This window comes from Coregonus clupeaformis, chromosome 12 (assembly GCF_020615455.1).
Source record: "Coregonus clupeaformis isolate EN_2021a chromosome 12, ASM2061545v1, whole genome shotgun sequence".
Classification (NCBI taxonomy): Eukaryota; Metazoa; Chordata; class Actinopteri; order Salmoniformes; family Salmonidae; genus Coregonus; species Coregonus clupeaformis.
The window spans coordinates 55,025,535-55,135,229 of record NC_059203.1 but is presented as its reverse complement, the minus strand read 5'-3'; the positions used below and the strand labels follow the sequence as shown (position 1 = coordinate 55,135,229).

The window sequence follows — 109,695 nt, the reverse complement described above, 5'->3', positions numbered from 1 at the left end:
AGCCTGTGAAGTAGAGAAGGTAGGCGGGGGTGCTTTCCCCAGTAGATTGTGCAAGTTCTTAATCTGTTTGCTAAGAGTAGCCACTTCTTCTCTATAGACCTCTGGGAGTAAACAATTGTTGCATTGGAACTCCGGTTGGTCCACATACTCCCGGAAGAGAGCATAGTAAATACAGCTCCTGCAGCGCACCAAAGCTACATGGAACTGGAAATCCTCCATGTAAATAGTTATCTCTGCGACACAGATTATGTTGCTATGTCTCCACATAGCAAGAAAATCAGTGTTGCAGAGATAACTATTTACATTCAGAGTATTGAGATGCAGAACAGCCTCAATTCATTGGGGAATGGACTCTACAAGGTGTCGAAGCGTTCCATAGGGATGCTGGCCCATATTGACTCCAATGCTTCCCACAGTTGTGTCAAGTTGGCTGGATGTCCTTTGGGTGGTGGACCATTCTTGACACACATGGGAGCGTGAAAAACACAGCAGCTTTGCAGTTCTTGACAAACCGGTTGTGCCTGGCACGTACTACCATGCCCCGTTCAAAGGCACTTAAATATTTTATCTTGCCCATTCACCCTCTGAATGGCACCCATACACAATCCATGTCTTAATTGGCTCAAGGTTTAAAAATCCTTCTTTAACCCGTCTCCTCCCATTCATCTACACTGATTGAAGTGGATTTAACAAGTGACATCAATAAGGAATTATAGCTTTAACCTGGAGTCACCTGGTCTGTCTATGTCATGGGAAGAGCAGATGTTCATAATGTTTTGTACACCTAGTGTATGTGTTTAATATACTATCCACATAAGAAAGTGTCTGATCACAGAACATTCCATACAATTCTAGAAAAATACCACCGGTCACTAAAACGTCTGTAACTCATTCACAGTAAAAGGTATTACTATGCTGATTGCAGATTATCAATCTGGAAGACTCAATATGCTCTTCATTAGGAAGTTGTGTAAATGGCAGTTGTTTTGGAAAAAAAGCATATAAGCACACATTTGCACAGGTGTTTTTTCTTGACTGATTGCCATTTGATTGATGTGGTGCTATTTATTGCATGTCATATCATTTGAAAGGGCTGTTTTTCAGCTTTCAAAATATGTATAATGTTTTCATATATGGTTTGACACCAGCAAAGCATGCTCATTAACGTACACAGAGGTCATGGTCTCAGTAAATTCAGGAATTCCAAAACTCTCCTACCGATGATGCAAAAATGCCAATATGGCGATTTACAGTTAGTCATAGAATTCGGAATTCGAATAAAAACATTTAAAAAGTAATTTAATAGGATCTCTATAGTTACAGTTAGCTGGTGTTCTAAAGCCTAGTGTTTCCATTCCCCTTTAACAGAGAGATCCTTTCTGCAATACCCTTCATGGTCTAGTAGTGGACCAGAAGATAGCAAATAAGCCTAAACATTCCATATATTAAGAACGGCATGACCCAGGTTATTTCACTGACATAGATTTATTGAAAAAGTACATATTGTAAATAATGTAGTTGATGAATACAAACATTTGTGAATAGTAAACACAAAAATGCAAAAGATTCAAGTCAGTGCAAATAATTCCTCATCAGTAGCTTTGATTGTTCAATATAGGTTTAAGATTGGTCTAATAATAACTAAGTATTTGAAAATTAAAAGTCTTATACAATGGAAATGAGCACTTACATAGATAAAGTCTATCCCAACAGCAAATCTACCACACACAATGTCCTAACACAAATTAAATGGAACTTATGAGAACTAAGTACATTTCTCATAGATGTTTCATTCTCCGTCTGATCCTAATGCACTTGACTGTTCATCCATTTACGATGAGCGTACTGATCTGTCCAGGGAGGGTGTAGATGATGAGGATGAGAAAAACCAGCAGGATTGCCAGGATGAGTAGAGCGATGATGTACTTCTTGTATTTCTTCCAAATGAAGAAGATGAAGGTCTTCATGGGGTTGATAAACCAGTTGAAGGTTGTCTTGGGGCGACTAATAAAAAGGTAGAATGAGGAAAGAGACAAAATGAACAAAAAAGTGAGTAATGTTTCCCAGTTTCAAGGAAATTTAATTTGTATACATTAGGCTATGACATGGTGTGAGCAGTAGGACTCAGGTGTAGAGTTTGCACCGATTTCTCCAGGGGGAATAGAAGATAGGGAAAAAGGTCAAGTAAAAGTAGAAAAAAGGAATAAGGCATTAAAGTAAAGAATACATTAATACATGTTAATGTTTTAGCTTTGTTTTCAGTGTAAACCTAGCAAATTGCACAAAGTGTGCCCTACCGACCAGATTCAATCAAACCTTCTATACTGTAGCAATGTTTAAATGCAGTCTATGACCCCATTTACACCTTGTATTAAAAATGTGAACGGTATGTGCATTTGTATTCGCTTAACAACAAACACATGTTAATGCCAGATCAAATGTGCTCAATGGCCCCGATTACGACCTGAGTTAAGCACGCGTAAATGTAACATTATTCCCTTTTTATGCACTTTTCACTCTATGCGTATTTTGTCCTTGAACTTAAGCTATTCACCCGCTATTCGTTCAGGGTGGAGATCTAAGAAATGAAGGTGTGGTAGAGGTGTCTTCAGATAAGCCGTATTCTGACCTTGACTTAATTTCACCACCGTTACGCACGAGGAAACCATAAATAAGGTTTAGCGAACCTACCGGTTCCAAGTGGAAAAAGCATCTACTAAATGTTTTCCTATATAAATAACAGCATTCTCCATGCACTGTAATTTACAAATGCATAAGAGCTATTGATAAGAGCTAGGTAAATGAATAATCTGTTTGGAGAATGGGGATTGTAAATACACATAGCAATTGTTTTAGATGATTTTTCCTTATGAGCACTGTGAAACCAGCCATATGGAAGCTAACTGAAAATCATAACATGACATGTATTGTGGCTATACAGTGCCTTCGGAAAGTATTCAGACCTCTTCCACATTTTGTTACGTTACAGCCTTATTATAAAATGGATTAAATAAAATAAAAATCTCTGCAGTCTACACACAATACCCCATAATGACAAAGCGAAAACAGGTTTTTAGATTATTTTTTTTAGATTCTGTTTTCATTGATCATCCTTGAGATGTTTCTACAACTTGATTGGAGTCCACCTGTGGTAAATCTAATTGATTGGACATTATTTGGAAAGGCAGACACCTGTCTGTATAAGGTCACACAGTTGACAGCGTATATCAGAGCAAAAACCAAGCCATGAGGTCGAAGGAATTGTCCGTAGAGCTCCGAGACAGGATTGTGTCAAGGCACAGATCTGGGGAAGGGTACCAAAGACCAAGAACCCGATGGTCACTCTGATAGAGCTCTACAGTTCCTCTGTGGAGATGGGAGAACCTTCCAGAAGGACAACCATCTCTGCAGCACTCCACCATTAAGGCCTTTTTGGTAAAGTGGCCAGACGGAAGCCACTCCTCAGTAAAAGGCACATGACAGCCCAATTGGAGTATGCCAAAAGGCACCTTAAGACTCTCAGACCATGAGAAACAAGATTCTCTGGTCTGATGAAACCAAGATTGAACTCTTTGGCCAAGCGTCATGTCTGGAGGAAACCTGGCTCGATCCCTACGGTGAAGCATGGTGGTGGCCGCATCATGCTGTGGGGATGTTTTTCAGCGGCAGCGACTGGGAGACTAGTCAGAATTGAGGCAAAGATGAACAGAGTAAAGTACAGAGAGATCCTTGATGAAAACCTGCTCCAAAGCACTCACAACCTCAGACTGGGGTGAAGGTTCACCTTCCAACAGGACATTTCTAAAAACCTGTTTTTGCTTCGTCATTATGGGGTATTGTGTGTAGATTGACGACAAAAAAACACACAATTTAATCAATTTTAGAATAAGGCTGTAACATAACAAAATGTGGAAAAAGTCAAGGGGTCTGAATACTTTCCGAATGCACTGTAGCTGTGCCGGTATTCAGAATTTTTATTGTGTCATAATTTGAATGGATGAAATCTGGACACCCAAGCTATTTGATGTATGTTTTAATTATAGTCTACAGTATGCCCGGGCTATACTCCATTTTATTTTACAATTTGTATCATGTTAAATACTAGCCACTATCGGGAGCCACCGTCAGTAATGCCCACATATATTTAGAACTGTCACTTTAGTGTTCGTTGTCTTCAATTTGTAGATTACATTTTGCATCATTCCATTCTGTTTACCTTTCCTTCCTCTGTCACGTCTGTGTAAGTTGTTCCTGAGGGTCGCTAGCATTAGTGGATCATATTAGGCTACCGTTGTGCAATAATTCGGGTAATGTAGCCTATTTGAATCATTATGGAACTCAGACCACATGTAGCAGGTTAAACCTGGAGCCTGGAGCACGGTTCACCACGACTGGACCGTTGTCATACAGTTCCATGATTAGTGAGGATTAGGGTAGATTTATAGGACTATTGTTCAACCCCTATTGTACACTTTTTTCCATTTCCAATATTTCATGGATTGAACTTGAATGAGACAACTTTCAGGATGAATCAAACCACTCATTATTCAGCAATATATTTAGTGCGTAAAGGCTCTCCAAACCAGTTTTTTAAATGATTCATACATACTTTCCTAACCCTAAAATGTGAGTAAATAATCTACAAGATCAGAGTATTTTTGTTGGCTATTATGCCCGTGTGCAGTGAATTTTTATGTTTGTACAATTGCGTTTCGTGGGCTAAGCCAGGTTTGCAGTGAAGTAGCAGTAGAACCTTAAACGTTTTATGACTTTATTATCAGGTGTGGGTCCGTGTGTAATCTTTTATGCCCCTGTGTGCAGTGAATTTGCATGTTTGTACAATTGCGTTTCATTGGGCTAGGCCCTATTTGCAGTGAATACTAGTAGAACCTTTGATGTTCAGTTCTCCTTAAACGTATACCTCACTGGTGTGTGTAGTGTCACCTTTTAGCACCTTCGTCGGGTTACAGGGTTACAGAGACTGCAGGAATTGAGTATGTCGCCTACCATTTCATGCATGCCGTTTTATGAAATTGTGTAGTTAATAAAGATCATTGTTTGCTATATTTGTATTTGCTAAATCTGTATTGAGTTTTGGTGTCCTATCCTTTGATGCTGGACCATACCGGTCAAACAAAGGTGGTGGCAGCATCACTCTACTCTGCTCAATCCAACACTTGCCCAACCTCTTGGGTGGTCTAGCGAGCTTTCTTACAAGACTTTCCCCATCAATTAATTTCATACATTTCATACATTGTGTCTTCGCATTATCCGGTAGGCTATAGGTGATGTTATGTCGGACATTTTGCTACAGGTCTTTTTGAAAGAGTATAGACTTATCTTGTCGCAATAAAAAAAGCTATCAGATTATGAAATGACAGGTGCATTGTGTGAGCTCTCCAGGCTGTGCTTCCAACTCTCCTACTGATTAGGCCTATGTTTTTAGGGACAAGACAGTTATCCTATCTATCCTACCTACAACAACACAATGCAATGAATATTAAAATATTCAACCTGTAGTGATAATTGCGTTGTTTTCTCTATGATACATTGCAATTGCATTCATACACCACCGTGATATATACAGTAAGGCCGACAAGCCATACATCTTCTACAGACCAACTAGCTCTCACAGTCTCACGTCAGAATTAGACGTTCATCCATGTTACTCAAATGTCCAATTTCAAAGTTGTTGCAAACGTCCAATTTTGAAGTGTTTAAGGTTAAGTTTAGGCATGAACTCCGAATTGTTAAGGTAAGGGTTAAGGTTTGGTATAGGCTTAAAACAGAAATCTCAAAAACAACTTTCAATTGCTGGATTCGAACTTGCAAAAGAGGCAAATGCTTACGCCCATCCACCATCCCTGTCCACAACTCCCTAGCAAAACCGAAACCTACTTGAAGGTAACAGCGCTCACTGTTGCCCATTGTGGCTTGTTTCCACATCATCTCCCGACATCCTCAGACACGGATGGACGTCGAATACTGACTTGTATCGCGGGTGACCTGGCTTTTACAGACACTGTTCCAGAAAACAACAGTTGGCGTAAACAGTGGCAGAATACATTCAACCACATAGCCTAGGCTATTTGTGTTCATCACAGTTAAAACCGGAGAGCAACATCTGTTTGGTAAAGTCCCCAAAGCAAATATTGCATGTAACAGTTACATGACTTACACAGCATGATCAAATGCAAGTTCATATAATAATAATAATAATAATCTTGGCCCAAATGTCACTATCGTTTTGCTTAACTTGTAGGCTAATAAAGTCCTCACTAAAATGTTTCTGAAGCAGCAAGATTATTATAATGGGAAATACAACTGCAATGCACTTCAACTTTGACATGTTGCAGGCTAAGTATAGGGAGAAGCCCCCAGATTACTGACGGTAACCCTACATTAAAAAGGCGCACACCTATTGTTTTAGGACCACAGACAGTTACTGTAAGTCATGCAAAAAGTGCTGCCTCTGCTATTTCCGCACCACCAGCTGGGCTGGACACTGCGAACAACGAGCACATTCCCACGAATCACAATATGCAATAAACCTATGCAGAATATATGCCCGCAGTTTAGCACACAATAGGTAAATAGTTATTGCAATATTGTGGCGAAGATGGTAGCAAATATCGGTCAAAGGGATGATGGAAACGAATGAATGAAATTGCACTCCAAAATGACATGTAATGTCGCCAGTGTGCTCTGAAGAAGAAACAATGTAGCCTAACAAAATTGCTCGCAAAAGGGACCAATTTGAAGGGAGAGGCTTTGATAGAAGCGCTGGTACATTACAGCACAGTAGAGTACAGTACAGTAAAGAAAAGTAGAGTATAGTTCTGCACAGTACAGTCCTGTAGAGTAGAGTTCAGTATAGTACACAGTGGAGCACACTAGAGTTGAGTACACTATAATGTACTGTACTATCCTCTACTGTACTCTACTGAACGATACTGTACTGAACTCTACTGTACTGTACTCTACTTTACTGATCTATGCTGTACTATACTGTACTGTACTCTTCTGAGCTCTACTGTGCTGTATGTTGATGTCCAAACTTGTGAAACATGGACTTCTATGTTTGGTTCAGATTTGGTCCGGTCTGTAACAACCAAATGTGGTCTTGTTTGGTGGCAGAGCTCATTAAAATAAAGCCAGTGTGTAGAATAATACCCAAATATGCAAAGGAGGATAGTGCAGATTTCTGCCTTTGTGTACCTATTTATGACATTCATATCCATAATTCTGCATTTCTGTTTAGTACAGAACAGTGACCCATGATGAAATCATGGCCTGTGGCCATACAAACACGCCAAGCATAGGGTTGCCTTGGAAGATGGAAATGGGAAAATAATGGACCCGGTTTATAATAGCAAAAAGGCATTTCAGGGGTTTGTGGTATATGGCCAATACACCATGGCTAAGGGCTGTATCCAAGCCTTAGCCATCGTTCCTAAGAACACGTCGTGCCTAAGAACTCATCGTGCCTAAGAACAGCCCTTAGCCGTGGTATATTGGCCATATACCACACCCCCTCTGGCCTTATTGCTTAAATATACCACATCCCCTATGACCATGAAAGCTTTTTGCACAATTATGTTGATTGAATAGCATTATTTTAGTCCCTTACTTTGGTTTTTCAAGTGGCTCAGGTTCCTTGCGGGCTTTTCCCACAGGAGCCAGCTCTGCCTCCTCGAGGGTCACCAACTGGAACTCTGCCTCCACTTTTCCCTAAACAACAAAGAAAATACAAAGAGGAATCATATAGGGCCCTGTGTCTTGCACAATCATGTGACATGCCTGGACTTTAACCTTATTACCCTATTTAAGGTTTTTCATCAAATAATCCCCTTTTCATTTCATGCCAGATGGTCCAGCAACATCCTCAGACAATTGCTTTCATTTTTTGTGTAATTCTAATTTCTGGATAAGGCTTAAAATACAGGATACAATCTTGCTATGTCACATGACTGCACACAACACAGGGCCCTAATCACAACACACATCCAGAAAGGTTATATTTAAGCCCTACACGTATCACTACCACCAATTCCAAACTATGTCCAGGCTCGACCGAAGCTGCTGGAAGTCATTAACCTCTAGCTATTTGATTTGGAATTTTAGGACCGCTTTAGGTATAAAAATATATTTATTTATATTGAATTTGGCCTTTACTACACAGAACAAAAATATTTACATTTACATTTACATTTTAAACGCAACATGTAAAATGTTGGTCCCATGTTTCATGAGCTGAAATAAAAGATCCCAGAAATTTTCCATACACACATAAAGCTTATTTCTCTTAACTTTTGTGCACACATTTGTTTACAACCCTGTTAGTGAGCGTTTCTCCTTTGCCAAGATAATCAAGAAGCTGATTAAACTGACGGATTTTGATGGGGATTCTTTTATTATGTTTCTTAGATTGACGCACGGATGCGTCAATAGACTCTTAAGGATAACTGCCCTGCACTTTAAAAGTGTCTGGAACTTTGAAAGTGGAAGGTAATGTATAAAATACCTAACTTCCATGGAGTTTGGGCTAACTAGGATCCTCCCCATAACCTCAGCTATTACTCTGTGACCCACACCAGGATTTACTCCTGCCCAGCCATAATAACCCTCCAGGTTAGTTATAATCTCATAATGCATTACCATAAGGAGATAAGTGCTCCCACTGCTGTCTACAAACTGAAGGTCCTCCGGCTTCATCTTGCTGTGCTTGCTCTTTTTCTTCTTGTTCTTCTTGTTCTTCTTTGCCTCTTCAGCCTCCTTCTCCTCCCTCTCAATGTCCTCCTGACTCTTGAGCTTGATGAGGGGCCACCATCCTTTCATCCTCTTGCTACGGAAGATCGAGAAGCGGGGGCTGGCCTTGTCCTTGGCCATCTGTATGCTGCACTGCCCTGAGGTCTTGGCCGCCCGCACCATGTCGTTCAGACGCAGCTCAATGGAGCCTGGGAGAGAGAGGTGACAGAGGGGAGGGAGCAACCTTTAGCAGGTGAAGAGTATCACGCTAAGAAAAAGTTTTCCTGCCATTTTAATATCTATCCCAAAAGGAGTCGACATCACAGCAACCAACAGTATTTTTTCGCAAGTTTTTTTAGTAGTGACGTGAATGAATGGAAACCAATAGGATGCTAACATTAAATGTCTAACAGGGTACAGTTTGTAATCGCAGCCTTGCGCTTCTGTCAGTGCCAGGTGTGTGAGATCGCAATTATGAGTGTGGCCTTCATTATAAAAATAGGTGTTTGTTCATTCAGCAGATCTCATTGCTGTGAGAAGGTTGGCATGCACAGGGAAAACAGGAGGGGTGGTCAATTGAGTATGTTTACAGGCACACTAGTAATTCGATATTAAACTGATTATGGCATTAGTCATGTAAACACCTTACTTTGCTTATCTTAATCGGTGTAATGTCATAATTGAAGTAAGCATACACCAATTAAAACCTGGTTTTCTGAGCAATCTTTCAAATTATTAGGTCATGTAAATAGCTTAATCGGAGTTCCAGTAGTGTATTTGATCTGCGCATGTGCTAGCACCAGCAGCGCAAGCCTCCCTCTTATGCATGATTGAAGTGTGTTTGGAGAAAGTATGCATTTTAGAAATAGTTTTCACATACAAACGTTATATTTATATGTTTGAGTAAAGGCAGTGTGTCTATGTACAGTGGGGGAAAAAAGTATTTAGTCAGCCACCAATTGTGCATGTTCTCCCACTTAAAAAGATGAGAGGCCTGTAATTTTCATCATAGGTACACGTCAACTATGACAGACAAAATGAGATTTTTTTTCTCCAGAAAATCACATTGTAGGATTTTTTATGAATTTATTTGCAAATTATGGTGGAAAATAAGTATTTGGTCAATAACAAAAGTTTCTCAATACTTTGTTATATACCCTTTGTTGGCAATGACACAGGTCAAACGTTTTCTGTAAGTCTTCACAAGGTTTTCACACACTGTTGCTGGTATTTTGGCCCATTCCTCCATGCAGATCTCCTCTAGAGCAGTGTTGATGTGTTGGGGCTGTCGCTGGGCAACACGGACTTTCAACTCCCTCTAAAGATTTTCTATGGTGTTGAGACCTGGAGACTGGCTAGGCCACTCCAGGACCTTGAAATGCTTCTTACGAAGCCACTCCTTCGTTGCCCGGGCGGTGTGTTTGGGATCATTGTCATGCTGAAAGACCCAGCCACGTTTCATCTTCAATGCCCTTGCTGATGGAAGGAGGTTTTCACTCAAAATCTCACGATACATGGCCCCATTCATTCTTTCCTTTACACGGATCAGTCATCCTGGTCCCTTTGCAGAAAAAACAGCCCCAAAGCATGATGTTTCCACCCCCATGCTTCACAGTAGGTATGGTGTTCTTTGGATGCAACTCAGCATTCTTTGTCCTCCAAATACGACGAGTTGAGTTTTTACCAAAAAGTTCTATTTTGGTTTCATCTGACCATATGACATTCTCCCAATCCTCTTCTGGATCATCCAAATGCACTCTAGCAAACTTCAGACGGGCCTGGACATGTACTGGCTTAAGCAGGGGGACACGTCTGGCACTGCAGGATTTGAGTCCCTGGCGGCGTAGTGTGTTACTGATGGTAGGCTTTGTTACTTTGGTCCCAGCTCTCTGCAGGTCATTCACTAGGTCCCCCCGTGTGGTTCTGGGATTTTTGCTCACCGTTCTTGTGATCATTTTGACCCCACGGGGTGAGATCTTGCGTGGAGCCCCAGATCGAGGGAGATTATCAGTGGTCTTGTATGTCTTCCATTTCCTAATAATTGCTCCCACAGTTGATTTCTTCAAACCAAGCTGCTTACCTATTGCAGATTCAGTCTTCCCAGCCTGGTGCAGGTCTACAATTTTGTTTCTGGTGTCCTTTGACAGCTCTTTGGTCTTGGCCATAGTGGAGTTTGGAGTGTGACTGTTTGAGGTTGTGGACAGGTGTCTTTTATACTGATAACAAGTTCAAACAGGTGCCATTAATACAGGTAACGAGTGGAGGACAGAGGAGCCTCTTAAAGAAGAAGTTACAGGTCTGTGAGAGCCAGAAATCTTGCTTGTTTGTAGGTGACCAAATACTTATTTTCCACCATAATTTGCAAATAAATTCATTAAAAATCCTACAATGTGATTTTCTGGAAAAAAAAAATCTCAATTTGTCTGTCATAGTTGACGTGTACCTATGATGAAAATTACAGGCCTCTCTCATCTTTTTAAGTGGGAGAACTTGCACAATTGGTGGCTGACTAAATACTTTTTTCCCCCACTGTATGTGGATGACTCAACACGATACACGTCAGTTACTACAGCGAGTGAATTCACTGCAACACCTAACAAAGAGCTGCAGTCAGTTTCAGAATGGGTGGCAAGAAATAAGTTAGTCCTAAATATTTCAAAAACTAAAAGCATTGTATTTGGGACAAATCATTCACTAAACCCTAAACCTCAACTAAATCTTGTAATGAATAATGTGGAAATTGAGCAAGTTGAGGTGACTAAACTGCTTGGAGTAACCCTGGATTGTAAACTGTCATGGTCAAAACATATTGATGCAACAGTTACTAAGATGGGGAGAAGTCTGTCCATAATAACGCGCTGCTCTGCCTTCTTAACAACACTATCAACAAGTTAGGTCCTACAGGCCGTAGTTTTGCACACCTGTACTACTGTCCAGTCGTGTGGTCAGGTGCCACAAAGATGGACTTAGGAAAAATTGCAGCACGGCTGGCCCTTAAATGTACACGGAGAGCTAACATTAATGTCAATCTCTCATGGCTCAAAGTAGAGGAGATTGACTTCATCACTACTTATTTTTAAAGAAGTATTGACATGCTGAATGCAACGAGCTGTCTGTTTAAACTACTAGCACACAGCTCGGACACCCATGCATACCCCACAAGACATGCCACCAGTGGTCTCTTCACAATGCCCAAGTCCAGAACAGAGTATGGGAAACGCACTGTACTACATAGAGCCATGACTACATGGAACTCTATTCCACATCAAGTAACTGATGCAAGCAGTAGAATCAGATTTAAAAAACTGATGAAAATACACCTTATGGAACAGCGGGGACTGTGAAGAGACACACACACAGGCACAGACACACACATACACATGCTAACACACACACTCTACACACAGAGATTTTGTATTGTAGATATGTGGTAGTAGAGTAGTGGCCTGAGTGCACACACTTAATGTGTTGTGAAAAGTGTTATGAAATGTAATGTCATGTAATATTTGTAATTGTATATAACTGCCTTAATGTTGCTGGACCCCAGGAAGAGTATCCTTAATAAATACAAATGTCCGAACTCAGAATCAACTAGGCTTCACAGCTTGGTGGAACGTTTATTTTGTTATTCTGCATTTATCAAAGTCCCATCAGGTAGCCTGATTTCAGATGTGTCCATGTAAACAGGATTATTAGAAAATTCATTCGTCTTACAAAGCATGTAAACAATGAAATATAACTATTATATTAATCTGACTATTCACAATAATTGTAATATTGTGTGCATGTGTATCAAGTTAATTATGGTGATAGAGTAATTGTACGTGTGACAGCTCTGAAGATGTAGTTATTTATACTTATATGCGGAGCACTCCGATGTTAATTATTGATGTGTGAAACTATGAATTTATTGAATACAAAGCTGATCCTAAAACTATTAATTGCTGCTGCAGAAAATAAAATGACTTCTATTGCAATCTCGTTGTGTGCTTGTTATTTCCATGTTCTACCCCTGTTGGAAAAGAACCTGTGTGGTTTATAGTATTTCAGATATTAACGTAATTATCAAAGGACCGATCACCTCTCCAAAAAGGTGACGTACCGGCTACAACTTTCAACTGGTCCCATTATGCTAACATGACAAACTATGGTAATTAAATACATTAGTCGATTGCTGTGATAAATCGTTTGTGGTGTCCTTCTGAGGTAAGAAGATGGTTAAGATGCCAGGAAACTGTCACTTTAAAGTAATTTTTTTGTATGACTATTTATGAATTTCTGCTTGGACAGTATGAATATAGACCAATGTTTATCATGCCAACACTCGCTCATGCCAACACTCACGACTAAGATCTGAACCTGTAGCAGCCTTTTCCTTCATTTCTCTATTAGTATATGTTTACTTGTAGGGATATACAGTGTTGAATTCTACTAAACAATCTAGAAACAAATCATTATATATTATGAAAAACATACACTAGATAAAGGATTGTGTTTGATTTTGTTTTGTCAACAGCACCATTAACTCTTCATATTTGCATTTGTTCTACTTCATTAGAAGTGGAAAATACTTGATTAAGTCTTCATGAAAAGACCTGGGCCAGTAAATACTTTAAGTGGATACGTTGGCGCCTGGGCCAGTAAATACTTTAAGTGGATACGTTGGTGCCTGGGCCAATTAATAATTTAAACTGGATACATTGGTGCCTCTCGGGCAAATCAAAATGTTGATCGAGGACTTCTTTTTTGAGAAATGTTTTTCTTGAGTGCGTCTGTATTTTTGTTTTTTCCTGTATTTTGTAAAAGGTGTAAAATTGTAAAATGCTCCCTTGTGAAAAAGACCTTGGTCTCAATGGGACTCCCTGTTGAAATAAAGGTTTTAAAAAATCTATACAAAAATGAAGTGCTAATTTATAGTTTTTGTTTACTAGTAGTTGTTACGTTCATCAGTAGTTCTGGTATTGTTTTCTTAGCCAATCTGAGCTGAGAACCTATAAGAGGAAAAAACTAAAAATCTAAATAATTTAATACTTACAATCATTCTATACTATACTTAGATACAATAATATATGCCATTTAGCAGGCACTTTTACCCAAAGCGACTTACAGCCATGCCTGCATAAATTATACGTATGGTTGGCCCCAGCGTAATCAAACCCACGACACTTGGCGTAGCAAGCGCCATGCTCTACCGACTGAGCCACACAGGACAACAGAACCACAAAGATACAAACTCATCGTGACCTCTCACCCAGGAAGTCGTTTGCAGCGATGAGGTCATAGTCCCAGACCTGAAGCACAAGAACAGCAGGCTGGCGGAACTCAGATTCCTCCAGAGAGAAGATTGACTCCTTTTTCGTATAGGTGATCTCTTTCTCTGTGGGGAGGTAGTTGAACCGGAAGACAAAACGCCAGTTGAAGTTCCCCTCCCCAGTCAAGGAGTTGAAGTGGACATCAGTCTCCTGTTTGTTCCCATCTAAGCCTTTAATCCAGCTGTGTTCAGAGTGACAAACAATTCAACGTCAATTCACACAACATCTGTCTACAAATAATCTTTATATATCATCCATATAATCAGAATCCAGTTACTGTACATCTGAGAGGCACATCTGGTAAGCACAACTCAAATGGCCCCATTGTTACATCTGGCATTTCATCACCGAATTGACTTACAAAAGAATTCATCCATTTGGTTTACCAGGTTGTTCTGTGTGTGTGTGTGTGTGTGTGTGTGTGTGTGGTTTTTACTGACCCTTTCATGTATATATCACTGGATGGATTTCCAGTGAAGGGGTTGACATCATCCAGGACAACATCATCAGTATTCCATATGATCACGCGCAACTCATAGCTTTAGTGAGAGAGAAAAGCGAATGTTGCGGCGTTATCTTTAGGATGTGGATCCTAGTATGTAGTAGTATGACATGGTGCCTCACGGACACTGTAAAATGTATCTTTGAACACTCAAAGATACATTTTGGATCAGTCTGGATTACCTTATAGGCAGCCGGGGTTTGATATCGATAGGTGGAGGTGCTGGTACGTCCATAGGAAACATATCGATCCACATGTGAGCGTAGCCCTGAAAGCACCGGGCACAGAGCAGGACTAGTGAAAGAAAATGCTTCCTAAACCAAAGTGTTCCGGGGTAATCCCTGGAACACCAACATCTCCATGTCTAAAATGTGTGGTTACATTAAACACAAATCAGGTCATCCACTAACACTTGTCCAGGCCGTCAAGGGCAGCTTTTGTAGCCCTTTCCTGCAGCCAAATGACCTAGTGGCCTCATGGGTGGAATTGTATTAATCTTTTTCATATACATACATAATTAATAAACATTTTTACAAATGTAACGCTGAAAATCCAGTGTTTCTATGTCAAACTGTTTCGTTATATTTCAGTCTTCTGTGATGTATATTAAGTGTAATATTGGGATGCAAACTCAAAATTCAATACATTTCAACTCCATATCTGATTAGTACAGGTGTCATTTTTTAATCCAATAACCATGTGTGTGAGGTGTATACTTTTGTTTCAAAGTAGATGTGTTTAAGACTACCAAGAAACACTCTGTGTGACCCTGATTTAGCCCACTGCAGGAAAAGGTTCATGCCTCCCGGGCACCCTGAAGCACTGAGTGTGACGCCCCATAGAGGAATTTTGTTTTGGGACTGGATTCACCCTTAATATACATTTATAACAAATGCAAGACCACTCACCCATCACTCTGATCTATCCGATATGGTGAAGTGGCCCTCCCTTCCTACGAGAAGGACTACTGCCTACTTATCTGTGCTCCTTAATAATAAGGTCATCACAAACGTATAGTCTCTGTTCTCAGCTACTACTATCTTTCACTGTTCCTAAGGCCAAGACTAAATATGTGAAAAATATTATTTTCCTATATTGCTCCTTGGTCTTGGAACGATCTGCAAAATACTTTAAAACTGGAGGAGAGGGTATCGCTTGCTGAATTTAAAGCTCTGATAGAAGAAAATGTTGTTGACCATATATTGTATTGTGCTCTTGTGTTATGTACACACTGACTACTTCCTGCTGACCTCTTGCCAGGTCTCCCTCGCAAAAGAGGTTTCTAACCTCAAGGGTTTTTCCTGGTTAAATAAAGGTTAAATAAATACAATGTTGCTAGAGTGCTGACAAACTTTTCTGTCCGAGCACTGGGGTGTCATTTCTCAAAAATCCTAAATAAACAACTTTTGAGCACTTTGTAACCGCCTCCTTGATCTGGTCACGTGACATGTGGCTTATCAAGGAGCAGAGGTGAAGAGGCGAAGCAAGGCAGCCGTATACAGAGTTCTTAAAAGTAGTTTATTTCAGTCACACAATTCCCAGACAAGGCTTATTTGCATTGCAATTTTCACTTTACGTGGGAGGAAAGCACACTAGCACTTTGTTTAAAGATTATGTATTTGAATACATGTCTGACATGCTTTTAAAGCCTTGTTTTCACTGCAGGCCTTAATGCTCAAATCAGTTTTGTTTTTAAAATCAATTTTAGAATACTGACTGTCCTAACAGTAAGTTACAAGTGACCAAATCGGATGTGTGTGTGTTCAGACTGTAGTAATTTGCAGACGTGGCTACGCTACATGTCATGGTAATGGCGGTGTGTGTGCAGTGGTGTAGACTGATTGGTGGTGGTGCTCGTGCTTCTTCTCACTCAGAAGTTGTTGTGTAGCAAGCTAAGGTGACAACAATGCCTGCCATGGAAGTTGTTCTAAATCATAGTGTAAAGGCCTTTGCAGACTGTACGATTTTATGTCACAATTTTGCCGCCCCAACCAAGATGTCCACGTCGTGGGCAAATTCTTAGGTCGTAACGTCTTGGCTCGTTCAGTGTGACAGGGTCTAGGTCTGCCGATGAAGTACCGCTACGTGTCCGATTTGTTTTGCCTTGATCCTGTCGTGTGGCTGGTGTTACGAGCCGATCCCGGTGACTGACCAATAGGAACACGGCCGGCACTGAGTATGCGCACAATAATATGATTATTAGGAATAGTCCGATTAATATAATAGTTTGATTTAAATGTTTAGCTAACATGCTGTGCAAGAAGAACGCTTTCCCTAACAATCTTGTTTACATGACACATCTGAAATCAGGCTCCCTGATGGGATTTTGATGAATGCACAAAATCGGCACTCAAAATAAACATTCTACCACAGCGACCATGTTATTTTGGGGAAGCCTGTTTGAATCTGAGATCAGACATATATAAAGTTTGTATGTGAAAACTATTTCTAAGATGCATACTTTAAGTTTTGCATAAGCATAGAGTGAGGCTTGCGCTGCTGGGACATGTGCAGATCAAATACACTGCCACAGTTGACGTAGCCTACGTTGGCTGACGTAGCCTTGCAAACCAATTGCAGGATGTGACGACATAACTGAAGTAAACCGTACAATCTGAAGTAAACCGTACAATCTGGCCAGGTTGATACAGTGAGGAAAAAAAGTATTTAGTCAGCCACCAATTGTGCAAGTTCTCCCACTTAAAAAGATGAGAGAGGCCTGTAATTTTCATCATAGGTACACGTCAACTATGACAGACAAAATGAGGAAAAAAATCCAGAAAATCACATTGTAGGATTTTTATGAATTTATTTGCAAATTATGGTGGAAAATAAGTATTTGGTCAATAACAAAAGTTTCTCAATACTTTGTTATATACCCTTTGTTGGCAATGACACAGGTCAAACGTTTTCTGTAAGTCTTCACAAGGTTTTCACACACTGTTGCTGGTATTTTGGCCCATTCCTCCATGCAGATCTCCTCTAGAGCAGTGATGTTTTGGGGGCTGTCGCTGGGCAACACGGACTTTCAACTCCCTCCAAAGATTTTCTATGGTGTTGAGATCTGGAGACTGGCTAGGCCACTCCAGGACCTTGAAATGCTTCTTACGAAGCCACTCCTTCGTTGCCCGGGCAGTGTGTTTGGGATCAGTGTCATGCTGAAAGACCCAGCCACGTTTCATCTTCAATGCCCTTGCTGATGGAAGGAGGTTTTCACTCAAAATCTCACGATACATGGCCCCATTCATTCTTTCCTTTACACGGATCAGTCGTCCTGGTCCCTTTGCAGAAAAACAGCCCAAAAGCATGATGTTTCCACCCCCATGCTTCACAGTAGGTATGGTGTTCTTTGGATGCAACTCAGCATTCTTTGTCCTCCAAACACGACGAGTTGAGTTTTTACCAAAAAGTTATATTTTGGTTTCATCTGACCATATGACATTCTCCCAATCCTCTTCTGGATCATCCAAATGCACTCTAGCAAACTTCAGACGGGCCTGGACATGTACTGGCTTAAGCAGGGGGACACGCCTGGCACTGCAGGATTTGAGTCCGTGGCGGCGTAGTGTGTTACTGATGGTAGGCTTTGTTACTTTGGTCCCAGCTCTCTGCAGGTCATTCACTAGGTCCCCCCGTGTGGTTCTGGGATTTTTGCTCACCGTTCTTGTGATCATTTTGACCCCACGGGGTGAGATCTTGCGTGGAGCCCCAGATCGAGGGGAGATTATCAGTGGTCTTGTATGTCTTCCATTTCCTAATAATTGCTCCCACAGTTGATTTCTTCAAACCAAGCTGCTTCCCTATTGCAGATTCAGTCTTCCCAGCCTGGTGCAGGTCTACAATTTTGTTTCTGGTGTCCTTTGACAGCTCTTTGGTCTTGGCCATAGTGGAGTTTGGAGTGTGACTGTTTGAGGTTGTGGACAGGTGTCTTTTATACTGATAACAAGTTCAAACAGGTGCCATTAATACAGGTAACGAGTGGAGGAAAGAGGAGCCTCTTAAAGAAGAAGTTACAGGTCTGTGAGAGCCAGAAATCTTGCTTGTTTGTAGGTGACCAAATACTTATTTTCCACCATAATTTGCAAATAAATTCATAAAAAATCCTACAATGTGATTTTCTGGAGAAAAAAATTCTCAATTTGTCTGTCATAGTTGACGTGTGCCTATGATGAAAATTACAGGCCTCTCTCATCTTTTTAAGTGGGAGAACTTGCACAATTGGTGGCTGACTAAATACATTTTCCCCCCACTGTAGCAAGATATTTATTTGGTAACATTGCACAGTGTGACGTGATATTCGTAAAATACTGAATCCGACATACAGTCTGCAAAGGCCTTAAAATCACTTTTAAAGCTAGCTGTTTAGCATGCTAGAACATTCACTAATTTGTTTGTAAACAATTAACAAGCTAGTTAGCTACCACATGTTCTTGTCAAACTGTCAACAGAGTGACAAGATACAGTGAGGGAAAAAAGTATTTGATCCCCTGCTGATTTTGTACGTTTGCCCACTGACAAAGGAATGATCAGTCTATAATTTTAATGGTAGGTTTATTTGAACAGTGAGAAACAGAATAACAACAACAAAAAATCCAGAAAAACGCATGTAAAAAATGTTATAAATTGATTTGCATTTTAATGAGGAAAATAAGTATTTGACCCCCTCTCAATCAGAAAGATTTCTGGCTCCCAAGTGTCTTTTATACAGGTAACGAGCTGAGATTAGGAGCACACTCTTAAAGGGAGTGCTCCTAATCTCAACTTGTTACCTGTATAAAAGACACCTGTCCACAGAAGCAATCAATCAATCAGATTCCAAACTCTCCACCATGGCCAAGACCAAAGAGCTCTCCAAGGATGTCAGGGACAAGATTGTAGACCTACACAAGGCTGGAATGGGCTACAAGACCATCGCCAAGCAGCTTGGTGAGAAAGTGACAACAGTTGGTGCGATTATTCACAAATGGAAGAAACACAAAATAACTGTCAATCTCCCTCGGCCTGGGGCTCCATGCAAGATCTCACCTCGTGGAGTTGCAATGATCATGAGATCGGTGAGGAATCAGCCCAGAACTACACGGGAGGATCTTGTCAATGATCTCAAGGCAGCTGGGACCATAGTCACCAAGAAAACAATTGGTAACACACTACGCCGTGAAGGACTGAAATCCTGCAGCGCCCGCAAGGTCCCCCTGCTCAAGAAAGCACATATACAGTGGGGAAAAAAAGTATTTAGTCAGCCACCAATTGTGCAAGTTCTCCCACTTAAAAATATGAGAGAGGCCTGTAATTTTCATCATAGGTACACGTCAACTATGACAGACAAAATGAGAAAAAAATTTCCAGAAAATCACATTGTAGGATTTTTAATGAATTTATTTGCAAATTATGGTGGAAAATAAGTATTTGGTCAATAACAAATGTTTCTCAATACTTTGTTATATACCCTTTGTTGGCAATGACACAGGTCAAACGTTTTCTGTAAGTCTTCACAAGGTTTTCACACACTGTTGTTGGTATTTTGGCCCATTCCTCCATGCAGATCTCCTCTAGAGCAGTGATGTTTTGGGGCTGTCGCTGGGCAACACGGACTTTCAACTCCCTCCAAAGATTTTCTATGGGGTTGAGATCTGGAGACTGGCTAGGCCACTCCAGGACCTTGAAATGCTTCTTACGAAGCCACTCCTTCGTTGCCCGGGCGGTGTGTTTGGGATCATTGTCATGCTGAAAGACCCAGCCACGTTTCATCTTCAATGCCCTTGCTGATGGAAGGAGGTTTTCACTCAAAATCTCACGATACATGGCCCCATTCATTATTTCCTTTACACGGATCAGTCGTCCTGGTCCCTTTGCAGAAAAACAGCCACAAAGCATGATGTTTCCACCCCCCATGCTTCACAGTAGGTATGGTGTTCTTTGGATGTAACTCAGCCTTCTTTGTCCTCCAAACACGACGAGTTGAGTTTCGACCAAAAATTTATATTTTGGTTTCATCTGACCATATGACATTCTCCCAATCCTCTTCTGGATCATCCAAATGCACTCTAGCAAACTTCAGACGGGCCTGGACATGTACTGGCTTAAGCAGGGGGACACGTCTGGCACTGCAGGATTTGAGTCCCTGGCGGCGTAGTGTGTTACTGATGGTAGGCTTTGTTACTTTGGTCCCAGCTCTCTGCAGGTCATTCACTAGGTCCCCCGTGTGGTTCTGGGATTTTTGCTCACCGTTCTTGTGATCATTTTGACCCCACGGGGTGAGATCTTGCGTGGAGCCCCAGATCGAGGGAGATTTTCAGTGGTCTTGTATGTCTTCCATTTCCTAATAATTCCTCCCACAGTTGATTTCTTCAAACCAAGCTGCTTACCTATTGCAGATTCAGTCTTCCCAGCCTGGTGCAGGTCTACAATTTTGTTTCTGGTGTCCTTTGACAGCTCTTTGGTCTTGGCCATAGTGGAGTTTGGAGTGTGACTGTTTGAGGTTGTGGACACGTGTCTTTTATACTGATAACAAGTTCAAACAGGTGCCATTAATACAGGTAACGAGTGGAGGACAGAGGAGCCTCTTAAAGAAGAAGTTACAGGTCTGTGAGAGCCAGAAATCTTGCTTGTTTGTAGGTGACCAAATACTTATTTTCCACCATAATTTGCAAATAAATTCATAAAAAATCCTACAATGTGATTTTCTGGATTTTTTTCCCTCAATTTGTCTGTCATAGTTGACGTGTACCTATGATGAAAATTACAGGCCTCTCTCATCTTTTTAAGTGGGAGAACATGCACAATTGGTGGCTGACTAAATACTTTTTCCCCCCACTGTACATGCCCGTCTGAAGTTTGCCAATGAACATCTGAATGATTCAGAGGAGAACTGGGTGAAAGTGTTGTGGTCAGATGAGACCAAAATTGAGCTCTTTGGCATCAACTCAACTAGCCGTGTTTGGAGGAGGAGGAATGCTGCCTATGACCCCAAGAACACCATCCCCACCGTCAAACATGGAGGTGGAAACATTATGCTTTGGGGGTGTTTTTCTGCTAAGGGGACAGGACAACTTCACCGTATCAAAGGGACGATGGACGGGGCCATGTATCGTCAAATCTTGGGTGAGAACCTCCTTCCCTCAGCCTGGGCATTGAAAATGGGTCGTGGATGGGTATTCCAGCATGACAATGACCCAAAACATACGGCCAAGGCAACAAAGGAGTGGCTCAAGAAGAAGCACATTAAGGTCCTGGAGTGGCCTAGCCAACACAACGAACCTACCAGGTACAACCCTAAATCCGTAAACATGGGTACCCTCATAGATATCATCCTGACTAACTTACCCTCTAAATACACCTCCGCTGTCTTCAACCAGGATCTCAGCGATCACTGCCTTATTGCCTGCGTCCGTAACGGGTCCGCGGTCAAACGACCACCCCTCATTACTGTCAAACGCTCCCTAAAACACTTTAGCGAGCAGGCCTTCCTAATTGACCTGGCCCAGGTATCCTGGATGGATATAGATCTCATTCCGTCAGTAGAGGATGCCTGGTTGTTCTTTAAAAGTAATTTCCTCTCAATCTTAAATAAATATGCCCCATTCAAAAAATACAGAACTAAGAACAGATATAGCCCCTGGTTCTCCTCAGACTTGACTGCCCTTGACCAGCACAAAAACATCCTGTGGCGTACTGCATTAGCATCAAATAGCCCCCGCGATATGCAACTTTTCAGGGAAGTTAGGAACCAATATACACAAGCAGTTAGGAAAGCAAAGGCTAACTTTTTCAAACAGAAATTTGCATCCTGTAGCACTAACTCCAAAAAGTTTTGGGACACTGTAAAGTCCATGGAGAATAAGAGCACCTCCTCCCAGCTGCCCACTGCACTGAGGCTAGGAAACACCACCGATAAATCTACAATAATCGAGAATTTCAACAAGCATTTTGCTACGGCTGGCCATGCTTTCCACCTGGATACCACAACCCCGGCCACCAGAACTGCACCCTCCGCTGCAACTTGCCCATGCCCCCCCCGCTTCTCCTTCACACAAATTCAGACAGCTGATGTTCTGAAAGAGCTGCAAAATCTGGACCCCTACAAATCATCTGGGCTAGACAATCTGGACCCTTTCTTTCTAAAACAAGCCGCCGAAATTGTCGCAACCCCTATTACTAGCCTGTTCAACCTCTCTTTCGTAATGTCTGAGATCCCCAGAGATTGGAAAGCTGCCACGGTCATCCCCCTCTTCAAAGGGGGTGACACTCTAGATCCAAACTGTTACAGACCTATATCCATCCTGCCCTGCCTTTCGAAAGTTTTTGAAAGTTAACAAACAGATCACCGACCATTTCGAATCCCACCGTACCTTCTCCGCTATGCAATCCGGTTTCCAAGCTGGTCATGGGTACACCTCAGCCACGCTCAAGGTCCGATACGATATTATAACCGCGATCGATAATAGACAGTACTGTGCAGCCGTCTTCATCGACCTGGCCAAGGCTCTCGACTCTGTCAACCACCGCATTCTTATTGGCAGACTAAATAGCCTTGGTTTCTCAAATGACTGTCTCGCTTGGTTCACCAACTACTTCTCAGATAGAGTTCAATGTGTCAAATCGGAGGGCCTGTTGTCTGGACCTATGGCAGTCTCTACGGGGGTGCCACAGGGTTCAATTCTTGGGCTGACTCTTTTCTCCGTGTATATCAATGATGTCGCTCTTGCTGCTGGTGACTCTCAGATCCACCTCTACGCAGATGACACCATTTTGTATACATCTAGCCTTTCATTGGACACTGTGTTAACAAACCTCCAAACGAGCTTCAATGCCATACAACACTCCTTCAGTAGCCTCCAACTGCTCTTAAACACTAGTAAAACTAAATGCATGCTCTTCAATCGAACGCTGCTGGCACGGGTCTGACCTAGAGTATGTGGACAACTACAAATACCTAGGTGTCTGGTTAGACTGTAAACTCTCCTTCCAGACTCACATTAAGAATCTCCAATCCAAAGTTAAATCTAGAATCGGCTTCCTATTTCGCAACAAAGCCTCCTTCACTCATGCTGCCAAACATGCCCTCGTAAAACTGACTATCCTACCGATCCTTGACTTCGGCGATGTCATTTACAAAATAGCCTCCAACACTCTACTCAGCAAATTGGATGTAGTCTATCACAGTGCCATCCGTTTTGTCACCAAAGCCCCATATACTACCCACCACTGTGACCTGTACGCTCTTGTTGGCTGGTCCTCACTACATATTCGTCGCCAAACCCACTGGCCCCAGGCCATCTATAAATCACCGCTAGGCAAATCCCCGCCTTATCTTAGCTCATTGGTCACCATAGCAGCACCCACCGGTAGTATGCGCTCCAGCAGGTATATCTCACTGGTCATCCCCAAAGCCAACACCTCCTTTGGCCGCCATTCCTTCCAGTTCTCTGCTGCCAATGACTGGAACGAATTGCAAAAATCTCTGAAGCTGGAGACTCTTATCTCCCTCACTAACTTTAAGCATCAGTTGACAGAGCACCTTACCGATCACTGCACTTGTACACCGCCCATCTGAAATTAGCCCACCCAACTACCTCATCCCCATATTGTTATTTATTTTGCTCATTTGCAACCCAGTATCTCTATTTGCTCATCATCTATTGCACATCTATCATTCCAGTGTTAATACTAATTGTAATTATTTTGCACTATAGCCTATTTATTGCCTTACCTCCATAACTTGCTACATTTGCACACACTGTATATATATTTTCTGTTGTATTTTCGACTTTATGTTTTGTTTTACCCCATATGTAACTCTGTGTTGTTGTTTTTATCGCACTGCTTTGCTTTATCTTGGCCAGGTCGCAGTTGTAAATGACAACTTGTTCTCAACTGGCTTACCTGGTTAAATAAAGGTGAAATAAAAAATTTAAAAAAGCCAGTCTCCAGACCTTAATCCCATAGAAAATCTGTGGAGGGAGCTGAAGGTTCGAGTTGCCAAACGTCAGCCTCGAAACCTTAATGACTTGGAGAAGATCTGCAAAGAGGAGTGGGACAAAATCCCTCCTGAGATGTGTGCAAACCTGGTGCCCAACTACAAGAAACGTCTGACCTCTGATTGCCAACAAGGGTTTTGCCACCAAGTACTAAGTCATGTTTTGCAGAGGGGTCAAATACTTATTTCCCTCATTAAAATGCAAATCAATTTATAACATTTTTTACATGCATTTTTCTGGATCTTTTTGTTGTTATTCTGTCTCTCACTGTTCAAATAAACCTACCATTAAAATTATAGACTGATCATTTATTTTGTCAGTGGGCAAACGTACAACATCAGCAGGGGATCAAATACGTTTTTTCCCTCACTGTATGCCAAATAACAGTAAAAGGAAAAAAAATAACTCGAGGGCAAATAAATCAGATTTGACAGTTCACACAAGTCACATTGCCAGGAATCAGACTTGTATTTGATTTCAAACCACCTATGAAGGTAGTTTAAAATATGGCTTGAAATATCTGATTCCATGTGTGTTTTGGCTGTTCATACTGCAGGAAAAATATCAGATTCAAATCAGATATGCAACAAAATAGGATTTGAGTCACTTCAAACTGCCAGTGTGAACAAGGCTTAAGATACAGTGAGCTCCAAAAGTATTGGGACAGTGACACATTTTTTGTTGTTTTGGCTCTGTACTCTAGCACTTTAGATTTGAAATGATACAAAGACTATGAGGTTAAAGTGCAAACTGTCAGCTGAGAATAGAAAGGAATGGTAAATGATGTATTGTGTCATTTTGGAGTCACTTTTATTGTAAATAAGAATATAATATGTTTCTAAACACTTCTACAATTATGTGGATGCTACCATGATTACGGATAATCCTGAATGAATCGTGAATAATAATGAGTGAGAAAGTTACAGACGCACAAATATCATACCCCTAAGACATGTTAACCTCTCATCATTACAATAACAGGGGAGGTTAGCATTTCTGGGGGGGTATGATATTTGTGCATCTGTAACTTTCTCACTCATCATTATCCACGATTCATTCAGGATTATCCGTAATCATGGTAGCATCCACATAATTGTAGAAGTGTTTAGAAACATATTATATTCTTATTTACAATAAAAGTGACTCTAAAATGACACAATACATCATTTACCATTACTTTCTATTGGGCAAAAAACAAAACCAAAACAAACAGTAAATACTTTTGTAGCTCACTGTATGTGCCTGGTCGGTCCCTCAGAACAAAAACTTTTGGTGAGGCTGCCTTCAGTCACTCTGGTCATGGCCTTTGGAACAGCCTGCCAGATAGTCCATAGGCCAGCCAACCAAATTTCACACATTGATTATCCCCCAAAGTGGACACATTTTCCCACTGGCCCATGGACTAATGAGGCTTTTGAGAGCTTCAGAAACTGTTAAATAGTTTTTTAGAAAAAAGCTTCGCTTTAGCTGTGCTTTTACTAAAGGTGTTCTTAGTTGTCTTTTGTTTACTTTATCCCCTTTTATTTATTTATTTTACTATTGTTTTACTATTTTAATTTGTCTCTTAATTTTATTCTTGCCTATCTTAATTTTATATTTGTATAGAAACATATTGTGTTTGTTATATTTCTCACCTTTTATTTTATTGGTTGTTAAGCACTTTGAACTGCATTTGTTGTAAGAAATGTGCTCTCACCTGAGGCAGTCCTGGTTTCTCAGAGTTGAGGAGGGAGCGCACCTCCACGTGCTCTGGTACAAGGGGACAGGCTCCCTCGCAGAACTCCCTCATCTCCCCCCACCGGTGCAACACACTCAGGGCCTTGTGCTCATCCAGCTCATGCAGATCCTCTTCTGTCTTCTTGTTCTTCTTCAGCAACTCTGAGGACACAAAGGAAACAGGAATATGATAGCACCACTTGTTCATGTTATGGATGAGTTATTAACATGTTTATAATGCAGCTGCAAATATTGTCTATGAGCACATGATTGTCATTTGTGTAAATCAGTTATGCGTTGCTCCACACGAAACTGGAATTTAAAAAATGCCAATTACTTTTTGGATCATTCTGAAATGTAATAAATGAAAATGCCCTCTGGAGCAAGGATATTTGGTATGCACTGTATATTTGATATTTGGATCTAGACTCTATAATGTTCATTTCATTACAAGTTTGAAAACTGGAATGTGAGCTGTAATCTACACCTCAACTAGGATGATATAAATCCTTATTATTTTGTCTAATGATTTTCTATTTTAGTATCATTATCTCTATATCGCCTACACTTTCTCCTTCTGAACTTCTAACACAGGTGGGATATAAGGACGGGTGTGGTTTCATGACAATGACCACAAGAGCAGCTGCTCACCGATTTGACAGTTCCAACGCAGTTACACCTGCGACACCGCCAAAACAAAAGCAATGAAAAGCTATGCGTTTGTCGGCTAACCCGGGTTACCGCTGATCTGATTGAATCCTGGCCATGGTCTTTTTTTGTTTCAGTTTCGTACAGAACGACCCACATCTTAAAGGAAACAGACCTTCAGGAAACGCTTCATCAGGCACTTTGAAGATCTTGTTTAGAACTTTGATTTCCGATTCACGGTATTCCGGAGAGGGAATCGCATTTTTCCTGCAGAGCTCTGCCAGAATGGCGGATGGTTTCTTGGCGTCTCTCCACTTATTGTATCCGTCTCTGCAATCACAGAAAACAGCTGCCTAAAATGACGCTGCAAAGACCAGTGATGAGGTTATGCCATTCTGATGCACTGTAATATCTTGTGCCATTATTGAGATGTAATGTCCTGTATGGACAGGAATATCAGACACACTTGTCATAGTAGAGGCCGATGCCACAGCCTGCGTAGTGACGGCTGTAGAAACGGTTCTCCAGGTCGATTCGCGTCTCTCCGATGAGGTCATCAGAGCCCACCAAGTCGTGGTCAAACACCATCAGAGTAAGTTCCGTCTCCAGTGGGAAGGACACGGTCAGCTCAAACACTCTACAGGAGAAGGCAACATGTAAAAACTCCATACATGCAGAACCGGCTGAAAAACGGACCTGTAGATCGTATTTTCAAACGGAAACAATCGTAAAATAACACTAATCATATTGTCACACTTTCACAGATTTTTCAGCTATTGTACAAAGAGGACATGAATTGGAATTTGACTGTGCTGGGCCTTTAATGTGTTTGTTAAATAGTGATAGTTTCTGCAATACTCCTTGAAAATGGTTATTGGTTTAATGTTTGGTTTAACTCTGTATAATCATACTAGGTAGTTTAATATTTATAATTCTTCCTGTTACCACTCACTCTCCAAACACTGGGTTGAGCTGTTTGGGAATATAGCGGTCCTTGCTGCCCATGCTCTGTCCACCAACTTTCACCACCACATAGGGATCTGCCTTTCCATTGGGGTCAGTAGGGGCCAGGTTGGTGGCCTGGAAAATCATGGGGGAGATTGGTAACATTGTTCATTAAGTTGCTCTTATACTTATGTAGTAAGGTTGTTATTACTCGAGTAATAACATTGTATTAACATATTACAAAGTAATTTATTAATTACTTTGTAATTGCATAGCAATGAAGTTGAGCAGAAGTTTTTCAAATTCAGTTCAATTCACATTTCTTGAAAACATATAAGCATCAAAAACATGCTAGCTTATAAGCCTACCTTCACAACATACACCCGCACTAGCACTTTAATGGGTGTATTTTTGGGAATTCCGTTGGTAATCCGGCACTCTGCATGTTCATCCTCAGGTGAGATGGGATAAATCAAAAAGGAACCCTGTGGCAACAAAAAAACACTTTTTTACTAACACTGTCTCAGTACTGAAGAGTGGTTTGACACTTATGACAGTAAAAATCAATCTGATTTGATTTATTGAGGGAGACAGATTTCTCTTTTAGGTCTAGAGTAATGATTTGTTCTTATCTCACTCACCTTGTATTTCCCCATGCTTCTCTCCTCTTCATCCTCATCCTCTTCCTCAATGGCTTTGCCTTTGTAGATGGGGAACGTGTGCAGCCAATCCATGAATTCACTAAACCCATCCTCCAGTTCTGATTTATAGAGCTGAGAAAACACCCAGGTTATTCCTGTCGCCTTACTGTATTTTTTGCTCACATTTTCAAGTATATTGGACAGACACAATGAGGAGATACAAGAAAGTAAGGAGGAGGGATGGTGTGCTAGAAGGGCATGGACCGGATTTGAATCTACGCCAGCAGTGGCATCCATACTGCGAGACCACCCCAGGCCACAGCCTTACTGTATTTAACTGTGGATATACCGTGGTAGGAATCTAACATTTCCAAAACGTTCGTTTTACCATAACATTACTGTGGCCATAACATGTTTATGTTTTGTGTGAACAATCTCTAGAAGGGGCTTTTTGTTCACCTGCCATAGTGCCATTACTTCTGTATAACATGTGCTGTACAGGCTTCATCAAATTCTCACCGAGAAAATTATTTGCAAATTCTCACCTGGAGAGTTGCTATCTTTTTCCGTTTCGGTTTGGGCGGTGGCTCTATCTCCACTATCACTGCATCCTCCTCCTCTGCTTCTAATGTGCCACCATCTGTTGAATAAACATTACTTTTAACTGAGAGATTACAATGGCTCTGTGCATTGAGGCCTTCATTGAGATACAGTATGTGCAGATTTCCACACTGAGATGGGGAAAGGATCTCTTGGCACACATGGCTGATGCATTACTGCATTAATGCATGCTGGGAATGTCATTATATTCAACTCTTGTATAAAAGATTAGAGTCCCAAAAAAATTATGAAGAACAGGGCACAAATAAGAAAGTAAAGCATAAATATAACTATTTAATTAAAAAAGTTCTGGGGTGATTTTACCAAAAGCTTCGTAAGTAAAGTGGTACTATTTTTCTTGATGACACCTACGTCACTGGTAGAGCAGCAAAGTACATAAGATTTCATTAAGATTGACAGTCAAATATTTTGATTTTAAAATGGTTGCATTCTCCATTTTAGCTATGAGGTTTTGGGAAACTCACCCCAGGTGTATTAAACAATCAAATAGTCTGTGATGATTGTCATTCCCCTATGCATCTAACTAAGACCGAGCCATAGACATCTGTATTAGACAGACAACAACTCTCAGCTGTGTGGAGTTACCTGTTTCCTGTTGTTCATCCATGTCCTCCTCGTTCTCAGTCTGGAAATAATAAAAATTTGTCTCACTATCATCAAAACAGAGAAACATTACTGGCTTCAATTCTATGATAGTATTGTAGCAAAACCAAATACTGACATTTCTTGTGAATAAATTTTTTATTGCAAAACAAATTAAAAGAGGGATTTGATTGTATTCTGATGCTGTATAAAGTAGCAACAAACCTGGTCCCCAAACAACAAATGTTGGTTTGGCCCACCAGAGACTTCCAGAAACATCTGATGTAATTATGAACAATGTTGTCTATTTTTTTTTTGGCCCGCAGCTCACTGTTGAGATTACATTTCAGCACACCAAGCCCACCATTGGTATAAAAACATTGCTTGGTAACACTCACTATATACCTGGTTTCTAAGCTCGTCCAGTGACGCGTAGTACTTGGACCACCAATCCAACTCCTCTTTCTCTGGGGTCTCCTCTTCAAGCTCCTCCACGTTCTTCTTCTTTAGTTTGTTCAGTGGAGACTGAGGATGAGAAAGTTGATTTGAAATGGATTTATTCTGTCACAAATCTCATACTGCACTATATACTATAAGACCCCGTGCCTTTGCAGTAAAATATGTACAGAGGAAATATACTATACTACCATATTGCTGCTTTGTATTATTCAAAACAAGCAATGGTGGGAACATTTAACCTTATCAGTCCCAGGAAATCCCACAGTGAAATTCACTACTTTCATTCATTGCTTGCTCTGCCCTCATATTTAGCCATTTTCTTTTCAGGACAACCAGGGCTATGAGTATATAGATTAATTTTATTTTTATTTATTTTTCTTTGGGGGGGGGACGGATGGATGGACGACATAAACAGCTGCATTCATGAGTTTTATCGACAAATGTCAATAAAAACATTATGTCAGCAAAAACCTGATAAAATATACATTTATAAGAATGCTGTAGGTACAGAAATTGCTCAGCGGCACAGTGAAAACTGTAGAGTTTGTGACAGCAACTATGTGAGCTTATTATAGTTTTATAGATACTGTCCTGGGATTTCCTATGATCTTCAAAAAAGGTCAAAGGTCAAATAGTGGGCGCTTATATTTTAACTGTGTAGAAGAACCCCTAACCTAACGTAGCAGATGTAAAATAAACACCTGAAACTAGATCCCCCTAAATACTGGTCTTGACGAGAAGAAAAAAAACTGTCAGTGGAGGTTCTCTGCTGCATTGTTCAACCAATCCAGTAGATGTGGAAGAGGAGTTAAGATTGAGTGTCGCCTTGTTAATGTACAAAAGCGGAAGTCTCATTAGAGGCTCTCTTTCCATTTCCCCTAAAAACCGGAACATCCGGTTGTAGGGGACTCGCCTCTGCCGAGTCCACAACAACCAGCAGTGGTGTAAAGTACTTAAGTAAAAATACTTTAAAGTACTACTTAAGCAGTGTTTTGGGGTATCTGTACTTTACAATTTATATTTATACACTGCTCTAGCTCAGCCTGTTAATCACACATTCTACTGAAATCAGTGGATGCAGAAGAAATAGATAGTCTGTAGCTCAAACACACATTGTTAAAAAGGGGTTAGAAGTCCAAAACGCGCCAGCGTCACGGTGGGACTACCAAAGCTCCAGGAAACAAACAAGCCTTGACAGTACACTGAGCACAAATGCTCAGCCGAGGTGCAGGGTGAGAGTGTGAATCAGATTGACTACTCCTCAGCGGGGAGTCAACAGGACCCCTGCTGTGAGCATGATGTGCAATTAATCCGACAGTAATCAGTGGCCTCTGAGACAAACGACCGGCACCAGTATTACAGCGAACCCCACTGCACAATGTGTGCCTGACTACCTCCGGAGGTAGTCAGGAAGATCTGATCACAATCAGATCAAAATGTTTATTTTAATCGTCTACACCTGTCTAAAAATGTGGGCACAATCAGAATGTGGACAAGATCAGGACAAAGGATGCATGTTAGCACCAGGTATAAACAGGGCTTTAGAGTAAATGGCAACCTTTGTCTTTTTAGTCTTTTTGGAGGAGGGAAGGAGCTTTTGCAGGTGGGTTGATTGATCGGAAAAGAGAGGAGCTGCAGTAGGCTCTGTTGAGCAGAAAGATGAGACAGGCTATGGTACAAATACTCACAGTGAAGTTAAGGGGGTTGATGGGAATCTTGGAGGTTTTGATCGGAAGGCCACTCAGGTCCATTTGCTTCACTGTATTGAGAAGGGTTGTCCTCATGGGGGGGTTATTTTCTGAAGGCAATAAAGACATGGATAATAAGGACATGGGACTGACTATTTGTATTTATTATGGATCCCCATTAACTGCTGCCAAGGCAGCAGCTACTCTTCCTGGGGTCCGGCAACATTAAGGCAGTTATACAATTTTTAAAACATTACAATACATTCATTACAGAATTCACAACACACTAAGTGTGTATCCTCAGGCCCATTCTCCACTACCACATATCTACAACACAAAATCCATGTGCATGTGTGTGTGTGTGTATAGTGCATATGTTATCATGTGTGTGTATGCATGTGTCTGTGCCTATGTTTGTGTTGCTTCACAGTCCCCGCTGTTCCATAAGGTGTATTTTTATCTATTGTTAAATCTGATTCTACTGCTTGCATCAGTTACCTGATGTGGAATAGAGTTCCATGTAGTCATGGCTCTATGTAGTACTGTGCGCCTCCCATAGTGTGTTCTTGTTCTGGACTTGGGGACTGTGAAGAGACCTCTGGTGGCATGTCTTGTGGGGTATGCATGGGTGTCTGAGCTGTGTGCTAGTCATTTAAATGGACAGCTCGGTGCTTTCAACATGTCAATATCTCTCACAAATACAAGTAGTGATGAGACCAGGAGAGATTGATTAATGCTTGTTCTCTGTGTACATCCAAGGGCCAGCCGTGCTGCCCTGTTCTGAGCCAATTGCAATTTGGACCTGCCTTGTTGATAGTGCTATTAAGAAGGTAGAGCAGCACTTTATTATGGACAGACTTCTCCCCATCTTAGCTACTTTTGTATCAATATGTTTTGACCATGACAGTTTACAATCCAGGGTTACTCCAAGCAGCTTAGTCACCTCAACTTGCTCAATTTCCACAGGATTTATTACAAGATTTAGTTGAGGTTTAGGGTTTAGTGAATGATTTGTCCCAAATACAATCCTTTTAGATTTTGAAATATTTAGGACTAACTTATTCCTTGCCACACATTCTGAAACTAACTGCAGCTCTTAGTTAAGTGTTGCAGTCATTTCAGTTGCTGTAGCAGCTGGCATGTATAGTGTTGAGTCATCCACATACATAGACACACTGGCTTTACACAAAGCCAGTGGCATGTCGTTAGTAAAGATTGAAAAAAGTAAGGGGCCTAGACAGCTGCCCTGGGGAAATCCTGATTCTACCTGGATTATGTTGGAGAGGCTTCCATTAAAGAACACCCTCTGTGTTCTGTTAGACAGGTAACTCTTTATCCACAATATAGCAGGGGGTGTAAAGCCATAACACATACGTTTTTCCAGCAGCAGACTATGATCGATAATGTCAAAAGCCGCACTGAAGTCCAACAAAACAGCCCCCACAATATTTTTATCATCATTTTCTCTCAGCCAATGATCAGTCAGTGCTGTGCTTGTTGAATGTCCTTCCCTAGAAGCGTGCTGAAAGTTTGTTGTCAATTTGTTTACTGTAAAATAGCATTGTATCTTGTCAAACACCATTTTTTCCTTAACTTTACAAAGGGTTGGTAACATGCTGATTGGTCGGCTATTTGAGCCAGTAAAGGGGGCTTTACTATTCTTAGGTAGTGGTGTGACTTTTGCTTCCGTAAAGGCCTGAGGGCACACACTTTCTAGTAGGCTTAAATTATTCTCAGTAATTAAAATGTAGGATAAAATCAAACTATGCAGAATTAGTCAATGAAGGCCATTCATGAAATGTCATAAGGTATGGAGAGCCCTGGAAATATATCTAATGACCTAAGGTGTTTCCAAAGCAGGGACAAGTTCAAACAAATTGCAACTCTTATAGGCCTATCCCTCGTAGGGATAATGCTACATTTCAGGTCAAACGCATTTTAGTAGCCGACTGGTGTGCACACAAGATCTGGTTCTGGGTGCCAAGATTACATATCAGACAAATCCAAAAATGTGACACAAATTAACTTTATATTGACAATTGACCACTTTTGGGAGAGGCCCCAATTTTACAAGAGGGATGGCTTGCATCCAAATAGGAGAGGGGCAAAAGTTATCTTGGCCAACATCGAGGAGGCTCCTATAACATTTACATTTTACATTTGAGTCATTTAGCAGGTGTTCCTATCCAAGGCGACTTACAGGAGCAATTAGGGTTAAGTGCCTTGCACAAGAGCCCTGCTCAGGTAATTCTTCCCAATCCCACTATTTCACAGCGTTATCATCGTGCATGATACGAGCCTAGGTATTTTGGTTCTCAACAGAGACTTGGCTAAATGGCTTGATCCCAGATAAAAACATTGCTGATTACAACATCTTACATTTACATTTTAGTTATTTAGCAGACGCTCTTATCCAGAGCGACTTACAGTTAGTGAGTGCATACATTTTCATACTGGCCCCCCGTGGGAAACGAACCCACAACCCTGGTGTTGCAAGCGCCATGCTCTACCAACTGAGCTACAGGGGACTAGACTTCAGGTGTGACAGACTGAAAAAAGGGGGAGGGGTGGATATATATGTGAAATCAACTCGTGGCATCATATTCTCTAAATACAGTGCATTCGGAAAGTATTCAGACCTCTTAACTTTGTCCACATTTTGTTACATTACAGCCTTATTCTAAAATGGATTAAATGACTTTTTTCCCTCATCTATCTACACACAATACCCCATAATGACAAAGCAAAAAAGGTTTTTAGAAAAACAAATTACAAGTTCTTGTCTGGTTTAGATCTTATCTGTCAGAAAGATATCAGTTTGTCTCTGTGGATGGTTTGTCCTCTGACAAATCAATGGTAAGTTTAGGTGTTCCTCAAGGTTCCGTTTTAGGACCACTATTGTTTTCATTATATATTCTACCTCTTGGTGATGTAATTCGGAAACACAATGTCAACTTTCATTGCTATGCAGACTAACCTAATTCTATGCGTACATTTTGATGAAACATGGTGAAGCCCCAAAATTGCCTACCCTGGAAGCCTGTGTTTCAGACATAAGGAAGTGGATGGTAGATTTTTTAAAACGTTTAAAGTCGGACAAAACAGAGATGGTAGTTCTAGATCCCAAGAAACAAAGAGATCTGCTGTTTGATATGACAATTATTCATGATGTTTGTACAGTTGTCTCAAATAAAACTGAAGGACCTCGGCATTACTCTGGACCCTGATCTCTCTTTTGACGAACAAAAAAAATATTTAAAGAGCAACTTTTCTTCATCTTTGTAACATCGCAAAAATCTGAAACCTTTTGTCTAAAAATGATGCAGAAAAGCTAATCCATGCTCTTGTCACTTCAAGATTAGACTACTGCAATGCTCTACTCTCCGGATACCCGGATAAAGCACTAAATATACTTCAGCTAGTGCTAAATGCTCAGGTAATACCTCCTCTCTTTTCTAAGCATTGTCGTCGTACTGTTGTCTATACTGCCAGGGGTGTTGTCAGTTGCAATCTTGTACCAATTTGTTTGTACTCCACTGTTAGATTTTTTTTTATTTTTTTTTTATTTCACCTTTATTTAACCAGGTAAGCCAGTTGAGAACAGGTTCTCATTTACAACTGCGACCTGGCCAAGATAAAGCAAAGTAGTGCAATAAAAACAACACAGAGTTACATATGGGGTAAAGAAAAAAACATAAAGTCAGAAAATACAACAGAAAATATATATACAGTGTGTGCAAATGTAGCAAGTTATGGAGGTAAGGCAATAAATGGGCTATAGTGCAGAATAATTACAATAGTATTAACACTGGAATGCTAGATGTGCAAGAGATTATGTGCAAATAGAGATACTGGGGTGCAAAAGAGCAAATTAAATAACAATATAGGGATGAGGTAGTTGGGTGGGCTAATTTCAGATGGGCTGTGTACAGGTGCAGTGATCGGTAAGGTGCTCTGACAACTGATGCTTAAAGTTATTGGGGGAGATAAGAGTCTCCAGCTTCAGAGATTTTTGCAATTCGTTCCAGTCATTGGCAGCAGAGAACTGGAAGGAATGGCGGCCAAAGGAGGTGTTGGCTTTGGGAATGACCAGTGAGATATACCTGCTGGAGCGCAGACTACGGGTGGGTGCTGCTATGGTGACCAATGAGCTAAGATAGGGCGGGGATTTGCCTAGCAGTGATTTATAGATGGCCTGGAGCCAGTGGGTTTGACGACGAACATGTAGTGAGGACCAGCCAACAAGAGCGTACAGGTCACAGTGGTGGGTAGTGTATGGGGCTTTGGAGACAAAACGGATGGCACTGTGATAGACTACATCCAATTTGCTGAGTAGAGTGTTGGAGGCTATTTTGTAAATGACATCGCCGAAGTCAAGGATCGGTAGGATAGTCAGTTTTACGAGGGCATGTTTGGCAGCATGAGTGAAGGAGGCTTTGTTGCGAAATAGGAAGCCGATTCTAGATTTAACTTTGGATTGGAGATTCTTTATGTGAGTCTGGAAGTTGAGTTTACAGTCTAACCAGACACCTAGATATTTGTAGTTGTCCACATACTCTAGGTCAGACCCGTCGAGTGGTGATTCTAGTCGGGTGGGCGGGTGCTAGCAGCGTTCGATTGAAAAGCATGCATTTAGTTTTACTAGTGTTTAAGAGCAGTTGAAGGCTACTGAAGGATTGTTGTATGGCATTGAAGCTCGTTTGGAGGTTTGTTAACACAGTGTCCAATGAAGGGCCAGATGTATACAAAATGGTGTCGTCTGCGTAGAGGTGGATCTGAGAGTCACCAGCAGCAAGAGCGACATCATTGATATACACTGAGAAAAGTGTCGGCCCAAGAATTGAACCCTGTGGCACCCCCATAGAGACTGCCATAGGTCCAGACAACAGGCCCTCCGATTTGACACACTGAACTCTATCTGAGAAGTAGTTGGTGAACCAGGCGAGGCAGTCATTTGAGAAACCAAGGCTATTTAGTCTGCCAATAAGAATGCGGTGGTTGACAGAGTCGAAAGCCTTGGCCAGATCTGCTATTGTTAGCTCAAAAGAGAAGCCCACAGTGGTCTGCTCACCCAGTACTATTAGTTCAAATGTTAATTCCATAAACTTGAATACCCCCTCTGTTTTCAAATCACGTAGAGGGCTTGGGATGTTGCATGATAGCAACCAAAGCTAACGTAAGTCAGTTTATAACATTCCATCATTGGTTACTCTGAGAGTTCCTCATACTGACATTGGCTGTGGCCTCAGGCCCAATGGTGCTAACCTTGGAAAAGTAATTTCAATTTCTAATCTCTCCTTTATTACAAATAGGGATAGACCAAATGGTGCAGTTCTATGCAATCTTATAGCCATACCAACTTTATCAATATCAACCATCAGACATGGCCTGCAACCACCTATTGAACGTAGCTTGTTTGAGTTGGAGACTCCATGTGACTTTAAAAATCATAAACGACTTGGGTTGATCTGAATCTGCATCTGAACGTTAGGAGCTTACATCCTAAACCGGATTCTAACTGGATCCTAAAAAGATCTAGGCTATGCAGACAAATCTGGACATTCTGTTATTGACTGAAACTTGGATATCTGTGGACATTCTGGACTCTGATATTAATATTGAATGTTATAATGAGTTCAGAGCTGACAGACAGGGTAGAGGTGGTGGAGTGGTCTCTTTACTGAAATCCATTTCCCTTGCCAACAATTGTTAGCTACTATCTTTAAAGTGGAACTGACAGTGTTTTAACTACTTTGCAGATATGAAACAAACAGACAATCATAATATCAGTCAAAAATATCAAATTCCCAGTTTATGCTACAAAACCAACTTTATAAGAGGTTTTAAAAATAGGTTGTATTTGACTCAACATTCCATGACGTACACTAAGGCATTGTTGGCATAATAGATGGATGCAGTTCAATGCATGATTAATATAATTCACCAAAACATTTCTTGGTATTCCCAAAAATATTGCTATCAGGTTGTAAATCATAGCTGGCCTGGTACATTGTTTCCTGCCTCCATTTGGGATGCACTGTTTCAGTTACAATGACTCAATATTTTGGACAAAAACAGACGAATGTACAGTAACTAAGGCTGGGAATGTCAATACAATCAAACTAGCAAGGGCAATGACCACAAGTCAGTCATAACGTGGCTAATAGGCTAGCATATCTATTTATTTAGCAAGCTAAAAACACGGAGCCTAACGTTAGCTAGCTGCTAGGAGGATGTCATGTCATGTGCATTGGAGGAGTGGGGTGAGTTACTGACTTTTTCCCCTCATATAATTTTTCGGTGGCAATACACAGCTAGAGATGCAGATGTCATTTGGTTAGCTTGCATGAACTTGAAAGACTTATCCAGTTAGCATATCTCTTGCATACAAATTCACTCTGGCTATCTACTCCGATTTCAGAGCACTCTCGTTTGAGTGTGCCAGAGCGTAGAATAACTGATGAATTTACGAACGCTCAACATCCGCTAAATATGATCGATGTCAGGTAAACGTAGGCAAAAAAAGTCATGAACGCTCTAGGTAACAATCGTTAGAGCATGCCCACTTGCAACACCAGGGTTGTGGGTTCGCATTCCCATGGGGGACCAGTACGAGAAAGTACGGAAATGTATGCATTCACTACTGTAAGTCGCTCTGGATAAGAGCGTCTGCTAAATTACTTCTTTTTTTTTAAACAAATGTAATGTAAACCGCCTAGCTAACCAGCTCTGCTAGGGCGAGTAAAATGGTCAGAGTGCGGTGTTCTCTCATTTGTGTCTGGAAGTAGCTAGCTAGCCAGTTAGCTTGGCTGCTTGGTTGCAGGCAAGCTGCAGAAGGACGAGTAGGCTAAAATTCCCCATTGTTTTGCATAACAATTTTGAGGGCCAATTAGCTGAAAAAGTTTGAGAGGGTTTATCTAATGTTCCTTCGTTAGATTTTAGCTCATCTTGCTCTGGTTAGCATTAGTTGTTGATTTTGTTGACGTGCATACAGGGAAAGACAGCCTTCATTTTTATGGTTGTTTGATCAATAGGACTGTAAAGTTCCCAAATGTAAAAGGACTCCTGTGGTACTGACATATTTGCTATAGAATTTTCACAAATGCCTTAGTATAGAGTAAAAGTCAAAAGTTTGGACACACCTACTCATTCAATGGGTTTTCTTTATTTTTACATTGTAGAATAATAGTGAAGACATCAAAACTATGAAATAACATATGGAATCATGTAGTAACCAAAAAAAGTGTTAAACAAATCAAAAAATATTTTATATTTGAGATTCTTCAAAGTAGCCACCCTTTGCCTTGACAGCTTTGCACACTCTTGGCATTATCTCAACCAGCTTCACCTGGAAGGCTTTTCCAACAGTCTTGAAGGAGTTCCCAAATATGCAGAGCACTTGTAGGCTGCTTTTCCTTCACTCTGCGGTCCGACTCATCCCAAACCATCTCAAATGGGTTGAGGTCAGGGGATTGTGGAGGCCAGGTCATCTGATGCAGCACTCCATCAATCTCCTTCTTGGTAAAATAGCCCTTATATAGCCTGGAGGTGTGTTGGGTCTTTGTCAAGTTGAAAAACAAATGATAGTCCCACTAAGCCCAAACCAGATGGGATGGCGTATCACTGCAGAATGCTGTGGTAGCCATGCTGGTTAAGTGTGCCTTGAATTCTAAATAAATCACAGACAGTGTCACCAGCAAAGTACCCCCACACCATAACACCTCCTCCTCCATGCTTTACGGTGGGAAATACACATGCGGTGATCATCCGTTCACCCACACCGCGTCTCACAAAGACACGGCGGTTGGAACCAAAAATCTCCAATTTGGACTCCAGACCAAAGCACACATTTCAACCAGTCTAATGTCCATCGCTCGTGTTTCTTGGCCTAAGCAAGTCTCTTCTTCTTATTGGTGTACTTTAGAAGTGGTTTCTTTGCAGCAATTAGACCATTAAGGCCTGATTCACACAGTCTCCTCTGAACAGTTGATGTTGAGATGTGTGTTACTTGAACTCTGTGAAGCATTTATTTGGGCTGCAAATTCTGAGGCTGGTAACTCTAATGAACTTATCCTCTGCAGCAGAGGTAACTCTGGGTCTTCCATTCCTGTGGCGGTCCTCATGAGAGCCAGTTTCATCATAGCGCTTGATGGTTTTTTCGACTGCACTTGAAGAAACGTTCAAAGTTCTTGACATTTTCCGGATTGACTGACCTTCATGTCTTAAAGTAATGATGGACTGTCATTTCTCTTTGCTTATTTGAGCTGTTCTTGCCATAATATGGACTTGGTCTTTTACCAAATTGGGCTATCTTCTACCCTGTCACAACACAACTGATTGGCTCAAACGCATTAAGAAGGAAAGAAATTCCACAAATTAACTTTTAAGAAGGCACACCTGTTAATTGAAATGCATTCCAGGTGAATACCTCATGAAGCTGGTTGAGAGAATGCCAAGAGTGTGCAAAGCTGTCATCAAGGCAAAGGGTGGCTATTTGAAGAATCTCAAATATAAAATATATTTTGATTTGTTTTAACACTTTGTTGGTTACTACATGATTCCATATGTGTTATTTCATAGTTTTGATGTCTTCACTATTATTCTACAATGTAAAAAAATAGTTAAAAAAATTAAGAAAAACCCTTGAATGAGTAGGTGTCCAAACTTTTGACTGGTAGTGTACGTAATATCCAAACATTCTAAGAATTTATGAAAATGTGAAAATTAACATATCTAAGTGCTCGCTTGTCAGAAAACTATTGTAAAAAGTGTCATATTCTTCCTGGGGGTATATATGGACAGATGTGAGGGGTTTTATGTTGCAAAAATGCTGTCAGTTCCACTTTAAGGCTTTGTCTGGGGAAAAATGTATCCATAACTGTGACAGGGGTCTACCTCCCTCCCTCGGCTAACTCGACGAGTTAACTAGTTTGTTGTCTTCCTTTTACTAAATCAGAAGTTACTATCCTGGGTAACCTAAATTATGATTGGGAAATGCAGGCTTCAGACATTCTAAAAGACATGAGTAATGACCTAAACATAACCCAGCTGGTGACTAAGCCTACACGGCCCAACCCTAAAGATCCTTGAAAGTCAACTCTGATTGATCTGAGTCATTAATAAAATAGATTACGCTTGGGTCAAGGCCAGGCAAGCTTTTAAGCAACTGAGGAATCATTGTGTAAGACAAATACGAAAGGCAAAATCTGATTATTATGTAACCGCTCTCTCGGATTGTAATGGGAACCCGGCTAAATTCTGGAAAACTGTCAAATCCCTGAAGGGTTCTACTTCCTCCTTTCTGCCACAAAAAAATGAATTCAGACACTGGCCTCATTACGAAAAAAAATGGCATCATTGATGCATTTTATCATTTTATTTCAGCAGGCTCTTTCTTTGAAAGAACTTCTAAGCCTATTCACAACTGGGCTGGATGCTGATACGGGAGCACCATTAAATCCATTATTAAAAAATGTAAAGAATATGGCAACACAACAAACCTGCCAACAGAGGGCCGCCCACCAAAACTCACAGACCAGGCAAGGAGGGCATTAATCAGAGAGGCAACAAAGAGACCAAAGATAACCCTGAAGGAGCTGCAAAGCTCCACAGCAGAGATTGGAGTATCTGTCCATAGGACCACTTTAAGCCGTACACTCCACAGAGCTGGGCTTTACGGAAGAGTGGCCAGAAAAAAGCCATTGCTTAAAGAAAAAAATAAGCAAACACGTTTGGTGTTCGCCAAAAGGCATGTGGAGACTCTCCAAACATATGGAAGAAGTTACTCTGGTCAGATGAGACTAAAATTGAGCTTTTTGGCCATCAAGGAAAACGTTATGTCTGGCGCAAACCCAACACCTCTCATCAACCCGAGAACACCATCCCCACAGTGAAGCATGGTGGTGGCAGCATCATGCTGTGGGGATGTTTTTCATCGGCAGGGACTGGGAAACTGGTCAGAATTGAAGGAATGATGGATGGCGCTAAATACAGGGAAATTCTTGAGGGAAACCTGTTTCAGTCTTCCAGAGATTTGAGACTGGGACGGTGTTAGTCACTCGTACCCCAAGGTTCAGGCTCCTCCTCATCGTCTCGCCATTCCTCCAGGTTTGTTGGTGCAAATTGCATCAGACTTTGGACCATGTGTGTGCCCACCAGCACCAGCCTGCCGAACGCCCGCTGCTCCATCACAAAGATGGTGAGAGGAGGGTGAAGGTACGTCAGCTCTGGAAGCTCCTATAGGGGGATAAAACAAGAAACTGGAGATCAGGGGTGCACAACTCTAGTCCCTTGAGGGCCGCAGTTCTGGTTGTCATGTCTCTATGGGACTTAATTGATAAATTAGTGTCATTGACTCAGTTAGTGTCTTTTGATCGGTATCATTTGGTCTCTGATTAAAAGACGCCAGATGGGGACAAAAACCAGCATACAATCTGGCCGTCAAGCATCAGACTTGTGCACCCTTACACTAAATGCATGGCTGGACTAAAGGCAGCAAGTGTATCCAACCCCCTTTGAAGTAATCCTTCTGGTCATATTCGCTGTGCTACAAGTCCTCATGTTCCAAAATCTAAGTCGGTTAATAATTCACATCTAAAACCTGGAGCTACAGTTCGATGTTAAACACAGTGGGCCAGTTATGGCAGTGGAAAAGAGGTACTCACCACATCAAAGTGTTTGACAACCTCTTTGAAGTTGGGAAGGACTTGGTAGCTCTCGATTTCCTCTGACTCGATCCTTTGTCCCGCACACTCCATTCTCACTTGAGGCCTCTCCACTTCAAACAGGTTGACCCTCTTCAGGTCTCGCACACCCCAGTACAGCACCTGAACACAAGCATCACAGAGTTCTCAACTGACACTCAACACACCATAGCACTGAGGCAGCAGCATCACATTATAGGAAACACACAACATACTGTAGGACAGCAGCCAACAAAAGGTATTGTGTCCCACATAACATTGTTCAGTGATATGGCTCAGTTGGTGAGTGTTGCGCTAGCAACACCAATGTTATGGGTTCATGTCCCACAGGGATCACATACTCATAATACTGTATGCACTCACAGTCCTGTATAAGTCACTTTGGATAAAAAGTTTATATAAAGTGACATATATTATAATGTCATACACATTTTATAGAGGAAAGGTTTTCACATACTTCTATACGAAATTTCTTCAGCACAGGCCTAACCCCAGCTGGGATGATGTAATGCTTCTCTTCCTTCAGATACTCAGGCTCCCTGGGGTCCACATCAGCAGGTAGTGATGGCTGGGTATATAGAGAGGCGAAATATAGTCAGAAAGAGTATACTTTTCCAACCACAGCAGCAATACTACCTTCGTGGGGCCTATATACCTCAAAATTGTTGATATATTTACCACACCATAAGTGTAAACATAGTGGACTGATAACGTATAAGATAGTATTTCTGAGTTATGCTTTGACATTTCAATCTCTCTCTCTCTCCCCCTCCATTTCCCCCTGTCCAGTCTCACTCACTCACTTGCTATAGTGTTTAATAGTTGCTTTAAGTGTCTGACCTCTCCAAAGCTTGAGTAGTCCAGCTCTATCAGCTCAAAGGCCGCCAGGAGCTCCCCCGCTGAGGCTTTGCCTCGGGTGATGTCAAAGAACTTCAGCATGGGCTTCTTATATGGCTCCTCCACAAACTTCAGCTCCGGCTCAGCGAACGCTTGGCCCAGGGGCTCAGGACTCCCCTGTGACATCATTAACACAGAGAAATACATGAGACCTGGGTGAAGTGCCTGATGACCACCTGTGTATGCAGGTTTTCAACTGATTGTTATTTTTAAGGGATTTTATTGCCAAACTGTTATCCTAATTGGATATTAGGATAACATATTTGGCATCATGATGTCATGTCATTATTGGGTCTGCGATTGTCCTTGTATATGGGAAAGATGTAACAGGGTAGAACTGCTGAATTGTCTTGAACCCATAGAGATCCTATTCTAATTCCTAATTCTATGCTTGAACCCGTCTCTTGGCCTGTTGGTTCCCAGGTGTGCCTCGTTGTAATTACGAACGTGGCCCAAGGTATACATGTTTGTCAGTTTCATTCATTTAGGGGATCTCCTTACTATTTGCAGGCTGGCGTGCCTTTGGAGGACAAACTTTTTGAGTCCTTTTGTGATACTCTCCCAAGTGGCGCAGTGGTCTAAGGCACTGCTTTACAGTGCTAGCTGTGCCACTAGAGATCCTGGTTCGAATCTAGGCTCTGTTGTAGCCGGCCGCGACCGGGAGACCCATGGGGCGGCGCACAATTGGTCCAGGGTAGGGGAGGGAATGGCCGGCAGGGATGTAGCTCAGTTGGTAGAGCATGGAGTTTGCAACACCAGGGTTGTGGGTTTGATTCCCACGGGGGGCCAGTATAAAAAATAAAAAAAATGTATGCACTCACTAACTGTAAGTCGCTCTGGATAAGAGCGTCTGCTAAATGACTAAAATGTAAATGTAATAGAAAATTAATCAGAGACCCCCTCATAATCAGAACACAACTTGAGTGAGCTAAAAATAGCATACAAGTCGTTTTACTATGACTTCGGCAGTGCAGGGCCCGGACAAACCAAGTCTCGTGCCCTGGAAAGAAACATTTTAAAGGCCAACCTCTTGACATCAGAGAGAACATTTAGCAGTTTAAGCTAATTTCTTGCAATTCTACACATTTTGTATGGTGGCAGAGATTTTTTTTTTTAAATCTTTTTTTTGTAATCTTTTTTTTTTTTTTCCTGTGAGCCTCCAAGGCCCATGTTGCCCAGGGTTAAGAACATAAATTGTAGATTAGGATAACATTGTATTACACACTCTAAACTTATTCCATGGATACATGTATTTAATCTGTTAGTAATATTAATAAAACAAATACAAATATATATACACTGAGTATACAAAACATTAAGAACACCTACTCGCTCCATATGGAATGTATGGAAAATGTTGTATCAAAAAAGATACAAGTAAAAAATAGCTATTTGACGTGTCAAATAACACTATTTGAGGCATCAATTAAGCATGTTGACCAATCAGGACCTGAATATGACTGCACGTCACATAATAATTTAACACGTTCATAAATGTTTTACGTAGTTATTATACATTGTGTAATCAATCACTCGTATGTCACAGCGATTCACCGATACGTATGCTATGATGCTGGTAAAGTGTTGTCTCGCTGCGGGCGCAGACACACTTCCCCAAGCTCTGGGACAGTGCTGGTCATAAAAAAAGCTGATGGATGCAAACAATGTTCTTCCCCCAAAACATAGCAAAATGACAATCTGTTTCTGTAGCTATAGTTAGCTAGCTAACTATCTAGCTAGGTGTCATAATCTAAAATACCCCTAATTTATAAGACAGTTATTTGATTAATGATGGTGTGACTCATCTAGGTGAAGCTAGACACAATAAGGATTAGCCACAATAAAGAAATTTGCGGTTCACCTTCAAAATAAAAGTATCTCCTTGAAAGTGACGCAAATGAACACAAATAGGGCCATAATGGAATAGCTCATGCTAAACGAGTTTGGAATGTTGTTATATAAATTCAACAAAAGACAATAATTTGTTAATTTGACAGAAAATCGTTTGAAATCACACCGTGGGTGTATTAGACTTTAGAATTGCATTGGGGGCATACTTATTTCACTGTACAGCCTTACCTATGGATTGTGGATCAATGACATGGGGTATCAGTCTACTATGTGACACCCACAGAACATTAGCGTCGTAGCTCTTATTGCGGGACTCTGAAACCACTGTGAAATGAGCCACATTTATTGTACCAGTCAACCTACTATGTATATTGAACACTATTCCAGAGGGGTAACTATGAGGAGAACTTGGGTACTGAGTAGACTGATACCCCATTTCACTAGCTGGCTGCTTATAACGTTAGCTTTGGGCAACAGGGTTAAGTAGCTGGTTAGCTATTTATATTACACTGCAGTTCTGCAATTACTGCGTCCAAAATACCACAGTCGACTGCAGTTACTGCAGTTTCAAAACTGCAATCTTTTTTGTGAAAGTATGGCGGCAGTGGTGGCGCGTTAAGGGCCTTATTGTGATTTGTATTTCATGTGTCAATCTCATGCTGTAAACCAGCCCATTTGTGTGTGCGTGAGCCCAAATCATGTTAGGTTAATAGGTTCCCTCTACCTGAACAGGCGCACCTGCGTGGGTCACCTTATAATGAGGGATGGACGCACCTTTTTCCCTCTCGCCGCCCGCACTCGCTACCAACCGGAGCTCCATCTCCACGCTCTGACACAGCCACGGCGAAACCAAACACTACCACAACAGTTAGCTACCAATCCAACAGAACCATCGACAAAGGAAGCGTGGTGGAGAATTAGACGAATAGAAGCAGACGGGCGGCCACGTACACTCAACAAGGAAAAACACCACACTCACTGGGAGTTTGACAGGGCCCGTCAACTCCCGGGAGCTTGTCCAAACTTTGTGTGTTGAATTGTGGAGTCGAACGTAATTGAAGAAGCCGTAGCCTACTAGTAGCTGGTGGTAGAGCTATTGTTGTGTGCGTATTGTGTTTGTGTTCTTGACTAGTGAGCACTGGAGCGAGTTTGGGTTTTAGATTTACTATAGTTGACTTGTTCCTTTCTTCCTGGCACCCTAAAGGCATTCGCATGCTTCCCATCCGAAACCGTGGGTATATTATGACGACATTTTGTGACGTTTTGGTCATCGAAAAAAACAAAAACAAACATCTTATACTATTTAAGTGGAAGGATCGGTTTCCTCCTACGTTTAACCATTGGATAAAGGAAGTTATGCAACATCTCAAGCTAGAGAAAATACACTACTCCGTTAGGGGACCTGCAATTATATATATATATTTTTGTGTTACTTTTAAACTATTTGATTATATTACTCATTGTATATCATGTCTGGTTTTGGGGTGGGGCTCTGTTAGAGTATGGGGGCGTTGGGGTGGGTTTGATTTGGTAGGATCTGTGTGTTTTGTCCTCTACCTGTTCTGTCTGTGTTATCTGTATAATCATAAATGCCAAATAAAAAAAACGTACATTACATTTAAAATTCCTGAGGCAAGCTGATGTTCGGTAGCCGTAGTCTACGCCCCTTCGTCTGTGATTGGTCAACAGTAGGGATTTTTCAATAAAGTGTTGTCATTCAACGAGAGATGACTCGTTTTAATTCAGATTTTTTTTCACTTAAAAAATACTGCACCAAACATCTTAGTTAGATGCACAAAACGACGCCGGATTAAACACTTCGAGTTTTTCAATGTAAATTATACAAAATTATTGCAACCAACAGAATGTTATATGGGGATACAACCATCCCAGCTCTGCAGACTTTGCCTGTGAAGAGACAGAATCATTAGATCATTTGTTTTGGTACTGTCCATATGTAGTTTGTTTTTGGACACAGGTTCAGGAATGGCTGAAGAATTGCAACATAGCACTGCTGGGTGATTTGAAAATTCATAGTCAGTCAATCAATAAAATAACAATACTCTTACCAACATTTTTTTATCTTTAATTCACAATCTGTAGAAACTATGAGAATAGAAAGGTTCAGAACTTTTGTGAAACATCACAGCAAAGTTGAAAAATATATGGCAAATAGAAATCAAAACTGAATGGTCTTCAGAGATAGCTGGGAGGGGTTGAGGGTAGCTGAAGGATGGGACTAAAAACAAACAAAAGATATCTATTGTAAAATATACTGTGCCGTAAAATGTAGTGCATTCTGAAAGTATTCAGACCCCCTGACGTTTTCCACATTTTGTTACGTTACAGCCTTATTCTAAAATGGATTTTTTTTTAAACTATCCTCATCAATCTACACACAATACACTAATGACAAAGCAAAAACAGGTATTTAGACATTTTTGCAAATGTTTTAAAAATAAAAAAGATACCTTATTTACATAAGTATTCAGACCCTTTTCTATGAAATTGAGCTCAGGTGCATCCTGTTTCCATTGATCATCCTTGAGATGTTTCTACAACTTCATTGGAGTCCACCTGTGGTAAATTCAATTGATTTGTTATTATTATTATTATTATTATTATTATTATTATTTGGACATGATTTGGAAAGGCACACACCTGTCTATATAAGGCCCCACAGTTGACAGTGCAAGTCAGAGCAAAAACCAAGCCATGAGGTGTGAGAGAGAAATTACGTGTTTACCTTATTTGTTTGATATTAATAGTTAACAATTATATACTTAACAAATAGTAAGACATTTCTGTTCTACTAATACTGTGTTTTGGTAAAGGGATGGTTTCCACTAACTCCCTGCAGCTAATCTGAGCGTATAGTCACTAGATATAGCTTGAGCTGACAATTGACTGTGCCTGCATTCCATAGACACGATGTGGTGTGTGTAACCAAGATAGGGATAGCCTGGAGGAGTAGAACGAAAACTATTTAATCCATTTTAGAATAAGGCTGTAACGTAACAAAATGTGGAAAAGGTCAAGGGTTCTTAATACTTTCCGAATGCACTGTATATAGTATGTATAAGCTGGAAGTAGAAGCCTAAGTGTTGTTGTCCATTAGTTTACTCCAATTAGGGGAGGGGTGGTAGGGTTAGGGGAAAATAATTATGGAAAATATCATTAAAAAAATGTATATATGAGGATTGGAAATGATGCAGACAATTATGTTGATGGAAGCCACAATCTATCTGCAATATTGAAGCTGATCTACCCCCTAAAAAAAATAGTTATATGTAAAATTGCGCGACTAAGACCTCCTTGGCAAAAACCTCAATGTATTACAGATTTCTTCAGTTATTTTAGAATAATTTTGACTTTTGAGGAAGTGTATACTGGCTACGGCGTCTCAAGAGGGACCAACAGTACTATTGCATTATTTTTCTAGTTTTTTTAAGCGAAGGTGTTTTAAGGGAGTATGCGAGGCACAGACGTTCACTTCGCCTAGCCGAGTTCTGCTAGGAGCAATCCAAACCTAGTATGCAGACGCCTTTTACTATTTTGGTTTGGCTTAGTCCTTGGGCATATTGTATTGCTATTGTTCCTGACAATTTAACATAGACTGATAGGAGTTATTCAGTGATTAAGGCATCATACTGTCACCAGTTTTCTCTGTCTTGTAGTTCTATATGTGGATGTTTTGGGAGGCATTGACGCGACTCCCCTAGAACTCTTAACTCTTGCCACGGCCCATTCCTCAAGTGCACTACTGCTAATCTGCACTACGGCCTAAGTTACAGTGGCAGCATCAACAAGGACTTAACATTATTGTGTATTGTATTTTCATTGTTTCATTTACTTATTTTTCCTAGGCCAATCATTGAAATACTTGGTACCATTTTATAAAGAGACATTCTGTATAATAACTATCAGAAGGTCATTCCAGTCTCGGCCTCTTCCCTCCCACCAGATCTAAGAACCGTATTGTATGGTTAGGCAGAACTCCCCATGCTCTGGTTTAAACCTGGGGTGGCGTAGGATCGGCTACACTTATTTCTCTACCACCTCACATATACAAAAGAGGGCAGACATTTAGCACTCAACCCAGGCAGTAGAACAAATGCTTCACAACACAACAACACTAAAGTTGACAAAAAGAGCCATACTGGATTCATAGCATAACAGAGTTTACCATTTTGTCGTAATCATAGACATTGATGATGATTACTGGGGGGTCGTCTCTTAACTGGTCCTTACTACCCTCCATGAGGATCTGGTCAAACAGGAGCAGCTCACACCAGGTGGGGGAGAGAGTCTCCTCCATCACCTAAAATACAACCACAAAAAACAACCAAGGAACTCATGTAGACCTACATACATGGGTATTAATTTGTGCATGTTTGCATTTCATTTATAAAGACATCATTACTGTATTATCATGGGTACTGACAGACTTCAAACACATAGCCCAAAAGCCAATTGTAAACTGCATTGTTCCAGAGTATTCCATTGCATGTGTGACAGGTGAATCGAAGGTTGAATTGGGATTTTGTTTGTGGACAAACAGTTTCTCGGAAATACGTTGCTTTTCTATGATAATCTATGATAGTAGATCATGACAGTAGATGTATGGGGAATATTTTAGATTAGTAAAGTTCATATTCAGTTAAGAATGATTAACACAATGCTTAGCATATTTGTTTTCCCTTTCTGCAATACACATGATTTCCAGTGTTCTATTTGTGACTCTCGGGGTTGATGGTCACTAGACTCGATGCTGTATGTTATGTATTAAATTAATATCTGTTGATAGCGATTGACCCCAGACTGGCTGTACAAGGATCGAGGACACCGATATGTTATTGTATTGATGACCTTGTGTCATTCTGAACACTGTTATTCTGTAGCAGCTGGCAACGTTTTGACTCTGTACAAGCCTCTCGGGCTGATGTTTACAGAACATTAGTGCTGTGAGATTAGAATATAAGGGTCTGCTTAGAGAAGGCAAGTTAGACATTTTCTCTGCTTCTGTGCTAGAGGTGTCTCCCTGTTGCAACTTGTATTAAACCAGGTTGATTTATGATTTACTATATATTTTGTTCACCTGAAAATCAACTATACTGTAGATCATTTATATGATAGTAAACTGTTCAATTCCTTCTGTATGCTGTCTGGCCATCCTATAGGTGTTTAATTTTCCACTGTAAATCATCTTCTATCCCAGAAGTAGATGAACTCCATTCCTCCCATTGAAACCCAGGTGGTACTCTAGTGGTGGGTTAACAAGTGCCTCCACTCACCCGTGAGACCTGGCACTGTGTAGAGAACACCACCTTGGTGAAGGGGTCAGACAGTCCGTTGTCATCTGCTGCCACGATGCCACGCGCCTGGTAGATATGGGCACGCAACTGGAAGTAGCGACTGTCTGGAAATACAGAAAAGCCGGAGAAACTCATTAAGATGTCAGATTCAAATAATGGGTGTGTAGTCTATCCATTGTGACTTACAAATTGCAAGAGGTTTGTGTATGTTGATGTGGTATCTTAATTTGTTTACTTTGTTGTTGCAGAGAATTTTCCTGCGCCGCAGTTCTCTTTCTCTCAATAGATCTTACACCTAAACTATAGCCAACTGTAGCCTATAAAAAGTCATTTCCAGTTAGAAATTATCACTTTTTAAAAAATAATCAAATCCTCCTGCTGCAGGATTATTTTACTTGTGCGACGAAACTGGTCAAATTAAGATCCAACATCTGTATGTGTGCCCATCCGCGCATGCCAATGTAAGGGTGTGTGTGGGTGAATACCAATATCTTGACCATTAGTCCAAGAGGGAATTCCCCCTTGGGCCGAGTGTGACACTGATTTTGAAGTCGCAAGGCGGGGCTACCTCATCACGAGACCCATGAGCCCGACTCATGTCCACTACATGTGCAGGCTGCATATGTGACTGAGTGAGTTTGAGTGTGTGTGTATTGCATCCGAGGGAGTCATCAGAGGTAAAGGTGGAACTCTTACCCTCGCAGGAGAGTTTGATGGGGGCCATGTTCATAGGGACAGGGATGATGCCCGTAGCCTCCTCGTACACAGGCTTGAACTCAGCTGGCAGGCTGCTAACACAGTTCTTGGAGTATTTGGTGATACCAAGCCATAGATACACCTCCAGCTTAGCAAAGATCACCCCCACTGGGTCACCCGGAGCCTAAAGACACCAGAGACCTTTGATTTAGTGTTGATTGTTCATTGTTCCACACAGGAAAACAAAGTTCTAGAAATGCCATAGAATAACATTCAAATGTAATATGATACTTGTATGAATTCAATTAAACAGAGATACATACTGTACATTAATACTGTTAGTATAGAACACCATATAGAGATTTGGGAGATACCTTCAAGTAGATGGTGGTGAGTTTCCCACAATCTTTCCCCCTTTCCTCCTCCACCAGAGAGAAGAGGATGGAGTGGGAGGGGATCCTGGCAAAGGCCACCCTTTTCCCTGCACTCATCATCCACACAAACACATCTGGCAGGGTGCTCTGAGGCTGCAGATAGAGAGTGAAAGAGATAGAGGCAGACAGACAAAAATAGAAATCGAGTGAGAAAAAAAGTCCATCTAGAAGTCAGTAAGAGCTGTTGATTGCGTGACTGGTGACGCAACGCACTTCCGCGTTGTCTCCTTACTGCTGTACTGTTTGTTGCTACTACCTGCCCACCTTTTTGGGGGGCTTTTTACTCTTAATAACTATCTTTTTATTTATTTTATTTCACCTTTATTTAACCAGGTAAGCCAGTTGAGAACAAGTTCTCATTTACAACTGCGACCTGGCCAAGATAAAGCAAAGCAGTGCGATAAAAACAACAACAGAGTTACATATGGGGTAAACAAAACATAAAGTCAAAAAATACAACAGAAAATATATATAGAGTGTGTGCAAATGTAGCAAGTTATGGAGGTAAGGCAATAAATAGGCTATAGTGCAAAATAATTACAATTAGTATTAACACTGGAATGCTAGATGTGCAAGAGATGATGTGCAAATAGAGATACTGGGGTGCAAAAGAGCAAAATAAATAACAATATAGGGATGAGGTAGTTGGGTGGGCTAATTTCAGATGGGCTGTGTACAGGTGCAGTGATCGGTGAGGTGCTCTGACAACTGATGCTTAAAGTTAGTGAGGGAGATAAGAGTCTCCAGCTTCAGAGATTTTTGCAATTCGTTCCAGTCATTGGCAGCAGAGAACTGGAAGGAATGGCGGCCAAAGGAGGTGTTGGCTTTGGGGATGACCAGTGAGATATACCTGCTGAAGCGCAGACTACGGGTGGGTGCTGCTATGGTGACCAATGAGCTAAGATAAGGCGGGGATTTGCCTAGCAGTGATTTATAGATGGCCTGGAGCCAGTGGGTTTGACGACGAACATGTAGTGAGGACCAGCCAACAAGAGCGTACAGGTCACAGTGGTGGGTAGTGTATGGGGCTTTGGAGACAAAACGGATGGCACTGTGATAGACTACATCCAATTTGCTGAGTAGAGTGTTGGAGGCTATTTTGTAAATGACATCGCCGAAGTCAAGGATCGGTAGGATAGTCAGTTTTACGAGGGCATGTTTGGCAGCATGAGTGAAGGAGGCTTTGTTGCGAAATAGGAAGCCGATTCTAGATTTAACTTTGGATTGGAGATTCTTAATGTGAGTCTGGAAGGAGAGTTTACAGTCTAACCAGACACCTAGGTATTTGTAGTTGTCCACATACTCTAGGTCAGACCCGTCGAGAGTAGTGATTCTAGTCGGGTGGGCGGGTGCCAGCAGCGTTCGATTGAAGAGCATGCATTTAGTTTTACTAGTGTTTAAGAGCAGTTGGAGGCTACTGAAGGAGTGTTGTATGGCATTGAAGCTCGTTTGGAGGTTTGTTAACAGTGTCCAATGAAGGGCCAGATGTATACAAAATGGTGTCGTCTGTGTAGAGGTGGATCTGAGAGTCACCAGCAGCAAGAGCGACATCATTGATATACACGGAGAAAAGAGTCGGCCCAAGAATTGAACCCTGTGGCACCCCCATAGAGACTGCCAGAGGTCCAGACAACAGGCCCTCCGATTTGACACATTGAACTCTATCTGAGAAGTAGTTGGTGAACCAGACGAGGCAGTCATTTGAGAAACCAAGGCTATTTAGTCTGCCAATAAGAATGTGGTGGTTGACAGAGTCGAAAGCCTTGGCCAGGTCAATGAAGACGGCTGCACAGTACTGTCTATTATCGATCGCGGTTATAATATCGTTTAGGACCTTGAGCGTGGCTGAAGTGCACCCTAATCAAACTCTGTATTTAACAAGTTTACCAACATCTTAGTTTTGTCCTCACACAACTTTTTAAATTCAACTTTATCACCCCGGGCGCTTTATCTGAACATAGATCTGCAGGACCTCCTCCGGCCGAAAAAAAAGCTAAGTAACATTATGCCTTCTCATTGCATTCGCTGTACTCTTAATACACAGGAGAACTATCGCCTTATGGTTAGGATAGCTGAGTTGCAAGCTCGGCTTCAGATGCAATCGTTAGGCAAAGGCAATTTAAGTGTAGGAAAGGATGATGCAGCGTCTGTGCCACCAGTAAATACAGGTAGTAGTGATAATCCCCCTGCACAGTCCACCCAGCCGAACAATTTTCTCATGGCTTCTGGAAAGAAATGCTGTCGACATGCTCAACTGGTGTCGTTCATTCAGCCGATAGAAACTTTCAACTGGTTTTCCCCACTAAGCAAGGAGTCGGTTTCAGAGCCTGAACCTTCTCAGATCTCTCCTCCACCCGTTACGGGGTCTGAGCCGCCGAAGCCTCCCACTATTAGTTCTGACATTGAAAACCCTAGTCATTGGCAACTCCATTACCTGTAATATTAGGCTTAAAAATAATCATCCAGCGATCATACATTGTTTACCAGGGGGCAGGGCTACCGACGTAAAGGCTAATCTGAAGATGGTCCTGGCTGAGGCTAAAACTGGCAGGTGTAGATGGTATAAGGATATTGTTATCCACGTCAGCATCAACGATGTTAGGATGAAACAGTCAGAGGTCACCAAGCGCAACATAACTTAAGTGTGTAACTTAGCTAGAAAGATGTGTTGGCATCAAGTAATTGTCTCTAGCCCCCTTCCAGTTGGGGGAGTGATGAGCGCTACAGCAGACTCGCACAACTCAATCGCTGGTTGAAAACTGTTTTCTGCCCCTCCCAAAATATAGAATTAGTAGATAACTGGCCCTCTTTCTGGGACTCCTCCACAAACAGGACCAAGCCTGGCCTGCTGAGGAGTGACGGACTCCATCCAAGCTGGAGGGGTGCTCTCATCTTATCTATCAACATAGACCGTGCTCTAACTCCTCTAGCTCCACAAAGCCTGCCAGCTTAGTGGAGTCTGCCACTAGTACAGTCAGTGTAGTCAGCTCAGCTTTCCCCATTGAGACTGTGTCTGTGCCTCGATCTAGGTCGGGCAAAACTAAACATGGCGGTGTTCGCCTTAGCAATCTCATTGGAATAAAGACCTCCTCCATTCCTGTCATTATTGAAAGAGATTGTGATAATATCTCACATCTCAAAATAGGACTACTTAATGTTAGGTCCCTCACTTCCAAGGCAGTCATAGTCAATTAACTAATTACATTTTACATTTTAGTCATTTAGCAGACGCTCTTATCCAGAGCGACTTACAGTTAAATCAATTTAAATTACAGGTTGTATTGCAACAAAATAGGAAAAACGGCAAGGGGGATGAATACTTTTGCAAGGCACTGTATTTCTCAAAAACTCAGTTGTCCTGACTCTGCATAGAACTGCCAGGACCTCGGATCAATGGAGAGATTGGAAACCCTAATTGGTCTACACAGACAAGTTCTTGCCTGGTTTAGATGTTATCTCTCAGAAAGGAACTGTATCAGTTCGTCTCTGTGGATGGTTTGTCAAATCAATGGTAAGTTTCGTTGTTCCTCAAGGTTCCGTTTTAGGACCACTATTGTTTTCATTCGGAAACACAATGTCAACTTTCACTGCTATGCAGACGACACACAGATGTACATTTCGATGAAACATGGTGAAGGCCCAAAATGGCCTACCCTGGAAGCCTGTGTTTCAGACATAAGGAAGTGGATGGTGGCAAATGTTTTACTTTTAAACTCTGACAAAACAGAGATGCTAGTTCTAGGTCTGAGGAAACAACGAGATCTGCTGTCAGATCTGACAATTAATCTTGATGGTTGTGCAGTCATCTCAAATAAAACTGTGAAGGACCTCAGCGTTACTCTGGACCATGATCTCTCTTTTGATGAACATATCAATAATATTTTAAGGGCAGCTTTTTTCCATCTTCATAACATTGCAAAAATCTGAAACGTTTTGTCCAAAAATGATGCAGAAAAGCTAATCCATGCTTTTGTCACTTCTAGATTAGACTACTACAATGCTCTACTCTGACTACCTGGATAAAGCACTAAATAAACTTCAGTTAGTGCTAAATGCAGCTGCTAGAATCTTGACTACAACCAAAAAATTTTATCATATTACTCCAGTGCTAGCCTCTGGCTTCCTGTTAAGGCTAGGGTTGATTTCAAGGTTTTACTGCTAACCTACAAAGCATTACATGGACTTGCTCCTACCTACACTATATATACAAAAGTATGTGGACACCCCTTCAAATGAGTGGATTCGGCTATTTCAGCCACACCCGTTGCTGACAGGTGTATAAAATCGAGCACACAGCCATGCAATCTCCATAGACAAACATTGGCAGTAGAATGGCCTTACTGAAGAGCTCAGTGACTTTCAACGTGGCACCGTCATAGGATGCCACCTTTCCAACAAGTCAGTTCGTCAAATCTCTGCCCTGCTAGAGCTGCCCCGGTCAACTGTAAATGCTGTTATTGTGAAGCGGAAATGAGCAGCTGCACACAAGCCTAAGATCACCATGTGCAATGCCAAGCGTTGGCTGGAGTGATGTAAAGCTCGCCGCCATTGGTCTCTGGAACAGTGGAAACGCGTTCTCCGGAGTGATGAATCACACTTCACCATCTGGCAGTCCGACAGACAAATCTGGTTTTGGCGGATGCCAGGAGAACACTACCTGCCCAAATTCATAGTGCCAACTGTTAAGTTTGGTGGAGGAGGAATAATGGTCTGGGGCTGTTTTTCATGGTTCGGAGTAGGCCCCTTAGTTCCAGTGAAGGGAAATCTTAATGCTACAGCATACGATGACATTCTAGATGATTCTGTGCTTCCAACTTTGTTGCAACAGTTTGGGGAAGGCCCTTTCCTGTTTCAGCATGACAATGCCCCGTGCACAAAGCGAGGTCCATACAGAAATGGTTTGTCGAAATCGGTGTGAAAGAACTTGACCGCCCTGCACAGAGGCCTGACCTCAACCCCATTGAACACCTTTGGGATGAATTGGAACACCGACTGCAAGCCAGGCCTAATTGCCCAACATCAGTGTCCGACCTCACTAACGCTCGTGGCTGAATGGAAGCTAGTCCCCACAGCAATGTTCCAACATCTAGTGGAACATTCCATGATTTTGGAATGAGATGTTCGACGAGCAGGTGTCCACATACTATTGGTCATGTAGTGTATCTCTTCAATTTGGTCCTGCCGTGCTTACCTACATGTAAGCTATGATCACAAGATGCAGGCCTCCTTATTGTCCCTAGAATTTCTAAGCAAACAGCTGGAGGCAGGGCTTTCTCCTATAGAGCTACATTTTTATGGAATGGTCTGCCTATCCAGGTGAGATACGCAGACTCGACCTTTAAGTCTTTACTGAAGACTCATCTCTTCAGTAGGTCCTATGCTTGAGTGTAGTCTGGCCCAGGGGTGCGAAGGTGAATGGCAAGGCACTGGAGTGACAAACCGCCCTTGCAGTCTCTGCCTGGCCGGCTCCCCTCTCCACTGGGATTCTCTGCCTCTGACCCTATTAAGGGGGCTGAGTTACTGGCTTACTAGTGCTCTTCCATGCTGTCCCTAGGAGGGGTGCATCACGTTGTGCCAGGCTTTCTTCGCTATACTCTACTTGAGTGGGTTGAGTCACTGACGTGATCTTCCTGTCCGGTTTTGTGCCCCCTCGGGCTCGTGCAGTGGAGGAGATCTTCATGGGCTATCCTCAGCCTTGTCTCAGGGTAGTAAGTTGGTGGTCTGTTGATATCCCTTTAGTGGTGTGGAGGCTGTGCTTTGGCAAAGTGGGTGGGGTTATATCCTGCCTGGATTGCCTTATCCGGGGGGTACCATCGAAGTCAGTGTCCCTAGACCCCACCCCTGTCTCAGCCTCCAGTATCTATGCTGCCATAGTCTATGTGCCGGGGGGCTAGGGTCAGTCTGTCCTATCTTGTGAAATTCTCCTGTCTTATCTGGTGTCCGGTGTGAACTTAAGTGTGCTCCTAATTCTCCCATTTTTCGCTCTCCCCCTCCCCTCCCGGAGGACCTGAGCATTAGGACCATGCCTCAGGACTATCTGGCCTGATGACTCCTGGCTGTCCCCTTTGTGACATCTGCTGATGTAAAAAGGGCTTTATAAATACATTTGATTGAAAGACCCAATCCCATCCCCGCAAAGCCCCCGTTTCGACTCACTTCTTTCATCAGGAGTTGTAGCCTCTTTAGGATCCTCTTGGCGTCTGTCAGTCTTTCCTTCACTGTACGTCTGGTCACCTTCCGCTTCACTCGCAGAGACTGCTTGGCTAGGACAATCTGAGGAAAGAGGAGATTTGTATTTGTATTTATTAGGGATCCCCATTGTCACGCCCTGGCTCTGGGGACTCGTTAATGTTGAGCCAGGGTGTTAGTTTCTATGTTATAGTTTTCTATGTTGTGTTCTAGATCGTTTAGTTTCTATGTTGGCCAGGGTGGTTCCCAATCAGAGACAGCTGTAGCTTGTTGTCTCTGATTGGGGACCATACTTAGGCAGCCTGTTGGCACATGTTAATTGTGGGATCTTGATCCGTAAGTTTTGTGTTTAACCCTAGGACTTCACGTATCGTTTGGTTTGTTGTTTTTGTTCATGAGTTGTGTACTACACGTAATAAAATAATGTGCGCTTATCACGCTGCGCCTTGGTCCGCTTCTTCCAACGATCGTGACAGAAGATCCCACCATGACTGGATCAAGCAGTGTGAAGAGGAGAGAGGATGGACTTGGGAGGAGAAGAGTGAGAGTCTGGCGAGAGCCATGGAGGCCATGTTCACGGGGGAGAGACAAGCCCAATACATTTTTAGGGGGGGGCTCACACCGTGGACGGCGAGGCAGCGGGAGGCCGCGATAGAGCGGTTCGGCAGGTTTGCAGAGGAGGCCGCCAGGTTACGGGGGCCACTGGTCACGAGGGAGAAGGAGAGTGTAGAGGCACGGCGAGAGGTACTGGGGTGTGTTACCAGTCCGGTCCGGCCCGTTCCTGATCCCCGCACAAGGCCAGTGGAGTGTGTTCCCAGCCCGGTTCGGCCTGTTCCTGCTCCCCGCACCAAGCCAGTGGTGCGCGTCGTCAGCCCGGTCCGGCCCGTTCCTGCTCCCCGCACCAAGGCAGTGGTGCACGTCGTCAGTCCGGCACGGCCCGTGCCTGTTCCACCGGTGCCTGGTCCGGCACCGGTCAGCTGCTCCACTGCGGAGCCAGAGCAATCCGCTCCACCGGTGTTCAGTCCAGCTCCGGCCAGCAGGGCCAGACCACGAGGGCGAGAGAGAGAGTGGTGGTCACGCCCGGAGCCGGATCCGCCTCCGAGGCGGAATGCCCACCCGGCCCCTCCCCTGTGGTGTTTGGTTGGCGCGGTCGCAGTCCGCGCCTTTGGGGGGGTACTGTCACGCCCTGGCTCTGGGGACTCGTTAATGTTGAGCCAGGGTGTTAGTTTCTATGTTATAGTTTTCTATGTTGTGTTCTAGATCGTTTAGTTTCTATGTTGGCCAGGGTGGTTCCCAATCAGAGACAGCTGTAGCTTGTTGTCTCTGATTGGGGACCATACTTAGGCAACCTGTTGGCACATGTTAATTGTGGGATCTTGATCCGTAAGGTTTGTGTTTAACCCTAGGACTTCACGTATCGTTTGGTTTGTTGTTTTTGTTTGTGAGTTGTGTACTACACGTAATAAAAGAATGTGCGCTTATCACGCTGCGCCTTGGTCCGCTTCTTCCAACGATCGTGACACCCATTAGCTGCTGCCAAGGCATCAGCTACTCTTCCTGGGGTCCAAACACATTAAGGCACTTACTGTACATCACACATAACAAAAGATAAAACAGTACATTATATAACCTTATTACACCACTACATATCTACAATACAAAATCCATAATACACCATACAACAATATTACAATGTACGTGTGTGTGCGTATGCATGTGTCTGTACCTGTGTGTGTCTTTTCATAGATACCATATCACAGGATAGAAACATAGTATCGATATAATACAATTTAATAAAATGTGGATTGAGATAATAATGGATGAGATTAGTGGCTCATGTTTTTGCATCACTCACAATGTTCTTCTTGATAAACTCCTTGCGGAATTTGTCCAGGTTGTTGCGCTTCGCTGGTGTCTTCCTATCTGAGTTGGAGTTGTACTGCCTTCAGGGCAGGGAGAGACAAGGTCATTTAAAAGCCTCATGGCAACCTAAGCAATTGGCTAAAAGGCTGCAGGTTGTCCACTTGTTGATTCCAAATGCTGAGATGGTACTGTAGCAACTCACTTGCAACTCGCGACAAACTCCAAAAGCACCTCCCCTAAGCGTTCCTTGGCATTGCTCCTTGGTCTCTTTAGAAGTTTCTCCACCTCATCAATGCCATGTTCCTAATGAAGAGGGAACAGCCATCAACATCGGTATCTTTGCGGCTTCCAGGGAACCATTGAAGATCAGGTCACAGGTTAAGCACAGGTTACAGTATTTAGATCTGAGCATTTACCAGCCTATCAGCCATCTTGTGCAGCCAGTTAGCATTGTGGTAACGGAAGCAGTGGTCCTCAAAGTGGGTCCACAGAAACATACAAGGCTTCTCATATGTCATGGGGACACAGCTAAATGATCTGTAAATGTAAAAAAAAAAAAAAAAAAAAAAAAAGATTTACACTGCCCTGGTATCTGGAAGATGGCTGGGGTGCATCCATTGTTAGTTAGTCTGTTTATATTTTACCAGATGAATAAGACTTTGAGTTACCTGTCATACTCTGTAAACTGTGGTCTTCTTGGAGCAGTGACAGAACTGTCCTGTGGCCCAGGGCTTGGGCTTGGAATCTCCTCCCTCTCCAGTTCATCTTCTGATGATTCCAACAGAGATTGTCTCTCACTGTTGAGATCCTCTCTGCTCTGAGTCTTCTTTGGCCTCACCACCACCTCCGCTGCCTTCCCATAGTTCCCTGTTCACGTACCAAAAATACACTTCACACAGAATCTATCTCAGTGAAAAGACCTTGACAAAATCCATGTTTGATAGAAAAACAATTATGGGCACTGAAAGGTTAACCTGTATTGCAACACTTCAAGGTCGATGTAACTGCACCACCAGTGCATTAACATAGGCTATAGTTAGATGATGGCTAATGAACTTAACACTAATCCCAGCAATCTCTAGTTTCTTATCTTGAAAAAGTGGGCAAAATGTCACAGTATTACCAATGGACAACTCAAAGGTCACTGGCTTGCTTCCAATGATGGGATCAATCATGGTCACTTCAAAGAGTGATGCGAACAGCAAAAATTCATCCTTTTCTCCAAAGAAATTCTGCAAGACAAAATAAGACAAGTCGTCAAATGCACCAGGTAGTCTATTGTAACAAGAACACAAGAAGAGGGGTCTTAAATACTCAATCTTAAACAATCAGGCAATAATAATGCCGCAAATGGTATGTCAGAGTGGGTTTATTATAGTGTGAGGTTTCTGGGGGATGTAGGCGGTGCTGACCTCAGGCAGGGGATGAATCTCCTCCACCTCCACAGTCACAGCTCCGGGTACCTCTGTACCTGCTTCCTCAGACTCCTCTGCAGGCCCACTAGGGCCCGGTGCTGCTATACATCACAACAACAACAACAAATCACCAAAGCTCACAGAACAACCTATCCCTTCCTATACTTAGCCTTTAACTGATGACCCCGCACTATACCATAAAACAACATCACACAGACCAACTAACAACATACTACACAGCAACCCAAAATACAACCATTGTAACTTGCACAATAACTGTTCGCTACCTTCCTCCTTCTTTTGCTTGGACTTCCGGCTCTTCTTCCTGAGGGAGAGCTTGCCAAGGGCGCTCCTGACACTGGCTGTGGCCTTGCTGCTCTCCACGGCAGCAGTGTTGGGGGAGGAGTAGACCTCCACGCTGAGCGACAGCAGTATGCGACCCCGGTAGAAGATGCCCTCGCTCAGACCTTCGTTCAGAACCTGGTGGATGTCGCCCAGGGCAGAGTTCTGAGGGGAGCCGTACAGGTTGATCCAGGACGGGCCAAAGGTGGGGTTGAACCCTGGAGAGGATGGAGAGGATGAACCCAGGGAGACCACACCAGAGAGACAGGGGAATGATAATGCCATTACTGAGAGATACAGTATAATTGACAGATGGATGTTTACATCAAATTTGCAATGGACAGGACCAAAGATGGTAACACTTCCTACAAATACCATCTCCATAATGCATTATAAGTGCATTAATGTTATGAGCTATGCATAATGCAATATAATACACAGCATAATAATACCGTAATGTAATTATATTCATACAGCATTATGAACAGGCAACATATTGCCTAATGAACCAAGTGTTATAATCCCCTATATTAAATCATTGTAATTAACATTGTGATACATTTTTATTGACGAAGAGGGTGGAACCCCTGATTATACAGCCTGGTTGTAATTATCTTGGGATGTAGTTAAAGATCTTTATCAGCAGTTATAAACACCTATGTTGTGCATGCACATCATTATGCATAATACATTATAAATGTGCATTATGAAGAAGGTATTATAAGGTAAGTGTTACTTAAGACATTTCCAATATTTTTATAGTAAATCCCTTCCCCCAAGAAAAACCTTTATCATTCTGTCGATAGTAGCTTCGGACCGCAACATGGCTCCAGCGCCTGGTGTCTGAAATCAATACAGACCTAAAGTATACGGTTTCACCCAAAAAACTTTTCCTGTCAACAAAGGCATATCCATAATCTCCAAGAACAATACTTACCACCAGGCAACCTGTTAAACTCTGACTCATTAGATACATTTAAATTGTATAAGTCCTACCAACACATGCTTAGTACTGTTAGAAAGGTAAGAACCGTGGGATTCTGATACAGGTGTCAGCCACAACTTGACTATTACAGAGCCAGAGCAACAGCAGGCAATGAAAAGCTATTAATTATTTTTTTAATTATATATTTATTTATTTATTGTCCCCATGTTGGCGAATAAAATATTTGAAAGTCTAGGTTTTAAATAAAATATATCACTAATTTAGGGTGACCACATTTAAAATACCCAAATGCGGGACAACAGGATGATTTTGCGGGACATTCGCGGGACAGTGTATCCTACGTGAATATTTTTTGGGGGCAGCACTCCCCCCTTTGGAGGATGCATAAAATGCATAAATTGCAACGTCTGCCCATGCCCAAACATAGTCAAAAAATAAATAGATAGATACCCTCAAACCCCAAATTAGGCATACCTAATTTCAAAATGATAATTCCTCACGTTTTACTGTGAAACATCCAAACTGCATCTGCATGCCAATCATTTGATATCAATAATTTTTATGGGAATATGCATTTAGATCTTCTTGCATTACTGTTTTGTAAGCAAATTAGAGCAGATGGTGTAAACAAACTATATAGCCTTTCTGTATTTTGTTTCAATCAAAGCATATTCTGCCTAGTGGCGCACGCTGTTGAGTTTTGGACGCATGAGAATAATTGTTTGACTATTCGGCTAATCATTCTAAAATCTCATAAGAAATGAGGTGGTGTTTTTGGTGTAACAGTAAGGCTAAGCTATTGTATTTGGTTCTATTATGTAGAATACTAATGAATCATTATATGATCTTCCAAGACATTGATTCAGCTTTGATCTAACTTTACTAAACGAGCACCATTGTGAGAAGTGTCGGAGCACCATTGGGAGGGTGTAGTGCGCTCAAGCAGCACTGCACCCCTGCAGCACTACACCCCTGCAGCACTGCACCCCTGCAGCACTGCACCCCTGCTCCCGCTGCACCAAACAAGCTAATTGATGAGCACCAAGTCCTAGTATTTTGCCTTGCACAACATTTGGTGATGCAGAAACGAGACACCACGTGGCCGTTTTATGAAAATCTGGGAATATTTTGCCAAGGAAACATTTCTGGTTGGTCTCAGGGAATGTAAAACAGTTAGGAATGGAGGCTTTTGAAATGGGATTGAGTAAAGTAGCAGCAAATATGTTGAATGAGCAACTAATGAGCATGGAGAGCTTGACGAAATTACCTTATCTTTCAGTCTAATACGACTATGTACTTACTTTTGTAGCTCTTAGTCAGAAGCACACTTTTTGTAAGTAGTTAGGCCAGCTAACTGTCCTCTCCAAATGTTGCTGGAATTTCAACCTGCACTCAGGGTTACGTAACATAGTAAATGTAAATCCGGGACACTCCAATTTGTGTGATATTGTATGGTATGTATTAATTTGTGGATGTCCATCATCCATTTCGTATGATATGATACGAATTACAATTTGTGGTTAGGGGTTAAGGTTAGGTTTAAGGTTAAAGGGTTAACAACGATTAACATCACCAGTAGGCCTACCTTATGATATATATATTTTCATAAGCAAGAGGCAGGTTGGAATGTCTGACTTAAATACCAACCTGGACTCAGGGGTAGATGTAACATAATAAAAGTACATCTAGGGTACTCCAATTAGTATGGTATGTATTAATTTGGGGATGTCCATCAACCATTTCGTATGATATGTTATGAATTACAATTTGTATGATATGTTACGAATTGCAATTGAAACAATATGTTATGAATTGCAATTTGTACAATATGTTACGAATTTGTATGATATGTTACGAATTCAAATTTGTTGTGGTTAAGGGTTAGCTAGGTGGCAAGGTGGCTAACGTTAGCTAGGCTTGGGGTTAAGGTTAGGGGAAAGGTTAGCTAACATGTTAAGTAGTTGCAAAGTAGCTAAAAAGTAGTAAGTAATTGCTAATTAGCTAAAATGCTAAAGTTGTTTGTGTTGAGATTTAAACATGCAACCTTTGGGTTGCTAGACGTTCGCGTCACCACCCTACTTTCGTTTTTGCCTTAAGTAACCTTCTGTCTTATGTAACCATACCAAACGTAACATATCATACTAATTTGAATGTGCCGTTCTTTCGTTTACTATGTAAGACTAATCGATGAAACCAGGCTGGAAATACGAGAAAAATCTACCTTTTCTTCTAAATTAGTGGTGTTTGAATTAGTTGATCAAACACCGGACATGATTGATTGGTTGCGGGTCACGGGACAAAGAGCCAAAATGCAAGATTGTCCCACACAATCTGGGACATGTGGTCACCCTATACCAATTGACAATTCACTAAACCCAGCCCACCTTGGTTAATGTTGCAACCTCGGTCAACATTTTCCCCCGAAGCCCATTTCAAACTGTGATTTTAATACACAATGAAATGAAACATTACCCCTTGGTAATCAGGAGACTCTCATATGTTGTGGTGGACTGTCATTACAATTGCTTCATGGGATCCTGGTTAAAACCGCTAAAAGTATAAGCTGTTGGAGGAGGGGTGGGATACTAAGCTAACATAAAGTATGGAATTGTTTTAAGATGGTCATACCATGGATCATTTAGCTATTTGATTTAGAATTGTAGGACCCCTTTATGTATTAAATCAAAAATATTTAAAAAGTATTTGATAAAATATTGAATCTGGCTTTTACTACAATAGCCCATAGAATCACATTGAAAAGCACATTCATAAATGGCAAAAAATACAGTTAAAAATTAAATCATATGGAATAAGGTTTTGAAGTGTCTGACCCAGGGCCGGCCCTCCCATTAGGCAAGATTAGGCACCCGCCTATGGCGGCACTTGAATTTGGGGCGGCATTTTGACAATTGGCTGTCGCCCTTTGGCACCCCTGATCGGCTGCTACACCGCCGACAGCACCCCAGCCACCAACTCATAGCGTAGCTGCAGTTCCTTCCCTCACCCCATTCCCGCTTCTCCCGAAGTTCACTCCCACTATCCTTGGTAGCTTTGGTGATGTGTGTGTTTATATGGGATTATCCAATTGTGAAACATTAATAAAAATGAATCTGCCAATTAAATGATTGTTTTGTTTTTTATGTTTGTGTATGATGAAGATGATTAGTGAATAAGGCAGTAGCCTAACCTAGCCTGTTAATGTTAGCTAGCTACTACTAGTGGATAGAATTTTAGCTAAAAGTAAGCTATAGAGAATTGAAACAATTTGCTACCATGCATAAGAGACAAAAACTATCAGGAAGCAAATATTAAAAAAAAATGAATGAGAAAAGAGGCACAGTCTCTTTTTTCTTCTCGCCTAGGGAGGCAGAACGTCCAGGGCCAGCCCTGGTCTGACCTATATCTAGGAGATATAAGAAACCTCCGGAAATATTTGTAGTTTTTTTTACACATATTTAACCCCATATTTACCTCCATACTTTCATTCCTTTGTATGGGTTACCTGCATATGAGTCCTGTGACACTTGTGGGGGTCGTAGAGCCAAACCGTTCGGATGTTATGGACGTTTTCGTGAGAAGACCGATTTTCGGGATGTCTCATGGTCTGACAATCACTGCTGTAGCTCGGCCACCTTCCACCGCAGGCGCAAGGATGACATAGGCGGATGCGGTGGGTTGCCCATGAAAAAACCCTGCTATCTCTAGCTTAAACTGACAGATTTTGATGGGGATTTTTTTATTATGTTACTTAGATTGATGCACTAGTGGATTTTAAATGAAGGTTGTAGTGTGGCTAGCCACTGGATGGCTCTGAATGCACTGTCAGTATGCAGCCAAAGTTACTAACCAATTTTGGAGCTAACTGGTGCTCTCAAATCATATCCTGATGTCGACAGCAGATGAGAGTTGTATTTATAACATGACTAACTTACCTAACATACATTTCAAAAAAATATTAACTAGCTAGGTAGCTAGCGTTAGCAACGTTGGGTGGTCAATAAGACTGAGAGCTAGCTAACCAGCTGAGCTAGCAAACAATGTAACAAAAGGGTTCATTACCATTTTAAAGGATTGTAGATTTTTTAAAGAGGGGAAAAATATATCTATCTTTTAACTAATGGTGGCGCTCTAAACATGCACAGTTCCCATAGGAACACAGCCATTTTAAAAGTGTAGGGCTTGTACAATGAGCCTTGCCTTTATTTTTCATCTTACAGGAATTATAGTATATACAGTACCAAAAGTTTGGACAGGCCTACTCATTCCAGGGTTGTTCTTAATTTTTACTATTTTCTACATTGTAGAATAATAGTGAAGACAATAAATCTATGAAATAACACATATGGAATCATGTAGTGACCAAAAACATGTTACACAAATCAAAATATATTTTATATTTGAGATTCTTCAAAGTAGCCACCCTTTGCCTTGATGACAGCTTTGCACACTCTTGGTATTCTCTCAACCAGCTTCATGAGGTAGTCACCTGGAATGTATTTCAATTAACAGGTGTGCCTTGTTAAAAGTAAATTTGTGGATTTTTTTTCCTTCTTAATGCGTTTGAGCCAATCAGTTGTGTTGTGACAAGGTAGGGGCGGTATACAGAAGATAGCCCTATTTGGTAAAATACCAAGTCCATATTATGGTAAAAACAGCTCAAATAAGCAAAGAGAAATGACAGTCCATCATTACTTTAAGACATGAAGGTCAGTCGCAAAAACCATCAAGCGCTATGATGAAACTGGCTCTCATGAGGACCGCCCCAGGAATGGAAGACCCAGAGTTACCTCTGCTGCAGAGGATAAGTTCATTAGAGTTACCAGCCTCAGAAATTGCAGCCCAAATAAATGCTTCACAGAGTTCAGTAACAGACACATCTCAACATCAACTGTTCAGAGGAGACTGCGTGAATCAGGCCTTCATGGTCGAATTGCTGCAAAGAAACCACTACTAAAGGACACCAATAATAAGAAGAGACATGCTTGGGCCAAGAAACACGAGCAATGAACATTAGACCGGTGGAAATCTGTCCTTTGGTCTGATGAGTGCAAATGTGAGATTTTTGGTTCCAACCGCCGTGTCTTTGTGAGACGCAGAGTAGGTGAACAGATGATCTCTGCATGTGTGGTTCCCACTGTGAAGCACGGAGGAGGAGGTGTGATGGTGCTTTGCTGGTGACACTGTCTGTGATTTATTTAGAATTCAAGGCACACTTAACCAGCATGGCTACCACAGCATTCTGCAGCGATACGCCATCCCATCTGGTTTGCGCTTAGTGGGACTATCATTTGTTTTTCAACAGGACAATGACCCAACACACAACCAGGCTGTGTAAGGGCTATTTGACCAAGGAGGAGAGTGATGGAGTGCTGCATCAGATGACCTGGCCTCCACAATCACCCGACCTCAACCAAATTGAGATGGTTTGGGATGAGTTGGACCGCAGAGTGAAGGAAAAGCAACCAACAAGTGCTCAGCATATGTAGGAACTCCTTCAAGACTGTTGGAAAAGCCTTCCAGGTGAAGCTGGCTGAGAAAATTCCAAAAGTGCGCAAAGCTGTCATCAAGGCAAAGGGTGGCTACTTTGAAGAATCTCAAATATAAAATATATTTTGATTTGTTTAACACTTTTTTTGGTTACTACATGATTCCATATGTGTTATTTCATAGTTTTGATGTCTTCACTATTATTCTACAATGGTAGAAAATAGTAAAAATAAAGAAACTCTTGAATGAGTAGGTGTGTCCAAACTTTTGACTGGTACTGTACATAGAAGAAAAGCTGAAGTCGTAACCTTTTCACTGATGTAATCAGATCTCATGTCCAATTCCAAGTGCGTCCACTAAATCGCAGTAGAAGATCACATCACGTGACTTGGCCACTTGAAACCAGATGTGTCTGGTTTGAGCTGGTTTGGGTAGCGACTCACTGTGTGAAAATGGCTGAACTGATTTTCAAGCCTGACAACTTAAAACTGCCTGGTGGTAAATCTTGTTCCTAGAGATTATGGGTATGCCTTTGTTGAAGGGACATTTTTTTGGTGAAACCGTTCACACTTTAGGTCTGTATTGATTTCGGACAGCAGGCACTGGAACCTCACGCAACTAGGATCCATCTAAGACCAATGTCCCATCAAGATCCTAATTGTGGTCAGGATCCTACTTGTAGTCCGAAGCTATGTCGATAGTAGTCTGCTAAAATGAGAGTTTAGGTGTTCTGCTGCATACGCTACCATTTCTGTTGGGGTTGGAGATTTGCTGCAGGTCAAGAAAGTGTGTTCCCACTGCCACATCGCCAATGTTGGCATCGTCCAGGATCTGCACTTTGATTCGCCGGGCAAGGGGAGGAAACTGCTCGATGAAAGAGATCTGCTCATTCCACTCAGGAGTGTTGGTGTTGGACTCTACTGATGTCTCACCCTTTGATAAAAAGCAGTATTTCTCAATTGATGCAGTCCATTGATAAATTCACATACTGTAGGTCTTACAATTAAATTATACAAATCAGGCTCATTTAATTTTAAATAAAGGTTAATTATTTGATTTCAATAATAAAACTCCCAAAAGCAGTTCAGTGCTAATCTTACAGTACATCAAGAGAAGGAATGCAGGAAAGGAAATATAGGGTTGTGCCGTGATGTGAATGAGGTGATAAGCCACAGTGACACACTCCATTGGTTTGGAAACAGTAGTGTGTTTTCCATTACCTCACCAAGAAAGGCAGAGTGTACTGTACAAATAAAGGGACCACAACCCAGTAAACAAATAGTAGGTGTATTGTAAGAGTGAGTGTTGTGGATGTATCAGTGGGAGTTGAGACATAGAAACACAAGCATATCACAGGGAGGACATAGATGGCTTGTATGAGACCAGGTATAGGTGAAATAATGGGTCTTGGTAAACGTGTGAAAGCATTTCACTGAAGTGACATCCCACATGAAAAAAAGTGTGCAGCGGCCATTATTGTTAGCGCAATCACCCACTTTTCTTTATTTACATTGTTATCAGGAAATATTCCAAAAGTATGGAAATCAGCTCTTGTGCCGCCACTCCATAAGGGCGGGGAGAGTAGTGATCTTAATTATAGCCCCATTTCAAGGCTTCGTTGTCTAGCTAAGATTCTTGAATCCTTGGTACAGCTTTGCTCTTTTTTATCTGAGAAATTAATTTTGAATGTAAACCAATCATGGTTTAGGCCTGGGCATAGCACTATTACAGCAATCCCTTTAGTTGTTAATGATCTTAGCAATGCTTTAGACACTAAAATGAAATGTGCTGCTTTGTTTGTGGACTTGTCAAAGGCTTTTGATACTGTTGATTGTGCTATTTAATTGAATAAGTTGTCCTCGATAGGCCTGAGCTCTGACGCCTTTTCATGGTTTCATGATTATCTTAGTGGCAGAACTCAGGCCATCATGATTGATGGGGTTAAAGGAAAACTCCACCCAAAAACAATCTTTTGGTATTTGTTTTGAAAACTTGATTGCTGACAAGCAAAACATTTTGGGACTATGTCAACAATGGATTAATGAAACAAATACCAAAATATCTTTTTTTGGGTGGAATTGTCCTTTAAGTCCGAATTTCTTGAAGTCGATACTAGGACCTGTTATTTTCACTATTTATATAAATGCTATTGGTCAATCCGTTAAAAAAATAAAAATAATAATCTATATGCAGATCATACTATTATGTACGCAATTGACCTGGCAACAGTCCGATTTTGCAGTTGTGCAGGAAGCCCTTACTGATTTAAAACTCGTACTTAATACGTGCAAAAAACGAATACGTTGTATTCAAGTTAATGTAAGATTGCCTCAGCTGGATTATATCTTTACTCATTGGATGGTTCTATAATCGAACGAGTCCCTATATACAAATACCTTGGTATGTAGATTGACAATGATTTATTGTTTAGAAAACATATGACTGAGCTTGTTAAGAAACAAAGATTTAAAGTGTGCTGAATTTAGTCTGCAAAAACACCACAGTGAATAATATAGTATTTAAATGCAGGGCTCATCTGCAAAATAGGCAGTGGTCTCAGCATGACTCCCTGGTTAAATAAAAAAAGATGGTATACTATAGTATTTTTTTTATGTGAACTGGCACAACAACAAAAAACCTGCACTAATGACTCACAAAACAAACAAAACCATTTAATAGAATATTTGTGATATGAATGCGACCGACATCGGTTTTGAATTCCAATGGAATTGGAATTTCAGTTTACTTCCTGAATTGACTGAATTTAAATGGAATTGACCAAAACCTTGATATCCAACATCTAAAAGAACCTGCACCTGTACCTGTTGGCCTGCGAATGTGACCTGCACGTAAGGGTCAATGAAGACCTTCTTGTCCCGCATCATCTTAGAGAGGCCACCCAGGAAGCCAGCGCTCATACTGGGCAAGCCTTCTGCCTTGTAGATCTTCACCAGGAACTTGGCCCAGGGCCTCTCCATTGGCATTCTCTTGGGCAAGAGCAGGTTCCTACACAGAGAGCAACATGAGCCCAATTTCAATTCAAATCAATACAACTTGACTTATCCCCTCAGGCAATTAAGAAAGGCAAGTCCAGGAATAGTGATCAGTTATCTAAAAGCTTTCCTGCATCAATATTTCTTTTTTTTTAAATGAATGAATTAACAATACAGGCAGAAGAAAAACCAAATGGGAAATCAGCCAATGAATTCAAGCAATAGCTTAAAGTGAGTTATAAACACCACCCACCAAGGAGTGGTCTACATGGCTAATAAAATGTTCAGCATTTGTCTTAGGAGGTTCCTTCAAGAAAAAGCTATAACTCACTTCTCAATGTCATTGTTCTGACTGCCTAAATTGGGCAAACTGGGCATTCCCATTGCGTCTCCTTTCATCACAACACTCAAGGTGCACTTCACGAAACCTTTTATCCCTGTCCGGGTGTCACTGGGATCAGTAAGGGGAGCCCATTTCTGGTAGAACCTGTGATCTGTTGCGACAGAAAGAGATACTTCTTTATGAGTAAAAAAATACAAGGCTGATACTTTTATTGAGTAGTGATGTCAAAAATAATGACTAAAATTACAATATTGAAAGAATAAGGACTATGCCCTTTAACCTTTAAATCATAGTCTTATCAGGGAACCACAGATTTATCTTCCCTTTTATACATGCTTCCAAGTTTTTGTGTCATATATTGTTTACCTTGCTGACTGTAGACAGTGCTGATGTCAATTTTGAAGGTGCCGATAAGTGTCATCATAAATCCCAGCATCTTTTTGTGAACAACCTATGTGGTAAAACAAAGGCTCAGTATATCCAAGGATAGCATGACATTATCTTAACTGATCCGGTGAGCCCAGGACATTATGTATCATACCACATGATCCTGTGGTTCCAGTGTGCAAATGTGGCTTCAGGACAAAGATACCTCCTTTCACTTTACATTGACATATATTGAATCATATTCTGATAATCAAAAATGTGAAGTCCAGACTTACAACAAACTATTTTTACAACTTACCGTTATCTCAATAACTTTATCAAACAGCACATCTTGTGTCTCCTGGAACTCAAACATGAAGTTCTGAGAGAGGGAAGAAACATTTAAGTAATGTGTGGGGAATTGAAACCTTAAGTAAAAAGTATCTTGGATACCTCCACATGTAAAATAATGTATCTTATTCTATTACACAACATCATTGTATTTGGACAGTGACGCTAACATGTTTTATTTGTCTCTATACGCCACCATTTTGGATTTGAGATCAAATGTTTCATACGAGGGTATTATTTGAGGGTATTCTCAAACATATCGGTTTTACTGTTAAGAAATGAAAGCACTATCTAGTTTGAAGAAGTCATAAGTATTTGGATAAATTCACTTATGCATTTGCAGTTTGTCTTAGTTGTGTTATGTTTTGCCCAATAGGAGCTGATCGATGAATGATGAATGGAGTAATTTTCTTTCTAAGTTTAGTAGATAAGATATTTCTGAACACAAATTAATCCTGATAAGTCATGATTAGAAAAATCATGAATGAATCATGAATAATGATGACAGGGGAGGTTAAAACAATTTTTTGGGGGGGTATGTAAATGTAACTTTCTCACTCATCATTATTCACAGTTCATTCATGGTTATCCATAATCATGGTAGCACTAGCATCCAAATGAATGTAGAAGTGTTCAGAAACATCTTCTATTCTTACTTACAATAAACGTGACTCCAAAATGACACAATGCATTATTCACCATTCAGTTCCTATTGGGCAAAACATAATCTGGTGAAAAAGGTATGAAAATACCCTCAAATAAAAGGTGACATTCTGAACTGTCACCTCATACGAAACATTTGATTTCAAATCCAAAATGCTAGAGTATAAAGACACATTTAACATTTTAGCTTCACTGTCCAAATACATATGGTGTTGAGGGTATAGTCTATACCCCCTGAGACTCGGGGTTAAAAAGACCACCTCATTGTAGAATGGACAGTTGGTGGACTTCTGTGTAGCGGTTTTCCTTTTCACTTCTCCCACTCTGACATACACGGCTGGGTTTATGTTCACACCCACCAGTTTCTGGGCCTCCAACACATTCACATTAACCTGAGAGAAAGAGTGAAAGAGACTTTAAGATGCTGGTCTTGAATTAAGTTTTCCATGGACCAAATAATGGTGTGATCATAAAGATTAGATTAGATGGACCCAACTTTGTCCCGCTTTAAATGAAGTGCCATTTATGAAGTCCTTATAAAGCATTAATAAAGGCTTCAAAAGCACTATATAAATGGGTCACAAATCATCTAGAACTGTATGCCACGCTCTATAAAGGATTCATAAATGTGCCATAACTGTGTGACATAACCACCAATGTCGAATGTGACATAACCCTTTATGTCAAATATTACATAAACCAGTGGGTTTTAAAGGTTGACATAAGCATCTCTTAATAATGGTGTTGAGGGAAACTGTTCCTATGCCTTCTCGTCCATAACTTTCCTCACTCACCTGGAAGCTCTGTACTCGAGGTGTGGCGGCAAGCACATGCTTTGAAAGAGGTCTGCAACGACTAAAACATATAACACAGACAACTCAGCATATAAATATACACTTTTTCAACGAAAACTACTGTGTGTAAAAAATAAAACAATAAAAAAAAAATCCCTCTACAGAAACAAGAGAAAAAAACAAAACACCTTAAAATGGGAGTGAACGTTATGTTGGCAGACTCCATGTCTGATATGTCATAATCGTCATCATCCTCGTCATCGTCTTCATCATCCTCGTCCCCGGTTTTGACCAGACCGCGCCCTAATTTCCTGGTCTCTCGGTCGAGTTTCTCGGGTCGCAGACTCTGCTTTAACCTGAGTCAAAGTATCATCATTTGGATCATTGTCATATGAAATACAATAAGAAACAAATGAACAAAATGTCTCAAACTTGAGAAATCGTCCACAGAAACGTTCCATGTGACTAGAGTTCACTGAATGTGATCTCATCTCAGAATGACATCAATCAATCAAATTTGAGCACTCCTCAATAACAATCTCAATTACAGTGTCTAGGACTTACCCAGGCTCAGCAAAACCAGAGTTTCTGATAACAAGACCTGAGCTGAGAAACGGGGAAAGGTGGGAGAGAAAATGAGAGAGAGAGTTTGATATGTGACTTGAAGATTTTTTTAAATAAAATGATATATTAATTCATCAACATTATTAGGAAGAACATAACAATGTCGGTGAGCATGCAATCTGTTATCAAGTATAGACAAATATGGTGGAAGAAATATGGTGCAGTATTCTGCATACTATTCTTTCACTCACTCATCATTGTCTTCCACATTGAGGAATTCCTCACCCTCCCATCCACCGGCAGCACCTTGCACAGGGTGGTATCGTACGTCCAGCTCAATGTATATCTGAACATATAAAGTATAAAAAGTGCCTTTATAGATAAATAAACCTGTGTGTGTGTATGCGTGTGTGTTGTGTATGTGTGTACCAGGATGCTTTTTTCATACGTTTAAAAAATATAAATTACAGGGGAGGTTCATTCTCCGTATCCTCCCTGCAGAAGCCTCCACTGGTGTATGTGTTTGACTTACATTTGTCTGGCTGTAGTTGCTGTCTGTCAGTGGCTCTCGAAGTAGCAGTCTCCCAGCGGTCACCACATGCTGGAGACTAATGATTAATTTACCCAGGAGCCTGAGGGAGACATCACGGTCAAACAGCATTGGGCCACCCCTCCATATAAGCATATTATATAAATCAATTGAATTAAACATTAGATTAAATTCAGCATTTGTCTTTTGTTGGGATTTATTTTTCCCCTCAGTGAAGAAAGGCTGGTCACAAAATAAACATACTATAAAACCTATACACAAAACGTAAGGTTACTTGCGAAACCCAGGTTCTCTGATAATAGAGTGCGGTATCTCACTATGGGAAACACTTTCGGGGCGTGATCACCATTGAAGCACGAATTACACCACGTCTGACAGGTTGCACTGCGGAGTAGTTTACCTGTGTGAGGAGGTGCCCAGGAGACAAAAAGCTAGTTTCTCCTCCTTAAAACCCTCCTCCTGTCCATATAGATGCGTAAAGTGCGCGCTGGACAGAAACAATGGAGCCGTACTTCCTCCAGAGAGGAGAAAGGCAGTGGGTGAGGCAATTGTAGGATAATTTGCTAACCTTAGGCACAATTTGCTGACCTTAGGCAACCCCAGGGCAAATTGCAGGCACGAGTGATGAACTGCATGCAGCTCACACATTTCTTGCTTTGCAGAAGTAAGGGCAAGTAGCAAAGCAGTTTTGAAAGAGAGGCACTCACGCTTTCCATCGGCTCTAAAGGCTGCTGTGAAATACTGTAGCTTCGAGCACAATAGACAGCGGTGCGTGCTTAGTCCCCTCCTGCACTCCTGTACTCCTTGTTCACACACGACTGTGTGGCCAAGCACGACTCCAACATCGTCATTAAGTTTGCCGACAACACAACGGTGGTAGGCCTGATCACAGACAACGATGAGACAGCTTATAGGGAGAAGGTCAGAGACCTGGCTGTGTGGTGCCAGGACAACAACCTCTCCCTCAACGTGATCAAGACAAAGGAGATGATCGAGGACTACAGGAAAAGGAGGGCTGAGCACGCCCCCATTCTCATCGATGGGGCTGTAGTGGAGCAGGTCGAGAGCTTTAAGTTCCTTGGTGTCCACATCACCAACAAACTATCATGGTCCAAACACACCGAGACAGTCGTGAACAGGGCACGACAATGCCTATTCCCCCTCAGGAGACTGAAAAGATTTGGCATGGGCCCTCAGATCCTCAAAAATGTCTACAGCTGCACCATCGAGAGCATCCTGACTGGTTGATTCACCGCCTCAAGGCGCTACAGAGGGTAGTGCGTACGGCCCAGTACATCACTGGGGCCAAGCTTCCTGCCATCCAGGACCTCTATACCAGGCGGTGTCAGAGGAAAGCCCTAAGAATGGCCAAATACTCCAGCCACCCTAGTCATAGACTGTTCTCTCTGCTACCGCACGGCAAGCGGTACTGGAGCGCCAAGTCTAGGTCCAAAAGGCTCCTTAACAGCTTCTACCCCCAAGCCAAAGACTGCTGAACAGCTAATCAAATGGCTAACCAGATTATTTGCATTGACCCCCCTTTTTCTTACGTTGCTGCTACTCGCTCTTTATTATCTATTCATAGTCACTTTCCCCTACCTACATGAATATATTACCTCAATTACCTCGACTAACCTGTACCCCCGCACATTGACTCGGTACCGGTACCCCCTGTATATACAGCCTCGTTATTGTTATTTTATTGTGTTACTTTTTAAAACTTTAGTTTCTTTAGTAAATATTTTCTTAACTCTTATTTTTCTTAAAACTGCATTGTTGGTTAAGGGCTTGTAAGTAAGCATTTACATTTACATTTTAGTCATTTAGCAGACGCTCTTATCCAGAGCGAATTACAGTTAGTGAGTGCATACATTATTTATTTTTTCATAAAAAATATATATATATTATAGTGGCCCCCTGTGGGAATTGAACCCACAACCCTGGCGTTGCAAACGCCATGCTCTACCAACTGAGCTACATCCCTGCCGGCCATTCCCTCCCCTAACCTGGACGACGCTGGGCCAATTGTGCGCCGCCCCATGGGTCGGTACGGTAAGGTCTACACCTGTTGTATTCAGCGCATGTGACAAATACAATTTGATTTGGGGTCCCATGACGGGACTAAAGGCTTTGAAACTGGGCATAAACGACGCACACCCTTCATAAAATGACATACAAGTGGATGTTTTCCTACTGTATTGTTTTGTAAAAAGCATAACACTTCGGATACAGAGCACTGATAAGGAATTATCTGTTGCAGATCGCACCATCTCTCAAACACGTGCCACTTATTGTCATACAGTGAACATGTGGAAGGGGCCCTGGCACCCGCAACAACCTTAAGTGGCAGGCCTGTCGGATTTAGATTAATCCGTTTACGGGCATGCCCAGAGGGCCAGCTGATCCGGATGAGGATGGAAGATTTATCCAGAAGAAAATGGGTGGTTTTATAGTGAACTGAACCCTGTATTCCCTCGTAATCGTGGATAGCACCCAGGGATTAACTGCGCATGTGCATCAATTCTCCCCTTTGGCAGTGAGCTGTCCACAAGACTGATGACTCGCGCTCACCAGAGATGGTGTGGTGGCACCCTCTGGTGGCATTCTAGAGAGTCACCCTTTTCACTTAAATAACAAGGCCCTGTGCCCTTGGAGTGGGAACAGTGCTTGGTGGCAACTGTGATGTCAGCCCAGCTAGTGTTAGCCTGGGGCTGTTTTAACATGTCCTTGCCTATGGGCTTTAATTTAGCTAAGCTAGCCGTATTTAGCTAGCCGTCAGCAGTCTGAGCTATTTTATTCCATACATGTCCGAACTAGAGTAGCCCTTGACAGGAACTCTGTTGGTAAAAAAAAGGTTGTAGACTTTTTCCTCTGGCAACACACGGAAATGCGAGCAAGATTCAGGGTTATCGAACGAGGCTTGGCCCTGCTCGACCCCCAGACAAGCAATACAAAGGGTATATGAATCCTTGTTTGAAATCAAAGACCTGCATGCACACGGATGAGGTGCAGGGTCCTTAGCCTTGTTAGAGTCGCCTTGTGAAGGGGTGTGGGCAGCCATATCGCAGGGAGAAAGTTTGGTAGCTATGTAAGCTAGCCGACGTTAGCCGTGTGGGCTTTGGCCCATAAGCTAAGCTAGCAGTGGCACAGCTCACCTTGACGCGTTAGCTAGCCTGTTTTTCGCTCATCAGACCGGATCACCGTGTGATGGGACTGGTTCAATTAGTAAGCACAAAGCAACTGATTGCTAGGTGAACTAAATATGAGAGCTAAGCTAGCAGTCACTAGATGGCAGTTAGCTAGCTGACGTTAGTTGTGTGAGCTAGTAGTCTAGCTTAAGCCGCGGGAAAGCAATGTGGGTGGCGTCTTCCTTCACTTTTGGAGTCTCTCAAACCTTAGCACCATGAGGTGGGACTGGTCAGTTTAGTAAGCACAACGTTAGCTGTGAGGCTTTAGTTTTAGCTAAGCTGGTAGTTAGCTAAGCTGGTAGTTAGCTAGCTGGCGTTCGCCTCATGGGCTAGTAGCCTAGCTTGAGCTAGCACAAAGCTAGCCGAAGAAAGCCGCGTGTGTGGCGTCTTTCTCCGGTCTTGCAAGTCCCTTTGACCGTAGCACCGTGAGGTGGGACTGGGCAGTTCAGTAAGCACAACATGACTGAATGCTAGGTGCACTAAACAAGGGCGCTGGATAGCAATTCCACTGTTGGTGGGTAGGACTAGCTAGAAGCGGTAGGTAGTTCGCCTTCACGAGTTAGCTAGCTTGGTTAGCTCGCTTTGCAGTGTTAACTAGGCTAGCTATCTTAGCTTTGCAGCGTTAGCTAGCCTCTTTTTTCGCACGCAGCGACTTATAAAGGGGGAGGGTCCCTCCCAGTCGCAGCGCAGCCAGTCTGTCTTCGACAGAAGTGGTGACACCCCAAAGATGTATCCCATAGTGAGATATCGAATGATTACTTGAAAGATAACCACTATTGATATGTGTGGCCTTGCATGTCACAGTTACGTCAGATGATCTGTAGACTGACCTGTTGCTGAAAACCTTGCTGCAGTTGTACACACTGACAGAGAGAACCTCACCCTTGATGACCTTCCCATAGTGTGGCCACCTGAAGTGCTGCAGAAATGGAGACATTCAAGAGTATGGAATAGCTGGGGGTAATTTGTGAGGGGGCGATATTCTCTCATCAATCACACATTTGCTTGCCATTACCAGGATCCCAGGACAGAAGTGTACTTTGTATTCTGTAAACAAAACACTTAAAAGTCACTGATTACATCTATATTTAAAGTTTTCTTAAAGAGGGACCAACATCATTGGAAGTTCTGCAAATCTATGTTCAGGAAAACAATAACACCATAAAATGGAACCATGCATGTGTTTGTTCACATTTGTATAATAGCATCAATCAAACATACCTGTAAATAGCAAAAAGATAATTAGCAGTCGATAACTTCCACTAACTAACCCTCAACAAATGCGAACGCAAATAAGAAACTGAATACGTTTCTTTACAAGGGATATGGAGACTCCTCATGTTGATTCAGTACCACCTTCAATGTGTGTTTGTGAAAGGTTAACCCCAGTCTCTCTCTCTCTCTGTCTGTATTTGTGCGTGCATGCTTGTCACACAGTGCCACTGTGAGCTTAGCACCCGTGTTTGCTATGTGTGGAGAATATCCACCCATTACCAGTAAGGTAAATGACAACTTGATGACTCACAGAGAGAGGAACAGAGCCTTGAGCTCCATCCAACCTACAAGTAGTGATAGCATTGCTAATAAAAGATCATACAAAGAACACACACACACACACAGAGAGAGAGAGAGAGAGAGACCTAGTTTTTCTATGCGGACAGTTCCGAAATGATTGTAAAATCTCACACAAATTACAGTCCACCCCCTAATTTACCACAATCAAATCAAAAGGGATGTTGCACTCTAGAACCTAACATGATCATCAAATATCCAAAAAGTATTGTGGATTCGACTACAGCCAAGGTTAGTGGCAAAATTATCTTGTGGATTCGACAACAGCCAAGGTGAGTGCAACATCCTGTGAACCCCTAAACAAAGCAACTTGCAGGTTGCAAGTGACATCATCTCAAGCAACTTTGCTGTTACATGAATTAACCAAAAACCATCATATCGAAGTAGATTTGGAGTCACGCGATGATATCGTGTGTGTGGTCCTCCCACTACGACTTGGGAAACCATGCAGTTTATTAGGCTACAGAGGAAATAAGTTACGGTGAACTTCACAGGGTGGTGAAAGTACATGGTGATGAGCTTGATGCTGCTTTTCAATAAATATCGAGGGTCTTATTCTGGTGACATGATGATCAAGGCTTAACTGCCATTTGACAAATATTCTCGATCTTATCCATAATAATCTCACCATGTAGACTAGACAACCCGCACAACCTACCCACACTGTATCTGCGAGCTGTAGGCTAGAGCGCAGGTGCCAAGACCAGAGTAGGCACATTTGCTATTTAATGCAACCATTTTTGTGAGAAAACTATCGGTAGACTTGGAAATACAAATGAAACACATCGAACTTTAGATTTTTATTCAGTACATGAAAACTTCAGCGAAAAAGTACATTTTGTGTGCACTATGTCATCACACACTGATTTTATCTGCAACAAGTCCATTTGGTGGAAACTGAACATATTTTCTTTATGCGGATTCTAGAATATTCACATGAAAATCTGTCGCCAATTGGATGGAAACCTAGCTACTGACTTCCAAACCATGTACATAAACCTTCACTAGCCCTGATGCCAGTATTTATTTTATACAGCTCCCATTTGGTTAATGTCTCTTCTGTCCACCTTGATCACGGTTCCGCAGCACTGTGTTGTTGACATGACAACTGGGCCGGACTTCCGAACCTTCGAATGGATCATGTGACAAACGCATTCGTTTTGATTGGCTGTTGCTTGCAATTAATGCACAAATCCAAAGTGGACTTGTGATGTTTGTTTGTGTTTCTTCAGATCAGAGGGAGCAGGCGCTCCGTGCGATGCAACTTGGGGAAAGACCTGTATCTTGCTTTGCGCTTTGGTACAGGGCACCATTGAGGGGAGTGATTTCTGGTGTAGAGTTAAGTGTGGAGGTGGAACAATTCAAGTTGAAGATTCCTGGTGTTCGTGACGCCCACCGTTTGACCCGGTGGGGAGCATGGTGAAACAGAGGAGTCACTGTCAGTCCTTTTGAGTTTTGAATCAGTCTTTACCCGACAAGGTCACGTTAGGACATATCAGTTATCCTGTTAGAGCTTTTGTGTTGAATCCACTGCGCTGTTTCAAGTGCAACGTTTATGGTCATGTCGCAGCAGTGTGTAGGAGGGAGATTCCAAGATGTGGGAAGAGTGCAGGAGGGCATGGGATAGGGGATTGTGTAGTTTCGGTGGATAAAGTTGTGTGTGTCAACTGTAAAGGGTGCACATGTTGCTGGTGATCGGAAGTGTCCGGATCGAGAGAGGCAGGTTGAGGTGGCTACAGTCAGAATAGTGCAGAAGGTGTGGTATGCTGAGGCAGTGAATAAAGTAGAGGAGGATGGGTCAAGGGTGAGGGATTCTGAGAGGATCCCTGTGAATGGTACTGTGCCTTGCAAAAGTATTCATCCCCCTTGGCATTTTTTTCCTATTTTGTTGCATTACAACCTGTAATTTAAATGGATTTTTATTTGGATTTCATGTAATGGACATACACAAAATAGTCCAAATTGGTGAAGTGAAATGAAAAAAATAAATAACGGAAAAATGGTGCGTGCATATGTATTCACCCCCTTTGCTCTGAAGCCCCTAAATAAGATCTGGTGCAACCAATTACTTTCAGAAGTCACAATTAGTTAAATAAAGTCCACCTGTGTGCAATCTTAAGTGTCACATGATCTGTCACATGATCTCAGTATATATACACCTGTTCTGAAAGGCCCCAGAGTCTGCAACGCCACTAAGCAAGGGGCACCACCAGGCAAGCGGCACCATGAAGAACAAGGAGCTCTCCAAACAGGTCAGGGACAACGTTGTGGAGAAGTACAGATCAGGATTGGGTTATAAAAAAATATCAGAAACTTTGAACATCCCATGGAGCACCATTAAATCCATTATTAGAAAATTTAAAGAATATGGCACCACAACAAACCTGCCAAGAGAGGGCCGCCCACCAAAACTCACAGACCAGGCAAGGAGGGCAATAATCAGAGGCAACAAAGAGACCAAAGATAACCCTGAAGGAGCTGCAAAGCTCCACAGCGGAGATTGGAGTATCTGTCCATAGGACCAATTTAAGCCGTACACTCCACAGAGTTGGGCTTTACAGAAGAGTGGCCAGAAAAAAGCCATTGCTTAAAGAAAATAATAAGCAAACACGTTTGGTGTTCGCCAAAAGGCATGTGGGAGACTCCCCAAACATATGGAAGAAGGTACTGTGGTCAGATGAGATTAAAACTGAGCTTTTTGGCCATCAAGGAAAACGCTATGTCTGGCGCAAACCCAACACCTCTCATCACCCCGAGAACACCATCCCCGTTTTTCATCGGCAGGGACTGGGAAACTGGTCAGAATTGAAGGAATGATGGATGGCACTAAATACAGGGAAATTCTTGAGGGAAACCTGTTTCAGTCTTCCAGAGATTTGAGACTGGGACGGAGGTTCACCTTCCAGCAGGACAATGACCCTAAGCATATTGCTAAAGCAACACTCGAGTGGTTTAAGGGGAAACATTTAAATGTATTTGAATGGCCTAGTCAAAGCCCAGACCTCAATCCAATTGAGAATCTGTGGTATGACTTAAAGATTGCTGTACACCAGCGGAACCCATCCAACTTGAAGGAGCTGGAGCAGTTTTGCCTTGAAGAATGGGCAAAAATCCCAGTGGCTAGATGTGCCAAGCTTATAGAGACATACCCCAAGAGACTTGCAGCTGTAATTGCTGCAAAAGGTGTTTCTTCAGTTTTTTTGTCTTATTTCTTGTTTGTTTCACAATAAAAAATATTTTGCATCTTCAAAGTGGTAGGCATGTTGTGTAAATCAAATGATACAACCCCCCCAAGAAATACATTTTAATTCCAGGTTGTAAGCAACAAAATAGGAAAAATGCCAAGGGGGGGTGAATACTTTCGCAAGCCACTGTAGATCTGTGCGAGCACAGAGGGATAGGCCAATGAGTGATATATGCTTCAGTAAGGTTGGCTTCTTAGCATTTATAGCAATGGTTATCAATTGTACCGCAGAATTGGAACTTAAATCACAGAAAATAGATGTTGTTGTGGCAGCTGCAGAGAAGTACTTGGGGGTATACTAGTGTACTAGGGTTACCAACATATTCAAATAATAATTGACATATTTTCATTAAAAATGTTATTTTTGATTAATTTAATCATACTATTTCATCCTTCCACAATATATAGTCCCGACACAAATCTAGGGTTGCTACCCAAGCCGGCTTGTTGCCAGAGATGTGACCCAGTCGTTCAGTCTTTTGTTCTGTATCTATGGACGCGACCCAGTCGTTCGTTCTAAACGTTCCATTGCCATACTTGCTGGCAACGTTCTTATCCCTTGCTTGCTAGCTAGCCAACTACGGCTAACTTAAGGTCATGTCAGAATAACAGCAAAGTAGCTGCATTTGCATTTGTTTAAGCTGTTTTCTAGTGACATTTATTTGGATACATCCATAACAATGAGCTAATGAGGAGCGATTTCGCCTGGCGTAGAAAATGTGCTCACTCGTCAGGACACTGTTGTTCAGAGGAGCTAGCCAACAACATAGCTAACACAATCACTTCAAACTGAAGCTGGAAAGACTGCAAACTAGCTGCACTTCGTTTCATTTGACCTTTTTTTAATTGACATTTCTTTGTATATATCCATAAAAATTATGCCAGCTGATTCATGATTTCGACTGGCTGAGAAACTCTGCCTGTCTGTCTCATCCCGACTCGTTCATTACTATGGGACAGCTGGAGATCGAATTTGAATATTGAAACAATGTTGCAAATGTCGGAGAGACAGACAGCAAGGTTTATACAAATCTCCGCTGTTGAAAACTAAATGTTAGTCTAAAAGAAATGTGAGATAATGTCTAGATGCTTTTTATAGTGGAGATCAAGTTTATAAATTGCTTGGCTGGACTGATGAGACAGTGGATTGCACAGTCAGATGGAACAGATTAAATAGGCATTTTAACGCCATACAGTGAGGGAAAAAAGTATTTGATCCCCTGCTGATTTTGTACATTTGCCCACTGACAAAGAAATTATCAGTCTATAATTTTAATGGTAGGTTTATTTGAACAGTGAGAGACAGAATAACAACAACAAAATCCAGAAAAACGCATGTCAAAAATGTTATAAATTGATTTGCATTTTAATGAGGGAAATAAGTATTTGACCCCTCTGCAAAACATGATTTAGTACTTGGTGGCAAAACCCTTGTTAGCAATCACAGAGGTCAGACGTTTCTTGTAGTTTGCCACCAGGTTTGCACACATCTCAGGAGGGATTTTGTCCCACTCCTCTTTGCAGATCTTCTCCAAGTCATTAAGGATTTGAGGCTGACGTTTGGCAACTCGAACCATCAGCTCCCTCCACAGATTTTCTATGGGATTAAGGTCTGGAGACTGGCTAGGCCACTCCAGGACCTTGATGTGCTTCTTCTTGAGCCACTCCTTTGTTGCCTTGGCCGTGTGTTTTGGGTCATTGTCATGCTGGAATACCCATCCACAACCAATTTTCAATGCCCTGGCTGAGGGAAGGAGGTTCTCACCCAAGATTTGATGGTACATGGCCCTGTCCATCGTCCCTTTGATGCGGTGAAGTTGTCCTGTCCCCTTAGCAGAAAAACACCCCCAAAGCATAATGTTTCCACCTCCATGTTTGACGGTGGGGATGGTGTTCTTGGGGTCATAGGCAGCATTCCTCCTCCTCCAAACATGGCGAGTTGAGTTGATGCCAAAGAGCTCCATTTTGGTCTCATCTGACCACAACACTTTCACCCAGTTCTCCTCTGAATCATTCAGATGTTCATTGGCAAATTTCAGACGGGCATGTACATGTCCTTTCTTGAGCAGGGGGACCTTGCGGGCGCTGCAGGATTTCAGTCCTTCACGGCGTAGTGTGTTACCAATTGTTTTCTTGGTGAATGGTCCCAGCTGCCTTGAGATCGATGACAAGTTCCTCCCGTGTAGTTCTGGGCTTATCCTCACCGTTCTCATGATCATTGCAACTCCACGAGGTGAGATCTTGCATGGAGCCCCAGGCCGAGGGAGATTGACAGGCCTTTTGTGTTTCTTCCATTTGCGAATAATCGCACCAACTGTTGTCACCTTCTCACCAAGCTGCTTGGCGATGGTCTTGTAGCCCATTCCAGCCTTGTGTAGGTCTACAATCTTGTCCCTGACATCCTTGGAGAGCTCTTTGGTCTTGGCCATGGTGGAGAGTTTGGAATCTGATTGATTGATTGCTTCTGTGGACAGGTGTCTTTTATACAGGTAACAAGCTGAGATTTGGAGCACTCCCTTTAAGAGTGTGCTCCAAATCTCAGCTCGTTACCTGTATAAAAGACACCTGGGAGCCAGAAATCTTTCTGATTGAGAGGGGGTCAAATACTTATTTCCCTCATTAAAATGCAAATCAATTTATAACATTTTTGACATGTGTTTTTCTGTATTTTTGTTGTTGTTATTCTGTCTCTCACTGTTCAAATAAACCTACCATTAAAATTATAGACTGATCATTTCTTTGTCAGTGGGCAAACGTACAAAATCAGCAGGGGATCAAATACTTTTTTCCTCACTGTAGATTTAGCTGGTGGTAACTTGTGGAATAGACACTGGCTGGAATGCGGTTTTAACCAATCAGCATTCAGGATTAGGTAACCAGTTTATAATAGCAATACGGCACCTCTGGGGTTTGTGGTATATGGCCAATATACCACGGCTATGGGCGGTATCCTGCCTGCGTTGCGTCGTGCACAAGAACAGCCCTTAGCCTTGGTATATTGGCCATATACCACACCCCCTCGGGCCTTACTGCTTAATTAACGGGAAGCAGGGTTAGGGCAGTCTGAGTACCAGTCTCTTTAGCTAACATTCCATTCCTTATTATTGCCAAAGAGACTGGCCTTTCGGCATCTCTCAGCATTCAATATGCGCTGGATCTACGGTGGAGTTGCTCATTGGTTGTTGGAAATAACATTAATATTTTCAATGACAACATGTGGAGCCTCAAAAAATAGAGTTAGAATTTATAACAAAGTCAAAAACAAACATTTAGCTGTTAGCTAGGCAAGTTGTTGTAGTTTGAGGCTTAAAACGAATAAATTTTGTGGTTGGAATTACAGTATTTATTTAGTTTGAGAATTAAGACATGAGCTAGCAACTTTTGAAAAACTGGTTTCGTCTGGATAAACAAACAGTTGCTTAGCGCAACCATATACCAACGTGTTCTGTGGAGAAAAAGTTAAAAGTGATAGGAGTTCTAATATTTGACGATAGCAGAAAGGCCAGTCTCTTTGGCACGACATGGAGTACAGGGAGTGGTACCCAGGCTTGGGGTTGGGGTAAATTCGAATTGAAATCAGTTCATTCAGGAAGTAAACTGAAATTCCATTACAATAATTGAACAAGGGCATCTGTTTTCAATGACTTTTCAATAAACTGAAAAGGAGAAACTATAATTTATTTCAAAAGTTTTAATTTTTTTATTTTGTATTAAAATCACTTCCTGAATTGTATGATTTCAACTCAAATTGACTCCAACCCTGATAGTGGGCAAATATTTAATTCAAGAAGGATCTTACCTCATTTAAAATGGCAATATTTTCACACTGAAGAATCTTGGTTTTGTGGGTAAAACCTAGAGAATGGATAAATATGCTGAGAAGACTACAGACATTCACACATTGTATGAATATACTGTAGGACAGAAAACAGTAGAAATTATCATTACACTGGCAAAAACTTGAAAATAAGTATATAAACCACAGTAGTTTTAATAAGATGATACTGTTTTCCTATAAGTAATTTAATGGGTCGTTCTTGAATTGCGGTGGCATTTGCATCCCTCTCCTTTGCAACCATGAAAAACACTTTAAAATGGCAAATAGTTACACATCATACATGTTTTTGTTTATATTGAACTGTTTATCATTGATACAACATAATGAAAGTCATTTATACTGCAAAACATTATGTTTATGATTTGTTAAAAGTACTTGGTTTGTCCCAGTAGTAATCGAGTACAGTTGTAGTGACATTTGGGAATGTATAGATATACTGTATATCTACCATTTTAAATGGAAGAAAGTAAACATGTGTTTAATATATTGTATAGGTCAAAAAAAACAAAATGCTATTAAAAATACCTTTTTGTTTTTTACAAATATAATTGTGTGTGTTGGTGTTACCGCCTTGAAAATCCCTTATTACAAAGATATACAAGGACCTTGAGCATTCCCTCGAGTGGCAAACTGTTATCGGGGGAGGTGTCTATATTAAAGAGGATTATTAGCTAATCACACCCTTTTAGCATGTCATAAATGTATCCATTGATAATTTGATGTCTAAATTGAAAGTGTCATTGGTGTTCCTCAATTTAAATTAAGGGAAATTACATTGTGAGCAAAATTATTAATCATATCACTTTATTTAAAAAAAAAAGGGTGTTAATTACTTTAGGATTGATAATCTGTGGCCTCTGTTTAAAGGGGCAATCTGCTATTGCCACATACATGTTCTGAGTTTTAAATTAATTATATGTAGCCATTGATTCTTAAAGAATATAACTTAAGCTTATGAGCTTAGTTCAACTGTCTAACTCCATCAGAACCCAAAAGCTAAGTTTACAAACAATGCATTCACTGCATTGTTTGTAAACAATGTAATTATAAACAAACACTTCATAGCTTCAAATGCTACCATAATTCAAGAACAACTGTAATACACCTGTGGATCTACAAGATGACTAAATGTACAACACCACCCCATATGAAATAATCCTCTTTCACCTAGTTGATCCTCAGGTTTCATTCCAGGTAAAGCAAACATTTACTTTCATGTCAATCAAATACAATAAATGTTCAGAGGATAACTTGCATCCATGGCAGACAATCATATCAAATATATTAATGAAAGCTGAATTCCTGAAAGCTCAAAATAACTGCACTTATGTACCTCGAAAGGATAACTCCACTTTTCGATCATACGTCCCAGGTAGATTGGTGATCCTCTTCAGGTTGACAGTGATGGACATGTTTCTGTTTAAGTATGTAACTGTATCCAATAGATATCATCGGTACAGCTCTGATCTGTTTCAGTGTAGAGACCAGTAGCTCACATGCTGTCAACTGAGCCTCTAACAAAATTCCCTATCTCCTATCCACATAGGTGTTGATTCAATAGGAGGAACTATAAGTGTTTTTTTCTAAAGGGGAAGTTCCTAATGTTTGAGAAAGTGAGGTAGGAGTTGCCCAGCCTGTTTAGTCACAATCTGACAGAACACAGGCTGCATTTACACAGGCAGCACAATTCTGATCTTTTGCCCAATTATTGACAAAAGAGCTGATCTGATCGGTCAAAATACCAAATAGTTTAAAAAAAGAACAGAATTGGGCTGCCTGTGTAAACCTTAAGGGTCTGTCCATGTCAACTGGATTCCAAATAATGTTTTTAGAATAAATTAAGTTGCTCATATTAGACAACCTGAAGCATACACATGGGTGTCTTAAAAAAAAAAAAGATAGTTATGACTGGAGATACGGCTTGAGTTCATAAATACACTCAACAAAAATATAAACGCAACATGCAACAATTTCATAGATTTGACTGAGTTAGAGTTAAAGGAAATCAGTTAATTGAAATAACTGCATTAGGTCCTAAGCTATGGATTTCACATGACTGGGCAGCCAAGAAGTCACATTCGAGTCTTCTTGGCTACAAGCTTGGCACACCTGTATTTGGGGAGTTTCTCCCATTCTTCTCTGCAGATCCTCTCAAGCTCTGTCAGGTTGGATGGTTAGCGTCGCTGCACAGCTATTTTCAGGTTTCTCCAGAGACGTTTGATCGGGTTAAAGTCTGGGCTTTGGCTGGGCCACTCAAGGACATTCAGAGACTTGTCCCGAAGCCATTCCTGCGTTGTCTTGCCTGTGTGCTTAGGGTAGTTGTCCTGTTGGAAGGTGAACCTTCACCCCAGTCTGAGGTCCTGAGCGCTCTGGAGCAGGTTTCCATCAAGGATCTCTCTGTACTTTGCTCTGTTAATCTTTCCCTCGATCCTGACTAGTCTCCCAGTCCCTGCCACTGAAAAACATCCCAAAAGCATGATGCTGCCACCACCATGCTTCACCGTAGGGATGGTGCCAGGTTTCCTCCAGATATGACGCTTGGCATTCAGGCCAAAGAGTTCAATCTTGGTTTCATCAGAGCAGAGAATCTTGTTTCTCATGGTCAGAGTCCTTTAGATGCCTTTTGTCAAACCCTTTTGTTTTTGCTTTGTCATTATGGGGTATTGTGTGTAGACAATTTTAGAATAAGGTTGTAACGTATCAAAATGTGTAAAAATACTTTCCGAATGCACTGTATGTGTATCACCAACACAACATCAAATCCACTTCTTTAGCTTCAAAAGCATATTACTAAAGCAACCCACATTCATTACATACAGAGAACACACTCATTTTCATAACTGGTACATTTAATAAAATGCTATATTTATGACTGAATTATAATTGCAGATCACATTTAGGAAATACATAGACCCCTTTGAAAACAGCTGTCATTACGTCGTCTGTTTCTCAGTATGTTTGTTTTATTATTTCATGAATAAATATCATTGTTTTCCCCTTCATCTTATATTGTCAATAATCAATCATTCTTGTAATTCAGGTAAATTATCTAAAACTAGTCAACTCAGATTTTATTTAATTTTACATTAGTTATGCCCGCCATCGGTTGTGACACAGCATACTCTTGAATACAGGGTGGGTGTAATTTAAATCCAACAAACATTCATAGATTGGACCTAACCCTTCAGACCACTGCAATTTAGCAGGTACACCATTGAAACGTAAATAGCATTGACATTTTAACTTCCAACTACTACCACAAAGATGGCTGCCGGTCCTCCCACTGTTGAATGTCAACTTGAATGGGAATGTCTATTCTATCATATAAGTATGTTTCCTATAGATTGATCATATTATTTAAAACAATGGATATTCCCATTCAATTCAACATTCTCTGATGGGTGGACCTGCAACCAACTTTGTGGTACCATTTGAAAGTAGAAATGTTTATTTTATTCACATTTTAGTATTGTACTGTATTCAAGAGTATGTCCCAACCAATGATGGGCACAACACAAAACACCTCATAGGATGTAAACTACAGCATAAGCGAAAAAGAAAAGGCAAAATGGTCCAACTTTGAGGACCAATGTCTCTTTCAGGTCCAATATTAATATTCTGACCATTTCTATCATGGACAAATATGCATGCAAGTTTTGTTCTAATCAAAATGAGGTACGCTCAAACATATCCTCTTTTTTATTGAATTCATGTGGAACGAGTCTATAAAGCGAGAAAATAGAATGGGCGAAAGTATCTAACAACATCTGGACCAACAGCAATTTCCTGATAATTGTATGGTTTTTAATGGGAGTAGTAAACAATCCATGAGAAGTTCTACAGCACTACTCTTAAGGCAATGCTTATTTATCTTTGGGATAATTCATAGCATACATTCTATTGCACCAGATGTATCAAAATGATTTAGCATTCTAACTAATCTCCAGCATGAGAACAGTTGACAGTGCATGTCAGAGCAAAAACCAAGCCATGAGGTCAAAGGAATTGTCTGTAGAACTCAAAGACATGATTGTGTCGAGGCACAGATCTGGGGAAGGGTACCAAAACATTTATGCAGCATTGAAGGTCCCCAAGAACACAGTGGCCTCCATCATTCTTAAATGGAAGAAGTTTGGAACCACCAAGACTCTTCCTAGAGCTGGCCGCCTGGGGAAACTGAGCAATCGGGGGAGAAGGGCCTTGGCCAGGGAGGTGACCAAGAACCCAACTGTCACTCTGAAAGAACTCCAGAGTTCCTCTATTGAGATGGGAGAACATTCCAGAAGGACAACCATCTCGTCAGCATTCCACCAATCAGGCCTTTGTGGTAGAGTGGGCAGACGGAAGCCAGTCCTCAGTAAAAGGCACATGACAGCCCGCATGGAGTTTGCCAAAAGGCACCTAAAGACTCTCAGACCAATTAGAAACAAGATTCTCTGGTTTGATGAAACAGAGATTGAACTCTTGGGCCTGAATGCCAAGCGTCACGTCTGGAGGAAACCTGGCACCATCCCTACAGTGAAGCATGGTGGTGGCAGCATCATGTTGTGGTGAGGTTTTTCAGCGGCAAGGACTGGGAGACTAGTCAGGATCGAGGGAAAGATGAACGGAGCAAAGTACAGAGAGATTCTTGATAAAAACCTGCTCCAGAGCGGTCAGGACCTCAGACTGGCGCGCAGGTTCACCTTCCAAAAGGACAACGACCCTAAGCACACAGCCAAGACAACGCAGGAGTGGCTTCGGGACAAGTCTCTGAATGTCCTTGAGTGGCCCAGCCAGAGCCCGGACTTAAACCCGATCTAACATCTCTGGAGAGACCTTAAAATAGTTGTGCAGCGACGCTCCCCATCCAACCTGACAGAGCTTGAGAGGATCTGCAGAGAAGAATGGGAGAAACTCCCCAAATACAGGTGTGCCAGGTTTGTAGCGTCATACCCAAGAAGACTCGAGGCTGTAACCGCTGCCAAAGGTGCTTCAACAAAGTACTGAGTAAAGGGTCTGAATACTTATGTAAAAAAAATTTATATACACATACATTTGCAAAAAATTCAAAAAACCCGTGTTTGCTTTGTCACTATGGGGTATTGTGTGTAGATTGATGAAAAAACAATTTTATCAATTTTAGAATAAGGCTGTAACGTAACAAAATGTCAAAAGTCTAGGGGTCAGAATACTTTCCGAATGCACTGTAATGTGACATACAGTATCATTAAACTAGATTGCATAAAGGTTAATAAGCTGTTCAAAATTCCATGCACAAGTGTGCACGTTTGAGTGGTGGAATACTGAGTGATGGAGTGATGATGGCAGTTAACTTCAGAAAACCAAGATGTAAAAAACAATTAGAAAATGAATTGTCAAAGCTTTTGCACTGATAACGTAGAATAACCCTGCCTAACCTCTACAAATATAAGTAGAGGAATATTTAAAAGGAATAAAATACAAAATAAGGGAAAAGAGAGCGTCTTTGCAATGAAAATAAAGATTCAATAAAGTGAAGTTAACCTAACCCAAAAAACTTTGGGCTACAAACACACTTGCACACTATGCCACTGCCTGAGGAAGACTGCTAAGAAACACGTTACCGTTCGAAAGCCTGAGGAGGTTCTACTCAAAGTAGTCTGACGTGGGTGGAATTCGGTATAGTTCCAACCAGAAGTTTATTCCAAAAAAAATACTGACTTGCAACAAGCATAAGATACAAAATGAACGCCGCATAGGCTACTAAAACCTTGTGACGACACGGTAGTTAAAGAAACGGAGAAATCAAGAAAAATAGTAAAACGAAACAAGGAAATGCCTGAGGAGAAATGTAATTTCTACTCAAATGTATGCACTGAATACCACCACTTCAAATTCGAAATCCAAATCGGACTTCCAATAGTCGAGTGAACAAGAGGGGATTTGGAAGGCTGGCCACACAAGACTAAGAAACATGTAATGTGCGGTGCAAACTCTGAGCATTTGTAGCCATTATATGATGTGTTTCATCATATATATTATATAATAAATAAATAAATAAATAAATAAATAAATAAATACATGTACCACCAGTTAAACCTTATGTGAGTAGCCTACTTTATTACATCAAATGTTTTGAAGGTGCATTTCATGAAATGCATTAAAGCCCTCCTTTTCCCCAATTTTGGCTCATCACCATTGTTCCAACTCCTTGTTATTTCCTGACTCAGAGGAATGAAAGCAGAATATCTGAAGCAGTAAAGATAAATCTATGATTGTAGAAAATAAAATAGAAAATATGGTTACATGTGGTCATAATTGTCATAAGTGGTATCAAAAGGCACAATGAGCATTGACAATTACAGGATGTGATTTACACTTCTGATAGTGGGCCTACTCATCTGCCTGTGTGGTGCGCTGGCTCCCTCGTGTGGCTAGGAGGGCGAAGCGCTGCAGTTCTGCTCGCTCCACTAAGCCTTGAGGGCAGGAACGTTGACTGGATCTAGTTTCAGCATCTTCAAGTAGGACACAAGTTGACTTGGCACTTCAGCCAAGACGCTCTGGGCGAGGGCTTCCTTAGGGGCCTTCAGAGGACAGAATGACACCGTGAAGGGAAGAGCTCCAACAGCAGGGCAACAAAACAAACTCAAGATAGAAAAGTATGTAAAATCTGTCAATATCGCACCGAAGTGTTATGGAATGGTGCTTCACTGCCCACTGATACTATTACAGACTAAACTGATGTAAAGTGATGTTCCATCGTGAATCTTCTCAGTGGTACTGACAACACACTGCACAATGACACAACCGCAGACTAACAAACATACATTGGCGAACTGTCTGAGGGGCCCAAACTGCACAATGTCCCTGGCCACGGGCTCGCCACTCAGGGACTTGAGTATGCCGTCGTCTCCATCTAGCAGCTCCATTGCCTTGAAGTTGGCTTTGCCCACTCCGATGATGATGATGGACATGGGCAGCCGTGAGGCCTTGACGATGGCGTCCGTGATCTCCCCATTGGTGATGATGAGCAGGACAAAGTATTGCTGAGGGAAATGAAGAGGACAGAACAGTTTGTTAGATTTCATTCAGTTTGCAATGAACACAATGAGGTAGACAAAGCAAATCCTTCTGCTTTCCACTGCGTGTTCATTCTGAGACCATTTTCATAACGGTTGAGTAGCCCATCTACTGCAAATGTCTGATTTGTATCATGTTTGTACATTAGGGCTGTCCCCAACAACAACAAAAATCATAGTCGACCGAGAGTCGTCCTGTTCTTTCGACCAATTGATTAGTCGAAATGTTTAAACTTATTTTTCCATAAACACTACCAGTCAAAAGTTTGGACACTCCTACTCATTCAAGGGTTTTTCTTTATTTTTACTATTTCTACATTGTAGAATAATCGTGATGAAATAACACATATGGAATCAAGTGTTAAACAAATCAAAATATCTTATATTTGAGATTCTTCAAAGTAGCCACCCTTTGCCTTGATGACAGCTTTGCACACTCTTGGCATTCTCTCAACCAGCTTCACCTGGAATGCTTTTCCAACAGTCTTGAAGGAGTTCCCACATATGCTGAGAACTTCTTGGCTGCTTTTCCTTCACTCTGTGGTCCAACTCATCCCAAACCATCTCGTCTCTGCTGCCTCCGCCGCATTGTTTTCAATCCCAATATGCTGGTTAACTTTGCTATTATTCACATCGCAACATAGGGAAAGGCACCAATTCCACGGCGCGCTGAAGATTGTTTCAGAACCGCAGACAGCGATCGTATCCATCGCGGGAGTAAGTGCATTTGTTGTAAACTAATATTAGATTTATTAGTGTTGCGCCATTATTTTTACATAATAACCATTTACAATTTCAATATCACATGTCGTAGAGTGATGGACTGTGCCATCCCCGTGGATGGATAAGTCCACTGAGACAGGCTCGAATCAGACAGGTGTCTTGTGCACCATGAAAAAAATGGTGACTGCTGGACTAAAGAAATCTCGGTCGACCGACAGCCTATCGACCAAACAATCGACCAGTAGACTAAATGGGGTCAACCCTATTCTACATACAGTGCCTTCAGAAAGTATTCACAAGTAGATTTAAGTCAAAACTGTAACTCGGCCACTCAGGAACATTCACTTAGCTAGTATAACAATCTTTATTTGACTAAAATGCTGCTAGCAATACGTGGTACCGTAATGCACGCGCGACAAACTTGAGCATTCATTTTCCAGATTGAATGTTCATTGGTACATCCGTTTTAGTAGTGTCTGCTCTGCTCGAAATTTGAGGAGTTGAAACATAAACAGGGTATGGTTCGAAAGGTTAACGTCTCCTCTATTACAGTAAAATAATGTCTCCATGTGTTTCGGTGTCCATATGACAGATTCTGTTGGACCAAACCTCAAATGCATATGTCAGAGAGGAAGAAGTGATCTCTCATCTTTGTTGTTGTGAGTGGTAGGGAGAGGGCTTGGGACAGAGGCGAAGCGAGAGGTTTCACTTTCGACAAAATCTGTCCAAAATAAGCCCAATGCATTTCTATGCGCTTATTTTGAACCTAAGCTTGTCGCCTGCCTTCCTGCCTTTGGGACAATGACTCCCATTGTTAGGGCGGAGACATGAGCTTCTCGTCATTATATACAGATCTCTGGTGTAAATGGGAGAGTGCACAGCACAGAAGGAGCGAACGAGACGAGACCAAAAAGACAACATGAGAACAAGCGGACATACAGTAAACTCATAAAAACAAAAAAATCCAAAAGAAACTAGATTCTGCAATACAGGCATTTGGAATATCGAAAACAAATTATAATTCGATATATCGCCCAGCCCTACATTCACTGTTTTGGTAAGTAACTCCAGCGTAGATTTGGCCTTGTGTTTAAGGTTATTGTCCTGCTGAAAGATGAATTCATTTCCCAGTGTCTGGTGGAAAGCAGACTGAACCAGGTTTTCCTCTAGGATTTTGCCTGTGCTTAGCTCCATTCCGCTTTATCCTGAAAAACTCCACAGTCCTTAAAGACTACAAGCATACACATTCGTATTTGTATTTATTATGGATCCCCATTAGCTGCTGCCAAGGCACATTTTTGCAGTATTATTTTAGTGCCTTATTGCAAACAGGATGCATGTTTTGGAATATTTGTATTCTGTACAGGCATTATTTTCACTCTGTCAATTAGGTTAGTATTGTGGAGTAACTACAATGCTGTTGGTCCATCCTCCGTTCTCCTATCACAGCCATTAAACTCTGTAACTGTTTTAAAGTCGCCATTGGCCTCGTGGTGAAATCCCTGAGCAGTTTCCTTCCTCTCCGGCAACTGAGTTAGGAAGAACTCCTGTATCTTTGTAGTGACTGGGTGTTTTGATACACCATCCAAAGTGTAATTAATAACTTCACCATGCTCAAATGTCAGCTTTTTTCATTTTTACCCATCTACCAATAGGTGCCCTTCTTTGCGAGGCATTGGAAAACCTCCCTGGTCTTTGAGGTTTAATCTGTTTGAAATTCACTGCTCAACTGAGGGACATTCCAGATAATTGTGTGGGGTACAGAGATGAGGTAGTCATTAAAATCATGTTAAACACTATTATTGGGGCCTCCCGAGTGGTGCAGCGGTCTAAGGCACTGCATCGCAGTGCATGAAGCGTCACTACAGCCCCGGGTTCGATCCCAGGCTGTGTCACAGCCGGCCGTGACCGGGAGACCCAAGAGGCGGCGCACAATTGGCCCAGCGTCGTCCGGGTTAGGGAAGGCTTGGCCGGCCGGGATATCCTTGTCCCATCACGCTCTAGCGACTCCTTGTGGCGGGCCGGGCGCCTGCAAGCTGACCTCGATCGCCAGTTGTACGGTGTTTGCTCCGACACATTGGTGCGGCTGGCTTCTGGGTTAAGTGAGCAGTGTGTCAAGAAGCAGTGCATCTTGGCAGGGTCTTGTTTCGGAGGATGCATGGCTCTCGACCTTTGCCTCTCCCGGGTCGTCCGTACGGGAGTTGGAGCGATGGGACAAGACTAACTACCAATTGGATATCACAAAATTGGGGAGTAAAAGGGGCAAAAGTACAAAGAAAAAATACCTTAATCCCATTGAGAACTTGTGGTCAATCCTCAAGAGGCGGGTGGACAAACAAAAACCCACAAAAATTCTGACAAACTCCAAGCATTGATTATGCAAGAATGGGCTGCCATCAGTCAGGATGTGGCCCAGAAGTTAATTGACAACATGCCAGGACGGATTGCAGAGGTCTTGAAAAAGAAGGGTAAACACTGCAAATATCGACTCTTTGCATAAACTTAATGTAATTGTCAATACAAGCCTTTGACATAATTATACTTTAGTATACCATAGTAACATCTGACAAAAATATCTAAAAACACTGAAGCAGCAAACTTTGAAGACCAATACTTGTGTCATTCTCAGAACTTTTGACCACGACTGTAGTATAGACTACACCATCACAATAAATCCATTATTTATTTTAGACAGGTCTAAAGAAACATGACATGAAGAAAATATAGTCTATTTCAGAAGAACAGAATAGCATACTCTGAGTTGTTCTTATATTAGGAACTGATCTGGCTATGCCATATGGCTGTGGGCTACACTAGTTCATTTAGAAGACAAGATTTGCTTAGAATTCCGTGGCATTATTTGATATTATTTTATAGTGTGAAGAATACAATTGAACAAAGCTGAATAAAATAGAAAGGATATTTTCTCCAAACAATTTGAGGGAATGCGCACATGCGGCTATTCTGTGTTGAGTGGTTAACAAAGAAACAGGTACTCCTATATGCTTAATTTAGAGTTATTAATGTAACTTTAGTTGTGATACAAATGTTGGGCTATACAGCGCATTCAGAAAGTATTCAGACCCCGACTCTTTCCATATTTTGTTACATTAAAGACTTATTCTAAAATTGATTAAATAGTTTTTTTTCTCATCAATCTACACACAATACCCCATAATGACAAAGCAAAAACAGGTTTAGACATTTTTGCAAATTTATATATATATATATTTTTTTAAATACCTTTTTACATAAGTATTCAGACCCTTTGCTATGAGACTCGAAATTTAGCTCAGGTGCATCCTGTTTCCATTGATCATCCTTGAGATGTTTCCACAACTTCGAGTACACCTGTGGTAAATTCAATTGATTGGACATGATTTGGAAAGGCTCTTTCCTGTCTATATAAGGTCCCACAGTTGACAGTGCGTGTCAGAGCAAAAACCAAGCCATGAGGTTGAAGGAATTGTGTCGAAGCACAGATCTGGGGAAGGGTATAAAAAAATTTATGCAGCATTGAAGGTCCCCAAGAACACAGTGGCCTCCATCATTCTTAAATGGAAGAAGTTTGGAACCACAGACTCTTCCTAGAGCTGGCCACCCGGCCAAACTGAGCAATCGGGGGAGAAGGGCCTTAGTCAGGGAGGTGACAAAGAACTCGATGGTCACCTGACAGAGCTCCTGAGTTCCTTTGTGGAGATGGGAGGACCTTCCAGAAGGACAACCATCTCTGCAGCACTCCACCAATCAGGCCTTTATGGTAGAGTGGCCAGACGGAAGTCACTCCTCAGTAAAAGGCACATGACAGCCCGCTTGGAGTTTGCCAAAAGGCACCTAAAGGACTCTCAGACAATGAGAAACAAGATTCTCTGGTCTGATGAAACCAAGATTGAATTCTTTGGCCTGAATGCCAAGCGTCACGTCTGGAGGAAACCTGGCACCATCCATTCGGTGAAGCATGGTGGTGGCAGCATCATGCTGTGGGGATGTTTTTCAGTGGCAGGGACTGGGAGACTAGTCAGGATCGAGGGAAAGATTAACAGAGCAAAGTACAGAGAGATCCTTGATGGAAACCTGCTCCAGAGCGCTCAGGACCTCAGACTGGGGTGAAGGTTCACCTTCCAACAGGACAACTACCCTAAGCACACAGGCAAGACAACGCAGGAGTGGCTTCGGGACAAGTCTCTGAATGTCCTTGAGTGGCCCAGCCAAAGCCCAGACTTTAACCCGATCAAACGTCTCTGGAGAAACCTGAAAATAGCTGTGCAGCGACGCTCACCATCCAACCTGACAGCGCTTGAGAGGATCTGCAGAGAAGAATGGGAGAAACTCCCCAAATACAGGTGTGCCAAGCTTGTAGCCAAGAAGACTCGAATGTGACTTCTTGGCTGCCCAGTCATGTGAAATCCATAGCTTAGGACCTAATGCAGTTAGTTTCCCAGGGACTGGGAAACTAGTCAGGATCGAGGGAAAGATGAATGGAGCAAAGTACAAAGCAAAGAGATCCTTGATGAAAACCTGCTCCAGAGCGCTCAGGACCTCAGACTGGGGCGAAGGTTCACCTTCCATGGCATTGCAAACGCCATGCTCTACCAACTGAGCTACATCCCTGCCGGCCATTCCCTCCCCTACCCTGGACAACGCTGGCTAATTGTGCGCCGCCCCATGGGTCTCCCGGTCGCGGCCGGCTACGACAGTCTGGATTCGAAACAGGATCTCTAGTGGCACAGCTAGCACTGCGCCACTCGGGAGCCATCACTCTGTTTTCTCACGCAATTGCATAGCCTATAGAAATGATGCGCAACATGAGCTCATGGGCTTTCATTAAGTGTTTGATTAGATTTTCGATTACATTTGCATTTATGTCAGAGTGATTAGAGGGACAAGAGCTCAGAGTACCAGGCAGTTAGCAAGTTTGGTAGGCTACTAATGACCATCAGCAGCATCAGAGCTTGGAAAAGCCTAATTGCCATGACTAAACGGTCACGTGGAATTTAACTGCCATCATGACTCATGACCGCCGGTGACTCGTTACTTTTCCCACATTTTGTTGTGTTACAGCCTGAATTTTAAATTGCTTAAATTGAGATTTTGTGTCACTGGCTACACACAATACCCCATAATGTCAAAGTGGAAATATAGTTTTAGAAATGTTTACAAATTAATTAAAAAAGCTGAAAAAAAAAAAAAGCTGAAATGTCTTGAGTCAAACATTATTCAACCCCTTTGTTATGGCAAGCCTAAATAAGTTCAGGAGTAAAAATGTTCTTAATAAGTGGCATGGACTCACTGTGTGCAATAATAGTGCTTAACATGATGTTTTATGACTACCTCATTTCTGTACCCCACACATACAATTATCTGTAAGGTCCCTCAGTCGAGCAGAGAATTTCAAATACAGATTTAACCACAAAGTCGAGAGGGGTTTTCCAACGCTGGGCACCCATTTGTAGATGGATAAAAAGAAAAGCAGACATTGAATATCCCTTTGAACATGGTGTTATTAATTGCACTTTGTAATTGGTGTATCAATACACCCAGTCACTACAAAGATACAGGCGTCCTTCCTAGCTCAGTTGCCGGAGAGGAAGGAAACCGCTCAGGAATTTCACCATGAGGCCATTGGTGACTTTAAAATAGTTACAGAGTGTAATGGCTATGATAGGAGAAAACTGAGGATGGATCTACAACATTGCAATTACTCCACTATACTAACTTAAATGACATAGTGAAAAGGATGCCTGTAGAGAATATAAATATTGCATCCTGTTTAAAATAAGGCACTAAACCGCAAAAAATGTGGCAAATAAATGAACTTTATGTTGTGAATACAAACCGTTATGTTTGTGGCAAATCTAACACATCACTGAGTACCACCTCATATTGTCAAGCATGGTGGTGCCTGCATCATGTTATGGGTATGCTTGTCATCGGCAAGAACTAGGCAGTTTTTTTTGGATAAAAAGAAACAATAGAGCTAAGCACATCGATCCTACCATCCAGCCATGGAGATATGTCACTCGCCGTGGAAGTCGAAAGCAGCGACCTCTGGCAATGGGGGCCTCCTTGGTGATAGTAAGACCGGACGAGACACAGAATAGAAACGGCTTCGCCGCCCTGGATCCAGAGGTTCCGGCGCCTTCTTCCCTGGGGGCTTCCGATTCGAGATGAATCGGAAGCTTGTGCAATAATTGGAGATGAATGTTGCACTTTTGTCCCAGATCGGCACTCTAATGCTCCCGATCTTGCCGAATACATTGCTGCTGTGGCTAAGAACAATTCCCCACAGCCAGAGTGGACGCTTGCAACTTCATTGAAATCTGTGTTTGGGAGTCGGGGATCTCAGATTGCCCAATGGGCTGGAGCATGTGTTTTTTGCTTAGTCTGTCTAATTGTATTGCTAACATGTTGTAAGGTTATTTGTGCCTCCATAGCTGGGACATTTCAACCGATCTGTGTGCCAGTTACGGATTTCATATGCACATTTTTGTGAAACAGTTTCATTTAATATATAATAACGTCTTCCCCCCCCCAAAAAAATATATATATATTGTAAAGTGGTTATCCCACTGGCTATAGGGTGAATGCACCTATTTGTAAGTCGCTCTGGATAAGAGCGTCTGCTAAATGACGTAAATGTAATGTAAATGTAATATAAATTAACGGTAAATGTACTACTGGTGATATAGGTAATGGGGAATTGATATACACTAACAATCAAATGCAAAAGATTCACACAATTAAGTTATGAAACAATGAATGTGCACAAATTGGCAGGAGAACGCGCATTCTGGAGAGAGAAGTGCATTGTGCATCTGGGCGCATGGTCAATCCGACATCTGCATTGGCCTCAGCAGAAGAATGGCCTCAGCAGAAGTCAGGGCATTCATACTTCTTGTGCTTCGCGGAGCAGTGCAGAGCTTTTGTCAAGGAAGTGAGTTTGTGCCGCCCCCATCTACCGTCAACCAATCATGTCAATGCGGAGCTATACAGAGCCCTGCGCATTATTACAACATTTTGGAGGCGCATGGTGATGCAGTACAGAGCTCGATTTGGCCTCTGCATGCCTCTGGAGGCTCCGTAATTGCGTCCACATTTTCTAATCAAGCATAAATTGTCTTTTAGTCTAGGCCTCCGCGATGGATTAGTTCACTGAAATTGGTGCAAATATATGTAACTGCTCGACTAAAAGAATCTCGGACGACCAACAGCCTAACGACCAAACAATCGACTAATTGGGGTCAGCCCTAATTTACATTCGCGTTTTTCCACAGTATGAGTGATTTTACCACACGTTAATTCTGAGTTTCCCCAACTTTATTTCGATGCGCCTTTCTCTCTACAGCCTGGTCTCCACAAATCTCTGCACTCGCTGGCAAGAACTGACAGAAAGTCAGACCAATTACATGTGCGCATTCGATACGCCTGCATTCTTTCTACACCCTTATTCCTTTCGACACACCCAGTCAACGGTCGACATCGGGTTCTTAAGACAAACAAATATTGTGATAAGTACCTCTGTTCTGTGAACCAGCTGCCACCATCTTCTTGCTTAAAGAACTCTAGGAATGGATCAGATTTCCCAAACAAGTCCTGCAAGAGAGAGACACAATTATGAGCACTGGGGAATTAATAATGTGTTGGAGAGAATTTAGAAAACGGTTTATTACTCCTTAATAATGTAAAACACATTCCATTTGAAAAAACAAAGCACTGAGAAGTCTCTTTATTGTACCTTCTTATCCAGGCCTTTAGCCTCCACCTCCAGCACTATGGCCCTGTTATCTTTGATCTCCTCAGCAGTAATCTTTAACACACACACACAAATTAGGGAATTCATGTGATCATCTCAAGAAACTGTTTGCATTAGCCTTATGCTTGTTATCACAACATTTACATAAGTGGGACCATTTTACATTTACACAGCCACTTACATTACTTACAGTAATGGTGCCTTTGCCTGCAGGCTTCCCCTTCTTCAGTTGTAGAGGTCTGGTAAGCTTCTTGCTGGACACAATCTGAAAGGCAAATGGTTGTTCATTGAAGGCACACCCCCATTGTATCAATGCATGTACACAATGATGCGAGACTAATTGGTCCACACATTCTTATATCCTAACCTGTCCCAGTGTGCACTCAAAACCCCCCAGGAAGTCATCATCGTTCAGATCGACAGACTTGTTGTCTATGTCATAGACACCCCGCTTCAACTTCCGCACTTTCTCAAAGTGGTAGGCCAGGAGCAGCTTCTAGGAGAACTCAGGATCCTGGCAGTTCTTCACCCTCTCCGTGCGGTCCAACTGTATAGTGAACCAGAAAGCATCTTCATGAACAAACCATAGGCCATTTAATTATATTCATTGCCAATTATTAGATGTTTCAATTAGTTTGCTTTCTTTCTCCCTACCTTGGTCCACTTGTCATTCCCGATGCTCTGCAGCAGCACGCAGAGTGGGTCAGACTTGGATCCGGCGTCTTCGTTGAGGAGATTGCTGCACGAGATGGAGAGCTCTACTTTTGACACACCTTGAGTATCTGAAAAACACAGGAAGAAAAAAATTGATTTTGGATCAACTATGACTGTATATTAAAGCAACAGTCTGCTCTGCAATGAAAAACAATAACAATGGGGCCCCTGCCACTTGTTTTGGTATAAAGCTGAGGGATAGGGCCAGGGAAATGAAAATCCTCTCAAATTCATAGATAGTATGTGGACACCTGTTCGTCGAACATCTTATTCCAAAACCATGGGCATTAATATGGAGTTGGTCCCCCCCTTTGCTGCAATAGCAGCCGCCACTCTTCTGGGAAGGCTTTCCACTAGATGTGGGAACATTGCTGCAGGGACTTGCTTCTATTCAGCCACAACAGCATTAGGGAGGCCGGGCAGTAATGTTGGGCAATTAGGCCTGGCTCGCAGTCGGCGTTCCAATTCATCCCAAAGGTGTTTGATGGGGTTGAGGTCAGGACACTATGCAGGCCAGTAAAGTTCTTCCACATTGATCTTGACAAACCATTTGTGTATGGAACTCGCTTTGTGCAAAGGGGCATTGTCATTCCCCAAACTGTTGAATAATCTCTTCACTGGAACTAAGGGGCCTAGCCCGAACCATAAAAAATAGCCCCAGACCATTATTCCTCCTCCGCCAAACTTTACAGTTGGCACTATGCATTCGGGTAGGTAGCGTTCTCCTAGCATCCGCCAAACCCAGATTTCCACTGCGCCATAGTCCAATGGCTGTGAGCTTTACACCACTCCAGCCGACGCTTGGCATTGCGCATGGTGATCTTAAGCTTGTGTGCGGCTGCTCGGCCATGGAAAGCCATTTCATGAAGCTCCCAACGAACAGTTCTGGTGCTGACGTTGCTTCCAGAGGCAGTTTGGAACTCGGTAGTGAGTGTTGCAACAGAGTACATACGATTTTTACCCTGAAATGACTAATTTGATTGGGTGTCCACATACTTTTGAAGCCATTTACATTCTTGTTGTTTGTAAACAATTGACTAATAAAACCTTTTGGGAAAGACAGTTGAACTAAGCCCATGAGGCATATATAAATGATATTCTTCAGGAATCAATAATATAAAGAATTGACATGACCATTAAAATAAGCTTTAACGTACACTCCTCAGTAAAATGGCAATTTTGCGAATGAATGCTTCTCACCATGATCAGCATTGAGACAATTAAAACTGGACAGGTAGCCTACTTCCTACTAGTTCACATCTGTCAACTTGTCATAGAACCAGCATGCAACCTACCAGGTGCGTATTTTACAGTAAAGACTCAACTTGGAGGAGAGAGAGAGCTTTCTGTGAAGGCAACAACCATTTTTCATCAAAACCCATTTTGAAGAGACTGACGAATCCCATGAGCCAATGAACGCCAATAAAACAACAAATCACTGCATTCAACTCATATCAAGCATTGGTTTACTTTAGAAAAATAAGTAGGCTAACGTTACAAATATTACCTTTTCGCACGAAACGGCAATATATCTGGTCTCCTATTAAACAGTTGTAGTTGTCACCCTTCCGTAACGCGATATTAATGTCGAGTCGAGCAAAGACTTCCTAAATTTGCTATCTGACAAAAAGGTGTGGCAGATGGTCAAATCAGCATGATAGCTCAACAATTGGATAAACTGCCAGCAAAAAAAAACGTTCCTATTGGACAAGAGGCAACGTCACTCACGCTGTGCCCCCAGTGCAGGAAGTGACTACACACACATATACCTTGTTCAGGCTGCACTCAGACATATTTCCCGCCCTAGAGCTAATACAGATTTTTCCATTTACAAATGACCCGCTACATCCGATGTTCTGGTAGAGAATGTTAATGTATAAACTCAATAAACAGCCATAACCACCGTTGGAAACGTAACTAACTAAACCAGACACAAATGTATGTGTAACAGCTACATTTAATAGTATTGGGATTTGCCTGTACAATATTTAATTTTAGTGTTAGATCACTCATGCCTTGCGAATTTGCAAATGAATACGGTCCTTATCAAAATCCTTATTTCAAATGAGAGAGCAGAGCTCGTGAAACTGCTAATTTCTGCACTACTACTCGTCTAAATGTTAAAAACAATCTTATCACATTTCAATAAAGGAAAATATTCATACACTTAACACATAATGGGCACACATTTCACTTTCTGTATATAGCAAATAGCAAGGCTGCATTTCCTATGTAGGCCTACTAACATTCCCACTGTAATTTTTGTTCTCAAATTCTGACTATCCATTTCTCCACACTTGATAGCTATACATACATTTCTGCCCATGGACAGTTTGCCTATTCAGCTCTAATGATACAGTGCAACAGACATTGCAGTCAGTCTCTGAAGTTCAGCACATCAATTACTTTACAAATAACTACAGCAATTAAGTTAATGAACTACCAGCAATACTGTAGTGTTAGCCCTTCACTGCATCACTGAGGAAGTGAATGATTTTTCTAGATGATAATAATGTAGCCATTTACAACCCAATACATCCAATCTTCTAGTGTTGTAGGCCTATCAACTGTGCTCAATAAACAGCCATTAAACATTGTTGGAAACATTGCACAATGTATACTGAACAAAAATATAACAATTAAAAAGTTAGAGTGTATATGAGGAAATCAGTCAATTTAAATAAATTCATTATGCTCTAATTTATGGATTTCACATGACTGGGAATACAGATTGATCCATTGGTCACAGATACCTTAAAAAAATGGGATTCACAATGGCCCTCAGGATCTCATCACGGTATTTTTGTGCATTAAAATTGCCATAGATAAAATGCAATTGGGTTTGTTGTCCATAGCTTATGCCTGCCAATACCATAACCCCACCGCCACCATGGTGCACTCTGTTCACAACGTTGACATCAGCATACCGCTCGCCCACATGACGCCATGCATGTGGTCTGCAGTTGGACGTACTACCAAATTCTCTAAAATGACGTTAAATTCTCTGGCAACGCTTCCTCAAAACTTGAGACATCTGTGGCATTGTGTTGTATGACAAAACTGCACATTTTAGTGGCCTTTTCTTGTCCCCAGCACAAGGTGCACCTCTGTAATGATCATGCTGTTTAATCAGCTTCTTGATATGCCACACCTGTCAGGTGGATGAATTATCTTGGCAAAGGAGAATTGCTCACTAACAGGGATGTAAACAAATTTGTTCACAAAGAGAGAGAAATAAGCTTTTGTGCATACGGAACATTTCTGGGATCTTTTATTTCAGTTCATGAAACATGGGACTAACACTTTACATGTTGCGTTTACAAAAAAAAATATTTGTAGATTTGATTGAGACTTCTAATTGGGAACGACACAAATTAGGCAAATCAGACAGTTTTTACTTAACAGAAATATTCTCGAAAAAATTATCCACATTTGAAATCCTGTGTCAGTTGGAAGTGATGGGACCGTGGCTTATTCTGCACAAGGCTGTCCTAGTGTCCCATGTCAGATTCAATCTGGATTTAGGATTGTGTGGTCCTCTATTATATCAACAAAGACCAGCTATATGGCAATATCTGATATACACTACATGACCAAAAGTATGTGGACACCTACTCATCGAACATCTAATTCCAAACTCATGGGCATTAACGAAAATGTATGCACTCACTACTGTAAGTCGCTCTGGATAAGAGCTTCTGCTAAATGACTAAAATTTAAATGTGAAAAATGTTAATGTGGAGTTGGTTCCCCCTTTGTTGCTATTTCAGCCTCCACTCTTCTGGGAAGGCTTTCATTTACATTTACATTTTAGTCATTTAGCAGACGCTCTTATCCAGAGCGATTTACAGTTAGTGAGTGCATACATTATTTTATTTTATTTTTCATACCCCCCGTGGGAATCGAACCCCCAACCCTGGCGTTGCAAACGCCATGCTCTACCAACTGAGCTACATCCCTGCCGGCCATTCCCTCCCCTACCCTGGACGACGCTGGGCCAATTGTGCGCCGCCCCATGGGTCTCCCGGTCGCGGCCGGCTACGACAGAGCCTGGATTCGAATCAGGATCTCTAGTGGCACAGCTAGCACTGCGATGCAGTGCCTTAGACCACTGCGCCACTCGGGAGCCATCACTCTGTTTTCTCACGCAATTGCATAGCCTATAGAAATGAGCTCATGGGCTTTCATTAAGTGTTTGATTAGATTTTCAATTACATTTGCATTGATGTCAGAGTGATTAGAGGGACAAGAGCGCAGAGTACCAGGCAGTTAGCAAGTTTGGTAGGCTACTGGCTCGCAGTCGGTGTTCCAATTCCTCCCAAAAGTGTTAGATGGGGTTGAGGTCAGGGCTCTGTGCAGGTCAGTCAGGTTCTTTCACACCGATCGACAAACCATTTCTGTATGGATCTCGCTTTTTGTACGGGGGCATTGTCATGCTGGAACAGGAAAGGGCCTTCCCCTAACTTTTGCCACAAAGTTGGAAGCACAGAATCATCTAGAATGTCATTGTATGCTGTAGCGTTAAGATTTCCCTTCACTGGAACTAAGGGAAACCATGAAAAACAGCCCCAGACCATTATTCCTCCTCCACCAAACTTTACAGTTGGCACTATGCTTTGGGGCAGGTAGCGCTCTCCTGGCATCCGCCAAACCCAGATGAGTCCGTCGGAATGCCAGATGGTGAAGCGTGATTCATCACTCCAGCGAACGCATTTCCACTGCTCCAGAGTTCAATGGCGGCGAGCTTTACACCACTCCAGCCAATGCTTAGCATTGCGCATGGTGATCTTAAGCTTGTGTGCGGCTGCTTGGCTTGAAGCTCCCGACGAACAGTTTCATGAAGCTCCCGACGTTGCTTCCTGAGGCAGTTTGGAACTCGGTAGTGAGTGTTGAAACTGAGGATTATTACACGCTACGCGCTCCAGCACTCGGCAGTCCCGTTCTGTGAGCTTATGTGGCCTATCACTTCGCGGCTGAGCCTTTGTTGCTCCTAGACGTTTCCACTTCACAATAACAGCACTTACAGTTGACCGGGGCAGCTCTAGCAGGGCAGAAATTTGACGAACTCACTTTAATTGTCTATGGAGATTGCATGCTCGATTAAATACACCTTTCAGCAACGGGTGTGGTTGAAATAGCCGAACCCACTAATTTGAATGGGTGTCCACATACTTTTTTATATATAGTGTACCTTACTGCTTTAGATTACAATCCGGTTGACTGCTTAATTTCAACAGTGTGAGATAAAACGGGAAAAGCAGGAATATCATTAAGTCAAACAACAATAAGGCAAGTCCAGCAAACCTAGATATTAGAAGCATAATGGCTCAAATACTTAATTTATTACACACAATTCATAAAAAATAACTAGTACTTACCTTTGCATGTAAATCCAATAGTGAACCAAATGGCTCTGCAAGTGGCTCTCATTGCCTTATACCCGACAGCTTGGTACCCAAAAAGTAGGTGTAATGCATAATATTCAACAAGTAAAATCCAGAAGCACCCTCAGTGACTTTGAAAGGGAGCAAACCAAAATATGCATGTATGAATACTGAATGACAGGTAAGTCCCAACTTGCTTTGCACTGCAACCCATCAGCTCTTTCCATTGGCTCTCTCTAACAGACACAAAGGCATATTTCAGGCCATATCACTTCACACCATGCCCTAGGTTGTCATGTCTGTTCACAACAACCCCACCACTTCACCCCAGTGCTGTATACTAGGCCCTTCTCAATCCGTGGACTTGTTAGGACTCAGTGAGAAATGTCAAAGAACACCCAGCATTTCACTCTTCTTTCAAACATTATGAAATAAACAACTTCTTTGATGAGCAGCCTATATGATTACTCTGCCTGATTTATAGAGACCGAAAACAAAACAAGGCTGTATACATTTGACACCATTTAAACAAATATATAATTAATGTTCAGAGAACTTATATGAACTCAGTCAAAAACTTTCCATTAAACCGCATTATAAAAACAAGGCAAATGTAGGTTTAGCGGTAGGCTAGCTTGTAACACACAAGAAACAAATACTTTATCTTAGCCATATAGTAGGCATGTTTGCCACTAGCATCTATAGTGGAATTGAAAGTGGGCCTTGTGACAGTACACATTTATTCCACTCTCAACCCAAACACAGAGACAATTTATGAACAGAATGATATACAGTGCTCTATCTTGACAATTTTACTGCCGAAATGCAACATGTTTGGGACCACTGAACAAAATACTTTTTTTTTTAAACATTTGCGTGAAGTGATCCTTAAAGAGATACTTTGGGACCTACTTCCCCAGATGAACTTACTCATGGATGGATATCATTTGTATGTCTCTGCATCCAGTATGAAGGAAGTTAAAGGTAGTTTTGCGAGCCAATGCTAACTAGCATTAGCGCAATGACTGGAAGTCTATGGTATATACTAGCAGTTACCATAGGCATCCAGTCATTGCGGTAACGTTAGTTAGCAATTGTGCTAACGCTAGTTAGCAACTTCCTTCAAACTGCACGCTGAGACAAAAATAGTATCCACGGCTTCATCTGACTCTGGGGAAAGAAAGAAAGAAAGGGCTTAATTGCCAAGATCCCAAAGTATCCCTTTAAAAGGCAGCTGTGTCAAACTAAATTCCTGGAGAGCCATGTGTCTGCTGGTTTTTGTTATTCCCTTTCAATTCTTGTACAATTAAGACCTACACAACCAGGTGAGGGGAGTTCTTAACTAATTGATCAATCAAGTACAAGGGAGGAGCGAAAACCTGCAGAACTTGGCCCTCAAGGACTGGAGTTTGACATGTGTTTTAAAGTAACTGTCCAGTGTTTCCAGATCTCTATTAAATTTGACCTATAATTAAATTACAATATGAGCTAAATAGTTCTGTCCCAAAAAATTGTAATTGTAGGCCCAGTGTAGTCAAAAATTAGATTTTCCTGTGTTTTATATTTCCACACTACGAGGTTGGAATAATACTGTGAAAATGATAATGCCCTTTTAGTGTAAGAGCTGTTTGAAAAGAC

General features: G+C 41.7%; 1 protein-coding gene and 1 pseudogene across 1 annotated transcript; both read right to left on the bottom strand.

Moving 5' to 3' along the window:
* Positions 1-1,488: 1,488 nt before the first annotated feature.
* Positions 1,489-88,560, bottom strand: fer1l4 (fer-1 like family member 4). The gene is made up of 46 exons (XM_045223962.1): positions 87,777-88,560; positions 86,405-86,460; positions 78,620-78,708; positions 74,584-74,683; positions 74,303-74,397; positions 74,052-74,093; positions 73,676-73,843; positions 73,488-73,548; positions 72,954-73,085; positions 71,999-72,061; positions 71,680-71,764; positions 71,302-71,464; positions 70,800-70,983; positions 68,724-68,910; positions 61,490-61,762; positions 61,200-61,303; positions 60,911-61,019; positions 60,456-60,654; positions 60,204-60,324; positions 59,990-60,090; positions 59,780-59,867; positions 57,892-58,008; positions 51,676-51,828; positions 51,302-51,485; positions 50,585-50,709; positions 49,477-49,611; positions 43,383-43,556; positions 43,000-43,110; positions 42,504-42,665; positions 41,904-42,075; positions 31,840-31,949; positions 30,098-30,217; positions 29,696-29,735; positions 29,035-29,129; positions 28,490-28,621; positions 28,217-28,333; positions 27,856-27,983; positions 27,370-27,540; positions 27,079-27,233; positions 26,236-26,417; positions 14,745-14,830; positions 14,501-14,599; positions 14,000-14,241; positions 8,659-8,957; positions 7,631-7,731; positions 1,489-2,004 (listed from the first exon to the last, which is right to left on the bottom strand). The coding sequence occupies exons 1-46, from the start codon at positions 87,853-87,855 to the stop codon at positions 1,824-1,826; spliced, it is 6,090 nt and encodes a 2,029-aa protein (XP_045079897.1). The 5' UTR covers positions 87,856-88,560; the 3' UTR covers positions 1,489-1,823.
* Positions 88,561-92,497: 3,937 nt separating this feature from the next.
* LOC123492073 lies at positions 92,498-104,466 on the bottom strand (annotated as a pseudogene).
* Positions 104,467-109,695: the final 5,229 nt, after the last annotated feature.

Bases quoted from the DNA above. Each gene is read 5' to 3' on its own strand.
- fer1l4 (XM_045223962.1), bottom strand. From the start codon at position 87,855: ATGTCCATCACTGTCAACCTGAAGAGGATCACCAATCTACCTGGGACG. The intron at 50,710-51,301 runs GTAAGAGTTCCA...CTGTATTTCCAG, and splicing joins CATCAAACTCTCCTGCGAGG to ACAGTCGCTACTTCCAGTTG. The intron at 14,600-14,744 runs GTAATCCAGACT...CTCTCACTAAAG, and splicing joins AAACCCCGGCTGCCTATAAG to CTATGAGTTGCGCGTGATCA.